General features: G+C 40.1%; 1 protein-coding gene across 2 annotated transcripts; it reads right to left on the bottom strand.

Annotated features, from left to right (window-relative positions):
* Nucleotides 1–28,715: 28,715 nt before the first annotated feature.
* On the bottom strand, nucleotides 28,716–108,956 carry Nrcam (neuronal cell adhesion molecule). Of its 2 annotated transcripts, XM_032907694.1 has the most exons (31): nucleotides 108,311–108,956; nucleotides 103,334–103,535; nucleotides 101,223–101,240; nucleotides 98,940–99,045; nucleotides 96,542–96,738; nucleotides 95,386–95,508; nucleotides 88,489–88,659; nucleotides 87,954–88,010; nucleotides 86,075–86,186; nucleotides 83,472–83,656; nucleotides 82,125–82,256; nucleotides 74,802–74,945; nucleotides 72,179–72,290; nucleotides 70,654–70,820; nucleotides 70,411–70,558; nucleotides 68,991–69,115; nucleotides 68,533–68,562; nucleotides 66,755–66,856; nucleotides 64,483–64,680; nucleotides 64,315–64,385; nucleotides 63,005–63,230; nucleotides 62,415–62,530; nucleotides 60,657–60,861; nucleotides 58,720–58,842; nucleotides 57,947–58,123; nucleotides 56,588–56,623; nucleotides 50,632–50,757; nucleotides 49,420–49,572; nucleotides 44,145–44,276; nucleotides 42,599–42,677; nucleotides 28,716–35,368 (listed from the first exon to the last, which is right to left on the bottom strand). In XM_032907694.1, exons 2-31 carry the CDS (start codon nucleotides 103,437–103,439, stop codon nucleotides 35,131–35,133), a joined length of 3,915 nt encoding a protein of 1,304 aa, XP_032763585.1. In that variant the 5' UTR covers nucleotides 103,440–103,535; nucleotides 108,311–108,956; the 3' UTR covers nucleotides 28,716–35,130. The 2 variants fall into 2 exon arrangements, with proteins under 2 accessions (XP_032763585.1, XP_032763586.1); XM_032907695.1 differs by lacking the exons at nucleotides 49,420–49,572; nucleotides 50,632–50,757; nucleotides 56,588–56,623; ... (1 more) ...; nucleotides 101,223–101,240; nucleotides 108,311–108,956 and having other exon boundaries at nucleotides 33,003–35,368; nucleotides 57,938–58,123; nucleotides 103,334–103,510.
* Between the last annotated feature and the right edge of the window lie 35,223 nt (nucleotides 108,957–144,179).

Genomic DNA, 144,179 nt, shown 5'->3' with positions numbered 1-144,179 from the left:
CTAGAAGAGTCATAGTAAGGAATTATCTAGATAAAGTTAACTTGTGAGTGATGAAAATAAGAACATGATCATTCCTACCTATTATTGAGGAGAAGGGTTTTTTATTGTATGTATGAAAAAGAGTACTGCCTAAGGTATCTGAAAGGATCTAGACTAAACAGAGCCATGAGAGAAGGGGATGGAGTGATAGAGGAAGAAAAGAGAGAGGAAGAAAAGGAAAGAGGGCAAGTAGACCAAGAAAAGAGTCAAGGACCACGAGAGCCAACAGAGTGCATGGCCAAAATGTCAGGGTCATTATACAAAAGAGAAGCTAGAGGAAGAAGACCAAATTCTTGACTGGAAAGGTTTAGGGTAGAAAGCAAGGTGAGGAGAACTGAGAGGAGCTACAGATACTGAGTGAGCTTGGTGGCCATACTGCACTTTGGTATGATAAAAGACATGATGGTTATGGTGAGCCATTTGTCCCAAGTTTCTTTAGGACCTGATAGTAGATTTATCTATGAGGGATTGTATTAATTGTTAATTGAACTGAGAACTCCTCAATATGAGAGACACCATTTTCATAGTCTGGGCCCTGAATTTAATAAGAGTGAAAATAGCTAGTTATGCAAAAGTCACAAGCTTTGATAGAATATGAGTCTAGACATAGAGACAAAAAGTGCAAGAACATTTTAATAGCTTTTCACAAATGGAAGCAACAACATGGAGTGAGAACTGGAAGTGGTTACTTATTAGGAAATTCTGTCTTGCTTTGTTTCACAGTTGAGAGAGAACATAGAAACACTTATGTGCCAGGGAGAAAATTCTACAAGAGTTGATCATTTCAAGGCAAAGTGATGAACAGACACAGATGAGTGGTAAATATTGCCACACCATTTTTTAGAAGTACTGCAGTGGAATTTTTAAATGCTGCCATCTCCCAGAACACAAAGAAAAATATTAAAATCTCATCATGTCCGGTATTCTCTTCCCTCCGAATTCTTTAAGTGTGCAGCCACAGAAATAATAAGTAAATTTTTGCTCTACATTTGGCAACTTAAGCATTCAGTGTGCCAGACTACAGTTCTGATAGTTGTCAACTAATGCAAAATATGATAAACTAAATAGTCAAATCCTAAATTTAATTAATGATACCTTATCCTCTCCAGGAAACTACACAGCGAAGGGCGTGTACTCAGGTCTAACATTCAGTAACACATCCTCACACAATGGAGAAGAGAGTGAAGGAACAGCAGCTATGTTTGCTTCTGATGTTGCAACTCTGCATCTATTAGGTCTGCGACCCTGCCAATAGTTTGATTTTGAATAACACTTATTCATAACTCTTTTTCTCAAATTTGTTTAAGTAGCATAAAAAGTTAAATAGCTTAAGAATTCCTTATGGCATTTACATACATGCTTAGTTTTGGTGCATCCTCACCTCTAACCTACTCTTTTCCCAGTCATCTTGCCCTCCAACTATTTATACTGTTTCCCCCAAATTGATACTTGCAATCGTGTGTGTGTGTGTGTGTGTGTGTGTGTGTGTGTGTGTGTGTGTGTGTGTGTGCGCGCGCTCCACTGCCCTTCTTAATCCACTTTCTTGATGCTGCTTTCTGCTCTCTAATGAACCACTTTCTAGTTTCCCAACCTCTATCTACAACCACTCACACATACAGATGGGCATATAAAAAATTAGATCTCAATGTAGAAGACCATAAGCAACATTTGTCTTCCTAAGCCTGGGTTACTTCACTGAGTGTTTTCCAGTTCCATCCTTCCACCTACATGTTTTATACTTTGACTTTCGTTATGGTTGAGTAAAATCCCATTGTGTGTTTGTACCACAGTTTCATTATTAATTCATCTGTATGGCTAGGCTGATTCCATTTCCTTGCAGTTTTGAATAGAGCCACAATAAACATAGATATATAACTGTCTTGCATGAAGTTCTTTGAGTATATGTCCAGGAATACAAAAACTTCATAGTGATTTACATAGAGGGTGTACTAGTTTGCCCTCTCACCAAGCTGTGAATAAGGGTTTGACTTTTCCGGCATTCTCAACCAGCAGCAGTAGTAGTAGTAGTAGTAGTAGTTGTTGTTGTTGTTGTTGTTGTTGTTGTTGTTGTTGTTGTTGTTGTAACAAAATCTGAATCTTTCAATTTTACCAATGATACTTGGGAGACAAATTTGGAGTGAAAGCCTCAGAGAGGTAGAGAAAGCACCCAGCTGACCTTCTTCCTCAGTCAACATCCTAGCGCCCTCTCACACCCTTTTGAAAAACCTCCTTCAAACTGAATGTCTGTCTCTTGTACTTCCTGTGCATCATCCTCTATCAATCCTCCTGACCCCTTCTTACTCTCTATGTTTTTTCTTACTAATCCTATGTTCACTTCCTGTCAACAGATTGCTTGTCTGCCTCTTGATCTATGATTGATTTTATTTAATCCTATTTACAATATTCAAGCAAAAGGCTCTTGGATTAAAGGTGTGTTCCAAGGCCGAGCCACAACACAACTGAAAACGTTTTCCCAGTAAATAACACAATCTAAAGATTCACAATGTGATCAAATATTGTGCAACATTTCCCCCTTTTGGTTTAAATAAAAATGAAAGGTTTAACTCTAACACAGTAAAACTATTTACAATAATGCAGCAACTTCTGCCAAGCTTTCCATAATGTCCAGCTTAGCTGTACTTGGTAGTCTTATGATTAAGTATTTGTGAGTTCAAAGTTCTGAAAAATGATTATGAACTCTGCAATTTGAGTGTCCTGAGCACTTTGTAGTCAGAAGCTGATTGTTGGGTGGTATTTGTGAGTTTAGTGACAATCCTGGCTAGATAGAACACAGCAGTCATCCCGAAGACGTCCAGTGACTGTGTGTGCAGAACCTGACTGCAGAAGAGGCATGGGGCAGTTTTGACAGATTGAGAGTTACCTCAATCAAAGTGGATTCCTCATTGCAGAATCCCTTTGTCTTCTTGCTGTTAGGAATGGTAGAAATTTTAAACATTTTAAATGTAATATTCAGCAGAACCAGTGGTTTCAGGACAATAATCTATTAAATAAATCTAAGGTATACAAACTTTGTTCCTAGTTACCTGCTTCAGGCTCAAATCTGAAAACATGTACAGAAATCTAGATGAAGCTTATTTCTAGAATTAGTACTCTGTATGACCAATCATATAATGACAGGAAATATATATATATATATATATTATAGATTTTGAGATATATTTATACTTTAAGAAAAATGTAAAGAGACAAATGAAAGCCAAGATAATAGTCCCTTATTTTACTTTTCTCTTTCCCATTCCAGGTGGCTCTTCTGATATGAGACAGAGATTGTGGTGTTCCTAACAAGTACACATGGATTTAGAAAAGGAGAGAGCCATGCTCCAACCCCAAAGCCAGCTTTAATTTTTAATTGAATTGGAACAACATAAAGACCATTTGCCACTTATATTTGTTGAGGGTACCACAGACAAGCATTTGGGAATCTGTGATGAGCAGCCAGCCTCAGGGCTGGAAGAAAGAAGGAAGTGCTCACCTGGACTACTCTGCCCTTGGCCTTAATTTTGTACTTTTCTGGTGGGAAGGAGTGGCCAGATGTCTCCATCCAGCAAGATGGTGATGTGGGGGCCATTGCTAATCCAGGTCTCTAAGCCAGAATTTTAGACTGGTAACCTGGAGGTAGGCAACACCACTTGGCCAGTTTACTCTTTTTCTTGGGACTTTTTTTTCTTGTGATTATCCATTTTCTTCAGATGTTTCATTTGTCCTATGGTCTCTGGCTTCTTTAGTTGGATGCTTTTATTTTCCTGGAAAGATAGAAACAAGACACTGCCCCAACTCTAACTCTGTGGGGTTCCATTTTTGGCAGGCTCTATTTTTTCCTAGGGCAAAATGGTTTGGGGCAACAGAGAAAGATCTTACAATTGAAATTGAAATTTTTTTTTAATTTTGAAATTAAATGTACCTTAATATGTGTGGATAAATGTACATAGATAGATAGATAGATAGATAGATAGATAGATACATAGATAGATACATAGATACATAGATAGATACATAGATAGATACATAGATAGATACATAGATAGATGATAGATAGATAGATAGATAGATAGATAGATAGATAGATAGATAGATAGATGATAGATTAAGAGTATTCAATGTTCAAGAGTATTTGCTTTCAGATTACAAAGGACATTCATTTTGAATTTCAATCTGCCTTTTGCAAGTGACATTTAAATGTAAATCATTGTAATTCTTATGTACCTTCCTCTGCCTCCCAAGTGTTAGGACCAAAGTTATGTGCCTCTCAAATTTTGCAATTAAAAGTGTGATCCACCACCTAGCCATGGGTTCCTTATAATATTTATTCTTACAGTGCTTTCCAGGTTTAGTTTGGTTCTCCATTTCTCCTTATTTTTCAGTGTTAGTGGTAAGTTTTCATGTTTTTTGAATGTGTAATTTATCATTCTTATTGATTTATTCTGAGTTTGTTTCCTAACAAATTTTAATGGTCTAGTCATAATTAACCATGATGTCAATTTGTCCATTTTATTATTTTCAGACTTTTTTCTGTCTTGCCAGTGTTAGCTGCATAAAATTTGGCAGCTTTGTTAAGCCTAGTTGTTTGTCTTGCAGCCAATGCAATACTGCTGTGCTCATTTTGTGCTTCCTTAGTCTGTAGGCTACCCATTACTTATGTATTTGCTGAACCTTCAGTATGACTGCCAAATATTGTGACCTTGCCATCAGTCCCCACAGTATAGTAGGTACGGCTTTTGGGGAAGAAGTGAGCAGTTTAGGCAAGCGAGCTATTTGTTCAGTACAGGAAAGCACAAACCCCTTTGCTACCACGTCAGAAAGCCATCTAGAAACGAATATAGCAAGCAAGTGATGGCTCACTGTTTTGCATAGCTGCGATGGATAAATTCTTAGATGCAAGGTCCTCAGAGATTTCATCTCAGGCTTTCTTCCTACTGCTGATATATCTTTCCTGTCACTATTACGTAGCCTAATGATTCCTTGCCACTAGCCCACCCTATTGGGCAAATTTTCTGCAGATCTACATGAAGATAAACTTTCATGAATTAATGCTAGATTAATTAATTATAGCCTTCCTGATTTGATTTTAAAAATTAAGAAGAAAATTTAAGAAGATAGTCTTAATTGTTTTGCCAGAAAGATGTAATAATCAAGACTAGAAAATGCCCCCTCCTCATAGACTGGGAAGTAAAGGCTGCATAATAAGAAAAACAATGAGCTTTCATAATTGCACTAGAAGAGAAAAAGGCTTGGGACAAATTTGTGATCGAGGGAAAAGATTCATTCTAGGTCAGGTCCAAGGATGAAGCCTTAAGTGTGCACTATAATAAACAAGGTCATTTGTTTGAACTTAAAAGAAGTTATAATATTATAGAACAAAACACTGCTTTGAACTTTCAACATCCCTCTATAACTCCCCTTTTGTGTAACATTTCATGTATGAGGTAACTTTATAAAGAACTTTTGTCTAAGAAGATATAAAGAGGCCAGAGAGGAGAAAGAGTATGGCTTTTGGGGATCTGCCCCATCCACCAAATATGTGTGTGTGTGTGTGTGTGTGTGTGTGTGTGTGTGTGTGTGTGTGTGTGTGTGTGTGTGTGTGTGTATGACTAAATGAATGTACATAAATATGAGGTATATGTGTATATGTACAAGTATGCATGAACTCTTGTGGAATTGAGGAAACAGGTTCTCGGTGTTTCCTTGACCTCTCTTTCTTCCTTTTCTTTTCTCTCTGGCTCATGAACAGTTAGCAAAGTCCAAGCTTCTCAACTGGCCAGCAAGCATCCCCTATGCCCAGCCAGGGAGGAAAGAGTTCAGATAACTAAGTTTTTTTTTTCTTAATCCCCTGCTGATAGCATTAGGAGTTAAATTGCTAGAAGTCAACAGCTTTTTGCAACAAAATAGCAAATAATTGAATACAGAGAAAAAATTACCAAAAATGGGCTACGTTTGCCCCCACAGTCACCAGGCCACCCTCCTGGTTTCCTCAGAGTACTAGATGCCAAGCTAGACATCAGCACTACCACATCCTGGTTACAAAGGAATTCAGATAGAAACCAGTTCCACTGTAATACATTTCCTTCCAAGGCTAAGCTTACCAAAGGACTATGCCTTCAAACAGATCCAATCCATCATTGTGAGAGGAGAGGCACCCTATGACCGTAGGGTAGGTGGCAATGACTGAAAATAATGTCTCATAAAATATTTTTTCCAAAGGGAGAATACTTATTGTCTGTATATGGAAAGTGTTTGCAATAGACACCAATAAGCAATTGCTGGCAGACTCATTTTTGCTTGATGAAGAGTCCCCAGTTGCCAATTCACCAATAATATGATATCTATGATTAGGTTATCATCTGGTTCATTATTGGTCAGGTTTTGCATACATGGAGATGAGGTTATTGGGAGTCACAAATGTTGATCTTTGTCCCTGTCCCCATCGGAAATTAACTGCCTTTTTATTAATACTGTGGAGAGTCTTGATAATAATCAGTAAATATGGTATGTGATGTTTCTAGTGTTCAAGCATACCAATTAGGAATCTGAGTATCTGAGTTTTGCCCTTGGGTGGTAGGATTAAAGGCATGGGCCACCACCACCTTGCTCATTCTGACTCTAGAATTTAGAAAGCAACCAATTTATAAAGATCCTTTGGGATTCATGATGGCTACCACCACCCTGCTAAAATATTTTAGCTCTGAATTATTCTTTTAAAGATTTACAAAAGAATTTGAACTGTAGTAACCCTTTATATTTATTTAAAACATTTTAAATCTCTTAATTCTGTTTTTAATACGAAATAACAACAAAAATATCCATTTTATTTAAGAAGGAAACGCAAAAGCTAATGTCCAAGATGATCTGGTCCACAGGACAATCTTCAATTTAACATTCTAACATGAAACTAAAACATGTGACTTTTAAAAACCCATTTTTCACTCCATGCCAATAATGCAAGTGTGCCTACACAGCTTTGTTAGTTAACCATTTTAAAGGTAAGGGGGTTGATACCTTTGAAACCCCAACGGCTCTTCTGTGCTGCTTATGAACATCCTGTGTGGTCTGGGACTGTTCTTGATAATACCATTGTGTTGCCCCAGCTCTCAGTCCCTCTAGATGGTCCGTGGGGATAGGCAGTAAGAAGGCGCTGAATAAATGACACAGACTCCGGGAGTTGGGAGAAGCAGAAGCAGACTCGTTTATTGCAGAATTGGGGTGTGCCTTTATACCCTCCACCCATGCCCCATTGGTCCATGACCTCTACCCCTTGTTGCTAGCACCATCTGATTGGCTGGACAGGCCATGTGCTCTGTTGTCATTTGTCTCCATGTATCAGGTTTTAAGGCTGTAAAATGAGGATGCAGCTACTGTGCATGCGTGCTCCATTATCGGCCTCCAGTCAGGGTGTGCACACTCATTCCTCCTACACCTTTCATTATTTCTCTCAGAAAGAAGCATTCTTTCTTTATTTAATGGTTTGTTTCTCAAATTGAAGAAATGTTAATCTGTGTTTTCCATTGCTGCAACAAGTCATTTCCGTCCATATTAGCCACATATGGCTTTAGTTTTCCCATTTGTCCTTCTGGCCCTATACACAGCCCATCTTATATTTTGTTTCACCTGAGATAAAGCTCAAATCCCTAGAAGTTGAATATTTACCTCCTGAAGAGGCAAATCTAGATGTCAAGATTTTGGCAAAATTATTGTTACATCTGCTCCTGTGTCTGTTAATCCTTCAATTTCAATGTCATTTGTTTGTACTTTTAGCTTTGTTCTCTCAACATTTATAGCGGTTTGCCAAAATACTTCTTTTCTGTTCTCTCCTATTTTTTTCTTTCATCTACTGAAACTGTTCTGTCCTGATTACATCCAGAGCAGTATCGCTTTTAATAACAGAAATTAAATATTTCGATTGCTTTGTGGATAAGTTTCTCCAATGCTGGCAGTGAATGACTGAATCGGATTTGGTAAGGGGGCCTTCAAGAAGCCACCGAGGGCCTTTCCTTATAGGAAAGGGTACCACTTGCCCCTTGTTGATGTGCATTCATTAGTCCAATGGTGACCTTTCCACACCTTCTGCATACTCCAGAAGGCTGGAAGTCTTCTTTTTTGATTATCTCTAGAAAAAACATTGTCTCTAGGAATGCCTTAATTATAATCCCTTTCTAAATAACTGTGCTTACCACAATTAAAACATCTGACACTTTGATTTTTCCTAAAATGATTAGAAAATGCTTCTATTTTCAGAATAGCATCATAAACTTTAATTCTAATATCAACTGCATTTCGTTTTTTTTTCTTTTCTTTCTTTCTTTTTTTATTATTCATTCAGTTTACATCCCAATCACTGGCCCATTTCTGGCCCTCTTACCCTTTTACTCTGAGAGAGTGGCAGACCTGTGAGTATTCCCACACCCTGGCATATCAAGTCTCTGTAGAACTAGGTGCATCCTCTCCCATTAAGGCCAGGCAAAGCGGTCCAACTAGAAGAACATATCCCATTTACAGGCAACAGCTTTAGGGAGAGCCCCCATTCCAATTGTTTGGGACTCTGCTCTAAATCTGTAAACCTGATATATATATATTGCAGAAGCTTAGGTCCAGCCCTTGCATGCTCTTTGGTTGGTGGTTCAGTTTCTGAGAGCCCCCAAAGGTCCAGGTTAGTTGACTCTGTTGTTCTTCCTGTGGACTTACTGTCCCCTTCGGGACCCACTTTCCCTCCCTGAACTCTTCCATAAGAGTCCCCAAGCTCCATCCACCATTTGGCTGTGGGTGTCTGCATCCATCTGAATCCACTGCTGATGGAGCCTCTCAGAGGACAGTTATGCTGTCTCTTGTCTGCAAGCATAACAGACATTAACTGTGTCAGGGATTGGTGTTAGCTCATGGAATTGGTCAAGTTGTGGAAGACTGTGTAACACAGAGACTGCTCCTGGTTGCAGGTAGAAAAGGGAAGCTTGTATTATATTCTTGTGTAAAGCCTAACCATAACTCTAACACTAATGTCCTTGTGTTCAGGAAAATGTGCTTCAGGAAAAGAGTCTTTTGCACTGCTTTCTTATAATCTCAACTTCGATTACAGTAGCATTGGTGAGGCAAACTGGTTTAACAAAATACTGTTTGAAAAGTCACATTTTTCCCTGTGTCTTAACTAACCCTATTCACTATGGAATGTGCACACTGCTTTTCTTTCATAAACAACTTCAGAGATATAATAACAAAAACATCCACATGTTGTAATTGGGATTTAGCTTTTGTAAAACTATCTTGGCTTTTGCAAATTTGCCATTATGCAATGTTCTAATCCCTTGGATGTCCGTTTTCAAAAGATGATACTGTGTGTGGTTAGTGTTTCAGACACCCATACTCTCCTCTCCCATTCTCTTCTTGTTATAACATTTACCATAACTCAGTGCTACATTAGTAAACTATTGCCTGAATTCTTATATTAAAGCACCATTCCATTACTGTGTTTGCAATGATACATTGGTTTAAAAGTTCTTGCTCTATTAAACTACTACACTTTGTCCTCTATGTATAGTTACTAACTTATTTATTTATCTCATATATCATATCCCACCACAATTTTCCCTCTTCCCCCACCTCCTTTTTCCTCAGATCCACTTCTCTGTTTCTCCTCAGAAAAGCACAGGTCTCCCAGGTATATCAATCATACAAGGCACAACATGATATAAAAGGATGAAGTGCATACTCTCATATCAAAGCTAGAAGGGTAAACTGGTAGGAGAAAAATGGTCCCACGAACAGATGAAGAGTCAGAGACAACCCCCCATTCCCATTGATAGGACTCCCACATGAACATGTAGTTATGTAACATATACACAGAAGACCTACTTCACACCCAGATAGGCTTCCTGACTCTTCCTTCAGTTTCTGCGAGTCCCTATGAGACCTGCTTAGTTGACTCTACTATCTCTCTTCTATGGTATCCTTGACTCTTTTGGGTCCTACAAGCCTTCCCCTACTCTTCCTCAGGTTTCCACAAGGTCTATCTAATAGTTGGCTGTGTGTCTCTGCATCCATTCCCATCAGTTGCTGGATGAAACCTCTCTGATGACAACTAGGCTAATATCTGTTCTATGAGTATAGCATTTCTTTAACTTGTGTTTTAAGGGCGAAGGGCAGTACTGCTCAGTTCTATCCTTGTTCTCTAAGTTATATAGCCTCTGGCTTCTGGCCTTCCAGACAGTGTCAGGTATGGGCTCCCTCTAGTAGCCTGGGTCTCAAGTTGGAGTGATCATTGATTTGCCCCTCCCACATGTTCTGTGCCACCACCATTATTCCAGTACATCTTGCAGGCAGGACAGATTATAGGCTGAAGGTTGTGGTTGGGTTGATACCCTAATCCCAGCACTGGAAGAAGCCTTCCCTGGTTACAGGAAATGTAGTTCAGGCTCCTCATACTCCTGCCCTCCCCTCATTACTAGGAGTCTTTGCTAGGGTCACCCTTATAGATGCCAAGGAGCTTCCATTGCACTAAATTTCCATTTTGCCCACTAAATGTGCCTCCAATTCCAGCTGCCTCTCCCAGTATTAACTTCATCTCTCGGTGTATCTGATCTCTTCTGTTTCTATCTCCACATGACCTCAGTCAGTTTGCACATCTGTTCTATTTCTGCTTCCCAGGGAGATTCCAGTCACCTTGAGCCCTCCTTGGTATTTAGCCTCTTTGCATCTGTGGATTGCATCTTGATTATCCTTACTTAACAGCGAATATACACTTGTAAGTAAGTGCAAACCATGTTTGTCTTTCTGAGTCTGGCTTACCTAATTCAGCATGATTTTTTTTTCTAGTCCCATCCATTTGCCTCCTTTTTTTTAACTGAGTGATACTATATCGTGTAAGTATACCTCAATTCTTTTATCCACTTTCTTTTTGGTTGAGGGGCATCTAGGTTGTCTCCAGTTTCTGGCTATTATCAATAAAGCTACTCTGACCATAGTTGAGTAAGTGTCCTCGGGGTAGGATGAGGTGTCCTTTAGGTATATGCCTAGAAGTAGTTTAGCTGGGTTTTGAGGTAGAATTATTGTCAATTTCTGAGAACTGTCATATTTATTCCCAAAGTGGCTTTACAAGTTTGTACCCCTTCCAGCAATGGAGAAGTGTTTTCGTTGTTTCGTGTCCTAGGCAGCAGGAGCTGTCACTTGTGTTTTTTAATCTTAGCCATTTTGACAGATGGAATCTCAGAGTTGTTTTGATTTGCATTTCCCTTATGGCTGAGGATGCAGAACCTTTCTTGAAGTGTTTTCAGCTATTTGAGATTTCTTTGTTGAGATTCTCTATTAGATCTATATTTCATTTTTAATTGGATTATTTGGTTGGTTGATGTCTTGTTTCTTGAGTTCTTTATATGTTTTGGATATTATCCAGATGAGGAGTTGGTAAAAATCTTTTCCCATTCTGTAAGCTTCTGTTTTGTCCTGTTGAAGGTGTCCTGGGTGGTTACTTTTTCACGTGCATTTTCTAAAGATGACACTTTGTGCTATTAAACTTACAGATTGGTGCATTATTTGCTCCTATTCCATTCTTGTTCTTAACCCTATCCCAAACCCTATCTCTAATGCTAACCCTAACCCTAAACCTAAACCCAACTTTTGAAGTGCTACAATAGTGACCTCATATACTCTTCTTTCTTGGAAAACAATTAGGACCTCTTTATAGTACGTTGGAATGATGTGGTGCACTGGTATAAAAAAGTTCTATCTTTTCTAAAAATACTGCCATATTTACTGTGTTTTTGAAAAAAAATGTATTTATCTGGGACATATGAACAGCTGTTCTGAAGAAAGCAGCCTCAGAGTTGTATTAGTAAAACTGTCCACTCTGCTATAAACAGGATTTAGATTTCCCTACAGCAGAACTACAATGCTTTTTGCAAAAACAGCTGTACAGTGGGGTTTTCTTTTTGCATGTTGTGTGCATGTTTTCTAAAAATAGCATTGAGCGTTCCTGAACTTACAGGTTTTTATGCTCAGTTATCCCATTCTTTTCTTGTTCTTAACCCTAGTCCTAATCATCCTGTCTTTTGACCTAACCCCGATATCTTCTGCATTGCTACAGTAATGAACTCATGTGATTTACTTCCTTGGAATGCAGTCACCAATCCTCTTAGTGTACTGAGCTTCAAAGTACATAAGTATAACAAAGTTCTTGTTTTTGTAACATACAACTGTTGTCAGTGTGTTCTTAATAAATCTGCTTTCCCTAGGAACATAGGTAGTGCTGTTCTTTTGCAAGCATCATCAGAGTTGTGGGAGCAATATTGTCCATGTCCTTTTCAGGAGGATTTAAATCTCACTATAGTAAAAGTACAGTGTTTTTTGAAAACACCAATTTATTGTGTTTTAGTCACTTGTGCTAGTGTTTTCTGAAGATGCCACTGGTTACTGCTAAAATTACAAAGGTTTATGCCATGGTATCTTTTCCTCTCTGTTCTTAACCTCGTCTCTAGCCTTAACAATAACCATAACCCTACTACCCCTAACATTTATGTTCTTCTGTAGGATTACAATATTAAAAGTGTGTGTTCTGCTACTTTCTTTAAAAAAAAATCATTTCCCTCACATTACTTCAACATGCAATGGTATGACTTAGTTTTTTGTTTTATAAAAGTACTGGCATTGTCGGTGTGTTTTTAACAAACCTGTTTTACATAGGAATGTATGCACAGCCTTTCTGATATAAGCAACTTCACATTTGTAGAGGTAAAATAGTCCACTTTGCTGTAAGTGGCATTTAGATTTCACTGCAAGAAGTACAATGGGATTTGCGCACACACACCTGGGTGGTGTTCTTTTCATTTTTGTGTATGTTTTTAAAGATGACATGGAGTGCTGCTAAACTTACAGATTTTTTTTGGCTTGGTTGCCCTTCTATTTCTTTTTTGTTCTTACCCTAACCCTAAACCTGATCCTAGACCTAACCCTAAATGCAGTGTCCTTTTGCGGTATTACAATAATAAACTCTGGTGCTCTGCTCTCCGGCAAAACGCTCAGCATTTCTGCTACACTATTTCACTGTGCGGTGCACCGGTGTAATAAGGTCCTTCCTCTTGTAAAATCACCTGCCATTGTCACTAATTTTGTTTTGTTTTGTATTTTTACACACCTGACTTACTCAGGAGCCTCTGTACTGCTGCTCTGATGCAAGCAACTTTAGAGTCGAGGTATAAAGTGGACAAGTTCATTCTAACCAGATTTAGGTCTCACTGCAGTAGATAATCATTTTTTTTTTTTGTAATTGCACCACTGTGAGGTGTTTTAGTCATTTCTGAATGGGTTATTCAAGATGCACATTGTACCCTGGCTCATCGTCTCAGTGCAGTGATTCAATCATCTCTAGTGCTCTGGATTCTCGTCAATCAGTCACACTTTCTGCTGTAGCGCATCTCTTGCTGGTATAACGCAGTTCTCGATGCTGTCTGAACACTATGTTTCCACTGTGTTCCCTACAAACCAGCTTCACCTAGGTATGTACTTGATATTGTTTGATGCAAGCAACTACAGTGTATGTGAATCAAACAGGGAACTTCCTTGTAAACAGGACTTCGCTTTCTCTGCTGAAGGACTGCAGTATTAAAATGCATGAATTCCTTGCTACCTGCCCCCAATGTTCTGGGCAGAACTAATTGGGGACAGAGTCCCTCAGCGTCTTAAGATGACAAGTTTTGGGGGAGCATAATTAGTATGAGAAGACAAGCACCTACGTAGACCTACTATACGCCCTGTCTTTACACCTAGCCTTTTGTGCCCATGTTGGTTGCCTGAATCTTTTGCAAGGATTTTTTGGCCCAGCTTTTTTGCCTGCCCTTTTCACCCAGCGTGGCTACAGGGGTTCATAACCCCTCTTTGTGTATAGCATGTTCACCTAGCTTTTAGTCTCAGAATTTGGACCCACGTTTTCTGCATGGAATTTCTTCTGGCTTTTTGACCCCATCTTTTTGTCCTGTATTTTCACCTGGCATTTTCACTAGGTTTTTTCCAACTGTCGCTTTGCTCAGATGTTCTCCAATCATATTTCCTCAGAGTTTTCATCTAGATTTTTCTTTGTGGACTTTGTACAAACTTTTCCCTCAACATTTCCACTCAGAATTTATAGTGGGATTTTCCACCAGTTTTTGTCCCATACCTTCTGCCAATATTTTCTCTCGGCTTTTGTGCACATATTTTTGGCCTGAATTTTTCTCCTGGATTTCTGGCTTGGGCTTTTGTCCAATATTTAAGCTGGCTTTTTAACTATGATTTGCCTCCCTGCCTTTCTGCCCATGTTTTGAGTAGAATTTCCTCCAAATTTTCACTCCCATACATTTTGCCCAGATTTTTTTCTTGGATTTTTAGCCCAATGTTCATGGCCAACATGTGTGCCCTGCATTTTCAGCACAATTTTTCATCAGTCCTCTGTGACCTGACACTTCATGGAGCCTTTGCTCTGGCTTTCGTGCCTGTATTTGTGCGCCAGATATTTTACCTAAAATTTTATTCTAATATTTTCTCCCTGACTTTTCATCTAGAATTTTTACCAACATTCTTTTAATTCGGTTTTTCTGCCAGGCCTTTCTGCGAACATTTTGTTTCAAACACTTGCACCTGCAGTTTTGCCTGACTTCTCTGCTGTGTTTTTATTTTGGCCTTTACCACCCAGCATCTTATGGGCATTTTCCCTACAGCCTCTGTGCTGGTTGGTCTCTTTAACTTGACTTTGATCACGACGGTTGTGTCCACTTTCTTGGCCCAGATTTTCTTCCCTATACTCTTGGCCTGACCTTTCTGGCCAGTATTTTCAATCTGCAGTTTCAACAGGATTTTCCCCCAGCCCTCTGCGCCTGGACTTTTCTCACAGCCTTTCAATTGTCACGTGTGGATGCACTTATGGACTCAGCAGAAAAATTGAAGGTAAACATATGGACACAATAGCCAGGACTAAAGCATGGGCAACACATCCAACAAGAAGCCCTAGTGAAAATACTGATGGAACCCCTCCTTGAAAATGGCGATGAAAAAAGTCAGGTCAAAGACCCAGGAGAGAAATGCAGGCAAAAATACTGCGAAAAAAATGTTAAAGGCAATGTGAAAAGGCCAGGTGCAAAGTAAAGCTGAAAAAGCCTGGTAAAATGTCAGATGCAAAGCATGCTCACAAGGGCAGATCCAGAAAATCTAGGCAAAAGTTATCAGAAAAACAAACAAACAAAGCAAGAAAAGGTTAGTTGAAAAAAACATCAGATGAAAAATGACTGGTGAAAACCCTAGGCATAAAGGTCTAACCAAAATCTTGGTGTAAGAAAGATGTAGGGGGAAAAACACCCTGGGGAAAAGCTGGTAGCAAGGGCTGTGCAAAGTGACAAAGCACAAAGGCCAGGTCACCAGGCAGATGACTGCTCTAAAGGGCCGAGCCACAAGTCCAGGGGAAAAATCTAGGAAACTACCTGGCCACAAAAGCTGGAAGCAAACCCTTGGCAGAAAGTCTGGGAGCAAAGATCAGGTGAAGAGACTGGGCCTCAAAACTGTGGGAGGCGGGAATCAAAGAGAAAACTTTGAGTGAAAAAATATAAGCACAAAATTAGGGATCACGGCACTGGAGAAATGTCTGCACATAATAATACTCTGGAATAAACCTTATGAACATGCTGGGGGAAAACCCCAGGGCAAAGGCTGTGGCAAAAAATGTAAGAGAAAATTAAGGTGAAATATGCACGTACAAAAGCTGTTAGCCAAGGCTACTTGAAGAGTCTGGAAGGAAAGAAGAAAAACTGGGGCAAAAATATTGGGTAAAAAATGGGGTAAAGATAATGCCTTGTTAAAAAAAAATATTGGTAAAAAGTCTGGGCAAAAAGGTCAGGAAAGAAAATCTAGGAGAAAAACATAGGCAAAATATTTGAACACAAAATCTGGCAGCAAAGTCTAGGTAAAATGTCAGACACAAGCACTGAGAGCATCATACATTAGCATATCTGTAAAGTTCATTTTATTTTAATGCATAAAAACTAAATGCTGCTTACGACTAAGTGGACAGTTTTTACTGCTACAATTCTGAAGTTGCTTGCATCAGAAAAACTGTATGTACATTCCTACGTAAATAAAGTGCATTAAAAACACAGAGAAATAAGCAGTATTTTTACAAGCACAAGGACTTTTTATACTAATACACCTCACCATGATGTACAAGAAAACTCACTGTAAGAGAGATTTTCCGAGCGAGCAGAGCACATGTTTATTATTTTAGCACTGCCTGAGAACATTAGGCTTAGGGTTGTGATTAGGGTTGGGGTTAGGAATAGCCAATAAAGGACTGAGCAAAGACATCAGTAAGTTTAGGAGCACACCGTGTTATCTTCTGAAAAAAACACATGGGAAAAATATCAGTGTTTAGAACTGTATTTGCAGAAGCTATCATTTTTCTACAGCAGTTAAATGTAAATCTTTGTTTCCAATGGAGTAGAGAGTTTTACTTTTACATCTCTGAAGTTGCTTACCTTAAAAACAGCTAAGCAGCTGGAGCCATGGGTCTGTCCATGTGTATTCTTTGCATGGTGGTTTAGTCCCTGGAGCTCTGGTTGGTTGGTATTGTTGTTCTTACGGAGTTGCAAACCTCTTCAGCTCCTTCAATCCTTTCTCTAACTCCTCCACTGGTGACCCCATTCTCAGTTCAATGGCTGACTGCAAGTGTCCGCCTCTATATTTGCCATGCTCTGGTAGAGACTCTCAGGAGACAGCTATATCAGGCTCCTATCCGCACGCACTTCTTGGCATCAGCAATGTTGTTTGGGTTTGGTGGCTGTATGGGTATGGGCTGGATCCCCAGGTGGGGCAGTCTCTGAATGGCCTTTCCTTCAGTCTCTGCTCCAAACTTTGTCTCTGTATTTCCTCCTATGAATATTTCTGCTCCCCCTTCTAAGAAGGACTGAAGCATCTACATTTTGGTTGTCCTTCTTGAGCTTCATGTGGACTGTGGATTGTATCTTGGGTAATCCAAGTTTTTGGTTTAATATCCACTTATCAGTGAGTGTATACTGTGTGTGTGTATGTATGTGTGGTGTGTGTGTGTGTGTGTGTGTGTGTGTGTGTGTGTGTGTGTGTGTGTGTGTTTTGTGATTGGGTTACCTCACTCAGGATGATATTTTCTAGTTCCATCCATTTTCTGGCTCCGGCTGCATCCAGATGGCCTTGCTGGACACCAATGGGAGGAAAAGGCCTTGGTCCTGCCAAGGCTGGACAACACCTCCCCCCACAGTGTGGGGGAATGTCAGGGCCAGGAGGCAGGAAGGGGTGGGTGGATGGGTGGGAGAACACCCTCATAGAAGAAGAGGAAGGGGAGGATGGGATAGGGGATTTATGGATGGGAAACCAGGAAAGGGGATGACATTTGAAATGTAAATAAAAAATATCCTATAAAAATATCCAATAAAAAATCTAGGAAAAAAAACAGTTAACCATATGTTCCTAGGTAAATCAAGTTTTAAAAGGAACAGTATCTTCTTGAGTTCCTAGTAAATGTTGTATATTAGCCCTCTTTCATCTGTAGGGTTGGAAAAGAGACTTTGCCAATTTGTAGGCTGCCCTTTTGTCCTATTGACATTGTCCTTTGCCTTACAGAAGCTTTTCAGTTTCATGAGGTCCCATTTATTGATCGTTGATTAACTGGGCCATTGATGCTTTCAGTTCAGAAAAATTTCCCCTGTTCCAATGAGTTCAAGGTTTTTCCTACTTTCTTTTCTATTAAATTCAGTTTATCTGGTTTTATGTTGAGATCCTTAATACACTTGGACTTGAGTTTTGTGCAGCGTGATAAATATGAATCTATTTTTATTTTTCTACATGTAGACATCTATTTAGACCAGCACTGTTTGTTGAAGATGCTTTATTTCATTGTATGGTTTTGGCTTCTTTATTAAAAAGATCAAGTGTCCATAGGTGTGTGGTTTTATTTCTAGGTCTTCAGCTGGATTCCATTGATCAACATGTCTGTCTCTGTACCAATACCATGTGGGTTTTTTTATGACTATTGCTCTGTAGTAGAACTTTGAGGTTTGGTGATTCTTCCAGAAGTTCTTTTATTGTTCAGGATGGTTTTGGCTATTCTGGGTTTTTTGTTTTTCCATACAAAGTTGACAATTGCTCTTTCAAAGTCTATAAAAATTGTGTTGGAATTTTGATGGGGATTGCATTGAATCTGTAGATTACTTTTGGTAAGCATGAGAGATCTTTCCATCTTCTGATATCTTCTTCAATTTCCTGAAGTTCCTGCTGTACAAATCTTTTATTTACTTGGTTAGAATTATACCAAGGTATTTTATATTATTTGTGGCAATTGTAATTTCTTTCTCAGCCCATTTATCATTTGTATAAAGGAGGGCTACTAATTTCTTTGAATTAAATTTTTATCCACTTTGCTAAAGGTATTTATCAGCTGTAGAAGTTCTCTGTTAGAATTTTGAGGCCCTCATTAAACCATCATATTATCTGCACATAGCAATGCCTTTACTTCTTCCTTTCCAGTTTGTATCCTTTGATATCCATTAGTTGTCTTACTGCTCTGCCCAGAACTTCAAGGACAATATTGAATAGGTAAGAAAAGAGTGGGCAGCTTTATTTGTCCCTAAATTTTGTACAATTGTTTTAAGTTTCTCTCCATTTAGTTTGATGTTGGCTATTGACTTGCTGTATATTACTTTTATTACGTTTAGGTATGTACCTTATATCCCTGATCTCTCTAACACTTTTAACATGAAGGGGGTTTTGGATTTTGTTAATGACTTTTTCAGGATCTAATGAGATGATTATATGATTTTTTTTCTTTCAGCTTGTTTATATGGTGGATTACATTAATGGATTTTCATATATTAGACACCAAGAAACCAAATAACCAAATTAAAAAAAAAATGAAGTACAGATCTAAACAGAGAATTTTCAACAGAGGAATGTCAAATGGCCAAGAAGCACTTAAAGAAGTGTTAAACGTTCTTACTTATCAGGAAAATGCGAATCAGAAAGAACTATGAGGTTCTATCTTACACCCATCAAAATGGCTAAGATAAAAACTCAAGAAATATAGCGCATGCTGGTGAGGATGTGGAGCAAGAGGAACACTCCTTCATTACTGGTGGAAGTGCCAACTTGCACAAACACTTTGGAAACCAATTTTGTGTTTTCTCAGAAAACTGGACATAGTTCTATTTCAAGACCCACTCATGGGCATATACCCAAAAGATGCTCTAACATCCCACAAATACACTTGCTCAACTGTGTTCATAGAAGCTTTATTCATAAGCACCAGAAACTGGAAACAAATTAGATGTTCCTCCACTAAAGAATGGATAAAGAAAATGTGGTTCATCTATACAATGGAATACTATTCAGCTATTAAAAGCAAAGACACCATAAATTTTGCAGGATGGAACTTGAGAATATCATCCTGAGTGAAGTTACCCAGTCCCAAAAGGACAAGCATGGTATATACTCAGTTATAAGAGGATATTAGCCATAAAAATACAGGCTATCCATATTACATTCCACAGACCCAAAGAAGTACTATAAGAGATGTGATGATTGCTTTCCAAGCAAGCAAAGAAAATATGTTTATTATTGTGGTGCTGAAGTTTAATGTTAGGTTGGGATTAGGGTTTCTGTCAGTCTTAGAGTTATGCTTAGGACTGAGAACAAGAAAAGAATGGAAGAACCTGGCAAGAAATATGATAGTTTAATAATACACAGTATCATATTTAGAAAATCTGTACAAATTGACTAAAGTTCCACCCAGGGGAGTGTTTGCAAAAGTTATTGTATTTCTACTGTAGTGGAAACTATGCACCGCTTATGACAACATGCATGGTTTCACTTCTACAACTCTGAAGTTGCTTCCATTAAAACAGCTGTGTGTATGTTCCTAGGTAGAGCATGTTGGTTACAAAACACAGTGGAAATAGCAGTGTATTTGCAAGAGCAAAAACATTTTTATACCAATGCACCTGACAGTGAAGTATTGCAAGAGAATGGTGATTGTTTTCCAAGAGCATATGAATTTTATTGTAGCACTTCACAAGGACATTGTACCTAGGGTTAGGTGTGGGTCACATTTGAGGCTGGCACTGAGGGTGTGTTTGTAGGTATCAGGTAGGGAAGCAAATTGTGAAGAAGAATGGAAATTTGGTTCTAACTGACTTCATTAATCTTGATTGAGACTTTTAAACTCAAACATACATATCATATAGTTTATTCCCAACAAATTTAAACCAAGTATAATTTGGGAATTTTTTTTGCCTTGTGTAATACAATCTCTGATGCACAAAGAAGGATAATTACATCAAAACTTAACTCAGGCTGCATGTTCTTTCTTCCAACAAGATGTGTTCTAGAAATAGTCAACCTGTACTACTTTAAGGGCCTAGAGAAGGATCTGACCTGGTCTTAGTCATACAAAGAGAGGTCATTTGGGCTATTAGCCATCTCTACTCTTGTTTGTGGGAACTTGGGGGAGCCTCTGGCTATACAGATAATATATGGGTCATTTAGACTACTAGGTATCTCTGATCCTGGTTGTAGAAGCTAGAGATGGCATGGACCAACATATAACTCAGATCATGGACTGTCTATCACCTCCACTCCCAGCTTTCTGTAAAAAACAGGATGTATGTCCTTTCCTTTCAAAGAACAGTTCCAGGTGATTGACATTATTGGATTTCCTAGAGCTCTGTGGGTGCAAGGACCTTTGTGTGAGTACAGGAGTAGCTTATCAAGAAAATTTTGTGAAATGTGGGTAGAGTTAAGAAGGGAAACTTTTTCCAGGATGTCACAAGTTGTATGTCTACAAGAGCAATGAACATGTATCAGCTACTCTTGACTGCAGTCTGTGTAACCATCAAGGTCACCCTCGTAGTCCACAAAGGCTACAAGTCCTGGCAGCATTTCACTGTGCCCCAAGCACCCATTTTCTTGTGGATACCATTTCATGTTATTATTACCTGGAGTATGAATTATTGCCCAACTTTTGTTCTTTAAACTTAACCATAATCTACCCACTAATATATTGCCCTCCTTTTTATTTTTCTTAACCAAGGCATGATTCCCCACAGAACTGTAAAATTCTAACCTTGCCAATGTTTCTCTTAACTCATGCCAGTGGCAAAAAAGGAGAGGAACCAGAATTTGAGTCTGTGTGGAACACTAGCTGCACACTGGGCACTGGAAGACATACCTGAGACTGAGAGTCATTTAAACAAGTTCCTTCTCCTCAGGGAGCAAAGGAGGGAAATAATGAAGGGACTGTTCTCAATTCTGGCAAAAAAGATGATCTGTGGGGTTCCTTGCCCCCAATTTCTGATTAACACATGACTTGCACTCATACTTTGTATACAGAAGAAAATACATCTGGGTTTTTCACAGCAAAGGGTCTTGTTTTCACTAAAACCAGAAGGAAGAATGTTCTCACTGATTACTAGGGGAAAAGGAAGAAAATCTCTTGTCTGCCTTTTCTTTGTTCTCCTTTCTGGGATAACTTTTAAACCATTTGATATTTCATTTAGGAAGTGAGCTAAATAAGAGGACTTATTTCTGTGGAGAACTCATCCCACCCCAATCTACTTCCTGGTGCAGATAAAATATTTTATTTTATTTTCTCAAGGCACTACCCAGTCAAAATTGGTTTAAGGGCATCTTAAGTGCCCTGTGATCCCACACCTGTGGCTAATCTGTGACCTCAGGAACCACAGGCCTAAGTGTTGTGGTTTGGAACAGATGCCCTGCAAGTAAGGCCTTTTAGATACATAGGTTTGCAGTAGAAGCAGGATCTCCAGTTTTCCTCACCTCTCAGGATATGAGAACACCTGATTCCAAATAGCAAAGATGGATTTGGGAGTCTTAGAAGTCTGTGGATAACTCTTTGGAGGAAGAATTGTTAATAATTCTGAACTGAGCCAAAAGAGAGGCTCATTTTACATAGCATGCTCTGTCCGGGAGTAAATCCAACATTCTCTAAACATCCGTTCCGTGGGTTTCAGCTTTACTCAACCTGTTCTGAAGTGATTTCTTGTTGATATTTGTACCCATTGACTGCTTCATTTTAAATTGATGTCATTGTTTTTGAGTGTTCCCCATAGGTCGTGTTCATCTATTTACTTTTGACATCAGAAACCACATTTCTGGGAGGATGTAGGATATCTTTGTTACTGCACACTAGGTACAGAGATGTTTATAGAAGCATTTGCTGTTTAGTTAAGTTTTTTTAAGGCTGGGGACAAGAGCAACGGCAATCTGACTGGCACTTCCTGATGTGCCTCTCTTGCTAAAGCTGGGCTGGTGATCAAGGTGATGATTAATTTCTTGTACCCATTTTGCCCTTGGCTTCCTGATATGATTTAATAAAGATTTTAATTAGTAGATATGCAAGCTGAGGATTTAAAATAAAAGTGACAAATTTTTATATAAAAGTTAAGATTTCTGATTCTTTTAAGATTTTTATAGATTAGTTTTTAAGATAAATAATAAAATAACTGATCCTTTCTTTATAACCACAATTGTAGCCTGCCAGTAAGAACCTGACGAGAAAATTACCTTGCTTGCGTGTGTTCTTGAGAATAATTTGGTTTTTTTCAATTGTATTATGTAAAATGTTTATTCAAGTGAGGGTATTGGGGAACACGTTTTTTCTTATGTAAATTCATTGTAATCATTCACTAGAAGAAAAATAAAATGTAATCACATTGTGATTTCTATGCTGCTTGAAAGATTTTTCTGGGATACATATATACACATATATATATTCATGTATGTGTATGTATTATATATGTGTATATATATATGTATATATGAACTGTATATGTATATATACTGTGGGATTAAACATAAAGTTGTTGCAGCTTGCTCATGAGAGCTTTGCATCATCTACCACATGCTTGTATGTGTGCAAGAAAAGTGGTGGGAGCTTTGCTCTCGCCACCCAATGTGTGAATTTGAATGAGTGTGTATGTATGTATGTATGTATGTATGTATGTATGTATGTATATGTATAACATTGGAGCTTATTGAAGCTTGCTTCATCCACCCAGTGTGTGTGTGTGTGTGTGTGTGTGTGTGTGTGTATTTCCCCACTTTTCTATTCTTTTTATTATTATTATTGTTTTTATTCACCAGCCACAAAGAATTTTTCAATGGCCCCCAAGATTTTCACTGACCCTTCCCACCCCCACCGGGAGCATTTCACTGGCCTCAGTCAATCCCAGACTCTATGCCCTGCCTCAGTTTACCTTGTGATGTCAAAGCTGGCCTTTGGCATGAAGGTCCATGCAGCCCAGGCCTGAGATTGTCCTGTGCCTACCCACCTTGGATCTGCCTCTGAGTACCCCAGTTATGGTGACAGAAGTAGATGGAGATTCAGAGCATTTAAGGGAAAGTGGGCGTTCAGGTTCACCCATTCGTTTTTATGATTCTCATAAGAAATTAAAAATGAATCTTAATATACGTACTGAAGTTTTATGTTGTCAATACATGGCAAAGCTGTGTTATTTTTTTAAGAATCATTTTTTTTAATCACTGCTTTCAGACAAACCAGAAGATGGCATCAGATGCCATTACACATGGTTGTGAGCCACCATGTGGCTGCTGGGAATTGAACTCAGGACCTCTGGACAAGCAGTCAGTGCTCCTAACTGCTAAGCCATCTCTCTAGCCCCAGCTGTGCCATTCCCCCCTTTTCTTTCCTTTCCCAGTGCTCCTCTTCTCCCTCTCTTCTGTGTTACTTATTCCACATAAACACAAATTTCAAGCTGGCCTCCAACTAGCTATGCAGGCAAATGATCTTGAATTTCTCCTTGCTCTACCTTCCAAGTATAATCCATCTGGAATCCCAGCTGTGCCACCGTATCCCCAGTTCATTTGGTACTAATGTTCTAACACAGAGCCTTGTGCTTGAGGGGCTCCACCTACTAAGCTACTTCCCTGGACCAAGCTGTGTGTTTTCTATACTAAAACTGTTAATACAGTTAAATGATAGAGGACTCAGCAGAGTCGATTAAGAGAGAAGTTTTAACACTTCATTCTCTCATAAGGAAAGTGAAATCTATGGAGACAATTAACACAGCTAAAGCCACACACCAGTCTACATCCACCCTTCATCTTCCCAACTCGTGTGACTCATGGTAGCTGGTCAGGTTTCTCTAATTATGTTTTCTTTGGTATAGATAGTTTTAGAACATTAAAGGTTTGAATAGAAGTCGGTTTAGCAAGTAATATAATCCCTGCATAGATGCTGAGGTAGGTACTAAATTATTCTCCTTTTATTGATGAAGAAACTATGGCACAAACAGGTTGAACAACTGGCCCATGATCAATATATATCAACATTAATTCCCCTGAGATGAGCTGATGCAGAAAGAAGGTGGAATGTTCACACATCCCTGGGAACACGGGTTTAAAGCCTTGGTAAGCCTGGTCATTGCCACTGGTGTCTCAACTAGGACAGGAACAGGCAGGTTATGCAGCTTCCAGAAATGCCCCTCACTTTGTTTTACATGGATCCACTTCTCCAAGGGCTCTGGCCTTCTAGTCTGTCTTTTCATCTTCTCTAATTTTCAGGTTTTTCTGCTTTGTTCTTCTTGCCATAGCGAAGAACTTTGGCCTCACTTCCGTGGCATAATGTGCTGACCACTGTTTGAGCTACATTCTCTCCAGAGCACAATTCTGTTGTTTATGATGATGCTGAATGCTCACTCCCAGAAGGCACTGTTAGAAAAGCCAATGGGGCATGTTCAGTAATTAATATGGATATAGGAAATGAAAACATCAGAGAAGGAAAAGGGTAAGGAATGAGATTGTCAGAACTCTCCCCCCTCTCCCTCTCTCTCTCTCTCTCTCTCTCTCTCTCTCTCTCTGTATGTGTGTGTGTGTGTGTATTTGTTCTTTCTTCATGTATGTGCACATGTCTGTATGTGTTTGTGCATGTGTGCATGTGCATGTTTGTGCATGTGTGTACACATGTGTGTGTAGGCCATAGGACATGTTGGGTGTCATTGCTGTATTTTTCCTTAAACACCTTTCACCTTGTTTTTTGAGACAAGGCCTTCCTCTAACTTGGGGCTTGCTGATTAGGCAAGCTGGCCAGTCGGCCAGCCCCGGGTCACCTCTCCAGCATTGGAATTACAGTGTGCCACCATGTACAGCCTTGTGTAGTCTGTGGAGACTGGCCTTAGCTACTCAAGCTTGTGCAGCAAATACTTTGGTGGCCGACTCTCTCCCAAGGTCAGCTTTAAGCATATCTTCATGGTTCAAGTGTCCCCTTACTGCATGAATTAATTTCTGTACCTGTGGACTCCCTTCCTTGGTCTTCAGTCATGACTCTCTAGCATCTTCTTACTCTATGATTTGCCATCACTGAAATGATGCAACAAATGTGCTTTCAGAGCAGAAACCACATGCAACTTGACACAACCTCTACTGTAGTCCTGGTAAAGATTCCAGTCCCTCAAAAAGCAGCCACCTTCTCTCTGTGGTAGATATCTACTATATCATGGAAGCTACAGGAGAAGTCATCAGATCCAGGATTAAATTCCTACTCACCAATGTAGAATGTGTTGAGTTGTGTCCCTTGACTCTCAGTCCAAGTTCAGACACTGAAAACACACATCCTTTATACCTCACAATGGGTCCTTGTTGAGATATCTGGACAAGGACTTTGGGATGGGACATTGCTCTGACTACCATTGCCTCTTTCTGTCCTCTTCCTTTGCAAGTTCTATCTACTTATTTTACATCCCTCTCCTGGGACTCCTCTACTTAAGTGCACAGGGGCACCTGTCTTTGAACTCACAGTCTAGGTACTGATGCAGCACTTGGGTCTTGGCTCATAAGTATTGGACACAAAGCCACTTGGTTCTCTAATTTCTCCAGAGTGAAGGTACAGTAGGATCAGAGACCACTGCTTCTGCTCTTTCTGCTCTTATGACACTGGATCAGCAATGGGCCTAGAGGTATAAAAATTGCTCTGTGGAAGTACCTGTTCTCTCATGGTGTAGTCAGATGCCAAGCAGCTAACTCCAGACTCCAGATATGCTCACTAATTTCCTTTCACTGTCCCTATAGGGCAGAGGTAAAGCTGTGCTCTGTTGAGCAAGTAGAGGCTAAGATCTGTCAGCCAAGGAGCATTGTCCCCAAGCAGAGCTGGTGAGGCATGATGTCCACATTCTCATGTGCCATTCCATCGAGATGGAAAGTAATAATCTAGACACACCCCTGACAACCTCTAGCATTTCTCAACAAGGACTTTATTAAACAACTGGCAACACTGAGGGAGGGCAAGGAAGCTTTGGATCTGCTTTTGTTACATCTGCTAGCCTCATGACCATGAAAACCTGTAGGATCTTAAAAACCTGTGTTATTTGCTACACAGTAATCTAATGCAAGAAATAGGAGGCTCTGCACTCAAATAATCCTGGGCCTTTGCACTGATCACTACAAAACAGGGATCCTCCAAGACCACTTATGCATACCTGGTCCTGTCTTGTCTTGGATTGCCTTTGGACAATGATGTCATTGGCCTTTAGAAACAGCAAGCTTTCATTTTGAAGTACTATCCTTTCACAACTAGACAGGCATGTAGGCTTACTCTCTATTTTGAACATTATGCTTTTGCTTTATGTAGCTTAGATTTCGTGATGAACAACTTAAATGGAGAGAGAATTTGTACTTTGAAGTCAGCCACAGCTGAGTTTATGAGATAGACCTCTTCTACAGCTGTGTGATCTTTGGGAATAAAAGTGATGGTGTCTCACAAGCTGGTAAGAGCATGAAATAGAAACAGTGTATACACTGCCTAGCATGGTGCTTGACATTTAAGAGGTACTGAAGGCAAGTTTGCTATTCTCTTTTCTCCATCTTACCGCAGCAATTTCATGCTAAATAAAAAGGATGAAATGCTGAAAATATAAAGCAGGCAAACACAGCAAAGCTATTTGCATTTGTGAACAAATGTGGAAGGTTGTAATTTGCTAAAGATTATTTCTTGGTGTTCTTGGTCTGCCATAATTAAAATACCAGCCTCCGGTCTAAATGTATTAAACCACAAACACCTATTTTGTCGGGATGCAATTTATTTTTTGAAGGCTGGAAATGTCAGATCAAGGGTCTAGCTGGTTGTTCCCAGTGAGGGCTCTCATCTTGGTTTGCAGATGGCCTCACATTTTCTCTGTGCCTTCACATGGCAAAGGGACAGGGACAGAATCAAGAAGATGAAGAGGAGATGAGGTAGAAGGGACCAGAAAGAGAATATTTAACAAACCAAAGAGAGGCACACAAAAAGAATCAGACAGAGAGAGACAAAGGAAGGTACAGTAGGGTAAGAAGGTAGAGTAGGTGGGAGAGGAAAGAACAGCAGATAAGAGAGGGAGAATGGGAGGGGAGGGAGGGAAGGGGAGGGGAGAGAAAGGAGAAAGGGAAGAGAGGAGAGGAGAGGAGAGGAGAGGAGAGGAGAGGAGAGGAGATGGGAGCGATGCCCATGAAGCCCTCCATTGTTGATGTTATTATTATGGTTAGAATTAAGTATGACTGGGTTCATGGAAAATCCCCAGTCAGCTGCAGAAGACTAATACAAATCTGGTGGTCAGGATGAATGATATGATAAAGCTAAAACCAACATCCTGCTAACTAATAGATATGACAAACCTGTGACCTTTCTGACAACCTGTCAACATCAGCCTACTCCCTGACCGCACGAATATTGTGTCCTTGGCCTGCATAAATGTTTCTTATTTCCCCTCTCCTTCTGTTACCCATGTTATGGTATAAATTCAGCCTTGGGGAAAAATAAAGTTGTCGCCTTGATCAGACTCTTGTCTTGGCGTCCTTCTTCTCATCCCTTGTCCCCCATTCTCTTCCAGGTAACCCCTGGGCCCCATCGTTTACAGAGAGGAGAGGAGAGGAGAGGAGAAGAAAGAGAGGAAAGGAGATGTTATTTGTAGACAGGGTAATGTGGGATACACAGTCCTTGTGTAGCCTGGATAATGAGGGGTGGACCACACAGGGGCCTAAACAAATTACCACCAGGAAGAGGGAGAAACAAATGGAGATTACTGTTGAGATGTCAATCAGTTCTCACTTAGATGGGAAACAGAAAGCTGGGAGACAGGATTCTGCTTAGAAGAGGCCAGGGTGATTTCAGGAAGGAGTAGGGCAATGGTAAAAACATCCAACTCCAGAAAGGCTCCAAAGGCGGATTGTCAGAGTCAGAACTGAGAAGGTTCTTCCGTGCCACTGCAAGCTAGCTGCTCATGCCCCTGGTGTGAAACAGAGTACTTCTTGTCAGGCATAGACGAACCTTGACAACTAAGTTGGGAGTTGAGAACATAAATGCAACAACTGCATGAATGAAAGTCAAATATTACTTCATTTCTAAGGTATGTTTGTAGATCTTGGATTTAATTGCCATCCATATTTAGCTTCTCACATTTCACCTGATTTAGGTCCTTGGGGCCACCCAACCAGGAAAGTCTACTTATGTTTCTGTAGTCTTGGCCTGACCTACAACATCATACATGACGTAGCAGGTAGCGGGGAGGCCACCACAGCCTTCTCAAATTACAAATCACATGAAGACGAGGCAGAACCAGGAGTCCCCCACCCAACCCCATCTTGGGGTAAGGAGACAAAAGAAGGAAAGAGAAGAAGGGGGAAAGTCACTTTTGTCCAGTTTATTTTCCTTTCAAAACCAACTTTATTGAGATACAACACATATAACAATGCACACTTACTTTGAGCATATAGATTTGGGTCCTGATGAACAAATAACCCTCTAACTATCCTCACAATTGACATATGGACTCCTCCCATCATCTGTAGAAGTTCTCAATGCATCTCAGCCGTAAAGCCCTCTGCAGACTCCACTTCCCCACAGCACCACATCGGCTCCCTGTCCTTGTATGGTAGTTCCACCTGCCCCAATGTTTCACAGTAACAAAACCTCTGTGTCTGGCTCCTTTCACTCAGAGGCACGTGACACTTGTACCCAGGGTTTGTGCTTACTGTTGACTCCTGGTCTGAAAGTGGTATGCATTTTACAATTTGTGTAGCCACTAATCTATGATGGGCATTTGAACTATTTGAAGTTTATTGTTGTTTTCTCTTATGAAGAGTATCTGGTTTCTTCCTTTACTATCAAAGCTATTCCAATAGTTATTTCTATTCCAATTGGAGCAGTCAAGGAATGTGATGGTACTGTTCTGGGGGAACACCCGGAGTTGATGGCCTTGCAGCATCTTTGAGGAAACAGGAGGAGATAGGTCCATGGCGTGGGGATGCACTTGTCCCATCCTCATTATACGTAACTCTATTCACTCTTCAGATCCATACAAGCTTTACTGAGGTATCCCTTGATACCATCATTCACTTGTTTTAACTATAACACTTCAGAATTTTTTCATACTCCAAGAAGAGACCTCACACCAATTTGAAGTTAATCTTTGCCTCCACCTCCTTCAGCCGGAGACACCAATCTACCTCAGGCTTTCACAGGTTTGCCCTTTTTTTGGACATTTCAAGTAAATTAGAATATCGGGCTTTGTGCTTGACTTTTACACTTTGATATGTTTTGGAGTTCCTCACACTGTTGTATGCGTCAATCCGTTCCATGACCTGCCAAGCAGTATTCCATCTGACTTCACAGCGTTAGCATCTGTGCACATGATATACTCATTTTGTTCAGCCACTTGTCTGCCCACAGCCACTGGGATTGTTTTCTAGACACTATGGTTGACACATTCTGAACATGTATGTGCAAGCCTGTGGCTAGATGTAGGTTTTCATTTCTCTCTCTTGAGTCTAGACTCATGAGTTGAACTGTGATCACATAGTAAATTTATATTCAATATTTTTAAAAAAATGCTAAACTCTTCTCCAAAGTGGCCGAACCATTTTATATTCCCATCAGCAATGTATGAGGGGGGTCTGTTCTCTCTAGATTCATTTTATGTGGGGAATAGGAGTGAATTTGAAGTCCACCCTTGGGCTCTGTTGAGGAACCTATTTAAAATACTGCTCCCTGACTGTTTGCACAGCAGCACGGGATAATCTTGTCAACACCAATTTCCACTTTGCCTACACACTAGAATCATCTGTGATTTTTTTCCTAATGATGGTCAAGCCACAGATCAGATAATGAAAAGAATGACTTTGTGGGCGGGGGTGAACAAGAATTGAGTTTTTAATACTGGCAGGTGACTTCAATGAGCCAGCTGATAACGTCTGTTGGATTCTGTTTTGTTGTTGAGTCACCTGCTGCAACAATGTGTCCCACACTTAGAGCTGAAGGAAGACACGGTCTACAGGACACACTGAGCGAGACTGGGGATTTTACAGCCATAGAAGGAACAAAGGATGCACTGTCCGGCCAATGGTGGCTTTTCCAATTATCCTCATATATTTCTCCTGCTATTAGTGCAAACCATTTTAACCATGAAACTTTGAGGGTGGCTGATAACCGAAGCACTGGAGACTGGTGCAAGAGCCTGTTTGCCTCTGAGAAACCTGAGCTTTTGAAAGTCAGTAGATAGCCAGGAAAGAAGAGATAGGGGTGACTAATGGGTGGCATCTGTCAGGGGAGGTGTCCAAACCCAAGCAGAAACCCCTACTTTTGTTTGTGCAAAGATCTTTCCCTCACTTCTACCTCAACACAGCCTCCTGCTTTCCAGTGACAACCAGCTCCTGGTAACTGGTCTCCTAGAGATGGCTGTTCTCCTTCTCCTGGGTACTACACTGAGAGTTTCTGGCTCATCTGTCATCCTCCGCCATCTAGCTCATGTTCTCTTCTTGGCAATTTCCTCTGGACCCCATGGCTTAATCTTGTGCTCTTAATCGTAGAAGTTCCTTGACCCTTTTGCTCACTCCTCAATTTTCATTGCTTCTTGACTAAATGCAGATGCTTGTCACGTGATCCTCAGACACGGCATAGCCTGGTCTCTGCCTCTAGGCAAGCATGCTGGCCTTGCTTGCCAGCTTTTCTATGGCTTCTTCTTGCCTTTCTCCTTTCAGCGTACCTTTCCTTCCCCGGAGCCAATTCCCTGACCACCATACCTAGCAGGACGACACTACCACTACCGTTTCTTTATGGTTTCTTTCCCTTCTGAGCTCTTACCTAAGTGAGGACTTGCATCCACGCAGGAAGTCATCTGATTACACCTGTCTTCAAACACTAGGTTCCAAGCTCCATGGGAGCCGGACTCACACCTGGTTTTGCTTGGGTTTTTTCTTGGCTTTAGCAAGTACTCAGATTGCTTTGTTTCGTTACTAGGATGCACCAGCTTAAACTAGACAGGCATATTAGGCACTGGCTGCCCCATCATTGTCTGACTGAGGAAACGGATGTGGAGTGAATGGCAAGAGGAGGCGTCTCTGCGGGCCACACTGCTGGTGGGATTGGACAATGAATCCTTACTTCTCCGTGGGACTGATCTTTCCATCCCACTAAGCCACTATTCAGTACAAATACTACAGTGATATTCTCTGCTTTTCTCTCCTGTCTCCTCAAGGCATCATACGAGCTGAGGGTAGTGTTTAAACTATTTTTTGTGTGTTTTATTTAATAATAAAATATCAAAGCATTGGTGGCAGACAAAAATAGTATCATTTTTGTCTATGTGAAAGGATGTGAAGCCATTTTAAGGACTCACTTTCCTTATTGTCACACCACACACACACACACACACACACACACACACACACACACACACACACACACACACACACACACCTACACCTGACAAGCATGGCCAGTGGACTGGGGGCAACTCTTCCCCTGACTCACCTTGACCCAGTCAAGAGAAAAAACTATGCAAAAGGCTCATACACTCATGACTCCGCTCTGGAGCTGTGAACTCACTAGGGAGAGCTGCAATCTCATTTCCTAGTTGGAGCGGGCGATCATTTTCTGCACCATCAGGTCATCATTTAATTATCCAAACCGATTCAGCCAGTGTCCTTAGCCCACTTTCTCTAGCATGTTTCTTCTGCCCAGAATAAAGCACAGGCTCCCTCTGGTGGTCAGCCGTTGAAACATCTCAAGTGGGAGTGTTCATTCTGTGGGTGAAAATCTCTGAGTTCCTAGACTCCCCTCACCTCGAAAGCCATTAAAACTCCGTGAAGAAGATGGTTTATGCAGGCCTATAACTACAAAATCTTTCTTGAGATCATGTTTGTAGTTTCAAAGCCCCTGTTGCCACAGAGCCAGGCCATGATGTAGAGCGAGGCTAAAGTTTGTTAATCTGGCCCACAACGAAGACAGAGAACAGAGGGTCTGAGAGGGTCCAAGAGAGCAGCCAACAGGTCCTCTCTGGGAAGAACACTGAGCTATATATGACAGCTCTGATTCACTTTCATAGTATGATACCTAAATAACTCTGAGAGTGCAAGGCAGGTAAGTCTTCTGGATGCACTGCTGGGACAAGGGACCTGTGACTAAGGGGCAGGTGATGGAATGTGGATAACTACTGGGCTTGGATGTTTGCACAGCTATGCAGCTTGGAGACAGAAGAAATGAAGGTGGACTAAAGGATGTAGATGACATATTTGTAATATGTATGAGTGTAAGAAATACAAATTGACCGTGGCTGAGGAGGTCTGCACTGGTTGTATGGGCAGGGCACCAGCAATCAGGTTTTTTTGAGACACAACATAGAACCAGATTTGTTCACCTGTTTGCAAAAGATTGGTGCTATCGCTTCCGGCTTAACTAGCCCTAACCTTATTTTTACTTTTGTGATAAAGTCCTAAGTCTTTTAAAAATGAAACAAAAAAGTCAGAATTTCTTAAAAACCAGTTGGAAGTACAGGTTTGAAGAAGCAAGAACTCACAAGAGCTCCCATCAAATGGGAGTCCAGTAGCATCGTCCTACTCTGCTACCCCTGCCACACATCCACACTCCACCAGGAACATGATTAAGTACAAAAGAGGGAAGAGCTTTAAAAACACACTTAATTTTTCACTTTTAATAGAAAATCTGTCGTTATCTACAGGCGTGACTTCTTCATGCACAGAGAAATTTATCATCCATAGTTATGGAAGAACAGAAACTTCATATTTATTTTTTCTCTGAAGACACTGACGAGTTGAAGTAACTTTTGTCTTTGTGCTTTCTGAGGTTGAGTCAAGCCTGTTTTGTTATTTTGTATTTTCAATAGCTAGGCTGGTTTGTGGAGGGTAAATATGAAGACGTGAGAGTATTTAGGGCCACTTCATTTGGGGATCACTTTAAAACAAGCTTTCTCTGTACACATCAAAGATGTCAAGTGACAAATCTTAATGTACTCCATAGGCAAAACACTGAGGATTTCAGCCAGCTATGGGCTGAAGAAGTGGGTAGAAAAAGTTCACTATTTCAGTTTCACAGCCAAAAGCAGAGTGGAAAAAAAGCAAAAAGAACCTAAAAACCAAAATGCCATGAAAGGTATTTGCATGTTTCCTGGACCCACACTCTGCATTCACCAATGAGCTTACGTCTCACACGGCAGAACATAAACATCGCTTGCGTGTTTATTTCCACGTAACACCTATAAGCATATAGCTTCTACATTTTAAGTATATTTACAAATTCAACAGAATACCTACATATAAAAGGCTTTACTTAAAATTAAACTTGATGCAAGTTATGAGAAACCAATTTATTGGCAAATGAAATTGAGCATTCCTTCAACCATAGGTTGTCATAGACTTTTGTATTGGAGGTAAGCCATTTCATACAAATTGTTTATGGCTATGATAGGATATATGCATTTGTTCGTTAGACTGTAGGTGTAATTCCTTTGACTGTTGGCCTAATTAAGCGCTTGTCAGACGTCTCAGATTCTGGAGTGCGCCTGTCCTAATTTGCATACACATTGTTGAATGCTGCAGAATTTGAAAGCTTATCTAGGTAGAGTGAATAATGTAGTACTTTTGGCATGCTGTTGTACGCTTTTACTTCTGCAACCGTTAGGTTTTCTATCCATTTCTAAACATACCATTTTTCTTTTTCAACCTGACTTGTTTGGCTAGAAACCACAAAAGACCACGAAACCCTCATGTGCTCCTGTCAATGACAGAGTTTTGGGGTTGATATTTGTGAGGAAAAGCCCCTTCACATAAACTTGTTCTTCCTTTCACAGTTTCCAGTATTTCAGTTCTCATTGTCTCTGCCTCTGAAAAGTTCCTTTCCAACAACAACAGTAGCATGGGATGGAGTTGCCCACACTGGCTGATACAGAACACAGGAGTCGGGGAATGCTTATTGTCTGAAGGCACTACGTGTGTCTTGCCCTGCGTTTTCTGGACTAAAATTTAAAATTTCACTTGAGAGCTTTGATTTCAATTCTTTGAGTATGGCACAAAGGCCAGAAGGTGTCACAATATGCAATGCTTATGCCCTCCCCCCAAAGGACTGGACAGAGATTGTGTAGGATGTGGAACACTGTTGCTGTAACACCTGGAAGGTTAAGAAGCCTAGGAAGTAAGGGAGCAAAGATCAGGTGACAGAGTCTCGGTGAGCATTAGTGGATGCAACTGTCATAAGTAACTCATGTAGCAAGTATATACTGTACATACTGTTCCTAACAGTCTCTCAAAAAGACTAACAACAGCTAGACATAGTCACGAGTTTCACAACAATGTCCACAGAGACATTGAAGCCCTAGAGAACACTACAGTAACACTCTCCACAATGACAACGGAATTCATATTTAGGGTTCAGCTGAGGATAGTGTCAATGAAGTACCCAACCACGTCGCAATCACATACACAGCTATGTCCTCTGTGCAGCATGTTTCATGCATCTTATTGAACTGTATCCCGCACAGGGAATAATGTAATCTATTGACGATGTTGTAGTTCTTTTTAATCAGTTCCGAGGAAATTGAGAAAACCCACTCTGAACAAAAAGTATGCCCTTTTCACCCCAGTTCATATTAACGTATCATCTGACTGAGTTATGTTCTTGCTCTGTTCTTATAATACTCATATACCGCAGAAAACATTCTTTCTACCCATATGTCCATAGTCTGAGAGGGATGACAAGTGTTCAGGAAAACCATTCCAGAGAGATGGGACATTGGCACAGAGCTTAAAGACTTAAACAAAGGAGTTCATTGCGTTGACAGGAGAAGGGGCCTCTGAGCTTTCATTTCCCTCTGCTGGTTCTTTCTCTTTCTTACCACTGTATTGTCCGATAAAGGAGCCATCCTCATTGAATTGGCCATTCACCCCCTCGCCATAGTCAACCAGGCTGTCATCACTATCTTCTTTTTTCACAGTCCTGTCTGAAGGTGTTCGACTTCCTTTTTTCAAAGGCTTGTGATCTTCTGCATCACTGGGGGGAAGATAAAAATTTTAGTAAGACCGGCATTTGGATAAAGTGCCTTGTTTTTTTTTTCAGATCATACATGCAAATTATGAAAAAGCATATGGAGTCCCGAGCTCTTGCAGGCAAATTTAACTGCCAGGTGGATTCCAGTGAGTAGGGTGGCTCTGGAATGGAAGTCAGGTGCAGAAGTGTTTGGATCATGTCTGCGGCAGAGCAGGTGACTTTCTGATTGTGCATGCTAATTTAAATGAAAGAAATCTGACGCCCGATTGGAAGCAATCTGGGAAAAATGACAAGCATTATTGGGCCATGGCAGGGGATTAAGGATAGCTCAGATCATCACTGTTTCAATTCTAAGGAGCAGTGCGGAGCTCAGGAAAGTTGGGAGTTAGTGTGTTAAACTTTGGAACGTCTCTGATTTCTTGGATATGAATGGAGCATGATTTTGGTTACATGTAATATATGGATCGTTTTCCTTGAGGCAGTAGGAGAAGCAAAAACTTGCAGTTGGAATAATTTTGTTACTGAATGCAGGCCAGATTTGTGAACTTCTGCCTTACCTTTCAAAAGACCTAGAAATCCATTAAAAGGAGGCAGAGGAAAGGAATGAGAACAGCCTAAGAAGAAAATCACAGTCCTTACACTGAGAGGTCACATGATTATTATTGTTTTTTTCCTGAAGAATTTTTGGTCAATGGGTAAAAATTAATTTGAAAAGGGAAACACTTCAACTTCAAAGCACTATATTTGAACAATAAATGGCATGCCCACAAACCCTAAAGGGTGGGAGTGCTTCCAAGCTCCCAAAAGTAAATATTTCCTGGTTCTCGCCTCTCCCCTGTGCTATATGCATGCTGAGGAGGTCCAGGGCATGCACTTCAGCAGAGCACTATAGGGGTCTATTATTACTTTGTTTATTTCTCTGTTGAACCCATGAGCACAACTCATGGAAGCCAAAGAGGATCCATTGTAGGTAAGAATGTCCTCTAACATGGTCAGACGTGCCATTGAGTTTAATATCATCTACTAGTATGGGCACACTGGCTGACCCCTTATCAGGTAACACTGGGGGGCGGGGAGGATAGTGAAAAATATTTAGCAGTAACAGTCCAGAGATAAGAATGATATATAGTACTGAACACAAAACATTGGTGTAATTCATGTGACAAAGAGGTCACCCTGAGTGCAAATGTTTTAACAGCAGTTGATACTAAGATTGCTAAGATATTGGTGTTTTGGTTTTTTTTTTCTAGTCAAGCTACAAAGATTTAAAGAAAAATAAGTCTGTCTCTTTCGGTGATACTTTCTACTAGAAGTCTCTTAATTTTCCAAGAAGAATGTCAAATTGCATGTGTAATCAAAATGATCTGTTCCAATAGTGTATAAGTACATGCTACAGTCTGAGAAATCTATAGAACTTTGTGAAATCACAGGTTATTGGGGTGGCCTATTTGGGGTGGGGACATTTCAGAGGATATAACACAAAACTCAGCTTATTATCAAAACAGCTTACACGACATCTTTGAGACTTATCGGTTAACTTCTATACTTTCCTTCAGTACCTCTGCATGTGTTCCCGAAGAGGTCAATGATAAGTAGAATTTTGCCACCTCATCCATCATAGGATGGATCCATCATGTCATTTCTTTGATTCAGACATCTACCCAGTCTTCCCCTCATCTAATGTTTAGTGAGTGCCTGCTCTAAGGTTGAAGTCATTCTACGTGCTGGAGACATAACAAGTAACACAGACTAAAATGTCAACCTCACATCCAGTTATGTGAGGTAATCAGTACTTGAGTAAAGAGAACAGAGGGATCTGGAAAAGAGGATGGAGGGAAGGACTTATTTAAAAGTAGCATCTGATCAAGGATCTAAAGCGAGGTAGGCATGAAGATGACTAGTAACATGAGCAATTACGGCAAAATCAACAAGTAGAAATGCTCTGAGACAGGGGCAGGCCTGGAATGTTCAAGAAACAGCAAGGTGCTTGCAGTGGCTGGAATTAAAGGAACAAGTAAGAAAGAGAGTGATTGGAGTGGCAATGCTAGGCCAGGGCTCCACGGCCATGGAAGAGCCTTTGTTGACGAGACAGAAGCTCTGTCATCATAGTGAACACTGTGACCTAACTGACACTACCCTAACAGCACAACTCTGCTAGCAAGCACTGATGCAGCCTGCCCTCGAGAAGAGGGATTGGTAAACCCTGGCAAGCTTGAGCCACACCTACTTATGATTTATTTCTTGCCTATGGCTCCACTGCTGCTGCATCAGTAGAATTGCAGAGATCTGGTTAAGACTATGTGAGCTGCACAGTCTAAAACATTTAGCAAGGGCTCTTTACAAGTACAATGCTCTACACTAAAGTTAGAAAATTACTTCCAGCATCCAGGAGAGAGATGGCTGTGGTTTGGACCAGGGTGGAATGTTGAAGAAGTTTATACAAAAATGCTCAGATTATACTCATCTTTTTAAAAGTAGAGCAAAAGGGACTTCCTGTTGAGCTGGTTAGGGAACAACATGGAAGATGATGGAATCAGGATGTCTGGTATAAATAAAATGCCTGTCATTACTCTTTTTCACCAGGCAGAAGAGCATGCTCTGATGAAGATCTGAGGTTTGGTTTGGGCATGTTAGAGTTTGTACATGTCAGAAGCACCACTTATGCAATAATGTTATAAAACTTTTATGACAATTACATGAAAAAAAAAAGGCCATGAGAAGATAAAGCTATAGGCTGAGACAACTCATGACCATAGGCAAGGAGACTGTACCCATAGCAAGCCAAATGCAGTTAGCTACTAAAGACATAATATTGTATACCCAAGTTGGGTCAAGTCAAAGAAAGCAAGTTTGATTTAGTATGAAAATATAATTCATAAGATAACCGTTTGTACATTTGTAGAAAGAAAAGAACCTATGATCATCATAGTAGACTTAGAAAAAAGGCATATGATAGAATTCAACACCATTTATGAGGAAAACTTTAATATGCTAGAAAAGAGAAGTGTTTTCATTAATTGGGTTAAGAATGCCTACATGAACACTACAGTGACCAGAATCTTTGCTGGTCACTGTAGTGACTAATGTAAAACAAAAAGAATGGTAAGTGTCGCTGCTGTCTCTTCTTCCTCTTCTCACTCTTCCTTTCACTCATCCTTTCCCTCTTCTTCTGTGCTTTTGTAGGAAGTTTTGTATAGCACTGGCTTGCCTAACTCAAAACTTGCTATGTAGCTGAGGATGACCTTGAGTTTCTCATCTTCCTGCCTTTGCTTCCCAAGTGATAGGAGTATAGACATGAGCTACCATACTTGGCTTGTTCAACACTACTAATGTAAACTGCCCAGGAATATTGAGCAATGTCACGAGAAAAAGAAATGATACTTTTCACAACAACAATTCATCAAGTTGTTATTTTTCTGTATTCTTCACTAGACCATAAACTCCGAATGGGGGACTAAATTCTATTGAATTTAATATTCCTAAAGTCTGGAATACAGTAGGCACTCAATAAACATCTGTTGCATAAATCCCAAAAATAGTTCAGAAATGCTTTAAAAATCTTAACATTACAACTTTTCATTTTTCTTAATTTTATAATGGCAGACAAAGCCTTGGCTTGTGTTTTTCTTTCTTTTGTATTGAGAATACATTTTAAGGAGTTCCTTCATTTCCTTCTCAGCAGTGCTTAGTCCACAACCATGAAATGGTTACTAAAATAAAAATTAGCAACAGCACATAAATGTAATAATTACATCTGATTTTTTTTCTGCAGCAACCATCCAACTTGGATCAAACCACACAACAGTGTTATTGACATCCATGCACCCAGACTCTAGGCTGGCGTGCTGTAAAAGGTCATCATTATTTACTTTGCTTACAACCAGTTCATATTTGTGAGTACAATAAGCCTGAAGCATGTAACAAATGCAACACAACTTGTACCAGCCAAGCTTTGGAAAAAGAATAGCAAGCTGGCAACAGGGCTGTGGCCACATGAATGACAAGATTCCCATTGAACAATCTCCCATGTGAGCAGCAGTAAATCATAGTCCACATTGCACAGTCATATGGTTCACAACCTAGGCTCATTCTTGTTTTAAAGAGAATGCATCTAAAGAATAAGGAAATACTTACATAGTTGGCTGCACTGTTTCTTTGATTTTTCTATATGCTAGTAAGGAGGCAGATCCTACTGTCTGTATAATTAAAGAGACAAACAAAGAAAGCTGCAGGCTTCTGAGAGAGGGTGGCTGCTTAGGGTTGGGTGTTGGAGTTGAGGGTATAGGGATATAGCATATGAAAAAAAATCAAATTTGGCTATTATGGAAGTTCCATCCCTCTTTGCACTATGACATTTTATCTGGCGTGGAACCAACAAGGTAGAATTGTTCCATCCCAGGCTGGTGAATGTGCAAATCACAAATGGAATTAATTTACATTTCCACAATAGTCCTAATTGTGTGTCAGTGTGAGGTCAGCATTATAGTTCATTTTCAGAATGCAGGAGACTAAGCATCATTAAGTAATACAGAGGCCAAAGCTTCTAGAAGGTGCAAAGTAGAGAAAGGACCCCGGTGATTTAGGGAAAAGAATAACACTCAAATGTACCATTAAAATAACAACAACAAAAATCTCCATAAACAGTTGGAACCGTTTTCATATAATTATGACTCTCAGATTAGAAAGTCCTAAAGGGAAAGAACGAAAGGGAATAATCCTGAGGAAGTGTCTGCGAGCGTAAGAACAAGGTCATATCAACAACAATCACGGTAACAAGAATTTAGGAGATGTGATCTCACATGAAGGACCATTCTCACAAACTTTAAATTTCACCCAAAATCACACCACTGGGGTGTGCTGTGAGTTGAAGACACCCATCAGAACTTTATTTCCTTTGGCCCCTCCAGGATCAATGTCATTACATGTGTGACAAGTGTTTTTGTCTTTGTGCCAATTGGGCTTATATGCAATAGACCCAAACAGAAAGTCTCTCCATCCTGAGAAACTCTGGCAAAAGCCAAAGACAAGCCATCTGAAAACGCTTCACGGGCACAGCAAATGCATGAATGAAACGCCGAGACAAAGAAACGTGAGCTGGGTGATGGAAAGCAAATAGTGGGTATGAAGAGAGGAGCCAGGCACTTGCTATGTACTGCTCTGGAAACAATCATACTGGAAGTTGTTGGGTCACGCAGAGAGCACAGAACTAGGAAAGAGACCTCCAAAGATGTTCTGATGCTTGAAAAACTATCTTGATGATGAAAATTGAGACCTCTAGAAATTAAGCATTATAAAGGAATCAGAGCTAATGGCTGACTTGAAAAAGATGAATAGCCTCTCGATTCCAAGCAAGTTCATAAAACACAACCTTAAATTGAATCAAGGTTTAGTGTTATTAGAATAGTTACCCAAAGTCAACATTATCCTGGGTCTCAGCTTCACCTTGATATAATAGTAAACTGACATTTTGAGGGCCTTCGGGTGAGCAGTACATTGCCATATTTGTTTAAGCATGATAAGAATATGAATCCATCACAATGTGGAGAATGTATGAAGTGCAATGACTTATTTCTAATTCATGCAAATCTATATTTTCCAGGCTACATTGAAGATGTAACTTCGTATCAATAAACAAGGGAGTGGTGTATATCCTGTATGAGGTCATAGCCACAAGAACTTTACAAGGATGTCCTTTAATTAGTATCAGCTCACCTGTGTATGGGAGAAACAGGTAGAAAAGTGAGTTATACCAGCGAAGGTTTCTATTCTGCCAGGATGAGATGCAGCTGCCCAGCACTGCCCTCATGCACTATGGGAAACTCATAGTGGGTGGATGCTGCCTAAGGTTGTCAAATACTTTCAGGTCTGGAATCAATGTCTTGCATCAAGATAACCCTCACAAGACATTGTTCTGGTATCATGAGAGCTTTTTGAAAGCACATCTTTTTCTGTTGAAGAGGGGAGCAGCTTAGGTACTGAGACACTGGAGGCCAGACCTGCTCACATCTGCATGGATGCTGCTATGAAAACTCGTACTGAAACATATGGTTTTTCTAAATCCGTTTTCTATGTTCTATATTGGCATTAGTTGTCCCCTTATGAAACTGACATGAAAATACCAAAAATGATCTAGAGGCAGGCAGTAGCTGGCGCAAATATCTGTCTACAAAGGGACCTGAAAATCATAGTAGTGAGTCTTTTATTTCACCCAAAGGTATTTTCTTCTAGCAAAAATAAAGCACCAACATGAGTTTCATGCATGTTTTGAAGATTACTAAGTTATAAAAGAAATTTTACAAATAGAGTTATCACAGGGCACTAAATACATGACTAAACTTACTGTTTTTAATGATATTAAAGCGATAATTCCTCTCTTTGAAAGATCTACAGTATCCAGATCATAATAGTTTCTTTAAAGGAACTTTAAAAAATACATAGATTATCTAAATGTTTTTCTTAAAATGAAGTTAAATGAATATTGCATTAATATGCTACATGAGTGGTTGTGGTGGTTCTTAATAATTAATAGCTTCTAAAACAACGTACTCCTAATTTTTGACTAAAACTCAGGGGAACAGGTATTAAAATAGCATTTTATAATTGGAGATTAAAAATCTTGGGGCTAAGCACGTAGTTCAGTACTAGAGTGCCTTCCTAGTTAATACAAAGTGCTCTCTCTCTCTCTCTCTCTCTCTCTCTCTCTCTCTCTCTCTCTCTCTCCAGCCATGGTGGCTCACGACTATGAAGTAGATTATGAATTTGGAGTCAGCCACGCCCATGTTGTAAATCCCAGGCCAGCCTGAACTACATAATGAGATTCAATCTCAAAAATAAAATAAAAACAGAGAGCACTGGTTTTATAAATGCACATTTCCCTCACTCTGTAGGCTATGCAGGGCCCTTGTAATTCTCACTGCAACACAATGAAATTGCTAGGCTGAATACCACACTTTGTGTGTCTGGAAAAGAAAACAGAATGAAAGATATTCTAACTCTAAATCTATGACTACAATGGATTTTTTTGATGAGGTTTCTTATTTTTGAATGGAATATTTTTACTGAGAACGTTTTAATCAACGGGGATGGATACATTTTGACATGAGTGTGTTTCTAAAGTAATAACTGCCAGGCAGGGCCCACTGCTCACTGGGTCTATCCTCGGAATCTAGTGAGTATCTGAGGGTCGTGTTCAGTGGGGCAGGGAGGGCATGACTAGAAGAAGCAAGGGCTCACCTATATTCTCCAAACGTTCCATCATCCTCCTTCATGGGCTGGATTTCAGGGTCTGCGTGAGCATCCTCCTTTTCTTTAACTGAAAAGTGGGAAGGGACATTATTATCCATCCATCCTAGACTTCCTTGTTAAATGTTTGCACGGCTGGGCTGAGACATGGCAGAGCAAAGATAATCTTTCCACGAGCAGATGCTGTGTAAGCAAAAATCTAATGTGGCCATGAATATGCTTTGGTATCTATGAGATCAAAGTTTAGTAATACATTGAGTTACTTCAGGATCTTCCCTGATGAATAAACGATTTTTAAGTGTCTCAATTCTTTTTCTGTTTTTCAGTCTATGGATTAGTGTATTGATAATAAATCATTCTTGTAAATATATTCTCTTGCAGTGTCATTAAAAAAGACTTTCCATGTTTTTAATTAGAGGATAAATTGTCAGGCAAAGAAGATACAAATTCATCAACCATACAGGGACTGTAATGTAATGTCACACAGGCTCTTATATTCTCTCTGGAAAATTGTGCACGATGCCTCTGCTTCTCCTGTAAACTGGTTTTAGGTGCAATTCCTGTTGGTATTCTGTCTAAGCTCCAGCCCCACAGCTACCTGGGAATAGCCAGGTATGCTCCACCCCACAGTTGCCTAGCAACAGCCAGCTGTGCCTGATTATATAAGGGGCTGCTTGCCCCTCCTCGCCCTCTTACCCACTCTTCTTCGCTGCTCTTGTCCCCTTCCCCATCACTCTTCTCTCATTAAATCTCTCCACATTTAACCATGGTGTTCGGGTGTGTTCTTCCCGGGCACCAGCCGAGATTTAAAACCTAATATTGCAGCTGAAACCCAGGATCGAACCAGAGACCCTAACATTGGTGCTGTAACACGGACAACGCCCCAAGACAGCAGGAAGTAGCCTAAGAGACACGGAGTCCTATCCCCCTTTCATCATCAGTTTCCCCCTCCCTTTTTCCCCTTCTTTTATGATAAGAAAAAGGGAAGTATGTTTGTATTAGGAATTGCCTTCAGCAGCGACCGGTTGGTCACTGCTGCCATGGCAACGGTCATACATTCCCAGAAGACCTTTTGGCTCAATTCGCACCTCCACCTGGGAATAGTTATGTCACATTCCAAATAAAAGGCAGACTTCCTCTGCCCTTGTTCTCTTTTCTCTTCTTTTTCTCGCCTCTTCCCCTTGTCTCATTCTCCCTTTAAATCTCACCACATGGAACTGTGTTGCTTTTGTGTGCTCTATCCGGATGGGCGCGGGCGATATTTAATAACAATGAGATTTTAATAACAACAATTTCAGTACACATAACCTTTGGAGTCTAAGGAGGCAGGCTTTCTTGGAGAACTGAGAGGTATATTTCTCCACATACCCTATGATCCATGACAGTCTGTATGATATAAAGAGGAGTCAAAATGGTTTTATCTGGAAATTTAAAAGTATGCCTTTAAGAAGATACTGTTCCTAGTCCTATGCCCACTGTTCCTTTTATTTTTAGCAGCTAATTTTGCAGCACTAGAAAGCACTAGAATTCTTCTTACCTGGATATTTACCACCCTTGTTTCTTCTGATGAAGCAAACGATCAGCAAAATTAAGATGAGGAGGGCAACAGCACACATTAGACCTATGAACCAGCCTTGGGTCGCAATATCCACTTGCCGACTTGCCATTGCTACAAAATAAATCAATGGATTCAGTGGGAGTAGGTTAAAACCAAGGTGAGACAGTGTTGGTCTCTTCATTAAAAAATCAATTGCCACAGTGTATAAGCCTTTAGGTACTTTTTCACAGGACTCCAAATTGGAATCTGCCAATCACCAATGAGAAATCACCTACTTCACTTTATAAACTTTCAGTATGTAAAATATTCAAATAGAGAAATCTTGATGTAAATAAAAATAAGTGCTACCACACCCTGATAAACACTAAGACCACATTTACTTCAACCACACATTCTCAATAGAAATACATTCCCAAACCAAGTAAAAAATCTATTATTTGGGGGATAAAATGGATACAAATATGATAAAAATATAAAACTGAATTTTAAACACAACAGAATGTATACATCTAAAGGAGTATTTTCCCTTCAAAAGAAACTACTATTGTTTTCAGTGTTTCAGAAATCTGTTAAGAAAAGAAAATGGCCCATGCAAGAAAGCTAGCCACGGATGCACACCATTGCTATTTTATACAACAGCTGTATTCTGAATGGAAATTCTGAGAATACCGAGTCTACTGTCAGGGACCAGCATTTGTTTTTGTCTGGGCTCTATTATTCAAAGAACTGTAAAGTATAGTTTGATCAATAGAACCATTATTTGGACTAAATGAACAGTTTGAAGAGAAAATACTCATTTATGTGAATATAGTTCTTTATGTCTCTCTCTATTCTGTTTGAGTAAATGATGGGAAACTCTTCATTGGGCTACTCATAATATACAAAGCTCCTATGAAAAGTTTAGGTCTTATGAAGAAGTGTCAATCACACTGGACAAAGTGCAGCATCAGTGGCTGTTTAGACATGCCCACAGGGCTTGATTAAATAAGTTTGCGGGAATCCTGTATCATAGGCCTTTGTCTTTCTTTTTTAACCATAAGCAACATAAAAGGTTTTCTTTTTCTCGCTTTCATACACATGGCTATATTGTGCTTTTAATCTAGTTTTCTTGAAAGCATTACATCGTAGGGTTAGATATGCGTGATCTCTGAATTCAAAAGTAAGCATGGCTATGTGCATCCCAGATTTCCTACATGCAGGGAAATAACATTTTATTGTGTCCTTTTCGCAACAAAAATCCAGAGAAAAGATGAAATAGTTAAAAATCAAGTTGAAGCAGAATGTAAATAATGCCCAAACTATTTGAAAAATAAAATTGGAAGTACAAATATCTTTTTTGGAATATAAAACGGAGTCTACTGGCCTTTCCAAACAGTCCCCTGTGACTCATTAGTTAGAGGGTCTTGGAGCTGTTTTGTAACCAGGCGCCATGGAGAACATGTGTCCAAACTGCTCTGGCTTTCATACTCAAGCCATAGTGCTGGTGCTAATGATGGGGATGATACTGAGGGTGGTACTGATGATAGTGATGGTGTTGATAGTGATGATGGTGATGATGATAATATGGCCGCTAACAACTTATTCCTCTTTGATAGGAACTTTACTGAAGACAGGATCTCATTTAACCCTCACAACGGTTTTCTGAGGTAGGCATTATCATAATTCCAAGGCCAGAGATGGTGAGAACAAGAGCTTCACCAAGGATTGGAAGGGACCTCTGTCTGTCTGCCTGTCTGCCTGTCTGCCTGTCTGCCTGTCTGCCTGTCTGCCTGTCTGCCTGTCTGCCTGTCTGCCTGTCTGCCTGTCTGCCTGTCTGCCTGTCTGCCTGTCTGCCTGTCTGCCTGTCTGCCTGTCTGTCCTCTCTGGGTTTGGTTACAAGGTACTAAGCTACTTATCTGCCCTCATATAATGTACTGCTGAAAACATGTCCAAACACCAATCCACAAATGTCTGAACATATAATAAATTTCTTTGGGGACTTTCCAGAACAGGTAAAGGATTTGAAAAATTGACTACATTCTCCTTATCAACAGAGTCTTGCCAAGTTGTACACAGTCTTTGCATGCTTTTTTTTTCAAAACTGAGCCCCAAACAATGTGGCAAAAATTATTCTAATGATGGGAATCCTTCATTTGGGTTCGTTAATGAACTATGGCATGGTTGTAAGTGTTAGCATTTATTTTCACAAAATCAAATGAGAATGATGACCTAGAATGTAAGATGCTCAAATGTTCGTGCTGACACTGTCTTCTGTACCTGGAGACTTTCAGAACTGAATTGCTTCCCAGCAATTGGGTTATTGTGCAAAACTGGCTGCTCCCTGAATAGCTGACCAAAGATGTTCATGTTAACATTGAGATTTTGCTTTTATATCAAAGAAAATAGTATTTGGTATTTCTCCATCCCACTATTTAAAACTAGCTCATTACAACCAGTGAGTCAGTATACACATACATACACGCACTCATGCATACACACACATACATAGACAGAGACAGACAGACAGACAGACATGGATGAAACTTATGGGATTTTTCCTTCTTGAATCTGAGCTTCATAGAGTTTGATTGTAATGTGGACCGCATAGGCTTATGTATTTGAACACATGATCCCCAGCTGGTCTTGCTCTTTTGAGAGGCTGCTATAATCTTGATAGCTAAAACCTTGCTGAAGGAAGGTGTTCAGTAGAGATGGGTCTTAGAGTTTTATTGCCTGGTCCCCCCATTCCTGTATACCTACTTCCTGGTCTGTCAAGATGTAAAACAAACAACCTTAGGCTCCTGTTGCAATAGTCCCTTGCCACTTCCACCACCATCCTGTCCCCATCATGATGAATGGGACTCAAACCACTGGCCAAAATAAATCCTCCCTCCCTTAAGTTATGTCTTGTCAGGTCACAGCAAAAAAAAAAACAAAAAAAAAAAAAAAAACATATATAGGCATTAGTTGTAGTGAAAGTGGGTTGTCTTCTCATCTGGAACTTCTGTATGCATTGCGTGAGCTATCCACAAGGTGATAAATTAACACATATATGGAGTATGTGAAAACAACACAAGGCAGAGCAGTGAGAACTGTCTCGATGCCTACAAGGTTCAGAACAGTCTGCTGTTCTCATTTTGCTTGCTGAGACACGGATTACCTGTGCTGCATGGTGGGGGACCTCTAAAGACACTGTTCTTTTTGAAGAAGCATGAAAATGTACTGCCCAGTTAAAACAATTAGCTATAGTTAGAAATGGAAAGAATGAACTTGAAGAAAGCCTAGAGAGTCAACAGAAAAGCTTTGGACCAAGAGCAGATTGAGGTTCATGAAAGTAGCAGAGCACAGAGAGGGGGTGGCATGTGGACACAGAACTAAATAGTAGCCTCCCCATTGAGTATTGATGTCCTAGACCTCAAACCTTGTGCTGGGAGGGAGCCAGAGCCATAGATTATGGGTTTACATCAAGTGCATCCTACAGTCAGCGCACTGCCCCCTGCGAGGAGGGGTTTTGGTATGTGGGTCATTACTAGAACTCAGTCAGCATTGTTCTTCTTAGTTGTCATATGAGTAAATAAAAGGTGACAACACTCGGGTCTTGCAACATCTTCTCTCCATCACTGGCATACAGCAGTGCCCCACTCTTTCCATCGACTCCTCTTGACTAAGACTAACACGTGCCACCAGGATGATAAGCATCTTCCCCTGAGGAAAAGATGCTTATCGTTTCTGTTTGTTTTTGTTTAAAGGAAACATCTTTGATCTTGCAAAAGGACAAACATGCTGCAAGCTGATCTTGTGAGTGAATCTAATCCATCTGCAATCGGAGGAAACATGACGTCCTTAGAGACCCAGAAATGCACCATAAAAGTATGAATGCTAATCACATCCATTACTTCCAAGACAACCTGTTTCCCTTGGGACCTCTGTGACTTTGTGACAAGGGCCTCTCTTTGGGAATTGGAAGGTCAGACCCCTAGGCCTAGCTCTACCACATTGCAGTTGTGACTGGGGCAAATTCTTCAACTCTGAAGACTTGACATGTGGTGGAAGAGTACAGTAACAGTACCCACTTTAGAGGGCTATTGTCAGTAAGAAATGAGGAAACCACTTGCCTGTGTACAGTGGACTAATTGCTGTATTATTACTATTGTTCTAATTGTATATTTACATGAACTTTGAGTATTTTGAAATTGACAGTTATCAGTAACAAGCAAATGTCCTATAGACCTGAGTTGTTTAGAACTCCCCTTTTATATCTAACACCTTTTCTAGATTATATATGTCTAAATGGATTGAAGCACAACAGAATAATAGGATTTTTTTTTTACCTAAAACATGCTAATTTTAGCAGGCGTATATTTAGAAAGCCTTACTCAGTAAGTTATTCATTATTAATTTTGATTCCTTTCTCTTTTAAAACAATTCCTAGGTGAGTATTTTTAAATGATAAGAAGTGGCTTTCAAATCATGTTTTGTTAATGAAACTACACATTCCCTCTTGGCTTTAGTTTCCACAGGAGTGCATAATACTTCCTCAAGAATGCATGATATGACTGAGCAGAAGATGAATGCATGAGCCCTAGAATGCACACACACCCCAAAGACCCTTCTTCTGGTCTGAGAAAGTAGATACTATTCCCTTAGCAACCAATATTTGTTAGTATTCTTATTTGCACTTTAATTTGTATTTTATATGTACATTTCCTTCAAAACTTTACTTTTACACTAGTGAACTCTGAATAACATTCAAAAAACTAAAACATAATACTCAGGCAATTTTTTTGAAATAAAGTGCAATACAAGGCTTACAGAATTTCTTTTTAATAAACGTAATAACACTGTATCAATTGTCCAACTAAATTGCAGGGTTCTGCTGGGTTGTAGCTGATTTTGATATAAAGAATTTTGACTCTACTAAATATAATTCCAACCTAAAAAGAATTTCAGAATTAACTTCAATTTAATTAAGAGAAATTTTAAATATGGAAATTATATCAAAACTTGAGTTATCTAAATGTAAGTTAAAATTAAATTTAGGTTTTTAAAAATGGTTTGGGACAATAATGAAGTTGAAAGAAAATTTGTCCAATTTTGTAACTTAGATAATACAAGCAGCCAAACATAATTAAAATGCAAACTTCCAACCCAACAGGGCCCGCCCGAGAGTTCGACATCCACAGCCCTGCAAGCTCCACCTGCCCCAGCCTCTAACTGAGTGTCTGCTAGTTTCTACTTCTGAGCACAACGAGAACTGGTATAGTGTGTGCCTCACCTGGTCCTGTCTCAAACACATCCTCTGAACTCACAAAACCAGAGTCCCCCTCAGCACCAACTCGGACTTTGTATGCTGTTCCTGGCATTAGACCCTTTAACCCAAAGAAGCTCCGAGAACCATTTACAATTTCTTTCCTCCATTCTTCTTTGCCTATGGAAATTTTTCAAAATAAAAACAAACAAACAAAACAAAACACAAAAGAACAAAATTTTTTTCAGTATTTCAAGGGACCAGAATTTACTTTAATACTTCAATAAAGGAAAATTTTTTGAAGTAAAACTAAAAAAAGTCTAGGTGATTGAATATAGCACTTTAGATTATTACAGATCAAAGAATGTCAAATAAGTCAGTTAAAATGAGGAGCTCATAAGAATATTCACAAAGAGAAACCTATTGGACAATTTATGTATACATTAATGTACATATCCCATTGTGGACATTATTCTTTTTAATCCAAATATAACCTTATATGCTCCCTGTTCCATGAAATGACTGAATTCTTCTAAAATGATTACATTAAGAACTTATTATACATTAAATTGCTTTAATGAACTACAAGAAGATTGTTTATAAAGATTCATTAGATGAATCCTTTGGTAAATTTAAATGTCTTTAAATGTATCCAACTTATAAATTTAATATTTTTCAAATGTTAGGCTTTCTAAAGGGATAATAGTAATAGTATGTATTTGATTCATAAAGACTTAAATAGGAAGTCAGATGGTACTTGAAATTTGCACAGACATTCACTGGTCATCAGCCTATGATATATAGGGCACATTGCATTGAGGAAGGGAGGGGTTTTCATGAGTCCCTGAAAATTCAAGTTGCCTGCATCTTCCAGGAGATATAGCTATGATGTGAGCAGAGAGCCGACTTGGTAATACATAAAACACCAAGACAAAATCAATGATCCCACAGTTTTAATTTTCTTCACTTGCTTATAAGATTTTGCTGGGTTAGTTGGGCAAAATTAATTCTTTCATATCAGTTTGATTTCTACTACTAGAAATTCCAAACTGGAAAATGAAAGTTGCCTTGTTTGTAATTAAAAGTGGTTCACTGTGATTTTTTTTTTGAAATGACTCTGATTCTCTGGGTAGGATCAAGTTACTTTTCAACACAGTCCATAGTAAATCCTAAACATTATTCTTAGGCTCTTAAAATGTGTCCCCCAAATTGAAAGCAGGGTAATAAATCATGTCTTACTGCCTGCTACACCATATTCAACATAAAACTTCACATGCTCTGGTCCCTCATATTCCCAACTGATATTGGCATACGTCTCAGCAGCTGCAGCAGTGACATTGCTGATCCTGGGACTTACTGCACGGACTAAATACACAACAGAGAAACAAAACAGAACAGAACAAACAGACAATCATATTGCGGCACCATACACACCGATGGAAAGATAAAATTATTTGAAATTGTGCAAATAAGATGTTAGAGTTGATTATAAAAATTTAGAGTCCATGTATCTTCACTTTTGTTTTTGGAAAATGCCCCTAGTTACTAAAATATAATAATCAGAAGTATATGATTCTAAAGTTACAAGTTCTATTACATGCGTTCTAAGTAACATAAATTGTTTCCCATTAGATCCAGTCCCAGTAAACATCACCATCTTCATTTACTGATGGACAATGGGGATGATTAACTGTCCTGAGAACAAAGGCTGTTAGAGTGTATCAGAGACTTCCAGGTAATTTGGGTACCTTTCCATTTCCTTTAGCTTCTCACTGCGGGTATTCAGAGAATTTATACTGGGAGGAGAAAGATTATTCTCTACATTAGTGACTTCTGACTTGTTTTTAGTCTCAAACTGAGAATCTGAAGAGCTGAGAAACTCTTGCTTTAGGATGTTGAACAGTTAGGGTATCCTGGGGAAACAAGTACACATGCTGTGGTCAAATATACTCTACCAAAGGTCAAGAAGAAATGAAAGGAGCAGGAACTAGCTGACCCATTAAATCCCAGAAAGTGAGTCCCGCCTGGCATTTGTTGCACAGCATTTCCTAACAGTATGTGACAACCTAACTAGCCTTTAAAAATACAAGTTATGGAGTCTACATGATGCCTTCCATATGCTTACAGTTGATGAAAATACATCTAAATTATTTAGAAGTATTATTTGAATACCGTGGGCTATTTCTTTCAGCCCCTCCCCTATAGCATCAACTAAACATGAGAACTAGGTAAGCTAACATGGTAAGATCCTTTTGCCACCCCAGAGAAATTATATGGGATACTAGATTTGAAAGCACTGAGAAGTTACCTCAGACTATGAAATTCATTCTAAAATGTTATATAATTTAGAATTATATAATCTTGAATTATATATAATATAGAATATAACAGAGTTATATAATTTAGAATTGAATGCCATGTAATGAAGCAGCCTCTCTTAGGATCAAAATGAGGTGCATCAAGAGATTTGTGCAGAGAAGTGAGATTGGAAAGGGGCAGTAGGAGGTGGATATCGCACAGATGTATAATATCGTATACAAAGAAACGTAATAAAGATAAATAAAACTTTAAAGGCATATTGAAGGAGTTAAAAGGTACACTTGAAGTGTACAACAAGAATATTCTGTGCTGTTTTCTGGTGTGTAAAAGGAATAGCAGAGAGCAGAGTGATTACTGGATTAGTTTTCCCAGATTTTCTTCTCCAGTGGCAAGAATATAATCAACGCAAAGGGTTACATGGGTACGTGTGTGAACTATCTCCAGCTAGAACCTAGAACATACCAATAAATTTCTCTTAAAAATTCTGGAATCTAGTTTTGGGACTTAGTTGGTAAGAGTGCTTGTATGATACACATGAAGGCTCGGTTTGATCCCAGCATTGTGTAAAACCAGGTGTGGTGGAACCCTCCTGCCAGCCCAGAACTCAGAGGTAGAAGCAGGAGTGTGGGAAGTTCAAGATCTTCCTCGGTTACATAGCACGTTCTAGGTCATGTTAGGATACAAGGGTGACTTAGAATACACTAGATCATGTCTTTAAAAATTATTGTGACATCATAAAACTGGAGAATTTAATCTTGGAATGACTATAGAAGTTCCCAGAAAACAGGACCATAGCAAAATAATTTTAACCAAGTAGCATCTAGCTTTTTAAGGGTTAAAATTTTTAACAATTTATTTATATGTTTTTGTTTCTTCTCTCCCTTCCCCACCTCTCTCTCCCTCCTTTGTCCCTCCCTCTCCCTCCACCGTGTGTGTGTGTGTGTGTGTGTGTGTGTGTGTGTGTGTATGTGTATTTGTTTGTTATGCACAATATGACATATATGTGAAGGTCAGAGAACAAGTTGTGACAATTGTTTGTCTCTTTCTACCATGCAGGCTTTAGGAGTTGAACTCAGGTCATCAGCTTAGTAGCAAGCACATTTACCTGACAAGTCTTCTAGCCAGCCCTAAAACAGTGTGTCTCAGAATATTATTTTCTGTTACTTCCTAGTGGTTCTTCTTTAGATTGTTTTGACACTTCCATTTTTATTTCCAGCTGTACTGAAATTATATTCGTGTCCTCAAGATATGCCAGTGAATGAGGCCATCTATCTTTGTGAATCAAGACAGGGAAACTAAGGAAGTATCCACTGACAGATTAGCAGATAGTGATGGTGGCTGGCATATATGTGAAGAAATACTGCTCAGCCTTACAAAAGAAGACAGCCCTATTTACAACACGGCAAATCCAGAAGTCATTATGCTATGTGAAACAAACCAGACACAGAGAGAAAAGTCAAATTATATGTGGAATATCAGCAGTCAAACAAAAATACAGGGCAGAAAGTTCACTGTTGGAAGCTAGAGTGGGGTGAACCACCTGGAACTTGTTGGTCAAAGAGTACAAAGTTCTAATTTTAAGACAGATATATTCTAGACAGCTAATGTCTTGCCGACTGTATTTAAAGTGTCTTTACTGAAAACAGGAAATTAGTAAAGAACTGAGTCCTTAAGGTTTCCACCACTCTTGTATTTAGCTTTCTCTCCTATGTACCCATTTAAGATGGAGGTTTCTTCAGGTTGTATTGTTGGCCAGTTTGACAATGGGAAATTCTAACCTTTCTGTTAGCTGCCCCTTGTTCCACATTCTCACTCACTGAGTGAGTACCTGGCGTCCCAGCTAGTCAACAAGGGTTTCTCAGTGCTGTCTCTGGTCTTGGCTTCCCCAAGGGTCTCCCTGCCGATTCCTCAACCTCTCTCTGTAAACATTCACTGATGTTAACAGTAACCCACATGTTATATTCCTAAACTGCAAAACGTCCCTGTTCAAACTCAAGGACTCACCTCTGACTACAGGCTTTTGTGACTGCTAAGAGCTATTCACCTTTGACCTCCAAGTGGCTCTAGGCGCAACTCAAGGCATCTTTTCTCCACAAAGTACATGGCAAGTTATAACACGACACCTTGTGTGCTTTCCAATCCTGGCCTTTGCTTGTTTTTGACCAAGAATTCAACCTTGACTCAATCTGCCAGAGAAAACTGGTTTTCAAGAACCAGTTCTTTATGAAGCCTTTCCTGAGTCTTTCCTGGCACTGCTGGGCCAAATAAATGTCCTCCTTCTCCTTCTTCTTCTTTTTCTTTTTTATAATGTCCTCCTTGTGCTCACGTAGCATTTCATTTCCATGACTGACTTGGCATCTTGCTGTCACAGTTTAGCCATGTGAAAGGCAAAGTCCTGCTTTACTTTTGTGATGTACAGTGTTATGTAAAGTGTACAGTTGTCGTGTGGTCTGTGCCAAGGAGACACCATTACCTGCTACACCGAGTGTTCAAATGCATTTGTGTAGTTTTGGTTGTTGTTATTGTTCAGGTCAAATAAAGGCATGAACATTAAACTTGAGTCTTCAACTTTTTGGATCTGGCAACATCATCTTGTGAGAGTCAGATCTCAGAGAGACCCCAGGTCTGGCTATTGCCCAGTGGGGTTTCTCTGCTCAGTCCTGGAATGACCATGGTGGCTGCAAATTAAGCCTTGTGTAAACTTGTCAATTACTAATTTCTCCACATTACTGTATCAACTAAGTAGGATGTAAGTCTGTTCTGGTGACTGGTGTCAAGAGCATCATCATTAAAGTTTTAGGATATAGGGATAGAGATCTACCAGCAGTGGGGTTGGGGGGCAAAACCCACCTCTACTTTGCTCAGGTCTAGTTTCATTTCATAGATAAACCTTCATGGGGCTAGCTCCCAGAGCACTAGACCCTGAGGTCCAGTAAAGAGTCATAGAAATGGAACAAGAGCTGCCAAGCAAGGTAATTCTTCCATAAATATTGATGGCTTGAATCAGAATGGACCACAATAAACTCCTGAAGATCCTAAAGATTTATGCTCAACTCAGTTGTACTGAAGAAAATGGCAGGAAAACACTAAGAATGTGCAAGCCCTGCGTTCACTATGCAGTAGGACTTAAGAAGGGTTCAGATGGCCACTTTAATTCATCATTGTTAGATTAAAGAAAATTAAAGAATACCTTGGAAGAAAAATTCAGGATTATGAACTATACTTGAATTTAAATATCACTATGGTAAAATAGCATCATTCATGTAAACAGCATTTAATTATTATACTATTAAAATATAAAAATGAGGTCAGATTCACCATTTTCTTATTTAAATATTACTTCCTTTATTATTTGAAACCTGTTAGATTTTATACTAAGGACTTAATCTAATTTTAGACATTCTACCTTTATCTTTTATATTCATTAACTGCCCACAGTTGAATTTAGTAACATCAAATGAGAAACAAAAAAAATCTTTCAATATAAATTTATTTTAGTTTGAGTTTATTTAAAGCAGAATTTATTGTCTTGTAATATGACGAGCCAATGGGGAGCTCAGACTTGTTTCACTGTCAGCCCCAGGGAGGCATAGGTTCTTAGCAGTCACTGGTCATAGCGACGGGACATGCTGGTCACATCGGGGAGGCAACCAGACTTTCCGTGGAATTCCTGAGTTAAACTTATTCTAAAAATACCCATCATTTTAGTGATAATTATACCAGAAAACAGATATGCATATGCAATAGAGTGAGTCTACATAGGGTAGAAGCTTTGAACTGCTACAGCTTTGTTCTCTGAAGTCTAAGACCATAAATATAATTTTGGATGACTAAAAATGACAATAATTTTGATTCATTTACTCTAAGATTAATGTTATATGCATTTTGTAATTCATCAAGTTTCTGGATATAGGCAGAGTTTCTAAGAAAAATGAAACTATTTATCAAGTCTAAGCTCACGAGAGCAGACACACTCAAGACAAGACTCCCAGCTCTCTTGTTCTTTTCGCTCACTCCTGCTCATACTCACCTGGTCTCTTGCAACACAGGGCAAGCCCTGACTCTGGTCCTTTCACTGTTTTAGAGACAGGCACATACCTGCTCTCTAAAAGCAGACTCTGGTGGATCAATAACCAGAGGTCAGAGAGGGGAAGGGAGGTTCTTTGGTATTGTCACAGGTGGAAGAAATATTACAAGTTCTCTTCTTCCAGCAAGTATACGGACACAGAGGACTAAACTAAACTTTATTCAGAACTAAAGAACAGATGCTGTCCACCAAGGACCGTTGGCTAGAGCTCAGCGTGAGGAGACTTGAGCAGTGAGTGGTAAAGGCAAGTGGAGTGAGACATCTGAGCAGAGTATGCAGGCTGACTGGAACACTCACTTGTAGAGACTCAGGTAAGGGGTTTGGTATTACTAAACCAAAGGTCAAAAGGATGGTGTGTTGTAGTGCTATTGAGTACAAACATATTGTGTCACCCAGGACTGTGGCTAGGACAGATGGCTATAGGAAACTCAGCGGATCTATTTCTGGTAGGCTGTTCTCATCTAGGATTTGAATTCCTCATATGTGGCATGGACATATGGAAGATCTGTGACAAATCCCCAGTTTTGGTCCCATCTGATCTAACCAAAATCACATTCTTACAATCTACAATTAGGATTTGCACCGGGGAAAATTTGGGAGGAATTAAACAAGTGACTTTCTGCTTATAAAGTATATAAAAGTTAATTTGAAAGTCATGATTAGCCAAGATCTTCTCCTTTTGGTAGTTCTGGGCATATTTTTGTTCCTCAGTTTACCCATGCTGCACTTCCCCACATTTAACATTGCAAAGTTCACACAGTATAAAGTCATGCAGATGAATTATTTTACCTTTGCCTGCACCTACATCAGGTGGAAGAATACCAGCTTAATGAAGGGAAACAGAAACAGGACACTGTATAGTTAGATGTAACACACCCATGAGCATGTACACTTATTTAAAAAGCACTTATTAAAATGCTAAGGCATGCAGGAAGAATAAAGCCTATTTCAATGGGACAATGTATTGCTGTCCCAAAACTTACCAAATATAAACATTACTTAAGGTCCATTATTCTAAGAAGGATTAGGATGTTTTGATCCATTTTTTGATAGGAATTTCAATTTCATATGATATAGAAGCTACTGAAGATAACTAATAACCAGACATATAGTCCTTAAGCAATTTTACAATTTAGAGACATGCAAAGCCAGAAAATCTTTTACAATACTTAAAATACTTTTAGTATTTGTTTTATATACGTGAATGTTTTGCCTGCATGTGTGTATGTATGTGTACTGTATGAATGCTGAGGTCAGAAAAGGGCAGCAGATATCCTGGAACCGGATGTATGGATGGTTGTGAATTATCATGTGGGAACTGAATCAGGTCCTCTATAACACAAAACATGTTCTGAACCACTGAGCTATCTATTCGACCTTATTTTACACAATTTTTGATCCTTTTCATTGAATCAAAAAATTTCTGAATGTCTTTTCAAAGTGTTCAGTTTAATGGAACATTTCTGCTTTCTCTGCAGATGACATACCGAAATACAATGTTTATGTCTAAGCATAAATAAGTGCAGTATTTAATAATTAATTTTTATTTCTTTCCAGAAAGTATAAATCAATATGTAGATAAAGGAATTATTTACAGTGACTCAGGACTATAACTAGAACTATATAGAGACATATATATATGTGTATGTGTGTACGGGCAAAAGAGTTAATCAAACTCTGAACTCGTGTGATAAATATGGTTATTTCTTATTCCCACTCTAATATAGAAGATGTATTTGTTTCTATGTGTGTCTGTTTGCATGAGTTTATGTACACCCAAGTGCCTGTGGAGGTCAGAAGCGTGCATCAGATCCTCTGGAACTGGTGTTATAAGCAGTTGTGAGTCACCATATGGGTACTAAGAACTGAACCTGAGGCCTTTGCAAGAGCAAAGCTCTTCAGCCCTGGGCCGTGTTGTTAGCCATCTACTCCAATATTTCAAGTTTAGAAGTTTCATACAGGCTTGAAAAATAGATACCCAAACAGCTGAATAAAATAACTGATTTTTACATACATTGGGATGAGAAATTACAAATAAGCATGTTACTGGATAAGATGGCTATTCCATAAGAGAAGGAATAAGTTTTCAATGCTTTTTAAATTCTCCGATCTTTGTAATGATATGGATTTTATACATACCCTTCTTACCTTCGTCCACAGTTGTTATTGCTTCCTCTGTGATCTGACTGCCCGATCCCACTGACGTTTGTGCATAGAAGTAGAACTTGTACCGAGTGCTGAAATTTAAATTTTTCAAAGTCCAGCGTGTCTTGTTGGCAGGAATTTTTAAATCTACCAGAGGGCCTAGTTCGTGTGTGCTGTTAACTGTGGATGAGAAATGACGAACAAGGACAATGCCCATTAGTTAGTTGTCATAACAATACTATTGTAAATCATTGCTTCAACCAAAAATGTCATTCCCGGTATATAAGCCTTTTACAGACCTTCTCATGCGTTGGATAAAGTACCATTTAAATAGTAAACTGTAACCTATAGTATAATATAAACAAGTAGAATTTTTCCCTGTTAGAATACACACTAGGGAAATTTTACAGTTGGATCATAATAGCAGTTTTCACTCTATCTTTGCTGAGGAGTTTGATACTGTTAATAACTCCAAACACTTCGCTTGGCATCCTGTGGCCAAGAAACTTCCTCTTTACTTCTTGTTACTAGATAATAGTCTCTAGATAATAGGGATAGGACACCACCCCTTTCACAATTACACTTAACAACCTGTATTATCCTAAATAAACCTTAATTTTTAATAACATATACATTAGTTTTTTATAACAGGTATGCTCTGAAGCTCTTTCTGGAATACTATTTGAAGGTATAAATAAATATTATGAAACAACAAGCTTGCATTTGACAACAGGAGTTTGCTCAAAATCTAACTTTTCCCTATCATGGTGACTTACTTGGCTGATATTTTAAGATGTACTCAGTCAGGATACCATTTGGGTGGCTTGGAGGGTCCCACTCCAAAGTGAGAGAGTCCAGTGTAGGATTAACAATTTTCAAAGATGAGGGAGCACTAGGGACTTTTAAGAAGAACAAACAGCACATTTTAAAAAGAGAAAACGTTTCAAAGTAAACACATTTCTCCTATTTACACGATCGATCTAAAGTTTGGTTTTCAGCTTGGTTTTTGCTTCAGCTGTTTCATTAACACAAATCTGTAGCAGAAACATTCCTTTCCCTCTCTTATCTTTTTTCTAAAACCACTTCCATTTAAATTCGCTGAAATCATCTTCTCAAAATACATAGCCTGCCTTTATAGGGACTCAAACTATCTATTTTAGAGCAGGCAGCACTTGACTTAATTTGTGAAAGCAAGCGGGTTGCTAAGGGAGACCATCCTAAGCAGGCCTCTCAGAGGAAGCAGCTGTGCTCTGGGCCCTTGAACACTGTTTCCCCCAACAAACCAGGTGTTTCCACAAAGTCCCAGATGGGCTTTGGGCCCAGGCCAGGTTGCCCAGGGGCTGAGCTGTGCTTCTCCCAAGTGCTCACAGCTTCCCAGGATCAGAAAGTAAAGACGAGAGCCCACATGTTGGTTCACCCTACCCCAGGATGGAGGAGGAGGCTCAAGGGCTTCAGGTCTCCTGGACAGAGGCTGGCAAATTATCAGGGGAAATAGGCCTAGTCTGCCATCCATCTTTAAGAGGCTTGGGGCTGAACTGCATCAGGATGCTGCCTCTCTGCCATATCCCCTAGAAACTGACTAAGGACACCACGGTCGCCTCTTCACTCTAGCCAGAAACCAGACAGTCAACTTGGAGTTCTTGCTTTTCCCACCTCCTGGGATGCTAAGTCTTGGCAACAAACCCTTTTCTCAACCATATACTTTTCTTCATCCTCTCTGCTTCTTGTCTTCCTCCTGTCCTTTGCCCAGGCCTGCAATCATGTCTGCCACCAGCTTCTAAACTTTAACCTAATTAGTTCTTAATTTCTAGAAGCCATAGGTCTTTTCTCTTTAGAAAACTATGTTGATGCGTTGCATGAGTGTGCCGTTGTAGAAGGTTCATGACATTCCTTAAATATTTCAGCAGATCCTGAAGGAACCACCACAGCCTGCAGACTAAGAGCTCCTGCCCCACAAGTTAGCATCCATGGCACCCAAGATAATGCATGATGTGGGCTCTCTCCCAATGCCATGTCCCTTTTCTCATCCTGGCCATACAACATATATTTAGTAGAAGGATGCTTTTAATAGCTTCAGACAAACTATTCTTTCCCACTTCCTTTTCAGTCTTTAATCCCAATTTTCTCTTCTATGACCCCTGGAGCTATCCAAAGGATATGTCACTGGTGAGAGATGACAGTGGCAAGAACCCTTGTGACTCAGCATTTTAAGTGCTGGGGTGGAGGCTCCATCACACCTAATGTAAGACCTGTAGCCTTCTAATTCAGTACAACTTTGTAAGATTCAAGAAGTTATGAGGGCACATGCGTCAACTGCAAGCCGATGAAATATCTTCCCTAGGGGGTATTTTCTTACTTCTTCCTCCCATCGCTCACACTTCCCAGAGGGAGCTACTGACACTTAGAGAGGATACAGAAGGTGACTCAGCTCAGAAAGCTGATGACTCCCACACTACATTGGCAATGTTTCAGATAGCTTAAATGAAGAGGACAAGTTAAAGGGGACAAGCATCTGGACACAGCGTTCTGCATTCGGAAGTGTTGTGTGGCTACCAGTCATAAGTGAGTGATGTTTTTCCAGTTTTGTGATTTTTTTTTTCTAATCATGCATTTTGCTTCCAGAGTATTCTCTCAATGGAGGTCCTTCTGTAGTACAGAACCTTTCAGGATGTACCGCATGCTCCTTGGTCCCAGAGCCACACCCATTCCGTACCTCCCTCTGGAGTATGGAAGCCTCTGTCGGCGCTGGCCGGGCCCTCCCCTTTCCCATTGACCACTCGGACATTGAGAACATAGTGACTGTAAGGCTGCAGCCCTGGCAGCATGCCGTGAGTCTTGCTGCCCTGGAAGGTGAGGATCTTCTTCTCAATGTGGCGTCTGTTTCTTTTCGATGAGCTCTGAGCCTTCCAGTAGTAGATCTGAAGTGGCAAGAACCCAAGTCAGGGACACACAGGAAGTCAATATGATCATGCTTACACAACCAAAGCAAGGGGACCCAGCCGGCAGTGGCCCTTCCTGTGAGAGCCTGTCAGCCCCGTGAGATCTCTGGAACCCGAATAAAAGTAGGAAGAGATAAGCAACTCCACAGAGTTGTCTTCTGACCCCCACACATCCACTGTGATGCCTGAGCGTCTCCCTTCTCAGTCCTCCTATAGACTTGTAGGAATGCACAGGGACGGGAACACACATGCACACCACTCATTCATATTTTTTTTTTAACTGAACTGCTGGTTTCCAGAAAAATATCTTGGTTCATTTTACATGAATATTAGTAGAACTAATGGATAGTGGTTCTTAGACAAGCAAAACAGAAGCCCATAGAGAATGACAAAAGTTGTGCCTACACAAAAATACTTTTATTTTTGTGCTTTATACTGTGCTTTACTGTTTTGCTGGAGGACTATAAATGAAATGAATGGGATTCACTCGGTTCTTCCCAGAATGAGAAAAATGACAATAAATATACAAGTATTTTATTTGTATGAATTTTGCTACCCATTGTTTACATGCTCTTGTAGAGTTATACACAGACAGCACATTACTTAATTTAATCCTCACCCTAGGGAGGCTTCTATTATTACTGTTTTTTTGGTACCTCTCATGGGTTAGTGAGGGATTCTTCCAAAGCTGCAATGGCCCTGTACTGCAAGTCTCAGATTAGTTTATTAAGATACTCTACCATCTAATTACAAGTACTTTTATATTTTAGGCACCGTTTTGAAAAGATCAAAAGGTGTTGCCTAACTTTGGTCAAAAGGTGAGAACTTTTGTACATTACATCTTCTTGTACATTATACCTTCTTGAAGGTATCTTAGGAATTTAAAGGCTTTTTTTATATATATATCTTTTAAGATAAATTAGCTTATGCAAAATCTGGTCACTGGGGTGGGGAAAAAAAAAGAGGATACAGTGCAGTACAAAAAGAATCCTCCAGGGGTCAGTGTCAAATCAAAGTAGTGATATAAGTGTACATGGGTTCTTTGGATATATGAATAAAAATACCTCTAGCAATTACTGTTTCTGTGGGTTTTTTTTAATAAAGATAATTAATGATCATAAGAATGACTTAGTTATATACTACAGAGTCTTAAAGTATGATCTGATTTATTAGTGTTCTCCACATTATTGTTAAACTAGGTGAATTTGTTACATTTTTACAGTTCTTAAAAAAAATAGTCTGCCTTATTTCACATATACTGTTCAGTCTGTCAGAAGGGCCTAAAAAAGGTGGGAAACCTGTGAAATACAGAGAAAACATCATTTTATCATCCTCGATAAGTGAGACTTTAGGTCAACTGTAGCTGGATTCTTTAGGTGTGGCTGGAAGCAGTGAATTTAAGTCCACTTGTGAATTTAAGTCCACTAACAGATGAACCACATAATCTCAACCTAAAATAGTATATGTGACAAGTGGCCTTCGCCATGGTCCTGCTCCTAAATAAAGAGCACAAAGTGTTTCCCTTCACCTACCCGGTAGCCTTGTAAGTGTCCTCGGACACTCTTGGGAGGTACAGGGTCCCAGTGTACCTCTGCCAAGGTACTGTTCACCACACTGACACGCACATTTCCAGGAGCCACCATTGGAACTAGGAAGAAGACAAGAAAGGATGGGGGTGATGCAAATAGCTGTTTTTTTTTTATTTCACGCAACAAAAGGTCACAATATTTAATAACTTTGGCTTGAAGCATACTCTGCACTACGTTAGAGAGTCCTGCCCTACGGATTGTTGACTGTTAAAAGGTGACATTTCATTATTTGTTCATCTGAGTCTATGAAAGCAAATTTAATACTGTGAACTTAAACTCCCCGGTCCCGTAAGCTCTGGATTTGGAATCCGAAGCCTTACACATGTTAGGAAAATGCTCTATGACCAAGCTATTTCCTTGGCACTGAATCGCTATTTATCACGTAGTAGGCTGTACAAATGTAGGGAAATAAGCAAAATGATTGTTACCTCTTGCTTGCTAACCAAGGTACCTCTGGAAATAGCCCAGGTTTGTACCTTGGGAGCTCTGTCCATCTAGGCAAGAGTAGAATGAGATAGGCAGGGGACACTTACGGTCTTCCCCGGAATGTCCCATGACTGCAGCTGGCTCTGGAGCAAAGCCCACATCATTCAGGGCTTGAACTTTTATCAGGTATGGGACGAAAGTTGGTGTGCCAGAAACAATGTATTTGGATACATTGGCTACAACCACAGATGTCCATTCATCGTCACCATCTTTCTGACGCCAGCTCACTTTGTACTGGAGGCCAGGCCCATTCGATTGAAAACCATTCAGGGGCTATGAGAAAAGCCAAACAGAATGACTGTACAGCCTTTTACAGGAATAGAAAGTCCAGTTCCTAGACATAAGTGAATGCTGAAACACTAAAATGCATGCTCTTAAATGCCCACATCTCCAGGGACCTCTTCCCTTCTCTCAATTGTGATGAGATCCAGGGCCTGTTTCTGGGTCAAAGTTGTAAATTGTAATTCTAATGTAGTAAATAACACATAAACCTTCAAAGACTGGCTCCATCATAGTAAGTGTGGGGGACTCTTAAAACGTAATTATCTACATTTATTTTATGTATTCCTGTCAGTGTCATAGCTCATCATTGTTGCCTAGTGATGGAAACTTACTATTTTTCTATTAAAATTTTGGGTCTGTCTATTCTATCATATGTGCACATAAATATGCATATATGTGTCTGTATGCATAGATCTAAGGTTTTAACATTATACATACAAATATTTCAGTTTTAGTTATTAACTTTTCGGATCTAGAACACACAGATACTGTAAGAATGATTGTAATAGGGTTGGAGAGATGGCTCAGCGGTTAAGAGCATTGACTGCTCTTCCAGAGGTCCTGAGTTCAATTCCCAGCAACCACATGGTGGCTCACAACCATCCATAATGGGATCCGGCGTCCCCTTCAGGTGTGTCTGAAGACAGCAGCAGTATACTTATATACATGGAATAAATAAAATAAATCTTAAAAAAAAGAATGATTGTAATAACAATTTGGCTACTGAGAATAGCTTGGTGCATGGTGATAACAATGTCTGGCTAGCATTTTTTTCAGCATATATTCCTGTGAGGCCCAATGCTAAGCATTTCACACACATTAGTTCCTTCGGTCTTATGCAGCTGTGCTATTATTCCCATCACACAGATGATTGACACACACTTGGCCATCGGCAATCAGCGATTCTCACCTGTCCATTTTGGTCACAGAGGTAGAACTGTTTAATTACTGTACAAAGTTGCCTTCAAAATACAGGTAAGATTTTTTTTTCTACAATGGTCAAAAGGAATATGAACTCAGATATTATTCTAAAACGACCGATTCTGTTCAGTATAAAAAAAGCCTCCTGACTCACCTTCCATGTGATCACCAAGTTGTCCGGCTCTGTCCCTAGTCCTTCCACAGCCGTGGGATTCTGGTCTGGTTCTAGAAATGAAGCAGTCCCACATAAGCAAGCTTCAGCTCTCGGGAAGGCATGGAGAACCCTCCGGTCTTCTGCCGGCCTCCTGCGTTCCAGCCTTACCTGCGGCCTTTGTAAGATACTGCTCCGATGCCTCGCTCGGCACACTCCTCCCGATGCTGTTCTCAGCCATGACTCGGAACGAGTAGTTCACGTAGGGAGACAGCTTCAGCTGGGCTGTGGTCTGCGTTCCAGAAACTTCCGCCTGGTGGCGCCACAGCCCTGCCTCATGCATTGCATCTTCATACTCGATGATGAATTCTGGCCACACCACCACACATAACACAAACCCAACACAATGATTCAGTCAACTTATGAACAGGAGCCAGAAATACCTTGTGGCAAGTAAGAGTACCCAGACACAAGTGATTTTGCAAGAAAAAAAACTTCCTGTGAGGATATTTTGAGTTCAATACTTAAGCACGTGCAATATTTGGCATTTTCTTCTATGATGCTGAGCTCAGCTTAGATAAAACTGTTTAGGCCTAATCTGCATATTCTAATGGGAAGTCTTACTTTTTGTTTTTGTTTTTTGGGCTTTTTTTTTCTTTAAGTATAGAATAGAGTTTATTCAGGGCATGGTGAGAGGACTTAGTAGGGTAGTAAAGGGGGAGGGACATAGGAGGGGAGGGAGGGGAGAGGGGACATGAGGAGGAGGGGAGGGGAGGAGGAGGAGGAGGGAGGGGGAGGTGGGGGGGGAGGGGGAGGGAGAGGAGAGGGGGAGGAGGGGGGGGGGAGAGAGGGAGGGGGGGGGGGGAGGGGGGGGAGAGGGGGGGGGGGAGGAGGAAGAGGAGGGGGAGGGGGAAGAGGAGGAGGGGGAGGAAAGAAGGAGGAAGAGAAGGAGGGGAGGAGGAGGGAGAGAGGGAGAGGGGGAGGGGAGGGAGAGAGGAGAGGGAGGGGAGAGGAGGGGAGAGAGGAGAGGATTAAAGGGGAATGAGGTCTGTCATGAGGACGTATAGGGAAATTGGAAAGGAAGGGAGAGGAGTGGAGGGGAGGGAGGAGAAGGTGACAGGAGGAGAGGAGAGGAAAGGGGAGAGGTCAGGGAGGAGAGGAGAGGAGAGGGCAAAAGAGCATGAGAGGAAGTCTAAATATAGAGACAATGTTCAATTATTATCATAAATGAATTAATTACAGTGAATGTACAGCTAGAAGCAGTTTTTCACCAGGAAGATTGACAGCAATCAAATATTTAACCTCTTTTGTTGGATGTGACATTCTCAGACCTCCTGGAACATGTAAATCGATACACTTTTTATAAGGGACAATTGAGAATATCTAACAATTTTTAACATATACAGTCTTTGAGGGGTTGTACTTCTAGCAATTGACTTTGGGCAAATGTGCTTACCCACGTGGTGTCAAGACACGTGCAAAAGAATCCACACTGCTGCATGGTTTCCAATGGAGGCAACCTAGTTACAAACAAGCGAACCGCCCGCCAGCGAGGCTAACTATGATCCACACACTGGGATACTCTGCATCAGGCTTTGAAGCCTATCATAGTCTGACTTAATAAATGTTTTTGTATCCAAATGCTTTGGTCTCTCATCTGATTTGATTCCCTCCAATGATGTCATCAAAGTCAGGAGCTGACACTTTTGAATGTGTCATTTTGTAGCAAGGGGCAATGGGAAGAAAAGCACCAATGTTAAGATAGGGACCTATTGTACATAAGCAGCTCTATTACACGCCGTGGTTCTGAAAAGATCGGTTTCTGAATGTTTAGACTGGACACTAGCACCATTTAATGCAGCAGGTTAAATACTCATTTCAAGATGCACCTCCTGTGTCTGTGCTAGGTAGTTTTATGTGAACTTGGCACAGTTAGAGTCATCAGAGAGGAAGGAGCCTCTACTGAGAAAAGGCCTCCATGAGGCCCAGCTGTAGGCAAGCCTGTAGGGAGTTTTCTTAATTAAGGTGCAAGCAGCAGCCCTCCGCAGCCTCGGTATCAGCCTGTGCCTCCAAGTTCCTGCGCTGCTTGAGTTTCTGTCCTGCCTTCCTTCTGTGATAAACAGTGATGTGGAACTGTAAGTCAAAAAACCCTCCCCTCCCCATGTTGCTCTCACGACCCTAAGACAGTGAAGACATATAAGGTGATTCTTATAGTTCTTAAACACAAATGATAGTGTGCTTGCTTAATTAACGTTTTCAGGATTGTGCCAGAAGCTGTAACCAGGAGTGACTCCATCTCTGAAAAGCATCATACTTTGGTTCTAAGAGCAGTGATGAAGAGAATGCCATTAAATGCATTTGCAAGAAATCACAGCAGTGTATCAGACCATTGTTAGAGATAATGCTTCAGGAGTGACCACTGGGTTTACCAGCTACCACATACTTGTAATGGGGCTATTGTTGTCATCGCCTGGGGTCCATGTCAGCTGAACACTTTTGTCAAGTTGATTGGTCAATTCTAAATCAAAGGGAGGATTTGGGACATCTGTGGAGCAAACACACACACAAATGGTTAGCTGTCTTTTGGAAAGTTGATTGTACACAGAGGGACACCTTAGAGACATCACTTTTACTGGTCACTGAGCATGCAGTGGACATGAAACGGACACCACTGAGGTTGCTGAGGACACTGCACACGCAAGCCAACCCATCAGAGTTCTGCTTGCTTGCTTTTCTAGAGACACCAAATTAGGGGTGGCCAAATCCACTGAAGCAGAGCGTGTTCAGCACGCTCAGTGTGTGTCCTCTCTTCAGCAGAAATGAGCACAGACAGAAAGAACACCAAGCTTCATTGCCAACTAGACAAGGGGGACTCAACAGTCAGGGCTGAGCGACAAATGCAGGAAGGTGGCATGCACTGTTCGGAGGATTTTTCAGTGTTCTGCGACACAGAACGGTCGATCTGGAGGAGCCTGGGGACTGCTTTTTAAGGATAGGGAGGTCTCTGCATGCATAGGCGTCCTTACTTTCAGACAACTCACTGACTCAGAGGTCACTGAGAAGCAGGGCTGCCACCTGCAATGGGCTTTGAAGTTAACTCTCTTCTCTGAGACTTAAAAAAAAAACTTTGCTTCTAGAAGGGTCTCTGAGTTCTGGAGAACTAGAGGACATATAAATGTATGGGATCTTTTTTCTCTTCGGTAAGGCAGTGTTATATGTCCACAGAGAGCAGGTTTATTTAGAGAATGGTTAGTGATTCTATGTACAGTCTAGCTGATATTATGCTACAAAATTATGTCTGATGTTTGTGTACTGAATTAGGATGCGTTTTCTAAATAAAAGTGTTTCCGGATATAATTTCTGACTATTTTCCAGACTCGGAAAATCAACAGAACATTGTTAGGCCCCTTCTTTTGCTAATTCCCTAGTGACTTTTCTTTTAACACAAAATGAGTAAGTTTCACAGACATAAAACATCAGTGTTGTCCCCTAGATGCACACTGCTTGGAAATGGACTCTCAGAACAAAATAATATTTCTTTAATGTTTATTATTATTGTCATCGGTGTATTACATTTGTTTCTGTGTGCATATGCAGTGTTGAAATTGACACACTCATGTGCAAGAACACAGCACTCATGTGCTGATGTCTGCTAGGTGGCTGGCTATGGAGCTACTAGGATCTGTCTGCCTCTATCCCCAACATTGGAGTTACAGGCATGTACTGCCATGATCTACTTATGTATGGGTAGAGGAGATTTGAACTCATGTCCTCTTGTTTTCACAGCAAGCACTCTTATCCACTGAGTCACCTCCCCAGTTCCTAAGCATATCTTAAGAAACCAGTAAAATCCAATTTTCAGAATGATTCAAAGAAACAGCTTTTCTGTTCCATAAAATATGGATGATAGATTGTGATAAATAATTTATGCTACCATACCATACGAGGAATCTGTCAAAGGAAGATTTTTATAAGATGCAATGATTTTATAATAGCAAATAAATTACTTAGAAACAACTGGAAATACAATAAGCACAATCGTCTAACTTTACAATATACTATTCGGTTATAAGGAAACATTGACCATGACAAATGAAGCCCATGATAACTGGCAGCCATTTTCTTTAAAGAAATGGAATGGTGTGACAGAGAAGAGAAGGTGATGTCTGCAAATGGGGAATCACTTGACAGAAGACAGAAAAAGAAGGCTCATTAGTTTACCGTAAATGGGGGCTGGAGTTGGAGTAGGAGCTAGAAAGGACATTAATATAAAGGATTTTAATCATAATTAGTCATGGAAACATAGAAGAAGACAAAAGCAACAGAATATTAATTTTTTTAAAATTAAGCTCTCTCCTTAGCTATGAGATGTGACATTGACAAATGGATAGTGACAATTTAGAAATACAAAACCCCTCTGAGTCTAAATTAGAGGTTACTTTTCTTAGTTTTTTTTTAAAGTCAGTAAATATGCACACCCACCACTTTGTCACAGTCTGTATATCTACACACAGCATATTTATATAGAAATTGTCTCCTCAAAGTCCTCTCTGAAAGAAGAAAATCACTTGCTCTTGTAGCCATAAAAATTTATCAAACAAATATTCAATATATATATAATTTTCTTTCCCATCTAACATAAAGAGCCTGGCCAACACTATATCTGTTCTTGCCCTTACCGACCACCCTGAGCACGGCACTGGCTGAAACACTGTCCAGCGTTGTGTTGGCTGCACATGTGTAGGTCCCACCATCGTCATCCTTTACGTCAGAGACCACCAGATGGTCCTTGTTGACAGAGAACCTGTAAACAGAACACATGAAGAGCTGCCGAAACAACAACTAGACACAGCTGACAACTGCCTTGCCCACAGGCCATGATCTCTGTGAACTTGATAAAAGAGAAAGATGACAAACACTTCAGCAACTAGAGTGAACCACTATATAGCACTTTAGTAATTAATAAACCTGAAAAACATTCGGGGTAGGAGGGATAGTAACTCTAATGGTTTTCAGTCGGGCTTATGGGGTCTTAGGAGATTCTGCAGTAGCCCTCTGGGAACGGGGCCAAAAGTCACATGGTATCCTGTGAATATGTACAATTATGGCATACCAATTCCAATTTTTTTAAGATTTATATAATCTTTAAGATTCATATATTTATATGAATACACCATTGCTATCTTCAGACAAACCAGAAGAGGGCATCAGATCCCAATGTCTTAGGAGACATTGTAAACTGTCTTCTAAGTAATTTCAAGTCACACCTCAGCTGATCTAACCTGATGGTCATTTCTTTATGCTCTCTTCTCTTTACAACCTCAGGTCTCATATGTTAAATTGCTGGGAGGAAGCCTTACCTGAAAGGGAGCTTTGAGCACATGGAGAGAAAGGCCAGAAAATTACTGTGGGGTCATTAGCAAGCAATAAGATACCACTTAGTCATCCCAGGCTCAGGTCAGCAGCAAGAAAACCACAGAAACCACAGAAACCACAGAAACCACAGCCCTAGCACTGGCTATCACTTGTAGCCACTGTAATGGGAAAATCACACATGAAGCTGTCTTTACTAGGTTAACCTGAGGGCCTCAGACAGAAATGCCAAGATCTTTGCCTTATTCCAAGTTACAGAATTGAATGTGCCCCTTTAAATGCTTTACTTGGTTTCGATTTCTTTTCCTTCTGCAGCTCTTAGGTTTAAATTTTAAAAAGAAATTAAGTTTCCCAAACTAGTACTTTTTAAAGCACTGGGACAGAGTTGGGTGAATTCCTGACGATGGAGATGGAATTTCTGCTCATTTGTAGAGTGCAGACTAAAACATGTGTTGAGACTTGACCAGTAAAAGTATACAACCATGGATGTTGTCCAAAATGTGGAGGAAATTTTGCATCCCAAATCTCATAGGAGATCAGCACTCAAAGCCCAACATTCTCTGGCTCTCATTTCAAATCCTTTTAGTTCTAAGTATCTTATAGAAGGAAGGAAATACGTGTCTTATAATTTTGTGGACAGCTGACTTCAAACACTGAAAGCATAATGTTGGCCTTTGACCAAGAGCAGTGTATAGAGAGAAGAGGAAAGAAAGACCCTTGAAATACCTTTCATCATTGGGCAGCTCTCCATTGTCCTTCAGCCACAGAATGGTGGGGATTAAGGTGTGGTCGTGTTTCACTTTGCATTCAAAGGAAACCTTGCTCCCCCTCTGAACGACTGCGTATTCAGGTTGTTTAATGAATCTGGTTGGATCTAAAATTCAAAATTACCATTATCCATTTTGCAAAGCTGGAGAATTTGTTCCAGGTCATATAGTACTTTAAAAAGTCTCATTAACAATGCCTTACCTTTGATTTCCAAGTGAACTTCATTCTTTGCCATCCCTAATTTATTCCTTGCGACACAAGTATATGTCCCTGTACTATCCTTTTGGGCCACAGGAATTTCTAACGTTCCATTATCATGTAAAACATAAATGTCTTCATGAAGAGCGCTTCCTTTAGTTCCTTTAAACCTTCATTACAAAAGTTACCAGAGTGAGAACAAAACACACAGAATGTGGCCAGCAGCAAGTGTCAAGGTCAAAGACATTTTGAATGACTACAGAGGTTAGATTTCTGCTCATTTATAAAGGGGACATGAAAACATCTGTTGAGATTTCACTTTTCAAGTTATAAAATTAAAAGCATTGTCCAAAATTGGAAGGGTTTTCCACAAGCAATGCTTCTGACAAATCAGAGGAAAGTACATGAAATAGGAGCATACGAAAATAAATGGAGTTTGCAGAATTAGAACGACTGAATATAATGGGTTGCAATTTTTATGAGATACCTAATTAAATAAAGGCATTACTATCTTATCCTTGAATAGATGACAAAATAGACAAACATAAGGGTATATAAGTGCACTTTGCTCCCATTTGTAAAATGACATCTTGAAGACATTTTGATTTCAAGGCTCAGGATTATACTCTAAAAGTAGGACCAGCAAATGTTCAGACAATGGAAAGAAAATGTGTGTGTGAGGTGTGAGAAGTGGAGACAGATGAACGGGGATAGCCAAAGTTGATCTGAGTTCAATGTTAATGTCCCCACCTTCACTAGGAAGTCTCTCTGTGTTCATATTTCTCTTCTCTGTGGCCTGGACAGACTTGCCTTTACCCCTAAGCCTGCTGTCACTCTACTCTCAGTAGCTAAAGATCAATACCTATCTGTTCCAACTGTCCCTCACACATTCTCAGTAGCTGTCCCTCCTCCCTTTGGTCTGTCTAGCTCTTCTAAAACAAATAAACTAGCAACAACGGGAGGACCCGTCCATTCCTGGGACAATGGTATCTGAAAGTGGATGGTCAGAGGGGAGGTAAGAAGGCACAGCCTCTTCTCCAGCTCCAAGCTGTTTTATTTTAGATTTACTTTGTTGTTTTATGTAAATAAACAGTTACTGAGAGTTGAGAGTCACCACTTGGGTAGTGGGAATCAATCCTAGGTCCTTTGCAAAAACAAGTATTCTTAACCCCTGAGTCAATGCTTCATCCTCAATCCCAAGGTAATTAATTATCAAGAACACATTTCCTAACCAGTCCTCCAAACACTATTTACAGACTTCCATGCAATGTCCATGGCACTGTGAAATATGGCAGCCCTCAATCTTAAAAATAGTTTACATACAGTTAATAGAACATTCTGGTAATATAAATGTTACACATGTGAAAGTATTTATTATGCCCACAAAGTGGGTAGTCAATAAACATTTGAAAAAGATTAGATAGACTATAATCCGATGGTCTCTGTGTTGTATTTTTTGTTTGTTTTTGGACTAAAACCAGACATAGTCAGAATTAGGTATCAAAAAACAAATAGAGCCATTACTTACCACTCAATGGTAGGCATAGGAGACCCAAAGAAGGCACAGTCCAGCAAAGCAGGCCGGTTTGCAATGACCTGGTACAGTGTGTTTGCTGAGGTGAGAATCCGAGGTGGTTCAGCTACAACATTTTTAAAAGGTACAGTGAACACTGGATACATTTTAGGTTTACAGTGAATTTATCACATTTTGTTTTAGGATCAATAAAGTTTATCAAGTATGACCAACATGATATTTCCCATGAGTTCTGCATCTGTGGCATCAGTATAGTCACTCAACATAGACAAAACACCTCCTAATGTATGGTCAACATGTTGCTTTAGAGTCATAAATTACTGATTGCTTATCTGTATTTTCTATGCTGTTTAGTTATTGATTTGGTTATGTGTATCTCTTAGGACCCTGAGTGTCTTGTAGTGAAAGAATGCAGCTGTTTAATCATTTTAGGAACAGCACAGTGTCTGGCAGGAAAGCATTGCTTAATGACTGACCCATCTCGGCTCAGGACCTAACACTGGGAATGTTGGAGACACATAGAGAAAGTAGAAAAAAAATGCAGAATGGGAAGTGTGGTTTCTGAAAAACAAAGAGGACAAAGAAAAGCAAAGCAAAACAAACAAACAAAAATACCTCTTACAACTAAAGAAGCAACAGCATGAAGAGCATAAAGAGAAAAACCATAGATAGGAAAAGATATTTTCTAATCATTTGCATGATATAAGACTATTACACAAAATATATAAGAAACTCAAAGAACTCAATACGGATTTGTTTAAATGGGCAAAGGACCCAAATCCACATTTCTCAAGAGGAGACACACAAATGGCCAACAGAGATGATTATCACCGATTATAAAGAGAAAATTGGGGCTGGAAATGGCCCAGTGGTTAAGAGCACCGACTGCTTTTCCAAAGGTCCTGAGTTTAATTCCCAGCAACAACACAGTGGCTCATAACCATCTGCAATGAGATCTGATGCCCTTTTTTGGTTTGTCTGAAGATAGCAACAGTGTACTCATAACATATAAGAATAAAGAAATTTAAAATAAATTGAAAATCAACCACAGTCATGTATCTCTTGAGACCTGTTATAATGTCTGTTAGAAAACAGACATATGTAAGTGCTGTCTTTCAGCCTTAAAGAAGAAGTGGGGCTTGAGATAGCTCAGCACTAAGAACATTTGCTGTTCTTCCAGGAGACACAAGTTCAGTTCCCAGCACCCACATCTGGGAGTTCACAGCTGCCTCAAACTCCACATCTAAAGGATCAGGTGCCTTCTTCTATCCTCTGTAGACTCCTCCACACACAGGGCAGGTACTCACATAGAGCCACAGGCATAAAGATAAATAAATATTCTAAAAGAGAAGAGGATCCTGTATGTGTGATACCAATAAATCTGAAAGACATTGTGTGAGTACTCAGATAACATATCTCATTGATCTTACTGAAATATGAGACCTGAAGATGTCGATTTAATAGAAGTGAAGTATGAAAAGAAACCCAGAAACCAAATCTGTTTCCTCCATTTTCACCTCAACTGCTGAGCTTCTGGGCAGTTATGAAGGAAAATGGTGAATCTCGTTTGGCTTCCTTATGTTAGTTTTATTTGGAAAAGCAATAAACTATTTGAAAGGATTCAAGTATAATTTCTGCTTGTCACAAGAAAAATTCTTACATAAATTTTAAAAATGTAGCTTTTTGTAATTTTACTCAATAGGAGAGATATAGTGACTGCATAAACCAATCACTTTATAATATGCTTGAGTTCATCATAGTTTCCTATGGGTTTTTTGGCTGTATTTTTACACATGAAACAATATATATATCTGTGACTTGGTTAGAAGACAAGCATTATGGGTAATCATTTAGTTCTTTATGTGGGAATCATGAAGTTGTTTTTAAAGTTGTCAGTTTCTGTAGTGCAAAATGAGAATGCTTCCATAGTCTTACATGTTTGAATGCTTTTGCAGTTGGTAGAACTGTTTGGGAAGGAGTAGGAGGTGTGGCCTTGTTGGAGGAGGTATGTCACTGGAAATGGGCTTTGAGGTTCCCAAAGCCCACACCATGCCAGTTGACTCCCGACCTCCCCTGCCTTGCAATTGTTGTCTCATCACATAAGCTCTCAGCTACTGCTCCAGTACCTGCCTGCCTACACGCTGCCATGCTTCCGCCATGATGGTCATGAAGGTCATGGACTTTACTCCTCTCTACAACTATGAGCCCAAACTGAATGGTTTCTTTTGTAAGTTGCCTTGATCATGGTCCTTTGCTGCAGCAAAGGAATAGTAACTAACTGTCTAAAGATAAAAGAGCTGCCATATACATTGCTAATGTGAACAAACACCATTTTCCCTTTGAAGGATTTAACAATCAAATTACCAGTGAACAGAACAGCCTGTTTGATTATTTCTGCAGCAAAGATTTTGCCATATAAAAACTGTATGAAAGAATTTCAAGAACAGACAAAAATCACCCTTAAGGCAAGATTTGTATCGTATCTACCCTTGTATATTCTTTGTAGCTTAAAACACTGAGTATTGCAGGTAGCAAAGACATAATGCATTTTTGCTGAATAAATAGAAAATAACAGAGGTCATTAACTTTCCATGTTTTTGATAAAGGAAGAGCTTACCGAGCACATTTACAAATGCATTTGCTAGTAAATATCCATATTTGTTAGAGGCATTGCACTGATAAACCGCACTTGAGCTTTCTTGAACATTTGAAAACATAATGGTATCACCATCGATTTTTCGGCTGGGGTCATCGAGAGCAACTGTTTGAATAGAAAAATAGAAAATACACGTTTCTTACTGCTTAAAAGATATATGTTAAATGGGCAAATCTTGATATATATATATATATATATATATATACATAATTACATAAATGGGATGATCTAGGTATATGCCTCAATAAAAGGAAAAGCATCCAGGCAGAGTTTAGTTATCACACACAAGAATGAAAATATGCATGATGCTTGTTTAGCACTGTGTGGATGCTCTTTAACACTGAGGACTGCTTGAAAAGCAAGCCCAAGTTGGGCAAGAATATCAAATTCAGAAAAACATTGCCATGTTTATAAAGAATCCAGTTATTCAAAAGGAGGCAAGTTAGTTATTCAAAGGAAGGAATAATACTTGTCATCAGATGGAAAAATATGCTAGCTAGTTCAAGCCTGCCCCCTGCCATTGAGGACCTAGTTCTTAAAACAGATAAAGGTATGCAGATAAAGGGAGTCGAGAACAGGAGGATATCCACTTTCCTGCTGGTCACACATCTGGGGCTGAAGGAGCAATCAGTTGTATAAAATTTCTCTTAAAGACCCTTTTCATCTAAATCCCTTAAGTACTTAAGACATGTTATAACCAGGATTGAGCCATGCTGAAGTTGGATGAAACCGGCTGGGTAACACAGGATGTCAGCATTTAGTGCTAAGCAAGGCAAACACCATGGAAGCGCTGTGCTGGGCTGTACTGAGATGTTGTACTGAGATGCACAAATTTCTTTTTTTGGATGCTAAATGCGGGGTTGGGGAGACCATCACCCCACATTATTTTAAGAGTAAATTGCCTTAGCACACTGATCAACATCAAAGTAAATAATACTACCCTTCTCTCTGCAATGGCATATGGCAACACATTTCTATTTCTATGGTGACGAGAAAAGGTTTTATATCAAAGACATATCTTTCACTGTACTGAGACTTCATTATCACTTTGAAATAAAAGTAGCTGGCTCACCTCTGACTCATTAAGTCGCTTTAATAAAAATAAATCCAGCTATAGTTACTCATCTCCGTTTTACACACCCGTGAATTGTGCCCATTCATCCTGCGATAGTTTCTTACTGCTACAGTTTAGCATGAATCTACTATTTTCAAACTACACAAAATTCACTACCTCTTGGCTCTCCAAGATGGAAGCCAGACAAAGTCTCAGAAAACCATGTTCCTTCTCATAGTGCAGAGGAATCCACTTCTTTGTTCCTTCTGCTTTCTGGAGGATTCTTAATTTCTTAGTCCATATTTTCTTTTTGCTCCACCATCATCAAAGCTATCAGTGTTGTTTTTTTGTTTCCTGTTCATTCTTCCATTATCATGTTTCTCCCTGAACACAGCCAAGAGTGGCATAGCACCTTTGAAGGTTCTTGTGATGAAATTGGGATCTCTGGCCTCTCCTGCTCTGTGAGTTACTTTCAACACATGGTCTTAGAACATGGACACTCAGTGTTAGGGCTGCCCTGGAGGTTTTTGGTGTCCACCATATGCCCACTGTGACTGCCCCTTTGAAGGTACGCAGGACACTGAAGAACAGTAATGAGTGTGACGAGCAGGCAGAGCATGCTAACAGACTATGGGACAAAAGCTCCCCATATCCCTGAGCTTACAGATTCTTAAAACCACACAACCATATTCCAGTTTAAGTTTTATGAGATTAAAATCTCCTGGGGTATTGTTGCAGAACAATGTGAATGTATTCAATATCGTCCTACTGTGTATTCAAAGGTTAAGTTAGCAAAAGTGGACCCAGGGACTTTAAATATAGTAGACAAACACTCAGCCACTAAGCTCTATTCCTAACCCTTTAAAATGTCGCTTCTCTTGAATAACTGCACAAGGAAAACATAATGCAGACTTTCATGGTGAGAATGCTCGTTACTCTTTACCTATATAAGGGATAGAACAGTTTACAGTTATACTACCATGACCCTTGAGCTGAATTGGTAAGGCTAGAAGGACAATTTTCACAAGTGTACATGCGCCAACCACAAACAAAGCAACGTGCAGCTACAGGTTCGACTTTGCTTCAGTATCGAAGGCATCTGACTCTCTCTACCTCACTTGTGCTTAGTAGAGCAGTTTTCAGATACTTATTTCTGACGTAACGTTTACAGATAACAAACTTGGACTCAAGGTATAGATAAAGAGCAACTAGCATTCTCTCCGTGAACGGCTGTGTTCTGTTTTCCTTGTGCAGTTATTCAAGAGAAGCAAACACGCCTAGGAACTGCAGCAACATATGGCGGCTCAGTTGGTGGCTGGGCACAGAATGGAGTCACGGCTGCAGAGCCATTGGGAACTTTTCGATGCTGTGTACTGGATACCGTGTGGGAACAGCTTGCCAACTCGCAAACTCAAATCATCGAAAGGAACAATTAATTCTAGGAACAACCAACTTCATTTGCTGTAAATGAACACGGAAGGAAGAAATGTCAGAGTGCAGCATCCCCATCTATAACTTTAAGCCCCAAGGGTGAGGACCAAAAGTAGGACCTTCAGGGGCTGGAGAGATGGCTCAGTGGTTAGGAGCACCCGACTGCTCTTCCAGAGGTCCTGAGTTCAATTCCCAGCAACCACATGGTGGCTCACAACCATCTGTAAAGAGATCTGATGGCCTCTTCTGGTGTGTCTGAAGACAAAGTTCAAAAAAATCTTTAAAAAAAAAAAATAGGGCCTTCAGAAAAGTTCAAAAAAAAAATATGTGTGTGTGTGTGTGTGTGTGTGTGTGTGTGTGTGTGTGTATTACATGGTGGCTAAAACTGTAATGTCTCCAATATTTCAAATATGAAATTAATGATAATAAGTAAAAATGCTGTCTTATAAGCACTTAGTACTGTCAATTTCTAAGATATATTCATGTCAATTATATAATTTTGCTTAAAGAGAACCTTATTAAGTAGTTTAACCAGATAATATTAAGTACATTTTTAGATATGAAAATTATAGACCAGAGCACTTAACATTTTATTTAAATAAAATTAATGTTGCAGATTTCTGTTTTAGTCAGGTTTCTAAATACTTCCTGGACTGTGAAGAACAATTGGAGAGGACTTGAACCCAAGCTTTGGAGAAGAGCTGAAGTCCCATGTCCTGTCTATTCTTCCCTAACAGAACCTGCTGACAGAACCCTTACCTCTGAGAGGAAGGGGAAGGAGGAGGCTTTGGCGAGATCTTGAGAATATTCTGAATTAAGTCTCCATCCCTCTGGCTGTTTTCATGAGTTACACAAACAAAATTTGTAATTGTGTAAGGAGGAGATGCGGTCCTCCTTATAAATTTGGTCCTTTCCCCTCCTCAGATCTGAGCCGAGTGGGCTTTTAACAAAGGTGAGATTTTATGTTATGTGTTCCATGGGAGATGCGAGTAATAGACTCCCTCACTGCCTCCCTGGACAGAAACAGGGATTAAGGAGAAGGCAGAGGACATGGAAGAACTGGATCTCTAGGAGAGTGGGGAAATCTCCTGCTGTAGGTTTGAAGTGGTTTCTCTTGAGTTCACACTCTCTCAAGCACTCCAGACCACATTTGAGGTCTCCTGCAGGTCACTTATAACTGCGTAATCTCTAACCACTGTGGACTGTTTAAGATATTCTCGGTGTTTCACCGGTAAATTCTGTGTTTAATACTCTTGTTTGATAAGACATAGCTTCAGAAGCCAGTGAGATAAGCACCCAGGTGCTTTGGCCTTACGGCTACCTCTCCATGAGAATCCTAATTTGTAGCAGAGTCCTTGGATGATTACCTGCAATTCATGAGAGGGAGGCTATGAGTCTGGCTGTGTGGGTCCCTGACTGTGTCTGTTGATTGCCGAGGGAGACAGATCTGAGGCAATCGGTATGGATACAGAAGCACAGCTGATCTACATTTCTGTAGTCTCTTGGGTAGGAAGTCAGGCTAACAAGCCAGCTAGGGCCTCAGGCCAACTTCTGGAGCCTCTGTTAGGCAATGCTAAACATAAGTAATCCTCATGGTTCAGCCAGTGCCAATACACTGCAGTTTTCTGTTTTTCTACCATTGTATCTCTGTTACCTTCCATGGCCTGGCACTGCTGGATGCACAACTCAACAAACTACAGATGAGAGGCAACCATTGGCCTGTTTCCAGAACAGTCTTCAAGTCTCCAAGGCAGGCTTGTTTAGGTCCTTGGCCAACATGTGGAAAGGAGAAAGGCATTTGCCTCTTCAAGCCTCTAAGGACTTTTTTTGCTTTATTTCCTCACCTAACTCTTTATTTTGGATTAGTAGAAGCCAATATACATCAGGGTGTATCTCTTTGCTATTAGCTGCTTATGACCTAGTTCCCATTCAAAGAACGCACTCATCAGAAGTTTTCCAGAGACCAGCAGCCGAGAGCCATGTGTGGGGCACAGCTAAAGAACCGTGCAGGGTCCCTGCCAGTTCATCACCCTCAGTTATGAAATGTCCATGCACTTCTGACTTGGCCATGCTCAAAAATACACCACATCTCTGTGACAAAGGAGCAGGGAGCTGCTTGCAGCTTCCCAGAGCAGCCTGATGGGCAAGGCCACTTGCTGTGCTCTCCTACTGTTCACAATTCCCCTTACTGAATGCCCACCAGAGAGGCTGTCCCGAACTGAACACACCTGAGGTGGGGCACACTAGAGCTAAAAGAGCTGTGGAATTCCTGTCATATCTGCTTGGCTTCCTTCCTTCTTTTCCAAGGCAATATACTTTGGGGATAAAATAAATAAATAAATAACCTAATTTAAAGTTTTATGTGACAGATTTCGTCTGAATTATTTCTGTTTGGGACCTAATTGAATGATTTGGGGTTACAGTAGAAAAGTCTAACTGGTCTCCCAGAGACACTTACCCTCGCTTAACACCCTGTCCTCTGAATTTCACCATTAAAAAGTATGGGTGAAGACATATTCAAAGCTCACAGTCTGACTGTTAATGGAGTCCAAGGTTCCCCCAGGTGCTGCTATGCTAGTGCTGTCCTCCAAAGGTCCGTAAGCCTCACACGTTCATGTGTTGAACCCCAAGCTCCAAGGTTGTCTTAGCCCAAAGGCTCGGGTTTTTGTCAGGTGACTAGATCATACACAAATAGAGTTAGTGCCCCTGTCTCTGTATGTACACAGAGGAAGAGGCAGCCCCAGAAGCCAGTGTTCAACTTGGATTTTACAGCTTCCAGGACAGGGAGCAGAGTATCAATTTTCTGTTGTCTGTAAGTTACCTAGTCCAAGGTACTTTGTTATGGCAGCCAGAGCAGAGCAGCAGGGCCAATTTGGAAGGATGATAGCAGGTCAGGTGGAAAGAGCAAGCTCATCACTTAATTTCTCACACATGATTCCATTTCCCCTGCTTAGCTCTGTGTCCTGACTGCCAAGCCTAGGAATTTATGTCTACAACGGCCTCTGGCTGTCCCGGTTTTCCTGCTGAGTGGCTAGATGGATGTTCCCTCCCACCTGTCTGTTTTCGCTGAGTCTAACTCTCAGGAGCACATTTAATCTTTCATAAATTGTAAAGTACCTCTCAGCTGGAAAAAAAAAAAAAACCTTTGGTGCAAAGTGCTGAGTATTCAATATTGCTTTTATTATTACGGACACATTTCTATTCAAACCATACTTGTACCGGAGAACATCGTTCACTTCTGGGTTCCCTTCCACTCTTTCTCTTCAGTTGTCACTCACAATCCCTTCAGAGTGTCAGTATCTCTTTGATGTGTGATGGGAGCTAAGATTTGTGGCGTTGCCTGCTCTGATCGGAATTAAAATTGGAGCATAAGAATCAGTATCAATTACTGGCCTCATTAGGTTCAGTTTTCTTCCAAGGACATATTTCCTTTTGCAGTAAACACAAGCTGTTTCTGCCCAAGTATCTGATAACTGTTGTGCTGTGTGACACAAGCAAACTCCCAGTAAATACTCAGGGCACAGGCTGCAATTACTCAGACTAAAACTACATCGCCCATGCCTGCTTATTAGGAACATTGTGTCTTTCAACAGTGAATCTCCTGGCCGTCTTCACCTCTGGGATGAATCTTCCACCCTAAAGGAAGACTAAGATGGGTCAAAGTCAGTTCAAAGGGCCTTTCCTTGTTCGGAGGGAAAAGTGGCATTTGGTTTTCAGTGGGAGACTACCAGGAGCCAAACTGCATCTGATCAGGGTAATGACTATGAGGTGAGCCGGACAGGGTGGGCTTGAAGCAGAAATCAACTTTGTTTACATCCCCCACGCTCCACCTAAGGGGACATCTGAATTCTAAGAGGTGGGAAATGTTCAAAGGCTGTGAGGAGGCAAAGTGAGGAGGGAGGCAGGGACTGCTCTCAGTAAGACGTGGTTTAGAAGTTCAGAAGCATTGAGGGGCAATTTAATCCCCCCTTTGTTATATACCCCTTCTAATATCTCCAATCCTCTGAGAATGTTTTATAAAAATGAGCCTTTACTCTGTGGCTTGGAGGATTCATGAAAACTCCCCAGCCACACCCTTTCACGGGCCACTGTGGGCGGCACAGCGGTAGCCTGGGAAGATGGCTAGTGAAAATGACCTAGGGGTAGACCTGCAGACCAGGAGTGACAGTTACAAACACAGCCAGTGTCTTAATGTCTTCATTAAAGATCTCCGGAAAATGCCCTCATGAGACTCAAGAAGGGCAAAGAGGCAGAAGGCAGCCGTGGCATCCTTCATCAGGACCAGGTCCTTCAGATATGCAGTGGGACAATTGACCTATGAAGACTGGAGAATATGGGGGACACTGGGGCTTTCCCCAGGACTGAAAACTGTAGAGTCAGACAGATGTTTCTTTCTTTTGTCATCTACTGACTCAGCCCTAGATACCCTGTCAGGCTCTGTGGACTCTGTGACATTTCCTAAGAAAGTTAAATCTAAACTGTGGGTGAGGTTTATGTCTCACCCTATCATTCTCCCCACGGTCTGGGCTAAAAAAAAGAAAAAAGGAGAAATATTAAGTTCTGATTAATACACAGAATTATCTTTTTTATTACAGGTTCTTTTTCAACTTATTTTAATAAGTCTATATAAGTATCCAAAGGCAATAAAAAAATTTTAAGGTGCTTCGGTGCCTCTGATAACTTTACAGTCAGCTTCCATATAGAAGGTAAATTATTTCATCACTGCACACTTGTTTGTTCCTGAGATCCAGGCACACTTTGAAAATACCCTGCAACCAGAGACAAGGAAGGTCACTTACTTTCTACTGGGACTCCATTTGTTAACCAGCTAATTCTGGGTTTCGGGTTGCCGTTAGCTCTGCAGATGAGGGTCCCATTCTCCCCCGGGGAAAGCACGAGGTTGTGAGGTGCAACAATCCAGTAGGGAGCCGCTTTATTGAAAGAAGAAAAATAAATTTAGGAAAACATCTGACTCAAAAAGTATCGTAGCCAATGCTACATCCGACTCCTATTGCACTCTGACTACATCAGACTGTTGGACTGGATTACATGGTTTTGTTAAAGAGCTGTTAGCATCACTTTTTAGAATGAAGGAGAAAAACGTAAGAATTGATTCAAATAATTCTCTAGACTTTATAAAGAGTAAGGAGAATCACATGGATTTGAGTTACACAATTATAAAATAGAGAAACAATTCTAAAACTTTTTAATTTTGAAAAAGTTGCAAAGATAGACTACAGTGTGCTAAACCCCGTTGTTCTGTTTCCCCTAACATCAAATGTTTCTAGCAGGATTGTGGCTACACACAGGACAGAAAATGACCATGGCCCTGTTCTGGACACTACACCACCTCCACTGGCTGAGTTTGTTAGCCAGGGAGTTTCTTGGTCTCTCCTTTTCCTTCATGATTTTGACACATTTGAAGAGTGTTAGACCCGTTTGATAGAATGCCTTCGGTGAGTCTGGCCGATGCTTTCTAATGATTCAGTCCAGGTTCGGGGTTGTGAGGATATCACAGTGGTGATGCCTCTTTTCTTCTCCCACCACTCCAAGGAAGACATGAGACCACCGTGACTTATTAGCGACACTCAGCTTCGTCACTTGGTTAAGGTAGTATCTGCCAGTGCTCCCACTGTAAAATTAAACTGTTCTGTAATCTGCGTTCTATTCCTTGGCATCCGCTCACCAGTACAGCCAATTCTCCATGAGAACCTAACTTCCGTTTCCTCCAGGAAGGGTGATAATTAGTGGGCATACATTAAAAATGTCGCAGCCCATAGCAAGAACAGTTTGATGCTATGTAAATATCCCGCTTCTCCTTAAAGTTGCTTTCACCCACCGATTTCAGAATTCCTCCCTGGATCTTGCCTGTAGTAGTTATCTCTGTGGGACTATCATGGTGCTTTTCTGTTTCTACCATCCCTTCTGCTTTTACTAATTGTAGTTGTGCGAGGAAGATTTGAATGAGTGGCTTTTTAATCTGGCCTGGATGCAATTACAGTGGGAACGAGAAAAGATTCATGACACCACGAAGAGGATATCAATTTAAACTTCTCATTACTGAAGAACACAATCAAAAGCACATTAAACCGAAGTTTCAGAACCCCCACAAAAGCCAGGGGAATGTGTCTGAGATCAAAGTATACCTTTAACTGTGACAGAAATGGTATGATGGACGGCTCCTAATGCGTTTTTTGCTATGCACTGATAATTTCCAGAGTCTGCTTCAGAGACATGAATGATCTGCAAGGTTTTCTTGAAGTTCCGATAAAACGTCCGGTTGACAGGAAGCGTTCCATCTTCCTTGATCCAGTAAATAATTGGAGTAGGTCTGAGAGAATAAATAAGCAATGATGTTACAAAGGAAGAGGAGCTCCCCTGTGAATTTTCATGGGCATTTATAATCTTATAATCAATTCTTTACGTAAAGATAATGACAAGCATACAGACCTTTTAATTAACATCGCATTTGTATAAGTATTGCTCAGACCCTGTACTTGAAATGATTCCATTTTCAAATAATTAGAACTATACTAACTTTTTACCTCAGTGATGATGCGCCCTAAGCATGGATCGCTTTACTCAAGGGACCTAATCTTTTCGTCAACGTTCTGATCAGTGAGGATACTCTACAGACTTTTACTATGCCAATCAAGAGATTTACTATTAATAATATTGATTGATTTAATCAGCTAGAGTTAAAGATACGTGAACATCAGTGCCTCTGGAATTGTATATATATTTACAAATTGACCTGATAAAACTCACTATTTTATGGCACACTGATGATGTGAATTAAGTGACTAATGGTTAGAATTCTTCTCTTTACTATCAGTGAAATTTTAAAACACCTTTATGCTATCCGATAAGAATAGATCAGATTAATGTTATTCTGGTTCTCATTCAATTTTACTCTTTTAAATTAGGAAAATCCAAACAAATGATTTAAGAATGAAAAGCCAGAATATCGCTTGGTGTTAGATCTTTCTCAACGGTTCCTTGTGCCTTTGCATCTCTGGTTGTCTTAATGAGAATAGCTGGCTTGGATAACATCTTCAGAATTTACATGACATGAAAATTTTAAATTGTTCAACATAAACATGTGTGCACACACACATGCCTGTGTCCTCAGCCATGTGTGGTGGGAAGATGGCAAGGAAGAAGGACTGGTCCAGACCCTCCAGGACATCCCTGCTTTTGTTATCATAAATGCAAGAGGGATTTAATGACAGCTCATGACATGGGCTTTGCTTTGTTTGGATGAACAAAATGACAGCATAGAACTTTAATGAAGTGGCCTCTAAAATTAGCACACACTACAAACATGCAAAGCTGCAGAAGATGTGAGATCAGTTTCGAAGTATTAGTCAGTTACAGTGGAATCTGACAACATATGAGGTCTCCTTACAGTTTGACTCAGGTTTCAGATGAGGTGTGAGTGGGGTGGGGATAGACACACAGTGTTGTGGTTTACACTGAGCACAGCCATCAGTTGTTATGCAAGGCTCCTATTCCACAAACAATCTCAGAGATTGATGAATGGCTTAATGTGGTTTGATGCTGAGCCTAACGGTCCCTGGCTTGAAAAAAAAAAGTACAGTTCCAACCATGGATTCGTGAGATTTCTTTGTATTAAAAGTTCTTTCTTTTCTATTTCCAAGTTACAACGATAGTTTGCAAATAAATAAATAAATAAAAATAAAACATAAAAAAATCAATGTTCCTAATATGAAAACGTGAAAATATGAAACTTATTAAATATCATGTTTGTTCTTGACTATAAAAATGATAAAAATTAGAAATTAAAAAATCTGTTAGGAAAGATTGTCATATTTTAAGAGTTTTGTTTATTTAAGCTGAAGGACTGACATGGCAAATGTGTAATTTCCTGATTTGGTCAGCAGAGGGCGCCATGTGCATTCAGAAGTATTTATTCCTTCATCAAGGAACGACATGATCATTAGATATTCAGTTCACAGACAACACAAATCACAAAACGTGAAAGAAGTGTGTTCCTGAGATCCCAGTGAGGGCTTCAGTAACTGTGATCACTTAAAGACACTCGTTATACGCCTGGCATCACAGCAAGACAATCTAGAAACTTGCCTGACATGTGGGCCCAAGTTCACAGTTGCTCTTGTATCTACCCAAAGCCTTACTGGAGTGCCTGCCAAAGGCACGTGGGCTATGAAGTATGCGCAGATGAGCACCTTGGCTTTACGCTCTGCCCACAGGAAGGAACAGAAGGGACAGTGCCTCCGTTTTGAGGCCCCGAGATGCTCTGTGAGCTTTTGATGACAGACAGTAAGAGAGGGCAAGATTGCCAACATATCAGGTGCTCCAGGTGGCAGACCTTGAGAGTAACAAACTCGTAGCTATTCTGCTTTCAAAGGCCTCCTCCCAAGATCATTCAACAAATGATCAGGGTAAGTAGGTGATTCTTTTTTAAAGCCAGCAAAAGCTGAGGTTGTTCATTGGAAAGCAGCAGAATTCTATGGTGATCACAGTGACCAGTGATCATAAGATGATTACAGGTACAGAAAACATACTGCAAGATGAACACTCTTACATCAGAATGTTTTAGCAACAACACACAATTCAAAGTTGACTCGGGTAATGTTTGTATATTTTTTAAATTTTGGTCAAATTAGAAGCATGAAACAATGGCTTTTCCTGGGAAATGGAAATGTCTGTCAACCATTTATATATTGATAAGAAGTAAGCATCCGGACAGAATGTGTTAACTCACAGGCCTTCTGCAATGCACTCCAGGGAAAGCACGTTTCCTCTTAATTCCTCCTTGCGGCTTTCATTGCCCTCTGGAGTTAGAAATGTTGGTGGCCTCTCTTTACTAGATTTAGCTGCAAACAAGAAAACCAGTATGCATTAAAATTATGAAAGTGTGTTCTTAGAACACAGCTGCTGTCAAAAGCTGCCTAAAATTCTACTCTCATTTCGAATCCATTGGATGCTTATTTTGAAATTTGTTAAGTTATACATATACACTCTCTCCTTACACTTACTCAGTGTGCCAGGAAAAGAAACAATTTTGATTGCATGGGCAAAGCAGTGTCAAGGACTCTTTTTTGTACATGTCTTTAATTGGGTTAGGGTTTTATCAATTTTCTGTGGGCTGGTAAATCTCCAAAATTTATGTGATGATGTCAGTTCGTCACATTCCTTAAGACTAGAGCTCAGGTCAAGGCAAAAAGTGTGTCTTTTGAAGGATGTTAATTGTTGGGTTTTTGGTTTTTGGTTTTTTTTTTTGTTTTTTTAAGTAACAAATCATTATGGACAAAGTTTTTTTTTTATTTATTCTGGACAGCATTATAGCCCATGCCACTGATATATATCTTACGGGTCCTACACTGCCAAGTCTGTGAAACATAAAATAGAACTAGAGAATTTCTAAAGAGTTCTGAAAAGTTATACGCTGTGAATAAAGATCTGCAGTAGAGGATCTCAAGGTGTGACTTCATGGCAGAGTGTTTGTTTAGTATAGGTAAGGCCCCCGGTTTTATCCCTAGTTTTGGGGGAAAAAAAGAAAAGGAATACTGGCAGAGCTAAATACATGGAAATCATTTATTTGAAGTCAAAATAAAGAAGCTCTAAGACAGAAGCTTAGAAATAGTCCCTCTGTTTTATGGACTTAAAAACTGTGACCTTCTCGACTGAAGGCCTTGAGGAATTTTCAAGTGGAAATGTCATAAGACACTATTTCAGCCACAAATGATGGATGCACTTGGTACTTCTAAAACCAAATGAAGGGGCAATATATAAATTTCTCATTTCTCAAAAGAAAACATTCTAAGTACCCAAAATGGTATTGCTGGAGAAAAATTTGTTTCCTCAAGGATTTTAGAGGTGGTTAGGGGAACTTACTCCTTATTGAGAAGAGTCTTGAGGCCTATATTTGAGTGAACCATATTAAATAAATAAAGGTGACTTATATCTGCCCTACTCTGCAATGTTCATATCTCAAAGGTAAAAACTAATGTAGCAGAAACTCCATCTATGAGGAATTAAGAAGCCCTTACATCCAGAGCCATTATTGTTTAGTAACAGATTTTATGCTTGACAGCCACGTTTTCCTTGAGGAAATCCAGTTTGTTTCAATTTAATGCAAAGAACTGAATGGTCTATTTTTAAAGGTTTCCTCCCACAGAAAACAGTGACTGATTTCTAACAAAGCTAAAAACACAGAAGGTTAGATGATTACTATGTAATGTACTCTATGTTAGTTACTGAAGGTTCTTATGAGTCAATATTCTAGGAGTTAATACGACCAATCAGTTTATATTGTAGGTCATGCAAAAAGTTTATAGACAGCACAAAATATGAAAAATACAATTCTAAACACATATGACAGGTTTTTTCTAAAGCATATGAAATGGTTAACATGAAACTTTATAACAAGTTTAATTGTACATACATCATGGAAAATGTTTGAGTGGCATGCTTAAGAGTTTACAGCTAAGTTTCTTAAGAAACGCACATTGATACGGTGATATTAAACATGTAACTAGAGGTTTCCTAAAGAAACAAGGTTAAGCGGCCATGGAGGTGACGTTAGTGAACTAAAGTCTACAATGAAGGAGAGAATATCAGTTACAACCACTGTAACTCACCACCATAAAACTCAGTGTCACTCAAATTAGCAGCTATAGTGTCATTCAATTCATCCACTGAAATAAACAGAATATCATGAAGAGGGCACAAAAGTAGGCGAGAAGGGTAAAAATCCATTGGGCAACAGAAACAAAGGCATACAGTAGGCTAAGTGTCATTCCTGCCAGGAAGGTATAGTGCTTGATATCATACTGACTAACTCAGAATTCACTCTACCACCCCCAACTGCGACTTGATCTACAGGATCAATGCCAACAAAAGGCACTGTGGGGTATAAGGCACACAGCAATGCTCAGAACACTATAGAGTCAGGAGGTTTCCAGGGGAATAGAAATGGCAATCAGTGAAAAATGTAAAAGATAATATTTATGCATGCTTCTTCTAGCATTAAGTTAATGCTTTAGTGAGCATTTGCAGGAATTTTCTTGGTCAATGAACTGTTTTACCTTGGAGTCAGACTGTATTTAATTGTTAATAATTTGAGTCACATAATGTAAACACCATTAAAAGAAACCCAGGAGGCTGAGTTCTTACCTGAAATCACCTTCAAAGAAATAGGTTGTTTCTGTTGAATTGTTTGAGTGTGATTAAATCTGGCATAGCAGATGTAGTCTTCACGGGTGTCCTCTGGGAGGACATTGGAGAAGTAAAGGTCTCCATTCAGACCTTGGGAAACCCGCTCACTCTGTGGCAGTCTTTGAAAGGCTTGGGGAAAGACAGAGATACTAAGATCATTCCATCATACAGGTACCCATCTCCATATCAGCAGAACAGCCATCTATTAATTAATACACCTGTGAACTTCACCTGAAAAAATGCACACATACAGACATACATACACACACACACACAAACACACACACGTATATATATATATATACATATATATACATGCATATATACACATAGTACATATATATATGTATATACGTGTGTGTATATATTTTATATATATATATGTATTGACAGCCCTTTTGGTAAAAGACAACAACTGGGGTGTTTTGTTGCTTTGTTTTGACTGTTTTTTAAGATGTGAGACACACTAATACTCTACTGTACATATCCAATCCTAATTTCTTGGAACCTGGAAGAGAAACAGGACCAGAGGCATAAACTGAAATGTTTCATTAAGAAAGTAGAAACAGCTTACGGAGAGCTGAAACCAAGGCCCGAAGAGCGACTTAAGGCCCGAGACCAGAGGTAAGACCAACTTTTCTGCTCCAAGTGACCTGCTTGGTGGACTCAGGACATACAAAGGCAAAATTCCTCTGGGACTGGACACTTCTGGTTTCTAACTGGCGCCTGAACCTCGCTGATCCCAGACCATAGCTCCCTGCTCCCAAACCCCGTGGAAGAGAGAGCTCATTGCCCAGAGGTTTGGACAATCCTGAGACTACAGGGCAGGAGAGATCGCCATTTCTGCCCACCTTTGCCCACATTCCTGGCCAAAGAGGAAACTGTATAGGGCCTCTGGGCACAGGAAGATAGGGGCAGTCAAGCTGCAGGAGCCCTGCGGCCCAGAATACGCCCAGATCTGAAGGGACCTGGTCAAACAGCTCCCTGCACCCAAATACCCGGGGAGGGAGAGCTAGACCTTCAGAGGGGCAGACACACCTGGGAAACCAGAGGAGACTACTCTCTGCCCACATTTCTGACTCTAGAGGAAAACACCTAGCGCCATCTGGGCCCCCTGTGTGCAGGGACCCAGAAGTAGGGGCAGGCCCTTCTGGTTGCTGCCCTCATGGAGAGCTGAAACCCAGCCCCGAGAAGTGGCTTCAGGCCTGAGACCAGAGGTAAGACCAGATTTTCTGGTCCAAGTGACCTGCCTGGTGGACTCAGGACACACGCCCACAGGAACAGCTGAAAGCCAGTGGACAGGAAGGAGTACACGCCTGAAAGCAGAACACTCTGTTCCCATAACTGGCTGAAAGAGAACAGGAAAACGGGTCTACAGCACTCCTGACACATAGGCCAATAGGACAGTCAAGCCACTGTCAGAAAGAACAGAACAAGGTAACACCAGAGACAGCCGGATGGCAAGAGGCAAGCGCAGGAACCCAAGCAACAGAAACCAAGATCTCCCATGCTCATGGATTAGCAGGATTAATCTAGCAAAAATGGCCATTTTACCAAAAGAGATCTACAGATTCAATGCAATCAAATTCCAATCCAATTCTTCAGAGAGTTAGACAGAACAATTTGCAAATACATCTGGAATAACAAAAAATCCAGGATAGCTAAAACTATCCTCAACAATAAAAGGACTTCTGGGGGAATCACTATCCCTGAACTCAAGCAGTATTACAGAGCAATTGTGATAAAAACTATATGGTATTGGTACAGAGACAGTCAGATAGACTAGTGGAATAGAATTGAAGACCCAGAAATGAACCCACACACCTATGGTCACTTGATTTTTGACAAAAGAGCCAAAACCATCCAATGGAAAAAAGATAGCATTTTTAGCAAATGGTGCTGGTTCAACTGGATGTCAACATGTAGAAGAATGCAGATCGATCCATGCTTATCACCCTGTACAAAGCTTAATTCCAAGTAGATCAAGGACCTCCACATCAAACCAGATATACTCAAACTAATAGAAGAAAAAATAGGAAAGAATCTCAAACACATGGGCAGTGGAGAAAATTTCCTGAACAAAACACCAATGGCTTATGCTCTAAGATCAAGAATTGACAAATGGGATCTCATAAAACTACAAAGCTTCTGCAAGGCAAAGGACACTGTTGTTAGGACAAAACGGCAACCAACAGATTGGGAGAAGATCTTTACCAATACTACAACGGATAGAGGGCTTATATCCAATATATACAAAGAACTCACAAAGTTAGACTACAGGGAGACAAATAACCCTATTAAAAAATGGGGTTCAGCTAAGCAAAGAATTCACAGCTGAGGAATGCCGAATGGCTGAGAAGCACCTAAAGAAATGTTCAACATCCTTAGTCATAAGGGAAATGCAAATCAAAACAACCCTGAGATTTCACCTCACATCAGTGAGAATGGCTAAGATCAAAAACTCAGGTGACAGCAGATGCTGGCAAGAATGTGGAGAAAGAGGAACACTCCTCCATTGTTGGTAGGATTACAGACTGGTACAACCATTCTGGAAATCAGTCTGGAGGTTCTTCAGAAAATTGGACATTGCACTACCTGAGGACCCAGCTATACGTCTCTTGGGCATATGCCCAAAAGATGTTCCAACATATAACAAAGACATATGCTCCACTATGTTCATAGCAGCCTTATTTAAAATAGCCAGAAGCTGGAAAGAACCTAGATGCCCTTCAACAGAGCAATGGATACAGAAAATGTGGTGCATCTACACAATGGAATACTACTCCACTATCAAAAAGAATGACTTTATGAAATTCATAGGCAAATGGATGGAACTGGAAAATAGCATCCTGAGCGAGGTAACCCACTCACAGAAAAACACACATGGTTTGCACTCATTGATAAGTGGATATTACCCCCAAATGCTCGAATTACTCTAGATGCATATAACACATGAAACTCAAAAAGGATGACCAAAATGGGGATGCTTCACTCCTTCTTTAAAAGGGGAACAAGAATACTCTTGGGAGGGAATAGGGAGGCAAAGTTTTGAACAGAGGCTGAAGGAATGCCAATTCAGAGCCTGCCCCACAGGTGGCACATATATATACAGCCACCCAATTAGATAAGATGGATGAAGCAAAGAAGTGCAGGCTGACAGGAACTGGATGTAGATCTCTCCTTAGAGACCCAGCCATAATATGGCAATGCACAGGTGAATACCATCAGCAAACCACTGAACTGAGAATGGGACCCTCGTTGAAGGAATCAGAGAAAAGACTGAAAGAGCTGATGGGGCTTGAGACCCCATATGAACAACAATGCCAACCAACCAGAGCTTCCAGGGACTAAACCACTACCCAAAGACTATTCATGGACTGACCCTGGGCTCCAACTGCGTAGGTAGCAATGAATAGCCTGGTAAGGGCACCAGTGGAAGGGGAAGCCCTTGGTCCTGCCAAGACTGAAGCCCCAGTGAATGGAATTCTTGGGAGGAGGGCGGCAATGGTGACAGGATGGGGAGGGGAAGACCCATATAGAAGGGGAGAGGGAAGAGTTAGGGGATGTTGGCCTGGAAACCGGGAAAGGTAATAAAATTTGAAATGTAAATAAGAAATATCCCATTTAATAAAGATGGAAAAAAAATTATCCGAAAAAAAAAAAAAGAAAGTAGAAACAGACAAAGTGCTCTGTAACAGGTTTGCATATTTCCTAGTATCTAAATTGATCTCTGATTGCATACATCTTTGAAAACACATCAGAAAATTTGTAAGGTTATTAACATGAGTTATACAGTATCAAAATTAGGCTCTGAGCAAGGACACAAGTCCACAGATCCCCACCCTTACAGGAATCGAGTAATTAACAAACCAAGTAACAAATGCCCAATTAGCCACAACAAGCAGTGGTACCACAGTTTTATGCTATGATCTGGTATAGGGGAGTCAGGTCTGGTTTCCCTCACCTCATATACAGCTCATCTTATGACAGAGTCCATCGTTTACTTATGTATGCATAGTGGCCATTCCATTGTACTGACATTGAAACTCCAGGCAGGAGGAAAAACTTTTTTTTTGTGTGTCTATATTGAAAGCATAGACAAGTGCCTAGCCTTTGGCTGGGGTTCCTTAAACACTTGGAAGGGCTCAATATTCATCAGCACACATAACTGTCCACTTTCAGGACCAGGGAAAGAGCTAGCCTTATCCTAGAGATAGGATTTCCTACAAGACTTGAGGCATAGAGAGAGGTGGAAGGCACTGATCTTTATATGGTGTTACAAATGACCACCAAAAAGATACTCTAAAGCTCTTGCCTCAGTTCCAGAGCCTGACCTGAGATTTCTTCACCTTCCAAGTGAGAGGGAGTTGGAAAAGCTGTACGCACTAAAATGTCAGGCTAGGTGTTGCATCTACTAAAGGGATTTCCTCAGTCCAGCTCAAGGAATGTGTTCTTCCTGCAGCAGATACCCAACCTAATGTTTCACGAAATGCAAAATTATAGTTCAAATCCCTATGGTCAGAGCTGAAAGTACACCACCCACTGGTTAATTACGTTACTCAAGTTTCAATCAAGGTGGAGGCTTATAAAGCTGTGGTCTTAACATTTTAATCCTCTCAGATAGGAATAGTTTTACAATGCTGAGGAAAAGAACAGAGACTGAGAGCCAGGCAAGGTGGTGCCTGTCTGAAATCCAAGCTATGTGGAAGGCTGAGGGAAAAGGACCACAGTTTGAGGCAACTCTGTACTATATATCAACTTCAACCTCAGCCTGGGCTACACAGTGAGACCCTGTGTCAGAAAAAAAATACATTTATTTAATAAATCCAGGGCACCAAAGACGTATACTTATTGTCTTTTGCTTCTCCTCTTGAATTGCATGACAAATGGATGCTGGTAGCTCGAATGTAAGACAACAGGATGTCAACAGGGGTGTGAGTTTGTCCTGTGAGTTTCTTTGTATAATACTTAGAGAAAAGATAGACATACAGAAATATTTTTATGATGCAGAAACCAAGAGTGCTGCAGGATTCCGCTTTTTTCTCATATTTCAGGTGCAAGACCTGGCTTGCTTTCATTTTAAAATCCATGGAATCACACATACTGCCACCCGCGTCATGCAGGAAGCAATTAGTTACATATTCAGATTCTTTAGAGAGTTTACGTGTGATACATTTCTTTACTAAGCAGACGAGAAATCATTTCTGAACTGGAAAGATTCGTGAATGTAATTTTGATGGCGATATCTGAAGAACATTATTCACGAAGCTATAAATCATTCTTTTATTGGATTTGTTGCGTATCCCCACAAAATCCATAAGAGCTGTCTATGCAGGAAGTACACATTTGCGCATAGACTTGTTTCTCACTTCATGCAATGCTTCCTTTGAGAGGTTTCATGAGTCAACAATGAGCATTCAGTGTGCAATTTTCTCTTCAGTGAGGTTTGCAGTCTGCGGTAGCAGAGGAAGTCGGGTCTCTGAGAATTGAGTATTTCGTGTAAATCTTTTGCATGCATTCCCCACACACCATCTACAGGTAGGTCTCTTTCAGAGACACAGTGGTACTCTTGCTATCAGACCAAGCAGTCATTCCCAGGCCTCATATTGTCTATTATCTGCACTCGACGGTCATCACTGCTGACCTACCCTGTGTTCTTGCTGGTCCATGGAGCACCATTCTACCTCTCTTGATCTCCTCTCACCTCAGTGATTACTCCTCATTCACATGCTGGTGTTTTTTTGCTAAGGTCTTGGAAGGCTCTCAGTCTCTGCCCCCAGACACTGCTATCTTCCTCCAGTACCAGATCTCTAAATTACCTCATTCAGCCCACTAAGGACTCATACCCTGCTCACTGCAGCCCAGGCTTAGCCTCTGGTTCATACCTCTGACATGTGGATGTCTTGTGCCTCTCACATCTCGAATCCTGGTTCCTTAGTTTGTAAGCCAGTCAGTGAGCCATCTCTAAGATAACATGCTAACATAATAGCTTTGTCTGGGGGGCGGGTTAGAGGGTGTAGTAGCAAAACAAAGTTTCATCAAGGGCAAGGTCAATTGAAAATCTCCAGTAATTTGTTTCATTTCTCCTTGCCACAGTGTCATTGTTAGAGAGATAGAGAGGCTTATTAGAGTATATGCCTCATATGCTCTTGAGAAATTTGACGGTCAATGTGATATTCTTAGTAAAGGAACTGACACTCAGTAAAGGCTGGTTAAATATTAAATGTTGCTGGAGATTTAAAGGAAGAAGATAAGCTATAATCAAAGCAACTTGACTTCTTCTCTTATTAGCTTTTGAAATTTCTTAAAGGATACTCCTATTTTTAAATCAGTTTTCAGTCTCTAAACAATGTATTCATTCTTGATTTCTCTTCTCAGGTTCCTGTATTTCTAGTTGTGGAGACTCTACCTGTAGAATATATCCAGAGTCTTACGATGACTTCCCAAGTTCGAGTCACTGTTAACCATAGCCGGGATTACAACAACGCCTACCTAATTGGTCTCTGCCCCTCTCTCTTTTTCAAGTGCTGGGGATTGAACCTAGGGCCTTTTAGATTCTAGACAAGTGGTCTACCAGTAGGCTACACACTGAGCCCCCTTGCACTTCCCTTTTGCCCACCTTGCTCTTCCCACGTGAAGGCAAGCCCAGTGACGCATTTTCTGTTGCTGATGATATACAGCAGGATGGCATGGTTAATGAATGAAGTTGCATGGTGCTTATTTCAGTAAGCATCTATTTTTGTGAGCATCTGTACACCATTTTGCAAGTAGCTTATGATTTATAAGAGAAGGTAAATTGTTAAAACAACAAATAACTACAAGATGGTTGAAAAAATTCTTAGCATTAGGACTTACAGTTATCCATCCAAAATATTATGGCCGGTGGTAATCCAATTGGAGGCCTACATGGAAGTACCAGTGACTGACCACTTCGGAGGATTATTGGTTCAAGTCTTTCCTTGGTCCACAAGGGCGACCCTATTAAGCAAAAATCAAAAACCTTCTGAGGTATTTCTTCTTGCAAAAGTAAAAAGAAGAGAACAGTACAAAGAAAAGCATTCAAAGATTTTTTTGGGAAATTGTAACTTAGAATTTATATACACTAAATAATGAGAGAATTACTTTTAAATAAGGTGTTAGAGTTTTTATTCTAAAAAACTATTATAGAAGAAAAGAGGAAAAATCTATATTACAGTTGCTACTAGGGCTCAAGCTACTTATCCATTGCCTAATAATTGACAGTAATACATCAATAAGACATCGGGTTTGATACAGGCATGTTCTCCACAAAGAATGGGAAAAACTTAAATGTCAGCAGATTTATTAAAAACAACTATATATCCCTTTGTATTTCATACACTATTATACATTATACTTATAGGTTTGCTAAGAGAATGTATATGATATGTTAATGTCAAAAAGGTTGTAAATAGCATATCAAAATAAACTAGTTTTATATACATACATATTAAGAAAGAAAAACATGACTACAAGTTATTGCTATGATTGGAAAGACTCAAGATCAACTTAAATATCTTTATATATAATTTTAAATATTTTGAAAATAACCACAACTACAAATGGTCATTGCTCTTTAAATACAATTAAGGCTGTTGTGAGGATTTTAGTACTGATCACTGCCAAAAGGGCCATCAATTTCCAGTAAAAATTTGAAACAACTGTTAAAAAGAAATCACATAGTTTCCCATATTATAGGAATTTATTTTCATCTTATAATAAACTATACTAGAAATAAATACCTAGACCAATTTGGGGAATAAACACCCCTTTTAGCCTTGGCCTCTCATTTGGACACATTGGATTGGCAACCACTAGACAGAGGGAATTACTGGATTATTTGTAGGAAAGAGAAAGGAGATGATAACGTCATGGAAGCCAAAGTGGGACATTGGCAGCAACGTCCTTGTGGTCACACTTGGATACTGTGACATGTGATGAGGTTGGGAACATGTCTTTAAAGGGTCATGTTTGGTTGACAAATCGTACTTACTAGAGGGGCGGACAACAATGTTATTGGAGACAGCAGCTCCGCGCTCATTCCTTGCAGTGCACTGGTAAACCCCTTCATAGGTCTCCGCCTTTCCTTCACTCATGATGTTGATGACAAGGGTTCCTGAGCCAGGCTTCATAGTGACCAGAGGGTCTTTGTCTATGTCAAAATGTGTTCCGTTACGAGTCCAGGAAAAGCTGCCCAACACATCAAGGATTAAGCTCGTTAACGGTCTAGAAAAACAGGATTATGGATCTTTCTAAAAGCCTTAGGCTTTATAGAGTTCTAGGAATCATTGTTAGATTTCAATATTTAGTCAAAGGTCTCACGCTTAAAAGGTCATGCCAAATCACGACTCAAAAAAGAGTGCTGTTTTTTATATTTTGACAAATATACTTCTTTTAATTCTGCTCAAATTTAACACAAGTTGCCTGCCATGTTTTCTAAGAAAAAAAAAAAAAAGCAAACAAAAGAACATGTTTTCAAGGTACAATCTCTGACCTGTATTTAACATTTTTATTTTAAACCCCATTGTTCATACAGTTAAGCTGTCTATAAAAGTATTCTCAAAACTGAAATGTGACAAAATAGATCTCCATAAGTATTGTATTATCTTCAGTGGGAAATCGATCAGCTCGTTTTCAAGTTACCAAAGTACAAACTGGAGGCCAGGAAGAGAGTTAAAGCTTTGAAGTGTTTTAAATGTTAGTTTTTAAATGCTAATTCTACATAAGGTATAGTTAAGGATTTTTGATTTTAGATATAAGTATGTAATTTTTAGATAATATACCAACTTGTCAATCAAGATTCATTTTTCTCAGTTTTGCTATATAAAATATGCCCCCTGTAAATGTCAGGTTGCTCCTGTGATTAAATACTTCCTGATTGGTTTCACCTCCATGATGGTAAGATGATGGAGAGGCATACATGTCAAACTTTCCTGTGTTTTCAAACTTGGGTTTCTTTTCTTACTACTTATGCTTATAGTGGTGGTTAAAAACTAGGACAGGAAATGATAGAGATGCAGGCTATGTGTACCATGTGGACAGAGACCAAGGATACTAATACACATCGAACAGTACATAAGACAACTTCATTCTCACAGCAAACACGCATCACCCCTAACTATTAAGAAGTCCTGTCATATGAGTATGGAAGACATTAACAGAAAGCAGAAGGGCACATTGAGCTGTTTGAAAAATACTTTTCAGCAATAGGATGGGGTTACTATATCGGAGTAAAGCTTTAATGGAAAGGTTGATCATACACTGTTATCTAGAACCAGGTAGTTTTTTCGTAGGTGTGTGTATGTGTGTGTGTGTGTGTGTGTGTGTGTGTGTGTGCATATACATATATATATAAACTTGCAGATAAATATTCATCCTTTAATTTATAAATTATTATGTCTACTTAAAATTTAACAATCATAAAATTTCATTGTTATAGTATAATAGTTATTAAAATCTTATATTTTAACAACTGTACTATATAAAATTCTCCCTATTTCTGCACTAGCTGCTATACCACTCTCTGTAAGGCCTTGGATAGATAGTCCAGCAGGATGGCCCTCTATCTCCCATCTTTATTATCTTTTGTTTAGACTGGATTATGAAGTGCACATGCTAAGATCCACGTAGTGAATCCTGATAAATGTGGAGAACAGTGTTAGACTATTCCATGGCCAGCATAAAGGTAGGAAAGTCTGTAGAGCCTGTAATTAAAAATAATTCTGGGATGGAGAGATGTCTCAGTGGTTAAGAGCACTGATTGCTCTTCCAGAGGCCCTGAGTTCAATTCCCAGCAACCACATGGTGGCTCACAACCATCTGTAATGAGATCTGATGCCCTTGGCTGGTGTGTCTGAAGATAGTGACAGTGTACCCACATACCTAAAATAAATAAATAAATCTTTAAAAAAAATAAAGTAATTCATTTTCTTTTCACCATATGAGGAAGATAAGCCCAGATAAAAAGGGGGTTGGCTTTATTTACATGAATAAAAACTATTGTTGTCAGAAGCAAGATTAGAGTGTCTTTCCCTATCTCCTCACAAATTATGAACATTTTACAGGAAAGCACGAATGGGAAAATGCAAAACTCTAGACTTCAACAAATGAGCTGTTATTAATCTGAGAGATGAGACCGTAGGGCTCATTAGTATAGATGAATCTATGACTGATACTTTAGAGATACTTTAAAGACCTTTGAAGAGTTGAAATGAGCCAGAGAATTGGTTAGATAAACAAAAGCATGTGCTGCTACTCATATGGAGAACCAACTAACTAGAAGAGAACGTATTCCCATGACCTCCCCTATTCTGCCACGATTCCAAACCTTTCTCTATTCAGAGAGACTGCCTACAATTTTAAATGCTATCCAAAGGAGGAGACACGCTTACCTTGGAGGAGGTTTCCCTTTGGCCTCACACTGGATTACAATATTCTCCCGAGGGTCAATAATGTAGTCTTTTGGTGACTGTTGAGTGATAGTTGGAGGCTGTACCACTTAATTGTAAAAAAGAGAACAGCATTAAGAATCGTATGATTTACTGCCGTGATAGCAGCCATCTTTTCTACACTAAAATCGCTTGCCTTAGATTAAATATGTCACAATTATTCCTAGTTATTTGTTGTAGCAGTAAATCCTCATTATGTTTTCAGCTAAAACTCAGCTAAAGTTGGGAAGTCAAGACACAGCTTCCCTTTGGTAACATCACCCACACTTACAAAGTCCATTTTCCCAGACCAAAAATCTGGGAAAATAATTACTAATACAAATCTAATATTCAAACACCACACTGTTTTTCTGATGTAACAATGAGAAATCGATGCTTCTTTCATTTCAAGCAATGCCTGTCAATATAATTTATAAGGTAGATTTAAATCTTTCTTAGGATAGAGTCACTGGCATAGAGCTCATTAGTATTCAAATCCTGTAAATTATATCTGGGGGAAACATACTTTTGACAAACTCATGTGTAAAAGATTGTTAAATTGGAGCCTTGACATCCCTTATCAGAGCCAGGAAGTAGAGAAATTGGAAGTGAAGAGAAAACACTCTTACTTGGGTTAGTAATGAAGTTAAAATTCTCCTTTCTAGGGGACCTTGTTTTTATGTGCTCTTCAAAGTGTTACCTGGTCCTTTACTGTGAAACCATAGAACTAATTGTTTTTGACCCAGAGCAATTCAGTCTGAGGAAAGCCCATCTAGAGACCTGGAGAAGGCTCTAAATTGCTCTGAGACTACCACAGGCCCTTTCTTTCACGAGATCAGAATTGTTCCTCATTCCTCTGGTGTAGAATTGTTATCTGTAGTAGGTAGAAGCCAAGCATGTGTCTACGTATCTCAGGATGTCTAGGACAGTTTCCTATGACTAAGGCTTACCTGGCTCCCAATGCAAACATGCTAGGGCATGTTCAGGACTGTGCAATGAAGTAGTCCAGCTTTTTTTCGCACTTTAAACCCTCCTGCCTTTATCTTGTTGATTTTCAAAGCTAGTCAATAGTTTTGTCTGAAGGTTAATGGCTGTTTGTTTTTCATTAGTTGGAAGATTTGAGCCTCAACTCCTGTAATCTCTGGAGGAAAAGGAGGTTCAAGAGTTGACTTGGCCTGCAACTGGGACTGGGAGGATTAGTAATGCACTTTGTGCAAAAATATTTAGTGGATGCCAACACTGGGATTGTTAGCAGAGCTTCAAGCATTCTGATTGGGCCAGCTTCTTTTGTATTGATCAACCTTCAGATTCTGGGAGTACAGCATTTGGGATAATGGAAGGAATTCTTGAGGTTCTATTCTGTCAAAATTGTGAACAAAGACATTGGTAGAATGGATTCTTAGGAGTGATTCTATCCAGTTCATATGCGGGGTGGGGCGGGGGTTGGGGGGGAGGTAGGGGAATGGATGGGGTGCCAGACATGCAAATTTTGTGGTTTACAATGCCGGGCTTCCCCACCTGTGCCTGCAGCTGTACCAGGAGTTTGCCATCTGGAGGTACCTTTTTCAATAGTGTTTAGGTCATATGGCAATTAAGAAATGCTTTGTAGTAATAAGTGACTTACCAAGATTTGTCTGTTTAACTCAACATCAAAGGAAGATGTCTGAAAATGGACCATCTTTTCACTGGATGATAAATGCTACCCAGCTTGCAGAAGCAGCAAACATTTTGCTTACAGGAAGCTTCCCAGGAACCATGTTATTTCAAGATATTCTTCTAATTTTCAGGACTTTTCTACTGAGAACACCTAGGAACATTGTTCTACCCAGTTCTGAAGGCTAAAGCCATCAAAACGGACTTGAATGAGGCTTCTGCATATTCTCAACTTCCAAACCTCTACAAAAGATGTGTGTCTGTTCCAGTTGCTGGCATTTAAAAACAAAATAATCATTCTTCCTAAACATTTTTGAATTTTCTCATTGAGTTACATCAGATTGAGTTAAGCTTGGATGTTAGTAGAATGGCAGCGTGTTGGCAAAAGTAATATCAGAGTCTCCACAGTTCATGCAGGTTATATATTACATTTGTGCCTTAGCATTCAAACAAGGTGCCAGGCTAGAGTAAGCAACATGCTTAGAAAACCACTAAGCACCACACACAATGCTGTTTGATTTGCAGCATTAATTCAAGAAACAAGGACATGGTCACATTTCCACACCGCCTAGTAATTTGTAGAAAGACACTTACAGTCATCAAGGAGCTTTGCTTTTTTCCCATCAGTATCAGCAGATGAATGGGCAAAGAAGATTAGAGAAAACCAGATGTTAGTAGCGAGAATGTTAGCACCTTAAAGATAAAAAAGGGGCATTTTTTTTTCTACTTGGTTTGACCTTAAAAAAAAAAACCATATTGTGAGAGTTAAAATGGTGACATTACAAGAGAAAGAAAGTCATACTCATGGTGGTCTGCCCCTGCAGCAGCTTCTCATCTCAGCATATGTAAGAACAAAGGTTGTGCTGTAGGGGAAAAAAGGCTCTTCCGGGGTAGGAATGGTGATGCATTGATAATTACGCTCGATTTGAAAAATAGAGGAAATCTACAATTAATTTGAATTGTCACGTTCTGTGTGGTGTCTGATCTTATTATCCCAGACACCAGGATGCACATGATAACGATACCTCACAATGGGATATTGCTACAGTTCTCCATCCAACTCAAATCTGACACCCATCTAAGCTCTGCACATCTCTAGGGTTTCTCTCCAAGATGGTCTTATCCAATTAGCATACTTCTGCTTTGGAATTCTCAGTCAGCCACATACCAGGTGCCATATATGGGATCATTGTGCGTGCTGAAGAAAGGGTATGCGGGACGAAGACATGTTTGCATGCAATTCCAATCATTCCGTGGGGCTGCCTGTCATTACTGCTTGCAAAGCAAAGGTTAATGCGGGAGAGCCTAGGCTACTGGTGACTTCATTTTCATCATGGTTGTGCCTCGATTCCATTAGCTACCATAATTGAGTTAGCCCTAGGTGCCTGTTTCCCCTGATAGTTAGATGGAGCAGTCAGATTAAGGAGGAATATATTTAACACAAGAGAGAACAAAAGCGTGGCCCTCACTGATTTCTGTCTTCCCAGTGCATCTATCAGAGCAAGTGCTTACTTAAATATTCCTGCTCTAATGGGCTCGAGCAAATGCATATTTCAATTAAATATATATCTACATATTTTTAGATTAAAGTGCTTGGATGATTAACTTTTAAAATGAAAATGCTGCAATCTGTTGCACTTTAGTGTCGAGAAGCAGGGCCCAGGAAGTGAGCAGAGTGTGTGGGGAAGCCACTGATAGACGCAACTTCCACAGCAGAAAAGGACACATCAGCAGTTGGATGACTCCTTCCTTGCACCTTAGAAAGCTTGCCAAACAGATGCTCTACTCGGGAAGCTAATGGCTTTAATGAGGTCATGCAGATTGGGGATAAAGGGTAAATCAATTGTGAGGTGCAGAAATTGTTCGGATTTGAAATTCTGCTTTCTGCTGCAAGGGAAATAATCAGCTGGAAGCCCGTACTGCCTTTCTTGTCTACAAACAGACCACTCAGGCCAGGGAGACTACAATGCACATTTTACTTTGTGGGAAATGAGGGAGAGAAATGCAGTAGCCCTGTTTGCCTCTTCATTTCAGTCATTTAGCAGGTCTTGTCTTAGTGTCAACATTTTGCACCTTAGCCTTTGGTCACATAGTTCAAGCCAAGGCTATTCACTAGGCTTGTGCATGACGTACTGGTCTGACAGACTTCCATTTAAGATGCAAAAGTAGGAATGGAAATGAGTGTGTCTCTCTGAATCAGGATAAATAAAGTCTGAAGTCTGGATGATCTGGGGATACAAAGGGTTGGAGGGATGGCAAGAGCATCCTCTAGTTATTTTATTTTATTTTATTTTATTTTTCAGAGATGCCTCAGCAATGAACGAAGAAAGTAAACACGATAAGGACAATAAATGGGGGTCTGTGTCATCCTTCGAAAGTGGTTCACAGGGTCCTTCCACAAAGGGCTCCCCACCGGGGAGGTCAGGGCAGTTGCACCAGTTCCTTCTCAGAGCACTCCCACCACTGCACACAAAAAAACACCTGAGGCAAAGAAAGATAATGAAGAGGAAGGGACCGCATGTCCGGATATTTCCATGGCCTTTTCTACAGTGTCTTCCTTAACACCAGGTGCTGAAGGTAAATGCCAAATTAATTTTCATTAGCTTTTCGGTGTCTGGCAGACACTTCCCTCATCCACACAGCCCAGGGTAAGTACTGGGAGGTTTTGCCTCCTGGCCTAAGAGATTCAAACTGTTAATACTCACGATCAAGAGGAACATCCAGAGCACTGATCATCTGGCACAGGAAGAGAAACAGGGGCGCTATGCCTGCAGACAAGGGCTTCTTCTTCGGCATTGTTTTAAGCTGCATCAGCGGTACTCCTGCTGAGACCCACGCACGGAATTTCCTTTTCTTCTTCCTCAGAAGATTTGTGTGCAACGTTTAAATAATTTTTCATGCAGGGGACTGAAAAGGGATGGGATAAGAAGAATAATTATAGTGTATTAAACGACGGAAATGAAGAGCGAAAATGTGCAGCTCAGAATAATCAGCCCTCTATTATACATGAATTCCAAAAGGGAGCTGAGTTTTAAATATTTAACCCAGAGACTGGAATAATCATTTATTCATAAGTCTAAAATCAGTTCGGAAATATTTGTGGTGATGTCAAGCAAAATCTGCCCGGTTCCCATTATTATGATTTTTTTTTCATTTTAAATATTTGTGTTCAAGCTCTCTGAAGGCAACCATGTAGGTCAGGAAACCATGGCATTGAAGCCAGTTGGAAAGTAAGCACCCTGAGACTTCAGAGGGGCGGCCTAATGGCCTCTTTAGATGCTACCTGGGAGAGTTCTGGGCATGGCCGCAGGTTTCCTTCAACTCCTAACCACTCACAGAGCAGATGTGCACTGGCAATTCAGAGTCTCACCAATACTACAGTTTCAGAGTTAGCTGAGCTCTGTGTTTCAGGCCGTCTATCCTCTGCAGTCACTCTCCTCAAAGGGGCTGATTAATTATTTTCTCCAAGGTCTTCTATGGTGAAATACTGAGAGACTCCGTATTAGTTCATTCTATCCTTTAATAGGTATTTAAAACCCTCAGTGATCTGGACTGATTTATTCCAGCAGCTTCTGTCCACTTCCTCGTAACTATTTTCTGGATGATTTCTTTGTATTTTTCTTCTGTTGGCCCTTCAATATGCCTCGAAAGCTCCCATCTTCATGTCTTATTTTATCCCCTCCTTTTACTTGGAAAGCCTTATCCACCCTATCTGCTTATCAAGGTTCTGTTTGCTTTTCATAAATCACATTCTTTTCAAGAAACATCAGCTGATCACTCAGACTAGAAAGCATTCCTGGATTTCTGAAATTTCTCATTTTATACGTACTGCTTATATATTATGGATGCGTAGCTGTATGCATGTTTGTATGTAACATGATCTCAGCACCTGGGAGGCTGACTTAGGGAGATTTGGGGAATTCAATCCTGATCCAATAGTGAGTCCAAGTTCATGTTGTTGGGCTACAAGCGAGACTGTGTCTCAAAACAAACAAATAAAACATAAACAAATAAATAAAGGGGCTGCGTGGGCTGTGTCCCCCCTCATCCCACTGTCCTGTTGCTTTGCATAGAGAAGCACCACACTAAAGCCTAAGCCCAGTCATAGAGACAGATGTCTGTACCACCTGAAAAGAGAGGTTTACTGTGTCTTGTCAGGAAGGAATGGCACCCGGGAGCAACAGCTCTCTATGGGTGAATGAATTAAGGCTTAATTATATGTGGAACTTTTATTATTTAAGTAGTCATGTATTTTCATGAAATTCATCTTTCTCACTAAATTGCTCCTGCAGGCTGAATCTCTCCTAATCCTCATAGAATCTCAGTAGCCTGCCTAGAACATAGAAGGAAGTAAAATAAATATCTGTAGTAACAAAAGTAATGAATGAAAGAAAAAAGAACAAAAGGTATCCTTAACATCCTTGAAATGATTATATTTAGATAGCCTGGCCATAGTATAACACAAGGTATATTTATATTACAACATGCAGTTTTCAGACCAGATCTAGTCATCATAAACAAATCAGTCCTAATATCAGCTCAGCACATGGGATAAACCATGAACATATGAAAAAAGAAAAAGAAAGAAAGAAACAATGTGGATAACGTGTATCTTGCTAACAACAGAATTTTCATTTCAGTTTGGTTTTGATAGACTTCTTACAAAACAGATACAAAGAAAAACTAGCTAACCTTAGGCATTCTGCTTATATAAAGATTTTTTTGTGACTCAAACATTCACACTACATGGTTTAAGATCCAGAAAATGTGTCTTTTATTTCATTATAAACATTTATCTTTAAGAAGCATTGAGAGGCAGGTAGAGAAGCTTGTTAAAGCATTTCTGTCCCACCTTTCTGTATGCACATAACACATTTCCACCACACAATCACATTGTCTTAGGTTGCCTCAGATCTGTCTGTTTGATTGCTAATTCTAATCAACAAAAACTTCAGGGAAAATAAACATAAATGTCACTAAAGCAAGAAGATCTTATATACGACATATGCTGAGGTAAAACAGAAAAGTGAAACTCTGGAACACATGCTACATGCCTGTCTAATTAATGAGTTAGCTATTAATTAGTTAAGTTGATAAGATTTTAAGTACTCAGTTCTCTAAACAGGTACTAGAAAACTGAAATAGTTCCCCAGACCTACACTATACATCATAGTGCCTTAAGATCTCAAACAGCTAATACAATTTCTAAGTTCTTCACTTGGTACATGTGATGTCTTAAGTGTTCATTCTATCCAAACAGAAAAAAAATGAAATAAGAAGCTTCATATAAAATAAACTATTGTTCAACTATCTTTATCCTTTCAAAGTATACATGAAATTAAGGAATTGCATATAAAAATCAGTGAACACTATAAAGAAAAAAAAATCCCAAGTATTAGAAAAAAAACAAAAAACAAGAAAGTACTTACTTAAAGAAGCATGAACAAATAAAATCTTCACACTATTGGGAGATTTTGAACTATAGCACTGGACACCATGATCTTCCTTCAAAGGCCGAAAGTTAATTGCACTATTAGCCACAGCTCATCTCCAGTGCATACTCTCTTAGGGCAGGACAAAGAAAGGTCCAGCCCATTCCTGAGTCCTACTAGAGAAAATCACACACTCCTTCTACATACGCGCTCAAAGGTGACATGCCAAGCACTCAAGGACAGCATTATGTCTCCAGCACTCAATCAAACTGAAAAATCAAATACAGCTACAGAAAACGGAACCTTCCCTCAGTGACAGGAATGCGTTCTGAATCTTACACAAGGAAAAACTGCTTTGTATCCTCATTAGTCCTGTCAATACCCTCTCCACCAGGAGCCACCTGCCTGGTGCTTCACCTTGGAAGATTACAGTTGTTCAACAGTCAGAATCAGACCAAAACAAAAGTCTTCGTGTAGTGTAATTAGATCAAAAGAAATAAAATCCCAGTGCAGAGTAACACAACAGTCGCACACACGTCAGCTTGAAATTTTCAAAACGTATTTACTATTAGACACTGCAAAGCATGCTTGTAAGAGATCATTGTATTCTCTGACAAGTCTTTTTGATATTTAAAAATCCATCACCTATGCTGTTAACATGATCAACTGTGTATTTTTATAGTTGATAAAGAAAAATCTAAAGTTTTGACAAAAAGACTCACACAAAACCCAACAAAAGTAGTTATCCTGTGGCTTACTTAAGAAGTCTCAGTTTGGGGGCTGGGGAGATGGCTCAGCGGTTAAGAGCACTGTCTGCTCTTTCAGAGGTCCTGAGTTCAAATCCCAGCAACCACATGGTGGTTCACAACCATCTGTAATGGGATCTGATGCCCTTTTCTGGTGTATGTGAAGACAGCTACAGTATACTTATATATAATAAACAAATAAATTTTTAAAAAATTAAAAAAGAAGTCTCAGTTTATAAAAGGAAAATAAAACCTTGATTTCCTCTCAAATGAGAACTGAAGTTATTTTCATTGTTAAGGCATCAGGACAGGAAGGCCATTTTCTTCTGTGCGGTTGGAATTTTTCTGTATCCAGAGTGGGGAGGTCAGTGCTGAGTACACACCTGATCTACATTCTCCAAGCCAGTGAACAAAACAGGGGTATACCTGAACCCCCATGACACACTAGTTACCCATCAGCGCTGGCCTTTTTGGCTACACAACCACTGAATGTGGAGTTATCCTGACTGTTTTCCAGAGTCCAACTTGGGGACAGTCATTTGTTAAGTTGTAAATTTTTTTTTCCGTAAGGAATAACCACATGAAAGCCACCCCTACCCACTCCTGTGCTTTTCCGTCACAGATTTGTATCTGAGGTCATGAAGAGATTAGAGATAAATCCTCCTCAAAGTCACACTTACGTCGGTACAATCTCAGGTCACACTGAGCTAAGTAAAGCCTATGTGAGGTTGGACCACAGAGACCTTAAGGATCTCTATAGACAGCAAGGTAAGCTGTGTGAGGCTTTAAAGTGGATATTTATAGTTTCCCTCGTATCAAAGGAATCTCACAACAGGGCTCTGACAAAGGATCAGTAACTGAGATGAAACAGTATCTAAGGAAAGATAAACAATAGCAGATGTCTATTGTTTCTGTGGCTGTGAAGAAACACCGCAACCAAAGAGCAAGTTAGGGAGGAAAAGGTTTAGTTGCTGTTCAGCATTGAAGGAAGTCACAGGAACTCAAACAGGACAGGGACTTTGGAGGCAGGAGGTGATACAGAGGCCACTGAGCAGTGCTGCTTCCTGGCTGGCTTCCCATGGCTTGCTCACCCTGCTTTCTAATAGAATCCAGGACTACCACCAACCCCGGGAGTTGGCACCACCCACAAGGGGCCCTCCCCCATTAATAATTAACTAAGAAAATATCTTACAGCTGGATCTTTTGGGGGTATTTTTCTCAATTAAGATCCTTCCCATTCAGGAAACTCTAGTTTGTGTGCCAAACTGACATAAGACTAGCCAGGACAACAGGTGATAGTGTATCCTCGTAAAAGCTCAAAATCCTTATTTCTTCAAGTATTGTAACTGACCATCTCATTTTGACACTACTTAAAACAACAGAAAATGGAAAATCAATATAAATATTCCAATTTAACCGATGAAGGGAGAAAAATCCAAATCACAATGGCTACTGGTCTAATTTGCTGTCTGTTGCTGTGATTAAAACGCTCTGTCCGACTCACCTTGGGAAAGGAAAGGATTTATTTGGCTTAAACTTCCAAATCGCAATCAGTCACCAAGGGAAGTCAGGGCAGTAACTCCGTGAAGGAACCTGAAGGCAGAAACCATGGATGAAAGGAGCTTGCTAACGTGCTCTCCCCGACACTCTCTGGCTCAGCTAGCTTTCTCCTACAGTCCAGGCTCAGCTGCCTAGGGATGATACCGCCCACGGTGAGCTAAGCCCTCCCATACTAAACAGCAGTCAAGAGAGTCCCTTACCAACATGGCAACAGACCTAGCACATATGGGCATTTTTGAATTTGAGACTGCCTGACATGACTCTGTCAAATTGACACCTGAGGCCGTCTAGGAGAGCTATATTGTTAAGTGCTTCCCTATGTAGGAACCCCATGTAGGCTCCTTCATACAGCAAGTTGTCCTGTCTTCCCAACAATCCCTCCTAGAAAGTGCTCGAGCTGATGATGACTCAGTGGGTAAAAGTGCTTGCTGCCAAGCCTGACAGCCAGACCCACACGGTAGAAGGAAATAATAGACTCCCACAAGTTGTTCTCTTAACCTTTACACATGCGCCACCTCACGCACAGCTTCCCTCCCTAGCACAATAAATGCAATGAATTTTTACAAATTCTAGCATCCTACTCACTGATAAGGACTTCACTATGCCCACTGGTAAGCAGCTGCTGAGGACACACACACACACACACACACACACACTACTATATGAAGTGTCAGACCTACGTAGTTGGTTCTTATAAAAAGGTCTATTCATTGTACTCAGTCATATCCTGTATGAATCAAGCCTCTCTCCTCCTTCCACATATGATTACTCTGCAACTAGTCCGCAAGTAAGCTTGATGGAGTCTTACTATGTACAAAGGGTCTTCACATGGCTGTTCACAGTACTCTATCAGGGGTGCCTCTACACTGTTTTCTACATAACCAGGGATTCCCCAAATTATACCACCCTGGCCTATTATACAGCCCTGGCCTATTAAAAGAATAACAAGTTAAGAAAATAGAGAGGAGAGAGTCTTTAAAAGGTTAATTTTAGGGCTGGAGAGATGGCTCAGTGGTTAAGAGCACTGACTGCTCTTCCAGAGGTCCTGAGTTCAAATCCCAGCAACCACATGGTGGCTCACGACCATCTGTAATGGGATCTAATGCCTTCTCCTAGTGTGTCTGGGTGTACAAGAAAGAAAGAAAGAAAGAAAGAAAGGAAGGAAGGAAGGAAGGAAGGAAGGAAGGAAGGAAGGAAGAAAGAAAGAAAAAAGAAAGAAAGAAAGAAAGAAAGAAAGAAAGAAAGAAAGAAAGAAAGAAAGAAAGAAAGGCAGGCTATATATGGGTAGGTAAAGGCAGGGGGTCGAGAGTTCGAGACCAGCATGGACTACAAAGCAAGACCTTGATTTCAAAACTGCAACAATAACAATAACAGAGGTCTTCTGTAACAGGTAATAAAAATCAACTGGGGCAAAATAAAGAGGCAGCAGCCAAGCTTCCCCATCAGGAAGTAGTGACAATTTCCTAGTTTCACAAATACTCTAAAAGATATTTCATATCTCAATAGAAAAAAAAATCCATTGCCTTGTAGTGCTTTAGATTTAGAGAATTAATCAAGCTTTTGAGACAGGATGTTAGAGCATCAGAACTACCAAAGTCTTTTGGTAAAATCTGGTTATTTTTAATACATAATATTATATGGACATCAACTATTTTCTCAGCACAGCCATGGAAGGAAAAGAATGAACATATATGAGCCCACGATACAAAGGAGAGATGGATGCAGGGAAACGCATAAGACACGGTTAATACAAAGTTCACATGCACAAGGCCAGTGGCAACTGAGGCAAGGAGCACACCTGTTCCACGATTGTCTAACCAGGCATTTACCAGACGCTGTTCAGTCTTCTTCTGGGTGACAGAGCTGACAGTAAGAGTAAAGGTGGTTGGCATAGAAGAGAAAAAGGGGTTCTTCAAAAAGGAAGAGGCACACCCTTCTTGACCATAGGAGACTACTCCATTCGCAATGTCTGCCGCTTTGTCTCCTATAACTACTCCACTCCCACCATGTGCCCAAGCCTGACCAAGGCTAAAGGAATCAGAGTGGGTGTCTGCACAAAGGTCGGTGATGTGTAAAGGCTATGAGATGACTTGGTGACTTGAAAGGGAATTAAGAGTGACCAACTAAATACTAACACATTCCTTTCCGGGGGAAGGGTGACTAGGAGACAGAAAGAAAGAGTGAGGCAGCAGTTTGGAGCAAGAACAAAGGTCTTACAGACAGCTATGTGAACAGCCATGAGTAAGCGGAGGAGAGATGAGGTATTAAACGCAGAATGAACACGGGGTCAGCCAAGAGCTGTGGGAGCAGAAACAGGTTCTTGTGACCATGGTGCTGACAGGACAGTTGACAGATGATAAGCACCTGTCACCCTTGTATGGCTGTGATAACCAGGAGAGAGCCCAAACACTGCTCTAGAACTCTATGAGGTTTGGCAGAATTGGACTGTGATTAAGAGGTCTTCTCCTCTCTTTTCCACCCTGACCTTTACAACAAACATGGAAAGAAGGTAGAATGTCACATCGGTAGCCTCTGGGGAAGCACTGCTCCGTGCCATCCCTACTACTACACAATTCCCTTTTACAGTAACTGGGCTTGGCTGTATGATATGCTTTGACATCAAATTCTGGCAGGTATCCTAGGAGCAGGGGTGTGATGAGTAGTGCCCTCTGGGAAATAGAAACTAAACTAATGATGATTGAAGGGCCATGGAAAGAGACCTTGGAAGGAGAAAAACCATCATTTGAGGCTTTCTGGCCTCAGCTGAAAGCAAGAGAGTTAACGATTTGTTAAACCACATACAACAGCCTCCCTGCCGAGACCGCAGAATGACGGGAAGTGGTAAACTGTCCTTTATCATAGGATTTTGATGTGGTTTGTTATACACCCACAGATATCTTCAGCGATGGATGAAGACAAGTGAGGGTATTTTTCCAACCAGAAAAGCCCCAACACAGAGTAGGAAAACTGACAGGCCAAAACCACTGGCATCTTTCCAAGATCACAGCTGTAAACACAGGAATTCAAACGGACCAAATTGTCTTGTAACAGATTTTTCCCCCCTGAAACTGACATAGCTTTTTCGATTTTTAGAAGCTATTGTTCTTTGTATATATTAGTGCACCCTAAAGCCATACTCGGGTTGTGCTTCTCACAGGCATCTGTAGTCAGCAGCAGTACGCAAACAACAATTAACAACGGCATTGGTTTACCGTAAGTTTCTTACTAAAGTGATTGTATATTGTGCCCAATTTGCTGTCTTAGGCATTACATCAATTTATTCCTAATGTAGAAAAGCAAAAATGAAGCTAGAAACAGGTCGAGGGGCTTCAGTACTGTTGACTTCTCCCCCTTCCCTGTCTCCAGTAACCACAGCAGTGTTACTGATGGTGCTCAGCCTGGCCCTAGCTTTCTCGCACTCTAAGCAAACAGTAGCCAGAAAGGGGGGTGGTGAGAAAGAAAAATAGCCAAGCCATAGAAACAGGCCTTTGCCTTCATCACTGGGTCAATCTGCCAACTGATCGCTTTTATACAATACAAATGTCAAAGTTCCTTTTTTTAAAAAATGTAAATTAGAAAACTGCTCTAATAGTGAAGTCTAAAAAACATGTCAATTTACTTCTGATTACTAGCATTGACCATGAGGCATTTAGAAAGATTTCTAGTGACTAAAATGAGCTGTGGCCCTGCTTACCTTCCTGTCAACTAGAATTTCTTTGAATAGCACTGATAAGGTGTAAGGGTCAGATGTTATTAAAACCTTAGCAAGAATGCTGACATTAGTATTATTGGTGAATGATGCCTTATCTTTTAGTCAAGCAAACAACATGTGTCAAAATAGCAGACATTTAATAATACAAAAAGCATGTTTGGAGTGCTTGCGAGGTTGTTCTTTGGAAAAAGAAAAAAAGATGTCAGGTTTCTAAGATAAGCCCCGTTACTGTTGCTGAAATAAAACTTTTAAGACAAGGATGTGTCACTCGGGACAGTATCTCAGCATGTGCATATTTCCTAACAGTGCCAAGCAGGAAGGCAGGAGGTGAGGTAACCTATCCTGCCATGAAAAATTAACCTAGCATCTCAGCGCTTAACACAATATAATTTATGTCTCTCCTGTACTAATGTCCAGAGAACGTGTGGGGTCTTTTCCTCCAGCCCCACTGAAGAGCCCACTTTTTGATGCTGCCATCTCAACAGACAGCCTCCAGAGTCTCTCTGTCTTACCTTCCTCTACTCAGAAGCAACACACTGTTTTGGTTGCCATTGATTGATTAGACATAGTCAGTGATCCCAGTTTTCGAGAGTCAGAAAAGCATCAGGGTACATGAGGAGTATTTAGTGGGCACTAATGTTCCTATCGCTGAGAGCAGACTCTATTTCCTGTCATCCAGAATTGCTTTAAGAAAGAATCTTAGAATTAATATTCATCAGGATTGGCATTGTGTTGCTCTATCTCTGTGATAAGTCATGGAGACAAAGCTTGGGTGAGCCTGACTGACGATGGTGTGGGTGATGGTTGGCTCAAGTCACCCCCTTTATCTCCTTCCAAACTACATTTCTGAATTCGTTCTCCTATAATTTGACCTTCCTTTAAACATGGGGCTAGAGATGGAGGCAAAGCCCCAGATTTACCAAAACCCAACAGACATCATTTTTACCCCTGCACAGCCTTTTGTAATTCTCACAGCAACATTTCAAAATAAATCGCACTAAGGTCTCCAAGCCATGTATAATCGCAACAGAGCCATGAAAGTGAAGGATAGAGGCTGACAAGACATGAAGAATTGCATTTTCCACTTGTTATCAGTGTCGAGAAAGTTGTATTAACATAAACCCCAGAGCTGGAAATTGTTCTTTGCAACCAGAAGCTATTTCACATTAAGTACAAATCTCAGTTTCTAGCTGATACACAGTAAATATCACACAGGATTCATCAGTAGATCCGGGAAGGGATACATGACATATTTCACTCCTGATACATTTCATTTTCTTCAAACAGACCACATAAAAATCAGAATATATTTTAAAAGAGAAAAAGCAAACCAACGATCATTCATTTGTTTGAAAGGATAATGTATCAAATCTATGCCAAAGAGAAAGTGTACCCCGAAGGTTTTAATGCAGTTCAGTTTCCAGGAAGTTCCACATAGAAGGCCATGCTCTCTACAGAACATAAGCATATAAAATCATGCATGTTGGAAACTACATTTTCTGTATATGAGAGTTAACTAATCTTTAAACATTTTGACTAAGCTTTGGAATATTCTTCTGTCTGTACTGAAAGACTAATGTGCCAGGAATCCCTTTTCCTGAAAGCATCTACACAGACTCCATAGAAATGTATTCCACTGCAAAGTGTGAGATAGCATGCAGGAAGCAGGTAGCAAAGGCATCAGGAAGAACACATTCCTTTCCCACTCTCCAGTGCAAGAATCAGGGTGAAAGAGATTTTGGGTTAGACTGAAGTTGATGGATGGCATTAAGCCTAGGATGACTGTGTCTTTGGTTGTCCCTAGCTTGAATTTTTATATATTTTTTTTGTGGGCAAAATGAGCGTTTGTATTCTAAAACTAAATATACCTATTCTTTTGAACATGGGAAGAAGGGAGAATGAGAAGAAAAGATTGGGTAGAAAAATAGGACAAAACTAATATTTTAGATGGAATAGGTTATATGATGATTTTACTCTTTTCACTTACACAAACACACACACACACACACACACACACACACACAAAACTGAGTTGAAAATCCAAATTATAGAAAAATGTTCTTTAAGCATATTCAAGGTGGTGTCAGAAACATTTCAGTGACAACATGGAGTTGGAAGACCCTTTTCCCTTTGTTCTGAAGCCAAAGGAACCTGCTCCCAGCGTGACTACCTACTGAGATGCCATAGCACATGGAGAAAATCAAGTCAAAACAAACAAACAAACAACAAACCACAAGGCCAGAAACTGAGCAAAAGGAGCCCAGCATCACATTGCTTCAGGTCACTGCTTATCGCATGTGGGCACAGAGGTGAAGGAGAAATGGGTGTCAGGTGTGTATTCGTACCCACAAAGGGAGAGATGCTGACACTAGGGTACATCATCCGGCCAAGTTCTGAAGGGGACAGGTGGGTCTGGGGCTCTCAAAAGGCACTCGTTTCTCAGTCTACACATCGGTCATTGGATTTGTGTTCAGTGGGTGACAGTTGCAGAGGCCACCACACCTGGGAGCGAAAGCAACTCCAACACCCGGAAAAGCATTCACCTGAATTTGAAAATGTGAAGTCTGGATAAAAACAAAGTTCTGATACACAGCAAGACCAAGAATGACATTTCAAACCAAGAAACCTGGAAGAGAGAAGACAGCCACATCCCTAAAACTGAAGGGAGCTTAGTGCAGTTTGCACAGGCCAGCTGGTACAGTGGCTTCTCCAGAATGACCTACAATCCTGCCCTTGCCTGTGAGTGGGCTCAGGATGAAGAGTAAGGACCCCTGGATACACCTCTCTAGAATGAAGTAGGTTCTAATCCATCTAATTAGTCCGGCTAAGGGAGGCTTTATAAGTTAGGTTTCTGTCTCCATTGAGAGCTTTAAAAAATAGCATTCTCAGTGTTAGATTTAGGCAATAATTACTGATCTCTAATTCTCTTTGTAAGCCTTCAGAGAAGCATTTTTTTTTCTTGGCCTATTAGAAAGCCTAATACGCTCCAGGAAATGTCTCAGCAGAGTTATTAATACTACATAGTACATCAGTGGTAATTTCTGATTTTTATCAAAGTTGATTGTAAGAACAGGCTATATAAATTCCTAGTTTGTGTCTAATTGAACTAATTCATGAGACCATAGTTCTTATATAGAGAATTTCCAAATTGGACTTAGGACAAACAAGAAACAAAACAACCATGTTTGAAAGATAAAGTTTTGTATTAAATTAAGAGACAAAGTTTGGATGGGAACAAGCTACTCTCCACACATTTTTTTGACTTGTGCTCAATAGGGCATCATAAGTAGTACAAACCTCTACAGTGGTCGCTGAAATTTTTAGATGGAAGGCAAGGTTCTAAAATGGAGGGAAATGTGCCAGGTCCATACAGAGGCAGAGGAGCAGGGATGACTGAGGAACTGTGGCATTGCTAAGATGACTGTGCATAGAGGGAATTCTTAGCATTACTTAGAAGCTTGAACATGGCATCCTTAGAACAACATCCAAGTGTACTCAGAGTTCTTCGTGAGATGTTGTATTAGAAACATGCATTACAATGCCCACCAAGTTTTAAATGGCAGGATTCCAGTGTTCGTTTGCCATAATCCATACCTCCAAAATACCCTGTTCTAGGCTTGCCAGGGGGAATGGGGCTTTTTGAGAAGGTGGCATATATGAAATGGTGTGTTGAATGTCCCCCAGGCCCCTGCAGAAGGAGCTCTGCATTACAGAATATGAAGCAGGTGTCGAGTTCTGCTAAAGAAAGAGAGGACGTGGAGAGCACGGAACAGTAATAAGAATATCCCGGCAGGGAAGTAGGTCGCTATTGAATAGCCAAGGTTTCTACAGAAGCCTAAGATCTGTCTCTGACAAGTATCCAGACACAAATGACACACGAAGGTGGAGAAATAGGGCAGAGCTGCTGAAGGCTGCCCTGCTGAGAGGAAATTGAAATGCTGTATTAATGAGTTTTAATTTAATTATGGCATTAGATGAATTTCAAAGTCCAAGACTGGGCATGGTGAGGTAAGGGCTGTCCTTTCAAAAGGAGCGTGCGGGGTGGGCTGGGCAGGGATTTTTAGAGGGCTCAATGAAATTCAGCTCACTCGTCTAGCAATCAGCTCTGCACAGATCAATGACTGCCCTAGGAGTGGATGAGAGGGGAGAGGACTGTGCAAATGGGGAGGAGGGAATGGCTTTTAGGTGCTCAGCAGCACTGCTGACATAAGGCTGCTGGGGCCCCTATCACAATTTAAAATGGCAAGACTCCGCCCAGCCTCCCAGCACCTTTCTTTACCGTAGCCATGTATGCATGAGCTAACATAGACTGCCAAGTTCCCTGCTATGGCATTACCTTAGAGAATAAAGCACAACCAACAATATTCAGGGTTGGTGAAAATACTAAGAAAGTGGAATTCTCACACATTCTTGTAGCTATATATAAAAAGATAGCTACTTTGAGAAAAGCCTGATATTTTCTAAAAAGTTAAAGATTTATTTTCCAAATTATCTGGCAGTTCCATTCTCCAGAATATAGCCAAGAGTTGTGAAATCAGGAGCCGGAGAGATGGTTCAGCAGTTAAGAGCCCTGGTTGCTTTTGCAGAGGACCTAGGTTCAGTTCCCTGCACCTACATGGAGGCTCATAAGCCTTTATAATTTTAGTTCCAGGGAATCTTGACACCCTCTTCTGGCCTCCACAGATACCTGGTATGTATGTGGTATACATACATACATGGAGGCAAAACATTCATACATAAAATACAAATTAGTAAATCTCTTTTAAGTCATGAAAACATATAGCCACAGAAAATCTTGTAGGCTCATGCACATCGACTTAGTTGTAATAATCAAAAATTAGAAAAGAATTCAAGTATCAAAGGGAAAACAAAATGAAGTGTATTTTTATAATGGAATGCTACTCAACATAAGAAGAATGACCCACTGAAACATGCACGGCCCATGTCATGGGTAAAGACCACAAAGCTACCCTAAAAGAAGTTCAATAGAAAGGACCCATGACTCTTACATGAGACTTTGAGGATAAGATGTACACAAAGTGAAACAGTGGAATGGCTGCGGTGATCACGCAGGAGGAAACTTGTCAGCCAACAGCTGCATTCTGTATCTAAATGGTGCTGACCTGCACAGCTGGATGAAAACCCACAGAACTATACTGACACGAACAAAATGTGGGTGTGTAAACTGTATCTCGGGAAAGCTGTAACATTTAAAAAGAACAACCTCATCACCCAAATGTTTCAATCAGGACACTCCCCAGAGGACACTGCTCTATGTCTGTCTATGTCCCGTAGCGAATGTTTCCATGCCTCACACTCAGCTGTGTGCCAGGAGAAGTTAGCACATGTTTTCTCAAAGAAAACCAGGCCCCCCTGAAGGACATGACAGGTGACATGTTAGCACGTAACTCTGAATAGTTCACTGGCAGAGGCGCTAAGAGAGGAACCTTTCCAGAAGAAAATAAATAACTCCAAAAAGAAATTACATTAGTTATGTTTATTAAACGGCTTCTTTTGCAATTTAAAAAATAGTCTCCTTAATAAGAATTCATGACCAGTTCAACTTTTCTCAAAGTGATTTTTATGATAGATCAGGCTTCACCTCTATATGTCATTATTTGGTTTTGTTTCACATTCACTTGCAGTTCATCAGAGACCCGTGCATAGTAAGCAGAGAGGACCTATTTCATCAGCGCCTCAGATGAGAGCGTTTATCCCTTCGCTTCATCACATGCCATGACTTCTTCTCCTTGTCTTCGGATCTTCTCATAGGCTGAGGGTTATAAATACTTTCTAAATCAGGCCCCGTTTACTTCTATCTTATTAAAGAAAAAGCAAGACATCAAAAGTAGAGATTAGAAAAACGAAGTATAAAATTGGCATGCAGAAACCCATTTTCTACTGAAAGGAGGTGCCTGGGCCTCCACCTGAGGGGAAAGGAGGTGCATCATCTCTACTCTGAGAGGAGAAGGTTTCCAGATTACTTCCTTGGTGAACACCATCAACTCTAGACTGCAAAATGCTCAGAGCAGTACAAAATGAGATGGCAATAAGAAATACCCTCACCTTCTGTACTTTCTCTAAATTATCCCCTTTACTCCTGCTCTAGGAGCCATGCCTATCTCCCCTCTGCAACCCTGCCCTATTCTGAAACCTCCGGGTACTCTCTTATCTCCTTCTCTTTCTAGGTCCTGTGAAATATCCTTTATTATTTTTTATTATTTCTTTCAGGGAATTCACTTTGTTTTGACATTACATTCTCCTCTGAGATAATCCTCATTAAAAGTAGTCTTGCCTTTATTAGCATAAGCTCCAATTTTTTTTAAACTCATAACAACAACATTTAATTGGGGCTGGCTTACAGGTTCAGAGATTCTGTTCATTATCATCAAGGTGGGAATGTGGCAACATACAGGCAGGCATGGTGCAGGAGTAGCTGAGAGCTCTACGTCTTCATCTGAAGCCCTCTAGGAAAAGAGTGGCTTCCGTGGTTAGGAGGAGAGTCTTAAGGCCCACTCCCACAGTGACTTCCTCCAACAAGGCCACACCTCCTAACAGTGCCACTCCCTAGGCCAAGAATTTTCAAACCACCACATTCCACTCCCTGGCCTCCCATAGGCTTGTTCAAAAACATAAGTCTATGGGGCCATATCTGGCCATAGCATAATAAAAAATACATTTAATCCAACTTCCAAAGTCTCCAGTCTATAGCAGTATCAACAATGTTAAAAGTCCGAGGTTCAAAGTTTCTTCTGAGATCCATCCAATCACTTAACTGTAATCCCTAAAGTAAAACAAGAAACCAGCTGGGCGAACTCCGAACTCTGCATCTCCGTGTCTGACGTCAAAGCAGCCTTCAGATCTCTGATTCTTTCATCTTTGTTGACTGCAACAAACTTCTTTATCCTGGGCTGATTCCACTCTCTGTTAGCAGCTCTCCTCAGCAGATAACTCAAGTCTCTGGCATCTTTAATATCTTGGGGTCTCCAAGTGAACTTCAACTTCACAACTTCTTGTTCCAATGTCTGGGATCTTCTGGGCTCCTCCAAAGGACTGCTGTAACTTCTCCAGCTCTGCCCTCTGTAGCACTCTAGGCTCTGGTTGACTGTACTCTATTGCTGCTGCTGTTCTTGGAGATCATCCCACGGTACTGGCATCTCCAATAAACTGGTCTTCCGCTAAAACTAGGCTTCACTAATAGCCTCTCATAGGCTCTCTTCATGGTACCAAATCTCAACTTCTTTGCATGACCCCTTCAGTCCTGGGCTGTCAAGTGCAACTGAGGCTGCACCTTCACCAATAGCTTTCCCTGGCCTCTCACGCTGCCAAGCCTCAGATGCTCTTCATGACCCTTTCATACCTTCAAAACCAGTACCAGCTGGGTGATTCTTATACATGACCAAGTCCAGCTGAAGCACAATATACAACCTTGGCTATCTCTGGAACACAGCTTCTTTGTGATCTCAGAAAACACTTCCCAGAAGTTTTCACCTCAGTGATGCTGGTTTCTTTTACTCACCTCTAATTTTTCTCCAGCTAACCAGCATCAATTGTCCCAGTAATCCCTTCAATTCTTGACTCTAAAGCCAGAGCCACATGACCTAAACTGTTCAGTTCTGCTGCTTGCTGGAGCTGGAACATGGCTCCCTTATCCTATTACCAGATTTCTGTTTTCTAACTGTCTCACTGCCTAAGCTTGGCTGTCCTGAAACTTGCTCTGTAGATTGACCTTGAACTCAGAGATCTGCATGGTTCTGTGTCCTTCACCCAGAATTTGCTCAATCCCAGGCTGGCTTTGAACTCAGAGATCTGCTTGGCTTTCTCATCTGGGATTATATGTGTGGACCACAAGGCCTGGACCTAACCTTTTCATGGCCATTGTTCCTCAAGATCCAGATCAAAAGCCTGTGTCTTCCAGCTTCAAGGTCTGGATTACAAGTTTGCCCTCCATTTCTGAATTGTCATTCATTGAAGATTAAAAGTCCAAACTATTCCTCATTCAAAGTTTCAGATATTCAGTCCATTATCAAGGCAGGAGCATAGCAACATCCAGGTTTCACAGTGGAGGAGGAGTTGGGAGTTCTACATCTTCATCTGAGGGCCAGTAAGAGAAGACTGGCTCTCACATGGTTAGGAAGAGAGTCTCCAAGGTCCAAATTTTATACATGGCTCCTCCTGGTCACATGTTCACTCCATTGCCACTCTGGGTTGTGCATTTCATGCTACCAATGGTTTCTTTGGAAGTGACAATACAAAGACTTTCCTGGGTAGGAGATGCAAGTTGTACATGTATAAGGTTTCATGGAGCTCACTCAACACTGACCAAGGTACAGAAAAGCCAAGATAGTGAAGTGGTACATAAAAAAAGGCATGACTCAAGACTGTCAAAACACAGTCCAGGAATGGAACTGTGTGATGAGAATTCTGAGTATTTGTGAGAACCCTCCAAGAAAATAAGACATGAATCTTGTGACCTCGGTCTCTTCAGAAACACAGATTATTCTTGGAATGTGTTTTTGTGCTCCTTCCAGGTTTAGGGAACATGAGTGAGTTTACTTCATATTACACATTGCCTGCTGATGTTATTAAATTAAATGTTTAAACTTGTCCTTTATATGCTTCTATGGAAAAATTTGTCTTTGCCACTGTGGCTTATTCTCATAAGAAGGTCATTTGTGTGATTTCTCCAAACCTACAGAGTATAAATTGATGCTCTGAATAAACTTCTCTATTGCATGAGACTTTTGTTTGCCTCCTTTATCACTTCCACTCTTCCAGGTCCCACTGTCTCTAGAGCAGTGACACAGGAGAAATAAAATAACTTTGCAAATTGTCTAGCAGGACTTGGATACCTGAGAAAGCGGTATTTATAATGTTCTCATGATTAAATTCTGGCAAGATTCTAGGAACACAGTAAGCATTAATAAAACCAACTGGTTGATAGCTCAGAGACATATGACCTACCCAATAAGGTGCTAGGTTCCCAAAGAGTGTCTATGATAAAGAAGTGAGCATGAAGATGGTAAGGAGAACTTCTGCATAGAGAACAGCTGGAAATAATTTGATCTGCTATATAATTTTGATTCCCCACATGCTGTCTTTTGAGTATTTATACCTTTCAACACACCACTTCAAAACTTTCTTACTACGTATTTTAGCAATAGCAACAAGGTTTGAATACCTTTGCATAGATGTACCTAGACAATAGCTTCACCTTGTCACTCATAATAGACTCCTTGCAATCAGCACCACAGTTCTAGAATCCATTCTGGCTAGTATGTTTTTACTCTGGTACTGAGTATTGAACCTAAGGCCTTGCATTTTCCTATGCATATGTCTGAACTATGACCTTAGTACTTAGAATACATTTAGCACCTAGACATGCATAACCTGCTAATGCAGATGGGTTTAGAGCTTTGAATGTCCCTGGAGATGGTGGATAACTACATCTCTATTTCATTCCATGACAGACTGTTCTGAGAGCATTGTGAATCACTCATGTGCCCTTATGTCCATAAGAGCCAAGGTAATAATGCATCCTATTGTTGGCTCTCCCTTACTCTGTTTCTCTTCTCTGCTCCCCATTTCTGCTCCTGAACTCATATTTCCAAACTACTGGTAAATGAAGCTTGGTCTCTGGCTCATCCCTTAGGGTACTCTGTGCTAAGACAAATGGGTGGTAGTATGAGATTAAATTAGCAAAAGTTCATTCTGTAACTATGTTCTAAGGGGACAGCACCTATTACTGAGCTTGTCTCCCCTATTCAAAGACTCCTCAACTAAAGAATTCATCTTTTCTTTTCCAGATAACAGGAGTAAGAAAGGAACAGAAGACACACCACTCCTCACTCTCCACCCCCCCCACCCCCAGCATGTCTTATATCCCTAGGCTTACTTCAGTTTTCTAAAACAAGACTATTAAGGGGGTGTGCAAGTTTCTTCAGAGAGGCCAGAGAGATCCAGAGAGGTCAAAGCTAGGACAAGTTTGAGAATGTCAATTCAAAGAGATCAAATGACGTATCTAGGTCACAAAGCAAAAATTAAACTAGATATGAACTCAGTTGTGTGAGTTCAAAGTCCTTGATCTTTTGTGAAGAGTCAACAACTCCTGATTAGTAGAGCTTTGCACATCCTCTCTCCCCTAGCATGTGGACAAGAATAACACAAACTGCAAAGGTTAGAATGAAAGAAATTATTTGCCTACCAATGGCACAAATTGGCCTCTTCACTAACAGATGCAAAGTGACAGAAGAGCCCATTGCCACAGACTGCCCCACTCGGAGCTTCTTCATCAGGCAGCGCTGAAATGGGCCCCATCTACTTCCTGCCAACACCATCTGGCAAATGTTGACTTTTCCAAGTCATGAACATAATTGCATCAAATCATGGGGTGCTTCTCTGCAGCTCTTACTCCTGCCACAAGCGCAACTGTCACACAGAAGCCACTTAGGAAACTAGGAGCCATCTATCTGACCCACTCCACAGAGCTTGGCTCACAGGCTTAACAAATGACTAAATCAGCAAAGCTCATTTGCAGGTTGGGTGGATGCCACAAGTTAGAGACACAAGTCCAACAGCTGAAGGTGACCTGGGCCAAGGCCTATGCTACCCCAATAGTTGGAAGAGCTCCTAAGCTTTGTTTATCTTAGGACATACCAGCTCTTTCCACATTTACTTAGCCTTTCCATTTTGTACTATTTACAATTCTAAAAGCATACCCTTATATTGCTACTACATAAATTGCAATGCCTATGAAAAGACGTGACTTCCAACCTTCTTTTCTTTTCTTTTCTTTTCTTTTTTTTTTGCTACAATAATGCACTTTTAATGGTAAAATTCTTGACAGCACAATGTCTATCTGGCAAATCTTCTATTCAAGCATCCATCCAGGCACCTCTGGAAAAGGTGCATCCACTGCATTGTCCACTTGTCAGAGGAGCCCTAAGAAAACAAAAACTTACTCGTCTGGCTTAGAATGGTTCAAGCTAACATGTTACCAGAGTAACCCAACCTTCTTTTCTGCTTCTTATATAGTGTTACATTTTTTCCATTGCTAATCACAGATTTTTTTTTGCAAGCTAAGTTTCATTTTTTCTTGGTTTAGTAAAAAGTACAATTGGGGCTCATAGGAAACTCACAAATTCCATAATGATATTGGGTCCAATCAGCAATCAAGGTTATTAGACATTTACCTGAAAGGATTATTCTAATAAAAGCACAACCATTTTAACTTTGTAAGCTTTAGCACATTAGGGATAAGTCCAGTGTCACCGCTATTCATTGATATCACATTAAGCATTTCCCTTGGAGTAGTTTACCCAAGAGGGAGCCCAAGTTTGAATACTCTCCATGCATCTTCCTCCTCTGTGTAGCTCTGTTTTCTGGTCTGTTCCATGCCTGTTGTATGAGTCTGAATATGTGTCCGTATGTATGACTGATGTCCAGATGTCTTGCTATGTCTTTTCCTGTTTCCATGTCACACAAAAAGCACCACATGGGGAAAAGAATAAACGTACTTTATTGAAAACTTTAAAAGAGTTTTACAAGGGATTGTCACTGATTCTAACTGACCCCAACTGATAACAAAAACTACTGTGAACACCACTGCAAACATATTGACAAACATATCCACATTGCTTCCAACATTTATAGTGAACATTTTATTTATTTATTTATTTATTTATTTATTTATTTATTTATTTATTTTTATATAGCATACATACATACAAACATACATACATAAATTGCTCTCTGAGTCAGAGGTATGCAAGAGTAATTTCAAATTAAAGGTATGTGTTGAAAGATAGCATTTTCAACAAATGGTGCTGGTTCAGCTGGAGGTCAGCATGTAGAAGAATGCAAATCGAACCATTCTTATCACCATGTGCAAAGATTAAGTCCAAGTGGATCAAGGACCTCCACATCAAACCAGACACACTCAAACTAATAGAAGAAAAAGTGGGGAAGAATCTCGAATACATGGGCACTAGGGAAAACTTCCTGAACAAAACACCAATGGCTTATGCTCTAAGATCAAGAATCGACAAATGGGAACTCATAAAACTGCAAAGCTTCGGTAAGGCAAAGGACACTGTGGTTAGGACAAAACGACAACCAACAGATTGGGAAAGGATCTTTACCAATCCTACATCTGATAGAGGGTTAATATCCAAAATATACAAAGAACTCAAGAAGTTAGACTCCAAAGAGCCAAATAACCCTATTAAAAATGGAGTACAGAGCTAAACAAAACATTCTCAGCTGAGGATCATCGAATGGCCAAAAAGCACCTAAAGAAATGTTCAACATCCTTAGTAATCAGGGAAATGCAAATCAAAACAACCCTGAGATTCCACCTCACACCAGTCAGAATAGCTAAGATAAAAAACTCAGGTGACAGCAGATGCTGGCGAGGATATAGAGAAAGAAGCACACTCCTCCATTGTTGGTGGGATTGCAGACTGGTACAACCACTCTGGAAATTAGTCTGGAGGTTCCTCAGAAAATTGGACATTGCACTACCTGAGGACCCAGCTATACCTCTCCTGGGCATATACCCAAAAGATGCTCCAATATACAACAAAGGTACAAGCTCCACTATGTTCATAGCAGCCTTATTTATAATAGCCAGAAGCTGGAAAGAACCCAGATGCCCTTCAACAGAGGAATGGATACAGAAAATGTGGTACATCTACACAATGGAGTATTACTCCACTATCAAAAACAATGACTTCATGAAATTCATAGGCAAATGGAATGAAGAAGAAAATATCATCCTGAGTGAGGTAACTCAATCACAGAAAAACACACTTGGTATGCACTCAATGATAGGTGGGTAGTAGCCAAAAAGCTCGAATTACCCAAGATGCAATCCATAGACCATAGGAAGCTCAAGAAGAAGGATGACCAAAATGGGTATGCTCCCACTCCTTCTTAAAAGGGTAGGGGAATATCCATAGGAGGGAATATGGAAGAGAAGTGTAGAGCAGCAACTCAAAGAATGGCCATTCAGAGCCTGCCCCACATGTGGTCCATATATATATACAGCTACCAAAGCTAAGTAAGATTGATGAAGCTAAAAAATGCATGATGAAAGGGACCAGATATTGATCTCTCCTGAGAGACACTTCCAGAGCATGTCCAATACAGAGGTCAATGCTAGCAGCAAACCACTGAACTGAGAATAGGACCCCCTTTGGGGGAATTAGAGGAAGTATTGAAAGATGTGAAGGAGCTTGCAACCCCATAAGAACAACAATGCCAACCAACCAGAAGTTCCAGGGAGTAAACCACTACTGAAAGATTATACATGGACTGACCCAGGGCTCCAACTGCATATGTAGCAGAGAATAGCCTTGTTGGGACACCAGGGAAAGGGGAAGCCCTTGGTCTTGCCAAGGTTGGACCCCCAGTGCAGGGAAATATGGGAGGGGACAATAAGGGGGATGTATAGGGGGAATACCCGTACAGGGGAGGGGGAGGGGAGGGAATGGGGTCTTATGGACAGGAAATCGGGAAGAGGAACAAGGTTTGAAATGTAAGTAAAGAAATAGATCTAATTAAAAAATTTTTTAAAAAGGTGTGTGTTGATTACGTTGTATAATCGATTATGGGAAATCCAAGGTAAGTAAGGCGGATTGCTACATTGTTCTCTTAAAGGCAGGTTAAACAAACACTACAAAGCAGGATAGCAGTCTTAAGTCATCTCACGATGTTTATTAACTTTAGTTATTCAGGTTCAGCAAAAGTTTCAGTCTCCTAGAATATAAGAGATATTTTCCTAATATTGCATCACCGTGGCAACAAATTGGCTCTTGGGAAGAGTCATTTTCATATTGACTGATAAGATCTTTAACTAAAGCAAACACTGAGTATTTATGCAAATCATTTGCTGAGAATAACAAACCTATCAAAAGGGAACCCCCTCACCACCAATGATCTCTTCCTTTATCATTTGCAGAATCTGGGTGATTTGCATAATTCTCCAGATACTTCAGTAAACTTGAGAGCTTTAGGGACATTCACAAGCTAATGAATTTCCTGCCCCTAGCAGGAGTGCTTGCCCTTTATTTCATAGTGATCAATGGTAGACAATTTGTATATAGGCCCTGATGTTCTTTTATGAGGCAGGTGATTCACCGCACAGCTTTATTGAAGCCCATCGGAATCAGAACCCATTCTTCAGGTAGGTATCTGTATCTTCCTCTGTCATCTACTGGAAAACAGTTTCATCTCTAACCTTCATGTTACAATTCCAGGATCACACAGAGGAACACGGCATCCTTCTGAAATTTTCAGTGTCCACAACACAAAGCTTTTGAAAACTGTTCTCTCTTGGTAGTAGTCTGAGCTCACTGACCACTGAGCTACAAGTCAGGCTTCATATATGCTAAGGAAGTTACAAATATTATCTATTTTTTCAGCATTTCTCTGAGGTAGGTGCTGTAATTGACTTATTAATGTAAAGTTTCTCAGGCACTTAGCACAGACCCACAACAAATGACAGGTTCCTGATGGCTCTGTCTGCAAGATGTGCAAGAAAACTATGGAGAATTTTCTGCCGCAGTTTCTTAATTCTTAATGATGGCTGTGGAAAGGCATACTGTGGCTATACAATCTGACAGTATTCTTCAACTGGTAATTCCATACCCTTATTGGTGGTTCTTACCCCCATGGTCCCTATATAAGAATTTTACTTTTTAAAGTAGCCTATAGCTTCACATCAAATTCTCTAAATTTAACCAAATTTTACTAAGATGACCAGGAAAACACATTTTTAAAAGAAAAATGTTTTTATTTCATATGCTTTTTTTGAATTGAGCTACATTTAATCTGGTATATTTGAGCTTTGTACAAGAAACAGAAATAAAGCTATATTTACATATGCTCTCAGATGGAATATTTTAAAAAGAAAGCTCATCAAAGGGAAATGCTAATTCCAGTCAAGTGGCCTTTCTACAAACTGTTAATTCAAAGCTTGAGGCTAAAGTAGGGAAAAATTATTATTCATTCTGAGATAAGGCTCGTTTCTTCCATGGTATAACACTGTGTTCCCTGGGGCAGTTATTATAATCATATGCAGAATGTATTTCATTGAAAATATTAGCTGATTATTCAGAAATCTATACAGATAATTAAATTCCTGCTAACTCACACAGCTGCCCCCAGTCTTACAGAATAAATTAGTGTACATCAGGGCATTTAAAACTTGAAACTTGCTTTTAGCTATTTTCAGATTAATATTTTGAATAAGTAAAATTCATTTACAGTGTATTTATTTACAGTGTATTTTTTCAATGTAGTTTAATAGGAGAAAGACAGAAAGACAGAGAGAAGGGGAGGAGAGACAGAGAGAGAGAGAGAGAGAGAGAATAGCATGTTCAAGTTTCTATGCTAACTGCTCAGCACGTGTGTGTACACACACACACACACACACACACACACACACACACACACACACCAGATTTTGTAGTTTCACCATGAAGAGGTTACTATCAGAGGAGAACTAATTGCTAACAAGAAATGGAGGCTTCTTCTTAGACAAGACAGAACCAGTGGCTTTTAGAAGTGAGGATCCTGACTAAAGATGGGGGTCCCTAATTGTTCACTGAAGGCTGCTTTTGGAATTCATTGGTAAGTGACAGTAAGAACTTAAATGCCATGTATGCCTTGGCACCTTACAAATGTGCAGAGATACCTGACACAGTTGTCATCAAGGAGAAACATGAAGTTTCTAAGCATGTGCAAGATACACAGGTGTCTCTGGGTGACCATGGACCATGACCCGTGCCACACAAAAGTGGGCAGAGGGGGAAGTGAGGACAGTAAGACCCAACGACAAATCTTTCATATATCACTGTGTAGCCAGCGAGAGTGGTCCTGAAATACAATACAGCACATGAGGTATGACGGAGGACAGCGAGGTGGCAATCTGTTAAATTCCCTTATATAGAATGGAGAACTTGGAATTGTCCGGAGAAATCCTCCTTCACCATTCTTCTCAAGTGCAGAGGTGACACTTGATGCTGAGAGCTGCCCTACTGCTTTACAAACGTTGGCTTATTTTAGTTGGAACAACCTTATAAAGCACAGTTACTTTCCCCATCTCACAGAGGAAAAAACAGGAAGGTCAGTCTGGAAAGTTGTTCACTCAGGATCATGGTGAGAACTCCACATAGAATGCAAACTCAGGAAGTTGGGCTCTAGGCCAACACTAGTGATAAAGTTAAGGCAGGTACAAAAGCTAAGGTGGGAACCTGAAAATGAGAGGACAAGATATCTAATATCTTAATGTAGCACTCAAAAAATTTAACACAAATCATCCATTTGTACACAGTAATCAAGTTTAAATAAAAAGACAATTACTACCTTTTCTTTTCTCCCTCACAGTCATTATGGCCTAGAATGTCAAGGATTTAGAATCCACGCTTTTAACTCCCGTGGTATACAATCTCCTTTCGAAATGTCTCTTCTTCTTACCTCTGATTCTAGTTTGAAATTGAAACAATGTAGTAAATTAGTGAGTGTTTCCTTTCTGCCTATACTCCTGTAATCTTTAGAAAAAAGGGGTCCGCCTATTTTGTGTTATCTTTATTCTGAGATAAAATGAAGAACATAATCTGGAAGAAGTGATGTGTAATGGGGAGGAGCGCATCATATCATAAAAGGTGCAGGACAAAGCTCTATGTAAGTCACACTGAATTCCGACAGGATGATATGTCCACCAAAGGAAAATGCTAAAGATCATGAATATGAATCATAGTGAGTTGTGTGTTTGAATGGCATACTTCACCATTAAGTTAGACCTACATGCCCAAACTTGAAAAAATGAGCTTAAAGAAAATCATAAATATTGTGACCTAGATACTGCTCCTTCAATAGCTATGAGATGCCAGCTTCCTTATCACCGGAACAGAGCAGGGTATTGGGGTGGAGCTAAGAAAAGGGAGAGATTTCCTTAAAGTGTAGCAGGGCTCTCAGAAGGACTTTGTTTTTCAGAGGGTTTTGTTTCTCAGTGTCACTGGTTCATCATGAGCAATCACAGCATTCCTGAGTTCCCAGGTCGTTATTATTCCTATCATTTAAAAGGCTATCTGGTTGACCAAATGGGGGGAGGCAGAAAGGAAAGCAACAGTTTGAGACTAAAAAATAACTCCATAAGAAAGGCAATCGTTTCTCTTTCAGGTCTGTCTTGGATTCTGAATCTGAACTGACCTTCAGGAACTGCCACAAGAAACTATCTTGTGGTGTCCCTGGTAGTCCTTTAACCAGAAAAGAGACCCAGCACCTGCTCCCTTTCTAGGCTCCTTAGCAAGCTAATTCAAAGACAGGTGACAGGTTAAATGTCAAGGTTCCATAGTTAAGACTCTCAGTTGCTATCCGTAATGAATTTCTCCTAAAGATTCTGTGAGCATCACAGGCAATACCTAATAACTTAAGATGTTATAGACCCAGTGTTTATAGCAACATCATTCACCATACCCAAAGGGTAGAAATAACTCATGTCCCTTAAAGGCACATGCATCATCAATGTGATCTCTACCAGGAATGTGTGCATACCATGGAAATTTATAGACCTTATAAGGAAGGGGATTCTAACAAATGCTTCACATATGAATGAATTAGAAACCTTATGTATAGTGAAATAAGTCAGCAAAATAAATATTCCATGAGTCCTTTTGTATGGGGTAATGGTCAAATGGTGGTTGCCAAGGCTTGGAGAATGAAGAATGAATACAGTGTTTAATGGGGATGGAATTTCACTTGAGTAAAAGTTCCATGATGTCCACACAACAATGGAATTGGACTTTATCTCTCTGACCTATGTTCTTATAAACGAGTAAGATGGTAAATTTGTGTAATTTTACAGTTATAAAAAGTCAAGAGATTGACTAAAGAGTTGAATTTTTTTAAAGAACATCTCTTTCTAAATGTAATATAAAATATATACCTTATAGGGAAAGACTGAACTCCATATACTTTAAGATTTATTTGTTTGTTTGTTTGTTTATTTATTTATTATGTGTAAGTATACTGTAGCTGTCTTCAGACACACTGGAAGAGGGTATCAGATCCCATCACAGATGGTTGTGAGCCACCATGTGGTTGCTGGGATTTGAACTCAGAACATCTGGAAGAGCTGTCAGTGCTCTTAAACGCTGAGCCATCTCTCCAGCCCTCATATACTTTAAATAAGAAAAATAATAGTGGAAAATAGATTTTCCTTGCAGGACAAAGGGAAGAGTTTTATGTAAAGCATACTCCTACAGCATGTCTTTGCTTTTTCTTTCACTTAAGAAAGTAGATTACAGCCCACCAAACCTAGAGACATTACACAGACAGAGTAACTGAACTTTCTGCCCATTTACTTTTCAACTGAATGACTTGCAAATTCTGATACTTGATTAAAAACTTGTAAACTTGTGTGTCATCTGTTGCTTTCCCGGATATCCTGGTATACTGATAGAACTGGAGCAAAGTTCACAGACATGGCAGCAAAATTTAACCAAGTCATAAATCTCTGAGGACTGCTCTGGCACAAGCTGAACTCTTGAAGTGATTGATTTTTATCCCTTCAGGGAAGAAATACAGAGAAAAAGAGAAAAGCCTAAAAATATCCTCGTTCTAATTTTAACTGTAGCTAATGGAAATCTCATTTCCAGTTCTAAATCTATAATTCTGATCTTATCAATCATCTCTGAGGAAAGCAACATCTCTGATCTAAAATTTATAAACTCCTAGGAACATTTTCTTGAAAAGTGAACTTTACTGTCTATTTTTTTGCCCAGCAAGCCTTGTAAGATTCGAAGGGAACCAGAGGCATCTACTGGTAATTTCTTTACTCACAATCCAAGCTGCGTAGATGAAATCTACAGTATCTATCACTTATGTAAGGGATAACTCCCAGTGGTGAAATAATTATTTGCCAAACACGGTCTCCCCTAGTAGGGCTCAACAGACATACGTAAATACTTCTGAAAAACACAACTTTTGCCAACAAACTTAACCTGGATAGCCTTTAGTGAACCTTTGCGCAAAACAAAAATTAATATATATTTTATTGAAAATTTCCAAATTTAATGATAAGATATTATTCTAGACCCTGCAGGAACTGTTGTATAACATTTATACACATGCCCAATGACTTTTTAAAAAATCAAAATTCTAAAACCAAACCAGAATTAGAAACCATATCAAGGTCTCAGACAATGAGTCTCACTCCCATTTTACAAAGGCTCAAAGAAGCAGGGTGGCTTGTCCAAGTCATACAGCAAGTGAGAGGTCAGTCAGCCACTGAGTGGGGGCGATCTGGTCAGAACAACTGTACTCTTTCCACTCTATCAGGCAGTGGAGAGATACACATTTATGTAAGTGCCGTCCTACAAGGCAGAAGGGCAGATAGTGCTAATCTGAAAGAACTTTCTAGTTTAAGCATAGGATGACTAAAATCATTAGGAAGACAATAATTATTTTGATGTCATATTGGCAGGGCTATCTTCGCAATTATTCAAGTTTATCAGTTTTTATGTAGTTATGAGAACTACATAAAAATAAAATAAAGTTATAGGTTATGTTTTACAACTATAGATTGTTTCATTTTTAAACATAACGTGTGTGCATGTAAGTATAGATATATGAAAACAACATATATTTTTATGTCTATAATTTAGAAGAGGAGACTTTGACCCACGAGGAGAATTACCTGCTATTGTGCCTGCATTTCCTAAAGGACACAAGTGCTATTTGCAACTATGGGAAGAAAGGTGTCTCGCAGGAAAGCAGCCAAAGCTTGGTCTGAGCATGGAACATTGGTTCCTTGCATCTTCAACTGCATATTGAGCTATAGGCGCAACACCAGCAACATTGACTACCAGCAGCCATAGCCATGTCTCTTAGGCCAGTTTTTGTGCCAAACAATGTAACGGTGAGAGTAATAAAAGGAAAACAGTGTAACTCTCTGGGTTAAGAGCTGGCTACCTCTCAAAGTAGCACAAAATAAAATTAAAATTATTTTCCTCGTCTCATTAATGGCCCTTAAGATTCCAAAACTTTCGGCTTTTTTTTTCTCACTGAAATGGAAGGCAGTCCGGGGACTGCAGAGGTTCCTCAGTGTTTAAGAGCATAGGTCTTCTTGATGACCCAATTTCAATTTCTAGCAGCCACATGGTAGTTCACATCCATCTGTAATTCCAATAGTGGATAAACTGATAACATCTGGCTATCACCAGCACAGGTACTCATGTGGTACTAATACATGCAGGTGAAACACACACACACACACACACACACACACACACACACACACACACACACAGAGGGCGGGGACGAGCATGACAGCAGAGATTGGCCCTAGTTTCAGATAAAATGAAGTATTTTTAATCATATTAAAAATACTATGCCTTCCTTTTTTTTCTTTTGCCAAGAAGAATTATTGTACTATCCAAGAGCTTCCACTCAATCTGAGCATATAACTTATTGCTTTTGCTGCCTTTCAAAGGAAGCACTGAAGCCCAGCATGGTGAGGCACCTCATAACCCTCAGGAGGCACAGGCAGAAGGACCTCGGTTAAAATGTAGTTGACGTGTACACACAAACAATGGAGTTGGTACATGCATTTGTGGGATAGCTCAGTCTGTAATTGCTTGCCTTTGAAAGCAAGAAGACCTTGCTTTCCCAGAATCCAAATATAAAGAAAATCCGAGAATGGTGATAAAATCTAAGAGTCAGAGAGGTAGAGCAAGTGGGTCTGGACAGCTACTCTGACCTACCCAGCAAGGTCCAGTGAAAGATGGTGTCCGAAACAGTGGTGTGTGGTGCCTAAAGGTCAATGCTGAGGTCACAGTAACCCTCAGTAGGCACAGGCTTGCTTTCGGGTTGTAGAACTGTTTGGGGAGGATTCACTCAGAGTGGGCTTTGGGGCTTCAAAAGTCCATGCTATTCCCATTTCACTCTCTGCTTCATGGCTGCGTGTTAACATCCACACTGTCGCCCGGCTGCTATTCTCCTCTCCCACGATAATCATGGATTCACCTCTGAAGCTGAAAGCAAGCCTCCAATTAAATGATTTTTAAAAATATATTGCCTTGGTTGTATGTTTTGCCATGATAATAATAAAAAAGTAACTAAGACCCGTGTGCATATGTACACACACACACACACACACACACACACACACACACACACACACACACAAACACACACACAGAAGTCATAGGGTTTGGTGGTATAACTGTAATCCACTGTTTGCAGGGAGAATGATCAAGAGTTCAAGGGCCTGAACTCCATGAGACCAGATCTCACAAAAAAGCAAAACACACAAACGAACAAAACAAAAACCAAAACAGAACAAAGAAATGACCAACCAAAATGAACTACCAAAATCACAGAATGTTAGGAGTTGAAATTGAAGACCCCTAGGAACAATAACAAGCAAACACAACCCTAATTCTATCTCAGCTTCCTTACTTTTTACTTCATTATATTTCCAAAGTCATGATGAAGTTGCCCTGGATCTCCTACGCTCAGTTTCTCTGGTGGTGTTGGAAATTGCTTGACCCTCTGTCTGTTTTAACTGGATGGAGGGCACTAGCAATGTCATGCATTTTACATAATGAGGTAAAGGATCCGTTGGTACACCCGACAGCTGTTATAAAAAGGATGCAACTGCCTTCTTAATTCGATCCCGTAAATATTTAATAAGCTGGATTTTAGTCTGTGCGTCTGTGTCATGGCAATTAGGTTAAAAAGGTAAAACTACATGAATTATTTTCTTCAGGCAGAAATGCAGGCAGAAGAAATAGACTCATTGTGATAAAAAGGTGAAAGTGAAGGCAAGACATATATTTAAATCTGAAAAATCTGTCCTCTAATGTCCAAATTGTCATTAGGTACTGGTGCTGGGGTAAAGAAATAAGCAATTTGTTACCTGCTGTTTGGTTCGACACATTATATTTGACAAATATTACACAGGGAAGTTTTGATTATTCAGATAAATTGTTTTAAATTATTGTATTTGCTTCCATTTTGCAATGTCTTCACAAATATAAAAGCAGAAACCTATTGTTTCCCCTTAATCTAATGAAATGAACAAAGTTAAAGGTTCAATTAATTCGTATCTTCATTTATGTACTGATTTATACTTTTGTTTTTGCTTAAATTTTGTGATAATAATTTAAATACACATTACATAAGGCCCTTCTTTAAAAGCGTGTATTTTATTGGCATGTGAGCACTACACATATGAATGCATGCCACCTGTATGCAGGTGTCCCTTGGGGTCATCAGATGCCCTGGAACAAGAGTTACGTATAGGTCATGAGCTTCCTATCATGGAGTGAGGACCACATTCAGGTCACCTGCAAGAACAGGAGGCACTGTTAATTGATGAGGCATCTCTCCAGCTCCAAGGCCTTTCTTTTTACTTTAATATATTGCAATTCATCTCAGCCACTGTAGACAATAACTAGACTGGGTGATGAGAGCTTGAAAGGACCTGTGAGTATAAGAGAGGGGATAAGGTGGGCGCTGCACTGTCAGTGACTGTACAGCAAATAAAGGGATATGGGGAAGACATGCTGCCCTCTGAGAATGTGTGCGTAGGAATGGCATGGTGGGCCGTGAGAAGTCAGAGAAAGAGAAGTCATTAGGGATTACAAATCAAAAAGTGTTCATGCAGAAGTATCTGAATTGGATATTGGCAAAGATTTGAAAGGAGGCTAATGGTGTTCACCTGACTGCCTAGGGCTGAGAGATGCGTCACACTCTTCTCACCAGGTTAAGGAGCCTCTGTGACAGTTGATGGCTGGAGTACAAAGTCTCCAGGGAATGTGGGAGATGTCAGTGCACATAGTCATGTGCGCACGCTGTCTGGCCACTTAGGCTTCATCTGAGAGAAGCAGTGCTTGCCTTTGAATAGAGCTAGCTGTCTTGATGAGTACACTAAACTGTGTATAGCAATTTACAGAGAGTTTTAGAGGAATTCGAGTGTCTACATAACCTTTAATTAAACATGACTAAGCGAGACAAGTGCCTGAGATTTCTGGGGACCTGAATGGGCCCCACAGAGCAGGAGGGCAAGGCTACTGTGGAAGAATGAGAGTTGCTGTGTTATTACACTGTATGAGTTCTGCTCCTCTAACACCAGAGTGGAGTAAGTAGAAAAATACTTTAAATAGCATGTACCATCCTGATAATGGTTTATTTAGGATTTTAAAATATACCCAGTTTTTAGTACACATATGTGCATACTTACTAGTTTAACAAATTATAGCATAAAGAATAAAAGATCGTTACTATGTAATACCACATGATTTCTAAGGAACAGAAACCCTACACTTTTGTTAGAGAAGACAAAAAGAAAAACATCACTAGGTTTATCCTGGATGTAGCCAGAGAACTCTTATAAATCTGAGCAGAACTAAAAGTTGTCTCAATACTATTTCTCCCTTTTCATTTCTTAAGGAAAGAAACTTTTATACACTTTTGAAGGCATGATTATCAGAAATGCGTAACACTTGGGCAAAAACATTCCTCCACCTTGGAAAGAGAGTTTCACTCAGCGGGAGCTTAGCAAGAACAAAGTTCACACAGAGCCTCAAGACCTGGAACAACGTGAATATTCTTCACATTTTTAGCATAAAATCAAATGCATTTTCTGTCAAGTTAGACATGGAAATTTGTATACATTAAAGGTTTTGTCATTGCCTGGAAGCTAGCCAAAGCAAGGCATTTATAAAGGAAATTGGAATATTCTTCCTGGCTGAGATGAGAGCTCTGTCAGTCATCCTTTGAGGACATTTCTCTCCTGGATTTGGAGCACAGTGGGAAATAATGATAATACATTCCTGTTTAGGACAAGCTTCCTGTTTTATAGCTACACCAACATTTCCATAGAGAAACAGGAAGTCATCACTAGGTGAAATGTCATAGTCAATTGCAAATGAGTTTGTAAAACAGTTTCTCAATCTCTACTGCACATTAAAGCCATCTGAGAAGGGGGCCAACTCCTGAAACCCAAGCCGCACCCCATCAATGAAATCCAAAACTCTGGGGTTGGGACTCAGTAATCCCAATTTCCCCTGAGGGTTCCAATGTTCGCCTTTGAACACCTGTGTTTTTTCATAAATGAATATTCCAATTTCTTTTATAAATGTGTTGTTTTTCCTAGCTTTCAGCAAATGCCAAAAAACTTTAATATGTGCAAGTTTTCAAGTCTAACTTGATAAAAGATGAATTTGATTTTATCCTGAAAGTTTGAGGTGCAGTTACCTTGTCCAAAGTTCTAAGGATGTATGTGACCTTTTCAGTCCCTTCTTTGCATTCTAGCTTTTCTTAAAGTCCAAATTTAAAATTAAACAGAGTGAAAAATGCACACTGTAAGAGCATTGTGAGAACACTGCTGATTTCACATTCAGTAAGGTTTTATGATGGGATTGGTTCTAAGCACTTCAGTCATCAATGAAAGACAATTATGTCTTCGGTATGATTACAAATATTTTGCAAATATTATTCATGTGTTTCGCATTTGAGAAGATAAAGTACAACTGTGTAAGCTACTATTAGTCCAAAACTATTAGAGATGGAAGTGTATAGAAAAATTGGTACGGTATCCAGTGAGAGAAAAAGTTAATGCCACATTAATCTAAGTGGAAGGAGACAGCATGTGAAACATCTATACCAGTAAAGGGAAGAAGCAGGAGAGACATACTAGGAGATGCACACACAAGGAGAATATTGTAATTCAGAAAAGCAAAGAGAAGTCATGAGGGTCAGATGAGGGAAAGGACGATGGGACCACTTCCAGAAGTCTGTGTGCATAAGCTTGTGGTTGACAGAATGGGGTGGAGATTTTCCACCAGGTCTGCAATTGACCCTTCCGCATATGTAGTACCAGTGATCCTGCCCATGCTTTGCCCACTTCTGCCCATACTTCACATCCCCCTTCCTCAGTTCTAATACCCTCTTCCCTTTCAGACTCTCTGAGAACCTTTACCGGGATCCTCTCTTTTCATACAACACACTTATTTCACCTTTTCAATATTTTGCACATTTATTAAAAGTCTAGCTATGTTTTTATTTTTCAAATACGAACATCTGTGTCATGAACCACCCTCAGGCTGGGACTCTAAGCTGGACCGCATGCCAGGTATATGCCTCTTTCCCTTTCTCCCTACCTCACAGCCTACTAAGCACCCTTCCTTTTCTTCTCTTCTCATAACTTTCACCTCCTGTAGGTGCTATGAGCCACAGTTGAATAGCCTCTCAATGCTGATGCGAGTCCTCATCTCCGGTATCAATACCCTGTGGTCTGTTCTCTCCATAGACTCTACAACATCCTTCCTGTTCTCATTGCTTCTCCAGCTCAGGCTCCTGGAATTCCTATGTTGGTGTTCACATCTTCTACTTAGCACCTTATGATTATGACCGTGGTGTACTTTTAATTTGACTCCCTCTCACCTATACCTAGAATTCTGGTCTCCTTTCCTTTCCCCTGAGTCTTCAGGCCTTCCTGAATATTACTTCTGCCTGGCTCGCTATCCTCTCCTTTTCACTCATCAGCCTCAACAGCTCCCCTGGAAGTCTTTCAAGACATTGTGGTCTCCTTCGAATGTTCTTTCTCTGTCCCAGCTCGTGGCTTACACAGAATGGCAGCTGTTAGTTTACAAGACAGTCTCCAGGATGCGATTTTCATTCACAAATACAGACATATTCCAGAAACCCACTTTACAAGTATACTTCTTTACAAGTCTGTCACCACTTGGAGCCTGTATGTACTTCCCTGGGGAGGGCAGGGCGACCTCCTTGTTCTGCTTTGTGCCTCACACACTTACCATGGCGCCTGGAACGCGTAATTAGTACTCGGGAGAATGAATGACTGACTAATCAGAGTTGTGTGGGAGAAAGGTTCATTCATCTACTCACTGAATGAAGTGGCAATGGCTACAGGGGACTGGGGGAAACTTTAAGAGAAAGGAAAGAAATTAGATACCAGCATGAAAAGTCAGGGTGCCAGTGCAACTGGCAGACAGTGTTCTTTAATATTAAATTCCCTGGCTTGTCTAGCTGGGCCATCTGAGTATTGGGTCCACATAATGGCTTCATTCCTCTGACTTTCTCTCGGTATCAGTCACTGATACCAGTCTGCATCTGCATTGTATCTTCAATATGACTACTGGAAAACAAACACAAAACCCTCAACCTTCTACCCTTACTGATGTGTCCAGTGCCATTATTTCAGATGTGACTACCATGCCATGGTTCTCATAGGGATAGCCATGTCTATTTAATTGAAGGACAACGTGCCCTTCCTTACACACGCTTGCTGGCATTAAGAGGTACTATCAAGGAATATGGGATGAGTTTCGATGTTTCTTTTCAAAGCTTTACAATGGGTTTTTAAATAGATATTTGATCTGGTTAGTTCTTACATTCAAGAGCAACAATACAATTCCCAGCTTGCTCTAAGGAAACAATGGGTTTTTCGAAGGTAACAAACTAAGAAGGGAAGAGGGTGAAAGAGTTAGATATTTACTGTAATGTAGATGCAAACCTCTCATAGTGATGGTTTCACTGGGGTCGCATTCTGTCAATCTGCCCAGACCACTGTCTTGATTACTTCACAGATAGAACTGTCCACAGTACTGGGAAGCTACTTAAACAAAGCTCCTTTGGATACAGTTATCACTCACTAAATCCTGTCAAAAGTTAGTGGTATGATGGGAAAAGAAGATGGAGTTTCATCTCTCTGTGTGGAATAAATGTATCAGAATCTCCATCATCTCTCCCTGAGAGCTCTCTTCCACATTCTCAGTTTTGGAAGCTTAGTGCTTAGTCTTACACAGCTACTGAAACTTTCTTTTGTAGTTCCATTTAGAATAAAAATGGAATGTGCCTCTTGTTCAATGCAGACAGGCTCAGTGAATGCTGTCTGCAAAAAAAAAAAATGCATTGCATGGCAAACACTTTAGACCTTGGCAGTCACATAGGATCTGTGGAAATTCCTTAACTGTCACAATTGTGTGTACCAATAACAGACAACACGAACATGGCTAGTATCAGGAAAACTCTACTTATCTAGTGAACTCTGAATCTCATGTAATTATCACATTATTAAATATTCTTTCACTCTTTTCAACCATTTAGAATATAAAAACTATCTTAGAACATAGTTTATTAAAGGGGAAAGGAGGAGACCAGACTTGGCCAACAGCAGTGGCTTGTAGTCAGTCCACTACCTTGGAGCCACAATGGTCAGCTTTATCCATTTATTTGGTGTTGCCACTGAATAACCATCTCAAAAATCAAATTCATCCATATTGCTAGATATCATAGAGATTTAATGGGATGATTTTTTGAAATGTCCTTTTTCCAATTAATAGACAAAATGTCATATTTATTAGATATAATATGATTGTGTGTGTTTATATGCATGTTTGTATATAATAGAATGTACACATATATGCTATAGTGCATCTATGCATAAAGTCAGAGGATATCCTTGTGTGTTAGCCCTTGCCTTCCATTTCACTTGAGACATGGCTTCTTATTATCAAGTCTGTATTTACAAGGCTCTCTGGCCTGCAAGCTTCCCATGGTATCTCTGTCTCCACACCCTTCTCCACACACACACACACACACACACACACACTCCCGTCTCACTATAGAAGCATCGAGATTGCAGATACATGATACCAGATGGCATGCCTAGCTTTGAAATTTACAGATCATCTTTGAAATTTCTTACAATTGGTTATAAGCAGAATATCCAAATACAAGCCACGGCCATGGAGGCATTTTACGTTCACTCACCTCCTACCACCATATCTGAAAAACTACGGAGACATGAAGAATTTGGAAGGGGCAGTTGAAAATTTTCATGGCAAAGATACCCATTATCTCATGAAAAATAGAAAGGAAGCAATCTTTGGACAAGTACTGACTTGACTTTCTCCTGTACCAAGTTGGGAGTGTGTATATACTGCAGAAACCTCTGCTGCTGACAGCAGCCTAAGCCCTGCCTTTCATTACCTCATACAACTCACAGCAGTGGCTTTCCGCACTATGCCCTGCTCTGAAACTCTGTTGTATAAGCAGTTTTTACTCTATTTGGAGGATGGAGATTGACTCTGCACCCAGATGACCACATGAACAGCTCCATCTGTCTAGCATCATCCCTCAGCAAAGACTCATAAATTAGTTGTGTCTGAAAAAATAAAGGTATTCTACAAATGTAGAATACAAATGGATCATGGCAAACTGAGATTTCCGGGGCCTCACGGCTGAATTAAAGCCATATTAAGGAGATCGTACCTGGGAACTTACTGGGCACATCAAGGAAGGTATGTAACACTCATCCGGACCCCAGGTGAACACCTAGGTTGTGGTGGTGGTGTGTCCACCAAACAGCTATCTGACGAGTCACTCACTGTGTGCATTGAGAAGCAATGGGCAGAGCACTATCTCTGAGGCTTCAGATAAGCTTGTTCCCTGCTGTTGACGTGGTGTACTTGCACTGCCATCTACCCATCTACCTATTCATTCATCTGGACCTGTTTTCCATCCATGGACCTGTTAATTCATCTGGCCTAGTCCTATCCTGTTGGTTCTACAGAAGAACTCAACTCATGGAAAGAGGGGTGGAAGGAAGAGGGACCTATGCCATGAAGATGAGCTGTGAGGCCCCATGCAGTTCCCAGGGGCCGATCAACAGACTTCTTTGTCCTAAACAAAAATTCCTTCCCTCTTCATATTTGTGTCAGCTAAACACTGGCTCCAAATACACAAATATTCCAAACGAGTTTCATCAAACACTGAAGGAGGAATTGTTTTAAATTTTTTCTATGTAAGACAGAGCAGGGTCAATAGTACAGAACAAAGTAAGTGATTCTATTCATGTGAGTAAATTATCCAAATGTTTGTGACAGATTTCATGTGTTAATGTTGTCCTGAGTGTCTGCTCACAGAACTTAAACAAAGAAGAACTAAAATCAAAACTTGAAAAAGCTAATCAAAGAAAATGAACTGTAATCATTTTATTGGGAGCTGAATTGCATCAACATTTGAATATCTATTATTTCTTTCTGCATTTCAGCAGTGTGGTACCATCATTATCTATTCTTTGGGGGTTTTGAAAAGGCTTTAGAATCTGCTGATTGTCATCAAGTAGCTACTAAAGCCACAAAGCACTGCAGGGCCGCTGGACCATAGCAAATGCAAAAAGGCTTGCTAACTGCTGCAAATGGGCTTTCCATAGCCAGATGAATGGCACGACCAAGCTGGAGCCACAGTGCTCACATCTGGACACTTTTGGAGCACAAGCTGTATATGAGCATGAATGAAACCACCCGGGACTGGTCACATTTCCAATGATACCACAATGAAACTGAGCTAAAGAAAAAAAGAGTCCAGTGGCTTTGCTGTCAGCAGATAAAGTAGAAGTACTCTCTGCTTCTGCCAACCTCTTCATCTATCTTCCCCAAGTCTAGTCCCTAATTATCTTATTCAAAAAGAGTCTTTTGAATATGCCATGAAAATATTTTAATATTGCCTAAATTTACTTTGGGTATCTCCTACTTAATTCCACACCCTTCAAAGTAATTAAAATTTATTATCTCAATAGGAAATAGAATTAGTTTCATCATGTAATTTATTTTTCAATTAAAAGTGCCCAGACAGCAAGCAAAATGTTCAGAAGTCATCCTCTTGATTATACACAATTCGAAACCAAGAAACTATGATTGGCACAGTAACATAGAGAGTGACAAGTCAATTCCAAATGGTGAATTTTTCCTACATGTCTTGATAATTAATCATGAGGAATGGCCAATGACCAAATCATCACATGGCTTTTTGATATATTTGTTTGATGTAGGTGAAGAAAATGATCAATGTTCCTTTTGACTTAACCTAAAATTAATATACCTTCATAAATTCTCTGGTGATTGGGGCATTGAAGAAAAGACACAAATTTATTTCCCTACTAAGAGTAGTTCCAATCTGACTAGAATATTTTTAAGCTGCATCTAATGATGATAAGATCTGAAGGAAGCATGTAATATTGCAAAGAAAAAATATGATAGGAATCAAAGTGTTTGCCCTGAGCTGGAGGATTTGTGCCTAAATGCCTTCAAGGACTAAGCAGTCAGTGCTAAAGATTGAATGTGCCAAGTGGGAAAATAGAAATGCAGGTCCTGTCTAATGGGAGGAAGGAGTTGCTGCTGCTCTTCAACAGACTGTGTTCATGGGCACGTTTACCTAGTACAGATAGACCATTTCTTTAAAACTGTAAATTAAAGTATTTCCATGAAACACGTTATTTTTTATCATGACAACAACCAACCAATTTAGGAGTGCTTCAGATTCCAGGACTCTGGGGACAGAAGAAGTACATCAGGGCCAGATGCTGTCTAGACATTGCTCTGTAGTCATGGCTCTCTCTGGAACTGTTTCTAGAAAGTACATATCCAAATCAATGTCAGCACCTGACATCTTTCCTGGTCATTTGATATACTAAGTTTATTGGTGAAGAAACTGCATAGAGATTATAATTCTCAATAAGTTAGAGTATTAAAATATCACTTAACGCAGAAAAGACACTCCAAATACTGATGTAGACTATCCAAGGGACTGACCATGAACACAAGGGTTATTCACTGGGCTTTGTTGATGACATGCTTGCCACATAGGACTGGAGAGCAGCCCCAAATAATATAATTTCTTAATGTATGTAAGGCCCTTTGAATAAATGTCAGTATGTGAAAAATAAACAAAGGAATAAATGAGTAAACACATTTTAATATGGTATGGAGAGTTAAGTAACTATGCTAAGGAGAGCCAGACAGAAGTTTTGATCATGAGAGAGAGCACTTTCAAATGGTCGGGCACACTGACTGGGGTCAGACTAACTTTAGTTCAAAGCCAAGCTTCCCACTAAGCAAATTCCAACATAATGCAAATTACTTTAGGTTATTTCCTTTAATTTCCTCATTGGTCCAAGTGGGGATCCAGCATCTATTAACACGGTGTTTATGAAGGTTAACTGAGTTAACATAAAGTGCTTAAAACACTGTCTGAGGCCAAAAGTACCCACCAGAAAAATCAGCCTTTGTTACTGACTGCCACAACAGCCCAAATGCTAAATTACACCAAATCTACACCAGAGGAACCAGCATTTCCTTTTAAAATACATAAAAGAAATCAAATGCAATCTTTATGTGATGAAGACCCAATCAACGGTCTGCTCAAAACAGCTTTCCTGATAACTCACAAAGGAGAACTCAACACGCCACAATTCCTAGAAGTCTAACAAGAGGTCATCCAGGAAATGCAGGTCAATGTAGTGGAACAGGGGCCATGCGAAACCAAACAGAGAATAAACCCGCATCCCCAGTTTACACCCCCTTGTGATTAATTAACAACCTTGCAGCATCCACCCACCAGCTGTACCCTTGCTCGGTGCCTGACCCCCAACTGAGGACTACAACAGGCTAATGCAAACTATGCTTCTAATTGTCCAGTGGGCAACTGTGGCTTGGCTAAGAAATGCTCTTTCACTCCCCTCCTCTTTGATTAACTAGATGGCTTTATAAATCCTCTTAATAAGTTCATTTGTGTAACCCAAGGCTAGCTGCCCTTCCTTCCTGCTGCTAAGAGAGCTCAGCTGCTAATCTTTGGATGTGACCCATCAAAAGAGAATTGTTTTTTTAAAAAAAAATAATAATAATAAATCTGCTAAATTGACAGATAGTGGTAAAGTCACATTTCTAATTTAGCAATGTTGTGCTGGAGTCACAGGAGTGTAGGGCAAGTAAGTAACTGATGTAACTGCTTTATTAAAAAGTGAAATCTTAGCTTGTACCACCAAGCTAAATAGGTGCTGGGTGATTTATGTGTCTAACATAAAAATTAAGGTATTTTAGAGGCGTTTTCCAGTTAACAAAGGAAAGTTTAATAATAAACTGTCTATGATTGGTTGAAAGGGACAGCAAAGTGCCCTACCCACCCAGCTACATCTGCTTTTGATGATCCTGCAGTCACAGGTCACATTTCTTGGTAGCAGCTGTTTTTGCTGACAGCCACCTCCCATCCTCCCTGAAATTGAAAA

This window comes from Rattus rattus, chromosome 7, assembly GCF_011064425.1.
Source record: "Rattus rattus isolate New Zealand chromosome 7, Rrattus_CSIRO_v1, whole genome shotgun sequence".
Classification (NCBI taxonomy): Eukaryota; Metazoa; Chordata; class Mammalia; order Rodentia; family Muridae; genus Rattus; species Rattus rattus.
Note: the sequence above shows the minus strand (reverse complement) of the source record. Positions and strands in the feature narration are given on the sequence as shown.

Coding starts and splice junctions, on each gene's coding strand:
- Nrcam (XM_032907694.1), bottom strand. CDS start 103,439: ATGCAGCTTAAAACAATGCCGAAGAAGAAGCCCTTGTCTGCAGGCATA. Junction 88,660..95,385: donor AATATTTTGGATGGATAACT/GTAAGTCCTAAT, acceptor TCTTTCCCCAAG/CCTTTCAAAGACTGCCACAG. Junction 50,758..56,587: donor TGATGTAGGTGCAGGCAAAG/GTAAAATAATTC, acceptor TTGTGTATTTAG/TCCGTGCAGTAAGTCCCAGG.